The 144,179-nt window shown below is 46.3% G+C and overlaps 1 protein-coding gene across 1 annotated transcript; it reads right to left on the bottom strand.

Moving 5' to 3' along the window:
* Positions 1-43,756: 43,756 nt before the first annotated feature.
* On the bottom strand, positions 43,757-123,075 carry LOC146869259 (amine oxidase [copper-containing] 3-like). Its single transcript, XM_085646463.1, has 4 exons — positions 121,402-123,075; positions 77,405-77,690; positions 59,353-59,482; positions 43,757-46,192 (listed from the first exon to the last, which is right to left on the bottom strand). The coding sequence occupies exons 1-4, from the start codon at positions 122,999-123,001 to the stop codon at positions 45,917-45,919; spliced, it is 2,292 nt and encodes a 763-aa protein (XP_085502589.1). The 5' UTR covers positions 123,002-123,075; the 3' UTR covers positions 43,757-45,916.
* Positions 123,076-144,179: the final 21,104 nt, after the last annotated feature.

Here is a 144,179-nt window from a genome sequence, read left to right as displayed (position 1 = left end):
CGCTTCGCGCACCGTGCGCGCACAGTGAGCACGCGGTGCGCTTCGCGCACCGCGCGCCCACTTTACGCAGTTAGTGCCGTGCACGCACGGTGGGCACGCGGTGCGATGACAAAGCAAGAAAGCACGTCAACAAATCTGTTTCTGCTTTCCTCCGTGACTATGGTATGGGTGCCATTTACCACAACAACTTGCGTTATGACATGCAAGACATTTATAGAGGAGATGGTGTGCACTTCAATGATGAAGGGAACAGAGTCTTCCTCTTGAACCTTAGACTCTGCATCGGTACTTACTTGTAGGTACCACTAAAAAATCATTTCATAAACACAACGGCTCTTTTTAGAGCCCCCTAATATCTAAACACTTAAATCTGATTTTCATTTTTTTTTTTTTTTTTTTCTACCGTACGCTTACCGTAAGCTTACCGTACGCGTACCCCGTGATTTTTTTTAAAATCAATAAATGTTTTTTTTGTACTTTTCTGTCCTTTTTTGACCCCCTTACAAATGTTAGGGGGTCTGTAACTCTCCTCATTGCCCCCTTTCCTTGTTTTCACTCTTTTTTTTCAGAGTGAAATACACAAAATGGCGGCCGCCGCTTCCTGGTTTCGGCCGATTCGAATGTTTACTAAGATCTAAGAGCCAATCAGAATCGCGCTCGCGCACGCCACCGTACGCTTACCGTAAGCGTACGGTAAGCGTACCGTAAGCGGGCTCAGATATATATATTGATTTAAAGGCTATTTTCTCAGAATCTACTGAACAGATTTACACCAAACCTACAAAAGGCACTTCCTTGACCTAGGGACTACCTCTCTGCCAAATTTTGAGTAATTCTGTTCAGCCGTTCGGGCTGTAGCTCGTTCTAAAGGTCCTATGGAAAAATGCATGGGAAAAACGCGTTTTGGGACCCCCCTTTTATCTCAGCCCCCGCTTGACGGATCCCCCCGAGACTTTCAGGGTAGGAGCGGAGCGTAGCGCCCCACCTATTTTGAGAAATTCGCGAGGATTCGTCGAACGGCGCCAAAGTTATTCAAAATAGAATGTTGAGGTTTTCCTATGGAAACGTGGTCCTAACTATAACTACCTACTGGCGACCGCCAGTAGGTAATATATATATATATATATATATATATTATCTACTGGCGGTCGCCAGTAGATAGTTATAGTTAGGACCCTGTTTCCATAGGAAATCCGCAACATTCTATTTGGAATAACTTTGGCGCCGGTCGATGAATCCTCGCGAAATTTTCAAAATAGGTGGGGCGCTACGCTCCGCTCCTACCCTGAAAGTCTCGGGGGGATTCGTCAAGCGGGGGCTGAGAAAAAAGGGGGGTCCCAAAACGCGTTTTTCCCATGCATTTTTCCATAGGACCTTTAGACACAGCTACAGCCCGAACGGCTGAACAGAGTTACTTGAAATTTGGCAGAGAGGTAGTCCTCAGGTCAAGGAAGTGCCTTTTGTAGGTCTGGTGTAAATCTGTTCAGTAGTTCCTGAGAAAATAGCATTTAAATCAATATATATATGTGGGCGGAGCCTAACCACACATCTCATCCTGAGATCTGATTGGCTGTCAGCACTTCATCCAAGAAGTGTTGGCAGCCATCTTGGGACCAATATACATGATAGCACCTCATTAAAAAGCATTGCAGTTAATAGAAGGTTTTAAGACTTTAGTTACATTATAAATCATTTGTTGATGGTACCATACTCATTTTAGGAATTGTGGTATGTTCTAAGGTGATTTCACCATGTGAAAAAGCCTTCTGCTGGGATATCATGATTGAGAGAAAAATATTTTCTCATGCTTTTACCACAGAGGTTTGGAAGGTGATCTATAAGCTAAACTGAGAGCTTATTTTCTGTAAATTCACATTATCTTTCTCAGTCATGTGAGAATGAAGTCTGACATTCTCAGTAAAACATGTACATCCAACAAGGGCAGAGACTGTCAGTTGATTCCTTTGTGTTCTACTGCAGCTTTCCAGAGTGTTCCAAAGAACTACTAGAGCGCTAACCGTCCTACTTATGATAAATGTATGGCACACCTGAAGCCATCTTGCTTGGATTAAAGTGGTAACTCTTAAAACATTTAATTTAAAAAGGAACAAAATGAGGGGGTTCATTTTTCCATAAAAAGTATGATTAGTGCTGCAGAAAGAAAAATTAGGGCACATTTTGAGTGACTTCTCAAATCCTCTTCTATTTCATTCAAAAATTCTGACATGCCGACTGAAACATGCACTTTCAATACCAGCAGCAGTTTTCCCTGGTGAGCAGTAGCTTTACTACAGTGATCTAATGAGCAAAAAGAGTGCTAACATTCTGATTTTATGGCAAATGTGTGACACATTTGAATGCCTTCTTGATGGAATCAAAGTAAAAAACTGAAAGTATTTCCTACTGAGGAGACTGCAGTAAATGAGGAAATTAGGAAACTTCATAACAAATAAGTCTCCCAAGATGGCCACCAGAGACAAAAGAGCCCAAATGTAGCCCAAATATCACCCAGATGTAGCCCAAGTATAGCCCAATGACAGAATGTCCAAGAATGTTCTTAAAAACAACTAGAGCACTTACTGTCTTCATTATGACAAAAGTATGGCACACCTGAAGCCATCTTGATTGGAATAAACTGGTAACACTTAAAACATTTAATTTAAAAAGGAACACAATGAGGGGGTTCATTTTGCCATAGAAATTATGATTAATGCTGAAGAAAGAAAATGAGGGCACATTTTGAGTGACTTCTCAAATCCTCTTCTATTTCATTAAAAAATTCTGACATGCAGACTGAAACATGCACTTTTAATACCAGGAGCAGACTTCCATGGTGAACAGTAGTTTTACTACAGTGATCTAATGAGCAACTAGAGTGCTAACATTCAGAATTTATGGCAAATGTGTGACATATCTGAATACCTTCATGATGGAATCAAAGTAAAAAACTGAAAGCATTTCCGACTGAGGAGACTGCAGTACATGAGGAAATTAGGAAACTTCATAACAAATAAATCTCCCAAGATGGCCACCGGAGACAAAAGAGCCCAAATGTAGCCCAAAATCACCCAGATATAGCCCAAATATAGCCCAATGACAGAGGTGTGCAAAACACTTATTATTTTGTGTTTTTGCAGTGTTATATAGTGCAGACTTGTCAGGTATTGGAGTGCTTTACATGAGCATTGGTTACATCACACAAGAACAAATTCATTTTGGTTGTAGACATGGGGAGACTAAGTGATTTGACCAGAATCACAGAATGTCGAGCTTAAGCAGAAACTTCAACCTGGTTCCCCAGTTGCAAAGTCTGCAGTTCTGGAAGTAACACCACATCCTCTCCCCTATGTGCAACATTTAATCAAGTTGTCAACTAGATAAAAAAACATAAAGATAACAAATAATTTAAAAGTGCTTTGTCGCTATTTGAAAACTCAGAAAATATGTCCTTATTTTAGTCTTTTAGAGCACTAACCATAATTTTGAAGCCAATAAGACCCTCTCATATATGTAATTTCTAAAGGAATGCTCTAGGTATTACAGTTTTGATTACATTAAGATGATGTCAGGCGTTCCACACTTTTGTAATAAATATAGAATGTTAGCAATCTAGTTGTTCATTAGGATACTGTTGAGAGGCAGAGGCCAGGGGCACGGACTCTGAAAACTGAAGGCAGGTAGGAGGGTGCAAAGGCAACAATTTAACCACACTGAGCAGGCAGGAAGGGCCGTGGAAGCACAACAGACTATGGAGGGCAGTGGAAAGGGGGGCAGGGGCAACAAACCAACAATACAGGACTTGCAAGAGAGGCTGTTGGAGGGAAGATCTATTACGGGTCAAGGAAGCTAGGGGCGGTCCCCAGAGCCCCGGGAGCCACCACAGAACTGAGCAGGAGAGTGAGTCAGGGACAAAAGGGGCACCTTAATTTGAGCCGGGGTGCCTAGGAACGCTTGCTCCAAAAATGAAGAAAACAGACATATGAGACATGGAATTGGAGGCAGAATACAATGGCAGTTTAATGAGAAGATGCAACTTCAAAGAAACCGCAGAATAGAGACATAAAGTACAAAATACAGAATCCAGATAATCATACAGCTGTCATGATATTCTCTGTATCTCAATTAATGGACTGACAGAGAGAGAGAGAAAACACATCTATAAATGCATCATGAGAAACAAGTTACACCAAGGAAAATGTTACCTAGGGACACTCACATTTACTCTTAGAGCAAGCATTCCTGCAATTACAATACAACATCTTTTAAATGCAAAAGTAAAGAGAACAATGGTTAAACATAACATGACATTTCATATAGGTAAAATAGAATAAGATACTTCAAGCAAAGCAGAGCAAGACATTTTAAGCAAAGGAAGACAAGAGCTCCCAGTTCTTGGGGAAAACCTGCACAGCCTGTTAACCTACATACAGACGGCGAGGTTGTCCGTCGATATCTGTGGGTGCTCCCTTTTTATATCATTTTGTGGGCTCCTTTGCACGCTACATCTACCTACGTATGCTACCCAAAAGCTTAGTCTGCAGATTTTACCAGACATTTCGTCATTTACCCACTTAATGCTGACAATGGACTGGGTGAAAAGGTCAGTCTCTCAGGCCAATCGCTTATCGTAAGTTCCATAGAGCAAGCAGAAAATAATGGGTATTGTACAGGAATTCAATATATTCATGTATAAAATCTCCTCAGTTCTCCTAACTTGACGCTCTGCGGTTGCCACTTCCTTAAAAGCAGGAAACCTGCCCAGGAAGCAAGTACCAGTCCAGGATGCAGCCTACTGTATGTCGACAGCTTCAGGGGGATGTTGAACTTTGATACCGAGCACGGAGCACTCGGGTAGGGTGGGGGCTACTAGTTTGGAGCAGAAGGCCTCGCAGACCTGCCTTCAGACTGCTATACACTAAAATTGCAGAGCTATGGTCAATTTAACAAAGAGGCCTACATATTGAACAGAAGGGCCTACACAGGGGTTTTATGCTGGCTGAGTGGTAAGGATGTCTCGGGATAATTATATAGCAACACAGGACCCGCTGGTCAATTTAATACGGCCTACAAATGCGGCTGGCAGGGCAAGGACAAGGGTCTCATACTTCAGGTGGACAGAACGGGCCAGGGGCCCCCTGTGATACAAAATCTACCCTCCTTCAAGGCTGTGGCAATGTAATAGACCATTGTGGGCAGAAGGAAGAGGCAATGGTAGTACAACCATACATGCCAACAAACCCGATACAGCCAGGAAACGTCCAATGTTTTTAAGCTCAAATGGGCTTTATTTGATCTGTCTCCTGTCTACAATATCCTCTTTTTCAATGTAACTCAAAGGGGAAAATCAATACCCCAGTTTTTTTTCAAAATCTCCCTCTTACCAAGTTCAAAATGTTCGCAAGTATGGTACATTGGATCATGGAAGGAAATGGGATAGGGACATGGACTTGGATAACAGAGGACAGGAGAGACATGGAGAGGTGCACCAAACTGACCCTGCAGGGCAGGCATCAGGGTTTGCAGCAGCACAATACACCACACAGGGCATGCAGGACGGGAGTGCAGCACAACAATCCATAGAAAGCAAGAGGGAGGGGACAGGACCATGCACATGGACAACAGAGAACAGAGGGGCAAGAGGCAATGGTAGCTAGCTGACCATAATGGACAGACAGGAGAGAAGGCTGCAGCATAACAGACCATAAAGGGCAGGAGGGACGGATCAGGGGCATTACAATGGAACAGACAAGCCAGGAGGGAGGGAGTAGGGGTCTGCACATGTAAACAGAGGGCTGGGGGCAAGGGGGCAGGGCAGGAGCAGCAAGATAGCCATGGAGGTCAGCCAGGATGGGCACTAGAAGCAAGACACAACATGAAGAGCAACAGTGAGACTGTGATGGCATACACACAGACCATGGAGGGAAGGTGGGAGGGGGTCAGGGGCAGCTAACTGACCACACAGGGAAGGTGGGAGGGGCCATGGCAGCACAGAAGACCATGCATGGCAAGTGGGAGTGTTAGTGGCAGCACAATGGCTATGATGGGCAAGAAGGAGGGTGCAGGGGCATGCACAAAGGACGATGGAGGATAGAAGGGAGGGTCAGGACCTGTGCACAGACAAGAAAGTTCAGGGGAAGGGGCCTCACAACAGACCACACGGGGCAGGCAGGAGGAGCAGTTGCAGCACAACAGACCAGGGAGGGCAGAAGGGTGTGGCAGTACAATGGACCATGTAGGACAGGAGGAAGAGGATAGAGGCATGGCATGTGGACAGGCAGGGTGGAGGTGGCAGGGACAGGTTACAGTCATCTGACAATGCTAGGCAGGTGGGAGGGGAGTGGCAGCTCAACAGAACACTCAGAGTAGATAGGAGTGGCAGGTCCATGGGACATGGTGGGCAAAAAGGATGGAGCAGGGGCATGCACAAAGACATCGGAGGGCAGGGGGAAGGAGAATAGGGGCAGCAAGCTAAGCACAGAGTTTAAGCAGGAGGTCAATGATGGGGCATAGAATTGGGCAATGGAGGGCAGGAGGAGTGGACTGGTACATCATACTAAATTGAGGGCAGTGGCAGCACATCAGACCATGCATGGCAGGAGGGAGGAGGCTAGTCCATGGATTCACACAACAGAGGATAGGGAGGAGGGGGATGGGGCAGCAAGCTAACTGTTCAGAGAAGGCGGGTATTAGAAACTTTATTGTTTTTAAAACATTTTGTCTGTGCAAACTACTTAAAATATGAACAAGTATGCAGCATAATCTCACTTTTATTCAGGAAGAAGAAGACGTTAGTGACTGTGACTCCGGGCTCACTTGGCAAAAACACCCCCTGACCCTCCACCCCCTATCGCAAAATGTAATGCCCGTGAAAAGGGTAGGTGAACACAGTGTTATATAGAACATAGTCCTGAGAGCACGATTGAAAATGAAAACTAGATATAGTGTATGGTATAAACTATGCACCAAAAAGTGTGATATAAGATGAACCAGGCGTGAAATATAATATGCAATACATTGTGCGCAATGACAGATTCATTGGAGAGCGCGAGATAGCACAGGCACTAGCGCGTGCTATGCGATATGCGCCTTGGAGTGTAATATGCACAGGGCAGTGTTGTGTAACCTAACTAGTCTCTAAAGTTGTAATATAAAACATGTGCTGGGGAGTGTAACGTTGCATATGCACTGTGACAAAGATATGGATCCCAAATTGTAATATGTATGGCATAGCACTGTGCGTTATAACATAGGCATCGAGGAAGGCACGTTAGATAGGGCAATATAACCCGTGCGAAGACAAGTGTGGCATGACATTTTCACGGGGTGGTGTTACAGTGCACATGGGCTAGAGAGTGTCATAGCATATGCACTAGCTAGTGGAATACAATACAGAGGTGTGTGGCACTCGGCAGGCAATGGTGGGTGTAACACAGCATTGGGCTCTGTCAGGAGCGCGCTGTGACTCGCAAGTGATGTTCGTCCCCTTTCCAGAGAGTAAAATAAAAAGTATTACACATCCGGCAGTGGATGTGTGTTTTATTAACCGTGAGGGGGGTTTCTTGCATAGTTTTGGTCGAATTTTTGTCGAATCCCCTTTGAATGGCTTGGTGTGCATGTGTATTAAATGTGCCCGTCAATAGCAACCCATGTTTGTATAAATAAACGACAAGGGTGTCTACCGGGATTAGGCACGGTAGAGCATCAGACATGTCAGAGCTTCACTAGTGGTGTAAATACATTCCACGTGGATTAATTGCATGCATAGTCGCCTTTTAATGAATATCACGCAAATCGTCATGGTGATAGGTACGTACGGTTTGTCCAGCATGTCCTAGGTGTGTCTATAAATATATATTTTTTAAAAATAATAAAAAACAGTGGCCGGCCCTGGGGATTGGGGTCAAAAAAATATAATTAGGAGACAGGCCCTGGGGGATGGGGTCATCAGGGCCAATAAATTAGAATAAGAAGGGGAACCACACAGCCCCCCTTCTTAAAAAAATAAAATAAATAAAAGACTGGCATCGTCCCGGAGGCCATGCCCCCTCCATGCAGCACTCTGCAAACGCGCCCCCAACAGGCATCTCCAGTATGCGCCAGGGAGCTGCGCTGCAGACAGGTGTTCTGAGGCCAAGCCCCTTTTTACACCTCTCTGCAACGCAGCTCTGTGGCGCTTACTGGAGGTACCTAGTGGTCTAGTGTGACCCTAGGGACCCTTAGGATTCAAGGGGACTTAATCTCTCAACTTAGAACAGCCACAGGGCGCGTTTACACAGTGGTGAAGGGAGGGGACGGGGCCTGAGGTGACGTGTGCAAACACGCACCATGGCACGTTTTAAATTGGGGATTAATTTCCCTTCAATACTGAGGGCCCCTGGGGGCTAACTAGCCCACCAAGTGCTTCCAGTAAGCGCCACTGAGCTGCATTGCAGAGAGGTGGTCCAGGCCGTGCCACGTTTTACACCTCTCTGCAACGCAGCTCTGTGGCACTTACTGGAGGTACCTAGTGGGCTAGTTGGACCCTAGGGACCCTCAGGACTCAAATGAACTTAATCTCCCAACTAAAAACGGACACAGGGCGTGTTTACACAATGGTGAAAGGAGGGGACGGGGCCTGAGTTAACGTGTGCAAAAACGCCCTGTGGCCTGTTTTAAGAGGTAGTTTTAATCCCCATGCCCTATTATATACTAGGGGCTTATAGAGGAGGTAAGGCTAATCACAGGGGGACCCCAACGCATAATGTTCCCTAGTGTATGTAGGTGTTTTCACTGTATTCTAAGTGTCTTTGAACATAGCACTGGCTCTAGGACTGGTTAGTCAGACTCAGTTACCACCAGTATCCGTCAGAAAAAGTTGAGGGTACAGGATGATTTTGCAACAAGGCTTCTTTCTGCTCTTCTTTTTGTTCTTTCTGCACGTTATCCTTCTTCCTGCACTTATCTTCGTATTTGAGGACTTCTGTTGCTTCTTTCTGCACTTCTTTTGTTTCTTTCTGTGCATTTTTTCTTCTTTCTTCACATGTCCTATCTCTGTAGGCATAGTTAGAAATTAGCATTTAAAAAACCTTTGAAATTAACAGAAAAAACCATAGGTTTCAGGCACGTTATAGTTAGGAATTAGCATTTAAAAAACCTCAGAAATTCACTGAAAAAACCATAGGTTTCAGGGGTGTTATAGTTAGCTGGACTTTTCACTTGTACAAAACCATTGAAATTCCCCCGTTATAGTTAGTTCAGCTAACTATAACTCGCGCGCCCGCAATGCACTGCTGATGACGTCACATATTACATCACTCATGACATGGTCAGTGACATCACTCATGACATCACTGATGACATCTCAAATGACATCACTGATGACATCACTGATGACATCATCCTTGTGATAGAGTGGCAGACCTCCTCTCTCCCTAATATAACCTTTGATACACACATTCAAAAATAGAGACTAAAATTTTCAAAACAATGGACATACCAATACCAGTTACAACAACCTCTTCAGTAATTCTAAGATCCACATACACATCCACTCATTCACCAACAGTCCAATACAGTCACTCATACATGTACTCACTCATCATATGTACTCATACACCTATACATCCTGTTACACAATGCCACTCATCCATAGAGTTACTCACACACATAGTCACTCATGCTAATAAAGAATCAAACATACATTTACTTGCATATACAGTTATACACACACCACCACACTTACTTCTACGGAAACTTACACATACTTAGTCTTTTAAACAATCAATCACTTATAGAAACACATACTTATTCATACAGGAACTCTTTCAATCTCTCACTCTCACATATACTCACATATATACACCAATGGTCACATATACTAGTTTAAAACATATGTAGTTACTCATAAAGACACTATTGAGACAGTCATTCACTCACTAACACACCCATACACACACTCATCCACCCATACAGTCCTGCACACATACTGTGTTCAACACATACAAACAGTGAGTCACTCATTCATGCACCTATGCACTACGTAATACCCCCCACCGAACCATGCAGACACTCAGACTGATACTCAAAAAACCAACTAATAACCTATATAGACACCCATGTAGCTACTCACCAACCCATGCAGCCACTTATACACAAAGTGAGAGACTGATACAGATATTTACATATTTAAACATTACTCACTAAGCCATGTATTCACTATGATACACTTAATCAGTCAGTTACACAATCAATTTTTCAAAAACAAATCATCCATTTAGACACTTATATACCCATTTATTCTTCCATCGACCTTGAGATATACATATATAAAACATATTTAATTTTCAGAATAACACACATTCACTGGATTATGTCATCAGTGATGTCATCAGTGATGTCATTTGAGATGTCATCAGTGATGTCATGAGTGATGTCACTGACCATGTCATGAGTGATGTAATATGTGACGTCATCAGCAGTGCATTGCGGGCGCGCGAGTTATAGTTAGCTGAACTAACTATAACGGGGGAATTTCAATGGTTTTGTACAAGTGAAAAGTCCAGCTAACTATAACACCCCTGAAACCTATGGTTTTTTCAGTGAATATATATATATATATATATATTACACACAGCTCTCTGCAGTAGGTATACTGACCTCCTGATGTAACTTGTTACCTGCAGGTTACACACAGCTCTCTGCAGTAGGTATACTGACCTCCTGATGTAACGTGTTACCTGCAGGTTACACACAGCTCTCTGCAGTAGGTATACTGACTACCTGATGTAACTTGTTACCTGCAGGTTACACACAGCTCTCTGCAGTAGGTATATTGACCTCCTGATGTAACGTGTTACCTGCAGGTTACACACAGCTCTCTGCAGTAGGTATACTGACCTCCTGATGTAACGTGTTACCTGCAGGTTACACACAGCTCTCTGCAGTAGGTATACTAACCTCCTGATGTAACTTGTTACCTGCAGGTTACATTACTCCACGTCTCAAGTCCTGAAAAACAAAATTGTGGTGGGACTCACCAAGTCAGCCAGAATGGGTGTGACATCACTGTGTGAATCACAGGAAGTGCACATCACAGCACGTGACATCACATCTCATGACATCACAGCATGTGACATTTCATGTGGCATCACAGGAAGTGGCATCGCAACCCAGGACCTCACAGGAAGTGATATCAGATCTTAAGACCTCACATATGTTCAGCAGGTCTATCACGAGTATATCTGAGCGCTTTACAATATTTAACAAATTAGATTTTGCATCGGATTGTGCCAAAATATTGACACAACCCTGACGCAAAATCTGGCCCTCAATTTATACATTTGTTTTTTTTAACCCTGCCATAAAGACATTGTCAACAAAGAGAAAAGTGGCAGTAATTCTGTTCTTAATTGGTCGCAATGTCTGTATTTTAAAATATCTTATTGAGTTAGTCAGTCAGTCATATACTTTTATTCGATACATTAATATCATAAAAAGACACAATTGCATTAATTAACATAAATATATAATTAAAAATAAAAACAAAAGGAACACCATAAATTCTTTTACATATCAATTTCATAAGGTATATATTCAGGAACAAATGACACACTCCCCTCATATTCACTAAAAATTCCATGCAATTAATAATGAATAATAAATATTATAATAAATATTATACTTAAAATTAATTAAAAGGTCATAACCATTTAATAAAATCTATATAAAAACACATCATCGTCCCCGGTCAAAATACAGCATTCCCTAGGCCTACTTTTTTCTTCGTGTTGCTGATTCGAACGGCTGCCACTAAAAAATTAGCGACATGAAAATTAGTCCGGACACTACTCAATAATTGTAAGTGTATAAGTGCCGGTCTAACCTGAGCAAACCCTACTTCCTTTAGCACCGGTAGTAGATACCTTTCCCTAATGCCTGAGTAATACTTGCAAAGCATGACAAAGTGCAAAGTGTCTTGTGATGACAGATTGTCACACTTGCAGGGCTCAGCATTATCCGGTGCTCCCCATTTGGGGAAATCTCCCAAAGAATAATGAATTAAATTAAATCGAAATCTAATTAACAGAGAACGATGGAAGGGGCGTGTAACTAGCTTCAGGTAGAGTTCCAGACCTGGTAGACTCACTAACCCAAAGTGTAGTCTAACTGAAGGTTTTTTCAACTCGAATTCCTCCCTTTCAGCTAATTGTAAGTTTACCATGGCAGTTTTTATCAGATCTATGTCTGCTTTCTTAATGATTTCCGGGGCCAAAAAAAGCTCTGGCCGGCCAAGTTTTTTAAAAGTGGATTCAATGTATGCTAACCACGGGATTTTACTGGCCATATCTAGAGCTAGGCAGTCTTTCAGGATCATGTGGTTCAAAGTTATCTCCTCATTAACCAAGTCTTGAGCCAACATAATATCGGGGCCATTTTCACTTTATCTAATACATAATCCAGCCCCGTCTCCACATGTATCGAGAAGGTAGGGGTTGACTGTGGCACAGATAATAAGGTTCTTAGAAATGTATTTTCCACCACTTGGAAGCTAAAAACCTTGCTGTTTAATGCCTAGCTAGTAACCTCAAGAGGGCCCCATCTGTTTCCAGCGCCTGGACGCCTCAGGGCAACTGTAGCGCTTTATAAGTCACATTTTCATTTCATTTCATTTCATTTCATGATCTTGTGAGGTATACCCCCAGATCTCAGAACCATAAGTAGCTATTGCAAGGCACTTTGCCTTGTATACCTTTAAAATAGCTTCCATGGGTCTGGCTCCAAGACGTTTTGAAAAGCCCATCAGGGCTGATGTGGATCTAGCAAATACATTTCTTTTAAGTTTCATTTGCGGTCCCCAGGACCCTTTTTCATCAAATAAGAGACCTAAGTATGTAAAAACAGGGACCCTACTAACCTCATCTTTCCCACAGAAAAATGTCATCATATTTTTCTTTCTACTTTGTTCCCCGACTATCATTACATGAGATTTTTTTGCATTTATTTTTAGATCAAGTGACTCCATAAATATGTCAAACTTCATTAACAATTTATTTAGACCGACTCCAGTACGGGCCAGCAAAACCGCATCGTCAGCATAGAGGAGAACTGGTATAGTTGTGTCTCCTACTCTCGGAACATCTAACGATGCTCCCTTCAGGGCAGGTTCTAATGCATTAATGTATAGTGTAAAAAGCAGGGGTGCCAAAATGCACCCCTGCCTAACCCCTCTTTCTGATTTAAAATACTTTGTAAATCTCCCGTCTTGGGTGACTCGTATAGAAGCAATCAAGCCACAATGGAGATCAGCAAGGAATTTAACTAATGCACTATCAATGCCCATATTTAGTAAAATTTGCCACAGCTTCGACCTATTTACTAGGTCAAAAGCTGATGAGAGGTCCATGAATCCCAGGTAAAGGGAACCCTTTTTAGCTACAGTATACTTATTAATAAGGACCTGTAAATTAAGACATTGATTTAATGTGCTCCTTTTGGCTCTAAAGCCATATTGAGCATTAGTTAGGATCCCGCTTCCCTCAAAATGATCTGTCAACCTAGCTAAAATAACTCTGCCTAGTATCTTCACAGCAGAATCTATCAGGGAGATAGGCCTGTAACAGGATGGGTCATCTCTTTGCCCTTTTTTAAAGACCGGAATAATGATGGATTTTGACCAAGAGATGGGAATTATGTTTGAACCTGATGCGTTAAAAACATTAGTCAATACCCTTGCCCAAAATCTAGGGTGACCTTTATAGAGGTCCGCTGGGACCCCATCCGGACCTGGCGCCTTATTTATCCTGGTCTCCGTTATTGCTTTAAATACTTCACTCTCCTGGAAGACCACTACTGGCGCTAATTCTGAATTTGAGATATCTACTTGTGGACTCTCAACCCCTTGACTTCCATAAATTTTCTCAAAGTGGGCAGTCCATTGGTCATCTTGAATATTACAATCAAGTCGGGAATTATATTCACCGGAAAAAAAAGGCTCGTTGATAGTTTGCCAAAATTTCCCACTATCCCTCAAGACCTCCTGGGACAAAAGTTTGTCCCATGCCTCATCCTTGATCTGATTTTTTCTTAACCTGATGACCTGTTTATAGGACTTCCTTAGCTCCCTAATTTGCTCCCTATTTCTAGGGCAATGTTTTAATGCTTTAAGGAGTGCCGAATGTGCCCCAGTACAAGCATTATCAAACCATCTTTTTCCACTAATAGTGGTTGTGGAATGTATTTGCTTCGTCAGCTTGCTACTAATATGTTTGCAAATAATACCAAAAGCTTCTACAATCAGTGTATTTGGTGCAACAATATCCAAGCAGATACTGACTTCCTTCTCTTTATTAGACATAACCTCCCCCAAGAAAACTTCAGGAATTACTTTCGTCCATTTCAATCTCCTGTCTTGGTCCGTTGATATCACCTCTCATCTGGTGCCCATATTCTTGAATTCTATAAAACTTAATTGGCCCCCCTGGGCCATTTCTAAAATTACAGGGTTGTGATCACTAAAAACAGAAGACCCCACCTTATATGAAACAACACTGCCTAGGACTGGGGGAGTCATAAAGATATAATCTATGACTGTGCCTGTATCCGTGCCTTTATAGGTGGCTACCCTAGGACCTCCCACAGTACATCCCGATTCATAAAGATTTGTGGTGGCCAAAAATTTCTCTAGGGCCTCCCCTTGCATAGTGTGTTCAAAGTGTACAAAAGCGGAATATGGGGGACCATCTAAATTATCAAGAACACATTCTTGTCCACATGGGTGGATGTTAAAGTCACCCATAACAATAACCTCCGCCCATGGGTTTTTTACTTTATATGTCAATAAAAAGTCCTCTAGACATATTAAAAATTGATTTGAACATTCACTATTTTGAGAGTTATAAAAATTAACCAATAATAATTTCCCACACTGTGGCCGAGATAGCTCCACTGCCAGACAATTGTGGCAGCTCGCATCAATCTGTTTTAAGGAGCCATTCAAATTCAGGGAAAAAAACATTGCTAAACCTCCCTTTGCTCTACCATGCTGGGCCTGTTTAGCAGAAATAAAAAATGTGTATACCCATCTATATAGAAATTATGGTTTGTGTCCCATGTTTCCTGAAATGCCATTATGTCATAGGGCTTTATCTCTTCCAACCAGGACCTATCCCTATGCTTACTTCTCATCCCGGCAATGTTCCAACTCAAAATGTTACAAGTTGATGTTTGGAGATCAGTATTAACCACTGGGCTTTCTATAACAGTTATCCTTTGTACTTCAACCCTCTCTGCCTCATTGGGGGCTGTATTAACCACCATCTGACCATAATTATCCCCTTGTAGTCAGTCACATTCTTCCATGCCAGATAGCACGTCAAATCTATTACACAGCAATATATTCCCCCAGTACTCCACTCCTTTTGCCCTCTAAAAAGCTGTTTATCCCCCCTCCCTGGAAGCGCGGGTGCGTAGAAATAAGACAGGGGAAGAGGGTGAATAGATGATACCGGATCGTTTTGCTACCAATCACAGATGTAACCCACCGCCCTCCAATCCCTGAAATTAACAACTATACAGTCCCCTCCCACTGACTTTGGTTTGTACCCCACCCAGCCCACTCTTCTGGCGTGGAGAATTTCAGCAGATACATGTATTGGTAATGGACGATTCTTATTGAGCCAATGGATACACTTGTTCTTTAGCTCCTGGTATGATTCCCTCTTACCCTGACATAATGAAGGAGCCCCCACCAGAACCACTACATAAGGTGCAGACTCTGGAGGAAGCTGGATGTTTGGTAAAGGAGCTTCGCTATAGGCCATTATGCTTTTATGCGGTGCTTCCTTCTGTGTTAGAGGTTTACCAGACTCTCTTTGCAGCAGCATTCCCCTATCACCGGAATGCTCTACCCTTAACAGGTTGTTTGAGACTGGTTCAGGGGGATTTCCCCGAGGTTTTACCAAATTACCACTTGCAGGCATTTTACTGGGAGCTATAGGACCCTTAGGGACTGAGGGGGGTATCTCTACTCCAAGGGTTGTAATTATCCCCTCTCCCCCTCCCCCTGCATAGTTACTGACTGGCCCAGTGGCTTGTTTCCCTTCCCTACCCCGGGATGAGGCAAGCAATAGTTCAAGGCATACTAATCTGGAGTCAATTGAGTCCAAACGTTCACTTAATGGGGCCCAAGACTTCTTAATCAAATGTTCCATTTTTGTCCAAAAGGGTGGACCCAACTCATTTATACTATTCTGTTCATCACGCGGATGGTTATTTATATCTTCACTTGCAGGGCAAGTACTTCCAGGAATATGTAGAGCACCTTGGGTTATGGGCTTGTTGACGGTCTGAGCTTTGCTAGGTTTTCTCTTCTTCCCAGGGGTCTGTACTTTATTACCATTATGACTCCGTTTTGAAAATAGACCCTGTTCAGTTTTGGACGGCACCGCCTTGATACTAGTGGTTGACCGGGTTTTAATTTTATCAAAGCATGTACCTGTTGCAACAGGGGTAACTATATCTATACTCGTATCTGGTATACTAGCGTTGCGGGGAAGCTCATTAGTCTGGGGTCTTGCTAATTCTGGTAGCCCCTGCACCCCCTCCTCCTCTGGGGATGCCATTGAGGCCACTGAATCTTGGGTATTAGTCCAGAGTAAATCCGGAGAACGAGCTTCAACTATCCTGCCCATAGAAGATCTTTTTTCAAAGGCGATGTCAAGGGATAGTCTTTTTTCAGTTAGCTCAATATCCTTAGCAAGAGCAGAGGACACTCTAACTAAAAAATTATCCAGAGTGCCCATTAACGCTCCTCCTGTTGGCCTTCTATTATCTTTGGCATTATCCCTACAGATTGGTGGAGAAGCAGACATAATGTATACAAAAGTACTCAACCTAGCGTCGGTAATATATGCAGACAAAAGATTGGTATGAAGTTTTCCGCAGACTGACCTTAACTGTAGATTGCAGAAAAAAGAAACTAAGGCCGGCCCGGCCTTGTCCGGTCCAGAACGGGCTAAAACGGGCCCGCCCTTGGCCCGGGCTTAGCCCGGCGCAGCCCGCGCGCGTCCGCGACGCGGAGGGAGCAACTGGTGTTTAAGCGCCTCCGGGCGCGCACGGCAGGAAGTGGGCTGTGCTGGTCACCGCTGTGCAAGCTGGGAGCTGTAGTCCTCCCCCACAGCGGCCGTGCAGTGTTACAGGCAACGGCGGCGGAGAGAACAACAGCGTCAGGGCCCCAGCAGTGAAAGTGTCCTCAGGTAAGAATGCGTGTCAATCCGACCTCAGGCAATAGGTAAATGAAGCCCCCGCTCCACCGAGGGAGCAACTGGTGTTTAAGCGCCTCCGGGCACGCACGGCAGGAAGTGGGCGGTGCTGGTCACCGCTGTGCAAGCTGGGAGCTGTAGTCCTCCCCCACGGCGGCCGTGCGGTGTTACAGGCAACGGCGGCGGAGAGAACAACAGCGTCAGGGCCCCAGCAGTGAAAGTGTCCTCAGGTAAGAATGCGTGTCAATCCGACCTCAGGCAATAGGTAAATGAAGCCCCCGCTCCACCGAGGGAGCAACTGGTGTTTAAGCGCCTCCGGGCACGCACGGCAGGAAGTGGGCAGTGCTGGTCACCGCTGTGCAAGCTGGGAGCTGTAGTCCTCCCCCACAGCGGCCGTGCGGTGTTACAGGCAACGGTGGCGGAGAGAACAACAGTGTCAGGGTCCCAGCAGTGAAAGTGTCCTCGGGTAAGAATGCGTGTCAATCCGACCTCAGGCAATAGGTAAATGAAGCCCTGCTGCAGAGATCTTTGTGTGCCAGCGGAATCTCAGGGAATAATAATAATGGTAGGATAACTCTGGAGGATTAACTATTTGCTGGGGAGATCTGTGTTTTGCCTAGTCCTAGTTTTGAATCAAAGTAGCATAGAGGGTTAATGTGTCTTCTGCAAAGCACATTATGTAACACGCAGATGGAAGATTTTTAATTTTATGTAAATAGATAAGTGGGTTGCTGCTTTTAAGAAAGCGAGCCTTTTGTTTCTTGGAGTTCATAAATTCTAATCCTTCCAATATAGCAAAGTGAGCTGTGAAGGACATGTGGCTCACTGTTTTATGTAACACATCCTTTATATTGATGTACACCCATATGATATATTGTCAATGTATAATCTGTACATGTGATTGATGTAAAGCGCTCTGACGCCCTGCATTGGGATGAGTATTGCTAAAGCGCTATAAAAGAAATAAAACAAAATAGTGGTATTTAAATTCTCATTTGTGTAAATACTTGGGCGACCAAACCATCTGACATTCTTACAGTGCATGCATGTCTCTTATATACAGGGGCTGTAGAAAGACAAAAGCATTCACTCTCCGGCCCCTTACTACCTGAACAATCAAACTGGTAAGAGCAGGTCAATCCAGAACACTGAGAAGCTCCAACTCACTCCTTCTTATTCCTCCGAAACTGAAAAAGAAAACCACACAATACCGATCGTTCTCTGGCAACGCTCCCAGGATGTGGAACGCTCTCCCTAGAGTCCTCAGATGCAACCCCACCTTCTCCTGTTTCAAAAGGGACCTGAAAATCCATCTCCTTAACAAATACTTTCCTGACCAACGTCAACTAACCTAGACTTCAATATCCGAGTTTACTCCTCTCTCTTGACTTTCAAGGATAGTTGGTGACCGGACTGTGTTAACCACCTTATCTTCCGTGCTGAATTTATTTTATCCCTGGTTTTGCTTCCTTACTGCCTGCCTACTTTGTAATGCAATTACGTCTGTTTTTCTTTACAGTATGTATGTAAAGCGCTCTGATACCAACAGGTCAAGCTAGCGCTATATAAAACTTTTAAAATAAATGCCTCTCTTAAGTACCTGTAAAGTGATAAGATGTGAGCTTTTGTTTCCCCTCCATTGCATCTAGGTGTGAGGCTCCTCATGGTTCCCAGCCAGGATACTCCAACAACAAGAGGCCTGATGGCCCCTTAAGTCCGGCTTTTGTTATGGGCCCAACTGGAATCTCATAAGCTCCCAACCGGACCGAGCATTGCTGCTCAGAACAAAAGCCGACAAAGTGCTGGGGCTGCTGAAAGTCTTCCAGTGTCAGGAAATTACACCTGGATGAGTTCAGAATAGTTTTGTGAATTCCTGGAGAAGTAGGAAAGGACCGTGGCACTCTGCTGAAAGTGGCCAGCTTTGAAGCAGTGTAGACGGCGTCTATCCTCTGAAAATAGTAGGTGGACGGTGCCTACCCTCTACTCGAGGCCTGCAGTACTGGTATATGTAATGGGCAAATCAAATCACACATTAACCTGTAGTGTACAGAAGCATCCTCACAAATCTAGAGCAAGTGTTTAGAAATGCACTCTGCACACTGTTTGGGATTGTTACTGTGTTTGTGTGTTTGTTTTTGTGTGTGAGTATGTTTGTGTGTGTGTTTGAGAGAGAGAGAGAGAGAGAGAGAGACTGAGAGAGAGAGACTGAGAGAGTGACAGCAAGAGCACGGGCATCAGTCTAAACTGCTGTCTTCGTCAGTGCTTGCCTAGAAGACAGTTACTGGTATCGCCCTGATTATTAAAATGGAAGGTGCTGTTAGCTGCTGAAACAGCACAAATAAAAGTGTAAGCTTCTGAAGCAGCAAGATTGGCAAAGGAGATGCCCTCCCTTGGCACAAGAGATGCCCTGAAGATGCCTCGCCTTTAATCATGCGATTCAGATCAGGGGTGGATGAGGGCTTCCCAGCTTCGCCTTCGCCCTGAGCATCATGAACCAAGGGAGACAGGCGTCTGCCCTCTGTATCCCCTGGCGGAGCACAGCTGGCGGTCTCTGGGATTCCTGTTCTTCAGTTGGAAAGACCTTTTCTGTCCAATATCTCAGGGGTCGTTAAAGCAGCAGGAGGAACAGAACATGACAGGATTCAAAGAGAGCTATTTACTTACTGTAGATTTTACTCCTTGCCTTTTCATTAGACTTCCAGCAACACACAAGCATTGGCAAAGTCAATAGGTCTCGTCTTATTAATCTTTTGGCTTTGACAATATTTTTGCCACCGCTGTGTGGCATCGGCATAGAGGAAAATGCTTTTTAGGTCTCGCCTGAGACAGTGCATGCTGTCTCTTTGAGACATTTAGTAAGTGGCTTTTAAAAGTGCCACCAGAGGCTTATGCTGGCCTGCAGCTTGCGTTCACAAGAGCGTCCCTTTTACCCCTCCCTCCTGGTCAGCCTCGCTCTCCCAAGCGCCTCGCTTAGGCACATACATAGCTTGGGAATTTCGAGCGGAAGAGTGAAAACCTCGAAGAGCTCTCCCGGCTTGTAGCTGCCCTGTCTTGTGATATGTGACTCACGCTGTGCACGGGATTGAGCTCTATACCCTTGGATACCCTTGGATTGCAGCCAGTGTCATACGGCCCCCTCCCTAGTCAGAGGGAATGACAGAACTAATGGCATTTACCTCTGCTTCCTTTCCCTGAACACACGACCCTCGTTGTGTCTGGTATCAGGCAAACGTGGTGCCGAATAATATTTAACAGAAACGGTAGCCGTGTATTTAAAAGAAAAACCACCACCGCCCCCCCCACCCCACACCTCACTGGATGACTTGCCTTTCCCTGCCCCCCTAGCGCGCTTTCCTCAATGCCCTTTCCCTACGATTAGCGCTCGTTTTTGCTGCACATGATTCGAGGTGAGCAGCACCTCCCGAGCGCGTGCCTTTGTTCCCGCATATTCTACATCTGCTTGAGTTTTGGTTCAATGCCTTCAGTAAAGCTTGCATGCTTTTTTTGTTTTTTGGTCCCACTTGGTGCTTTCGCGTGTTGAGGTGTTTCTTTTGTAACTGTAATTTCCAAAGCAGTTCGGGAGTCAGTTTTTCACATCCCTGCTCCTGCCTGAGACCCGGAGGCGGGATCTGAGCCACACGTGACCAGAGTGGCAGGTGAAGCCTTGCAGGCTGGGAGCAGCTGTATGGGCTTTTGAAAACACATCAGCTGCTCAGGGCGTACACAGAAGCCCGGCTTTCTTATCTCGAAAATACCATACAGGGGCGACGGACTGGTGGAAGTTGTCTGAACGAGCTGTGAGCATTCCTTTCTTCCCTCCAGAAGGGCTGCCATTAGAGCTGGCAATTGACATTGTGTAGCGCCAGGTTTCCACATATCTGATATTTGCCTCATAAATGTAAAGCCTCCCATTAGCTGCATGTTCACCGTCATCCTTTTCGTTATGGTATTATGTTGTAGATTTACAAAGCACTACCCCAACAAGGCTTTGAAGTGCTTTGCTAGCGGACTCGCAACTCTGCAGAGCCCGGAGTTACTTTGTAGAGCTAGCTGTAACTGCTGCATTTGGTGGCAAATAATGCACAGTCCCTCGAATTATATGGTAGAGAGAGACAAAATTATGCGGCATGAAGCACGAAATTTATGCAGCAAAATTTCTGGCAGTATTACTTCGCTATTTTGTGCTTTTTTTTCACAATGTTAACACTTCCTGGGCAAAATGTTTCATCTCATTAGCATTAGGTGAACAGGGTTAATGTCTAAACACAGCAACGAGCAACTGGAATGTGACACTGTGCACTAACACCGGTAGCAGCATTTCCAGGTCCTTTTAATTAGTTTGAGTTAGAAAAAAACATAGCAGATGCTGGATTATGTGGCAAAACCATAATTATTTCGAAAGCTGCTTCAAGTCTCATATTTCCAGTAGCCTTGGTTATTCGACATGAGTCGGCATACCACTCAGTTTACAGTGCTTTTAATTTAGAGGAAAGCTGGTTGTTCATTGTTTTTGATGCGGATGGTTTAGCTATGTATACACTGGCATTCATAATTGTCTCTCTGTGATTAAAGGGAATGAGGCGCTTGCCTTATTATCCTGTTGTGTTGTCATCTTAGTACAGTGTGTCTACTGGATGGCAGCCATCTTGTTATCTGCAGCCATCTTGTTATCTGCAGATAACAAGATGTCCCAGATGTCGCAGCCGCCATCTGGGTTTCTGTCATGGCTCATTCCTCCCGGCACCCTTTCCTTTCCCTTGCTTTCCCAAGCGCCGCGCTCCACCCCTCCCCACCACAGAGCGCGTCCCCGCGATCGTGATTACTTTTGCTTTTGCGGCCGCGTTACTTTCACGGCCGCGCTGCCAATGCTTGTTTCTCTTTCTTCTACCATCGCTGATGCAGTAATGGGGCTATTGTCGGTACTTCCCTACAATCAATGGGGCATATTATCAAGACAGGCGATAAAATTATCGCCGCTTTAGCGGCAGAAAACTGCCGCTAAAACGGCGATAATGGGCTTGATAATATGCTCTATGGAATTCCAATTGAAGCCCATGTTAGATGTGAAGGACACATTTTATCGCCTGTCTTGATAATATGCCCCAATATGCGTTATATTAAGAGCAACGTAATAGTATATCTTTGAGCATGGTTGTGTGCGGGGCAGAGAAATAACGTGAATTTAGGATTATGCAGTTGAAGTGTTTGTTTAAATGGAACTGTCCCTACATTTGAAAGGCGGGTATGGTGCTGCACAACCTGGCAGCGTTACCCATTCATTCTTTTTAAATGGTCACTTTCTAGATTTGGCGCTCGTTCCTCTGACTCTCAGAAGCGCAGTCGTGGGTCACTTCACAGGGTTTTTTTTTTTTTGGTTTTTTTTGTTATCTATTTCCTTTTGACGGTGCCACACGTTTTACTTTCCTGCAGCCCGTTGGATTTCCACTTGGCTCGCAGTACGCATGCTTGCTTTTTAAAAAGTACCCCTTTGTAGTGGTATACAGATATTGGGAGGGAATTATGAACTTTCTGGCGCACTGTCACTTTAATTCCGCTAGTTCAAAAAAAGGTCAGGCAGGACAGATGGGTAAAACAGCAAGAATAATAACCTCATTCATAAAACAGACGCCTACATAAAAGAATAATAACAACCTTCACGCGCCAAATGCAGAGCTGTTTACTGGATGCGTTTAAGCAACAAGGGAAAGTGTCCGCCTCAGGTGCAAACAGCTGCTCGATCCGGGGATAGCTCTGCTGGCTGAGGCCACAACCCGCACAAGCTGTGTTTTTCTGAGGCAGTTTATCATTTAGTGAATGAACCTGTGACATGCCTGTAAGATGAGGGATCGCTTTGTTCTAAAACGCATCTGCCTGCAGCATCGATCTGCATATTCTGAGGATAGCGCTGCGTTCCAGGGCATCAGACTTCTAACTTCTGTGTAATAAAGGCGTTGTTGTGGTGTGTAATGGTGACACTTGCACCATCTGTGTAATCTGAGGAATAGCCGTGCTTTCTAGTGCTTCCGCTTGTAGCACGCACTCAAACCGAAGGGTGGCTCTAATGTTAATTCACCTTCACGTCATTGCGCTATTACATTAATAACAGGTCGGTTATCTAATGCACGAATTTGTAGCATTCCTGTAATCCGGGCAACAGCCCTGCTGTTTCGTCTGCTGGCCTCCAACATCTGTGTGACATGAGCGACTGCTGTGCAGCCTGTAACACCTGAGTGTGTACGACACATGGGGGCAGTGCACCTGGCTCACATAAGGGCTAGTTCTGCTGTTTGATGCATAAGCCAGAGAGATCTGTGTAATACAAGGGATAGCTTGTCTGTTCCTCCAATAGTGAAATGGCCTGAGGAACAGATCTCCTATAGAAATGCACCTTCTTATAACGACCAAGCAGTGTGACGGATAGCAGCAGTGTACAAACGCACATTATTCAAAATCTATAAACCTGAGAGATGGCTCTGCTGTACAATGGACCTGTGAATCAACGTCACCTGAGGGAGGTTCTTTATGTTGAATGTATCTGTATGCGTTCTCTTTCCTCTGAGCTATCTCAACTCTTTGCCATGGCCTAGAAGGCCTTGTGGTCTGGATTCCTCGACATTCACTTGCCACATCAGTGTAATCTGAAGGGTGGTTATGTGGCATAAGAAATACATTAATAGTATATGTATGGCCTTAATAAAGCTGAGAGATCTCTGACCTGACTTTAGAAGACACGATCGTAGGCTATTCAGATAAAATTGCCAACCACAACAAACAAGCATTGGCATAGCCAATAGGTCTTGCCTTTGGGACCTTATAAGTGTTTAGCCACGCAACAGTTAATGTTGTTGCAGTAAGAATATTGTGCTGCATAACTAAATACTTATAAGGTCCCAAAAGCGAGACCTATTGGCTGTGCCAGTGCTTGTTGTAAAAGCCGTGCAGCATCGGCAAAAAAAGGCATGCTCATGCAGCCACGTTATACCCGAGACACACGCTTAGGTCTCCATCCATGAGCGTGCCTACTGAATGATGCAGTGGTGTCTATCTATCTATCTATCTATCTATCTATCTATCTATCTATCTATCTATCTATCTATCTATCTATCTATCTATCTATCTATCTATCTATCTATCTATCTATCTATCTATCTATCTATCTATCTATCTATCTATCTATCTATCTATCTATCTATCTAGTTATGTTATGTTATGTTATGTTATGTTATGTTATGTTATGTTAGGAGTATTTATATTGCGCGCAGCTGCCCCAGCTAAGGGGCGTCCTGGCGCATGACAAGGTAGACGTAGCAACACCTAACACAACAGTTAAAGCATAGAACATAACATCTATAGGGAAAGTTAAAATAAAAAGGTTTTTATGGCTTTGCGAAACGGGAGGAGATCCTCCATCAGGCGTATCTCCAACGGGAGAGAGTTCCACAGCAATGCTGCTGTTACCCTAAAGGACCGACCTCCCGCTCGACTAAGCTTAAACCTAGGAACCACCGCAAACGCTTGGCCCAATGATCTCAGGGAGCGGGTGGGAACGTAAAAAGACAGAAGGTTAGAAAGAATCCGAGGCGTTAGGCCCTTCAGAATCTTAAAGGCCACACATAAAACTTTGAAATTAATTCTAGTTTTAACCGGTAGCCAGTGCAGGGATCTGAGAGTACTGGAAACAGAGCAAGACCTGGGCAAGCCGACTATAGCTCTAGCTGCTGCATTTTGGACCCGTTGGAGTCGGCTAATGTCAGCCTGGTTCGCTCCTACCAGGAGAGAGCTGGCATAGTCCAAGCAAGATATTATAGTTGCTTGCACCACCAGCTGCCTGGTAGAGGGATCAAAAAACTTCAGGACGGGTCGTAATCCGCGGAGCACCCCAAAACAGCAGGCCGCAGTTTTCTTCGAATGTCCCACAAAGCTGAGCGTGGGCTCAAGCCACACTCCCAGATTTTTCAGCTCTGTAACCGGAGTAGGAGCAGGCCCAAGTTCCGGAGGCCACCATCTATCCCCCCAGAGCTCTGACCCCCTTCCGACGACCATAACCTCGGTCTTCTTGGCGTTGAGCTGGAGACAGTTTGCAGTCATCCAGCTCGCCACCGCCCTCAGTCCACTCTGGAACCTGGGGGCCTCAAGCTCGGCATCCCCGCTGATAGTAACCGCTAGCTGAGTGTCATCTGCATAGGAGACCATGGTCATACTCCACTGCTTGATGACATCAGCGAGCGGCCTCACATAAAGATTGAAGAGCGTGGGACTCAGCGAGGATCCCTGCGGCACCCCCAGGCCCAGAGGATGGAATTTGGACTGATGGGGTGGAATTGCGACGCAAAAGGAACGGTCGTCAAGGAAGGAGCGGAACCACTGTAGGGCAAGACCACTGATGCCTATCTCCTCCAGGCGACGCAGGAGGATGCTATGTGAGACAGTATCGAAGGCGGCGCTCAGATCTAATAATACTAGCGCCGCCGTCTGTCCCGCATCAAGCACCCAACGCAGATGTTCGACCATAGAGAGGAGAGCTGTCTCCGTACTGTGCCCAGCACGGAACCCAGTCTGAGTATCATCCAGGATGTTAGCTCGAGTGAGATGGTCCGAGAGCACCTGGTTGACATGGGCTTCCATAACTTTCGCCGGCCAAGGGAGCAGGGAAATAGGCCGGTAGTTCTCCGGTTTGGAAGGGTCCAAAGAGGGCTTTTTCAGGATCGGGGAGACCACCGCCCGCTTCCATTTTGCTGGAACCGTACCCGTCGCCAGCGAGATGTTAATAAGGGAACGCACTATGGGGCGTCCCACAAAAGACTGCTCTCTAAAGAGGACTGGTCTTAATGGATCTAAAGGAGACCCAGACTTGATATCGTGAGATACCCTATCAAATTCCTCAGATGAAAGCAGAGGAAGGGACTCCATGATAGGGAGGCCAGGAGTAATCTCCAACGTCCCCGGAGGTAGCCCCACGAGGGGAAAGGCCCGATAAATACCTTGCACTTTCTCCAAAAAGAAGGATGCCAGAGCTTCGCAATGCCAAATAGAGGCCAATGCCGGAGAGGAAGGTCTTTTGGCCAGCAAGTCCTTGAGGGCCTTAAAAATCACTTTAGATGGATTAAAGCTAGTGCGGAATTCCTCCGCGTAGAACGCCGCACGCGCTCTACATATAGCACGATGGTAGGCCTTCACGGAGGCCAAGTATACCACTTTCCTAGTTTTGTCATAATCCTTCCTCCACTCTCTCTCCGCCCGTCTACAAGTGCCCTTCAACACACGAAGGGCACTATCGTACCAGGGACTAGAATCGTGAGAGCGAGATTTACTTGCCATGATAGGTATTAATGAATCAAGCGCCCTGGTGATCCACTGACAAAACTGATCATAGCCCAATTCAGCATTGTCCAAGGATCCCAACGGATCAGCGGCCAAGACATTGTGAAGGTCCTCTAATCTAAGTTTATTCCAGTGTCTTCTAAAAACTGGTTTGGACGGAGGACTAACAAGAGTCTCCGGTAGAGGAGCCCGAATGGCCACCAAAAAAGGGTCAGTCCACCCCAGAGGAGTTATAGAGGAAACTGTAGCTTCCATAAGGTTCGAAAAGAAGGGGTCCAGCGTATGCCCTCCTACATGGGTAGGCAGTACTACCTTTTGGGATAGTTGAAGGGCCTCAAGGTCAGCTAGAATGTTATAAACAGCCGGCACGCTCTTGTTGTCAAAATGGAGATTAAGGTCTCCCAAGATAGAAAAGTTGGCACAGCCAAGTGCCAACGAGCTGACAACATCCGGGAAGACTTCCCTAAAAGCCACATCGCTGCCTGGAGGTCGATAGACCACCATACCCGAAATCGAGAACTGGGGGCTGATCAAAATCTTAAAGGAAGCACTTTCACATCCCGCAATATTCAGTGCCTTCCAACTACATGGAAGACTGGATCTAACTGCAAGGGCAATGCCCCCACCTCTAGAGGAGCGATTTAGAGTAAAAACAGAGTACTCAGGGGGGAAAGCCAAATTGATAATAGCTACGTCCTGTTCCCGCAGCCACGTTTCCGTGATCGCAAAAACATCTGGAGACTCCTCCTGTAAAAGATCATACACGGCAAGATGATGCTGAACCAAAGATCTCACATTCAAGCTAAATATGCGAAGTCCAGGTGTCGTAGCATCATCACGGGGAGTAAAAAGAGGAGACCTCTTAACAATAGATGCCGGGGGGCCAAGTGCCCATCTCTGACACGCGCAGCGATAAGGACCGCTTAGCGGATGAATAGGTGTCTGATCACAGCTAGGAATGAACGACGCAATTGACCGCAGAGTGTCGATAGAATACGTTATCATCCCCAAGCCAAAATGAGCAAAGAGACTGTATGAGACCTCGGCACCCCGTGCGCCCTCGACGCGGACGAGCGCAGACGGGCAGGACTCTGGCACGACTCCGGCTAAGCGACGGCGTCACACTGCGCGATCCCGCTGCGCGGGAGGAGCGACTTTAAATAGAAGTCCCGCGAGGCTGCCCTATCGCAGGAACACTCGTAATGGCGCCCGTCGGGAGAGTAGAGACGAACCCAACCAAAGATGGCGGCCACCCAGGGCTATAGACCACCCGTGACCCGGACCCACCAAAGCGGCGGTGCAACCAACAATTTAAGTGCGGTAAGAGGGAGGGAGCACCCTACCTAATCCCAGATTTAAAAACAAGGCTAAGAAATAAACATGAACCTAAATACAAAAACGGGGGAATTTGATTTTAAAATGTCACCGCTATCGCAGCAGCGCGAGCGCAGCTATCACACTACCTTGTCAGGTTACCAGCAAAGAAAGAGGACCGCCTTAAATAGAAGTCCCGCGAGGCTGCCCTATCGCAGGAACACTCGTAATGGCGCCCGTCGGGAGAGTAGAGACGAACCCAACCAAAGATGGCGGCCACCCAGGGCTATAGACCACCCGTGACCCGGACCCACCAAAGCGGCGGTGCAACCAACAATTTAAGTGCGGTAAGAGGGAGGGAGCACCCTACCTAATCCCAGATTTAAAAACAAGGCTAAGAAATAAACATGAACCTAAATACAAAAACGGGGGAATTTGATTTTAAAATGTCACCGCTATCGCAGTAGCGCGAGCGCAGCTATCACACTACCTTGTCAGGTTACCATCTATCTATCTATCTATCTATCTATCTATCTATCTATCTATCTATCTATCTATCTATCTATCTATCTATCTATCTATCTATCTATCTATCTATCTATCTATCTATCTATCTATCTATCTATCTATCTATCTATCTATCTATCTATCTATCTATCTATCTATCTATCTATCTATCTATCTATCTATCTATCCATCTATCTGTCTATCCATCTGTCTGTCTATCTATCTGTCTGTCTGTCTGTCTGTCTGTCTGTCTGTCTGTCTGTCTGTCTGTCTGTCTATCTATCTATCTATGTATCTATAATTTACCAATCCAGAATGGCAGAATATTCAGTTGCACTTGAGCACATTTCTTAAAGCAGAGTGGCCCGGCAACAACTGGGAGCTGCCACAGCGCCAAAAAAAGTAAGAATAAAAAAATCATTTGAAGCACCAGAAGGGATGAGAGAGCAAGGAAGGAGTGGGTGGGGGGAAGCAAGACGGAGTTGGTGGAAGGGGAAAGAAAAAGCAGCACCCCAGACAGAAAGAGCAATTCAGGGGATAGGGGTCAAAACACAGAAGGGAGAGAGCAACAAGGAGTCAGGGTGGGGTAGAACCAGGTAAGAGAGAGAGAGAGCAGCAAATAAAAGAGAGATACAGAGACAGGAGGAGTGTTTGCCAGGGGAGGGGTTTGGGGGAAGAAGCACACGAGGAAGAGAGCTGGAAAACACATGCACTCTCAAGGGGGGCTTAAATAAAAAGTAAAAAGTAGTTTCCTAAAAGTGAGCAGTGGAAAGATGTCAACAAATAAAAAGGATAGTAAAGAGAAAGAGAACAAATGAGAGTAACCCCACTGGGGTTAGCCGACATAAGGTCTTTCGTGAGACTTAAAACTGAGAGTGTTGAGGGCTTAAATGGTAGAAAAGCGGCCATCCATGTGATGTTATCGGGGTTGAAGAGTGTAACTCCTGCAATTTTGTAGAATTGATGCCCATGGATGCCCATGGCATTAGTCAACCTCCAAATATTTTTTCATATTTTTTCATACTTTTAATATAATTATGGTTTTTATGAATGCTCGTATGAGGATTCTAAGCAAACTGATGAAATGAATGACATCACATGAAGTGAAGGTTCTTTTGAGACTAAGGCTTTGATGTAATTCACGGTGTGCATACTGCCATTCTGCCAAGGGGACTGAGTAAATTACTTCGTCCCCATGATGAAGAGGTTGCCCAGGAATTTATCAATGACTGCCAAGAAAGTGGTCACTTATACAAGCACTGCCAGGAACTGCCCATTTTAAAATATTTTTGTGCTGCTTTTTATGCCTCTTTCTGCTTACTTTTTTGTTTGTTTCTCTGCCCTTTTGTGCATGTTTCTTTTTTTGTACCTCTTGTATGTATGTTTCTGTTCTTTTGTGCATCATTGCCCTCTTTCTTTTTTCCCGACCTTATCCCCCCAGTGCCACTAACCCTTTGCCATGCTTTCTGGCATCCTGTGCCCTCTCTGCTGCCCCAGATCTCCTTCCTCTTCCCTCGGCCTACTTAATGGTGGCCCAACATTGACGCACCAATGTTGTGCCTACGATAAGATTGTCTGTGTCAATCCGTGCCTAGATGCACCCAGTGCCAGGAACCCTGATACTCCCATGGCCCACCACTACTCCACTGCCTCTCTCCATGTTCTTAACCCAAGCCCACCTCTCGCCGACCTGCAGCTACCCTGCCATGTCGCCCATGCCCTCAACCCTGGCCATCACTCGCATTGCTGCTGCCATGCTGCACCACACTACCCGAAAGAGCATTCACCTGCACCTCCTGCTGCTTCACCTGCAGCCCCACACCTACTCTCACTGCCCCAACAACCACCATGTTCGTACCTACAGCACCCAGCACCCCACCCACTCAAGTACATTAAAACCAGCAGCCAGGGTGTGCCACAGGGCTCATGTTTGAGCCGAACCATGTTCAACATCTACGTGGCCCCCTTGGCCACGCTGCTGAGATGACACAGGTTCGTACCAATATCCTACGCATAAGTCATCTCAGACAGTTCAAGCCTCCTTTTCCTCTGGCATGCTGGCCATCTCACAGTGGATGAGCAGTAACTTTCTGCAACTGAATGCCAGTAAAACGGAAATTATCCTCTTCGGAGAAGCTCCACTCCTATGGGCACCTACTTGGTGGCCTAAAGAATTGGGTACTGCTCCCGCCCCAAAAACCACAGCAAAAAACGTAGGGGTGCATCTCGACCAGGTTCTAACAATGAAAGAACATGTTACCCACACAGTCGGTGCATGTTTCTAGGTGCTGGGCCTTCTGAGAAGAGTCCTCCCCTATCTCCCGGACTCCTTTCGAAAGACTCTTGTACAAGCCCTGGGACTGAGCAAACTAGACTATTGCAACGCTCTACTGGTTGCAGCCAACGAGTCTGCCCTAAACCGCCTGCAAGTGGTACAAAATACCGCAGCTCGCTTAGTTGCTAACGCACCCTACAGGTCAGCCTCACTCCCGCTGCTACAACAACTACATTGGCTACCTGTACGGAAACGGGTGAAGTTCAAGCTCTGTTGCCTGACACACAAAGCACTGTGGGGTAACGGTCCCCCCTACTTGGCGGAGAGGCTCCACCAATATATCCCTACAATGGACCTGAGATCCCGGTCTAAATCCCTGCTCAAAATCCCCAGGATTAAAAAAACACGAACAGGAGGAAAAGCCTTCTCCCATCAGGCTCACCTAATATGGAACCAGCTCCCCCTGCCTTTAAGACAATGCCCGGATTATTTAAAATTCAGAAAGGCCCTGAAATCCACTCTCTTCTTGGCATAACATACCACCACACTTTCTTTTGCAACTCCGCAAGAGTCGAGATACCCCTCCAGGGGTGATTCGTGCGCTATATAAGCCAATTAACATAACATAACACATCTACACACTACATCTCACTGTCATGCATGCTCCTCAACACATGGCTGCTCAGCAAACAAGCCAAGGACAATAGGACCTCCTGGATGACCACAACTGGACATCCTCTTCCTCATAAAAAAATAGCTGACCCTAGCATCAGCACCATACATTGTCAATACCATCCCTGCCGAGTATAGGATCATCAGACAACACCGCCAAACAGGCCAACTAGAGGAATTGTCATCATCTTTACCACCTCTGCTGACAGCTAAACCAACTACATGGAGCATCTCACCTTCACTCTGCTAATCACAGGCAACTGTATCCTATGTGTGCCAGGGTTGTAGGCCTCCTGGACCCTGTGCCAATTTCACCAGCAACATCACAGACTTCGTTGCTCCATTCATCGACTCCGGTGACTTCATTCTCCTAGGAGAAACTAAACTTTCCCTTGGAGGGCCTCACCGATGCCACCCTCCTTAAAAGCCTTAAAATTCTTGGCGTCACCCATCCCGTATTGGTCCCAACAATGCCACCAGAGATATTCAGAATGCCGTTCTGGATGCTGTTTCCACTTTCTTCAATGCCATCACGATCCACAAACCAACACTCATCATGTGGACTGATCACACCCTCGTCAGTTTCGGCATCAGCATACTGCACCACAGAAGACCAACCACCGCAGCCCTGGTCCACCGCTGCTGTAAGAACACATCAAAGAAGGACTGGGCTTCCGTCCTCTCCAAGAACCACCCCAACCATACTGGAAACCTAGCCTAAGACATTGAGAACTTCAATGAATGGATCACCACCTGCACCAGCACCCTAGCCCCGCACAAACAAAGCTAAATGGCAAAAACATGAACTTCAAGCAGCTGGTACACAGAAGAACTCAAGATGACCTAGAAGAAGAAGCAATGAACAAGTGGATTTTCAAACCTGCCTTGAGGCGTTTCCATCGCTAAATCCAAAACACCAAGCGGACAGCCCTAATATATCGCATCATTGACAGCTGCAAGAGCAGAAAAAAAAATCTCCATCATCCAACATTTCAAAACACCCACAGCCCCCTACTGCAACATTGCCCCAACACAAGTACTGTACAACAACCCCTCTGACTTTATCAACAACTAAATCCCAGCCATATGCAAAAACTTTTACCCTTAACCTGACCCCATCAACCTCACAGCCAGCCTTCCAATCTTGGCCGAAGAACACACCCTAATCACATGGAACACCATCACAGATGAGACCACTACAGTCATGAAGTCCATCAACTTCATGCACACATCGGACCCATGCCCCATCCCGCCTTCAGCAAGGGACTCACCCCAATCAGTAAAACCCTCCCTCTCATCTTCAACACCTCCATTGACATAGCCATATTGCCAAAAGTCTGGAAGCATGTAGCCGTCAACACCCTACTGAAGAAGCCCTCAGCAGACCCAGCCAAGCTCGCAAACTCCCAGCTTATCTCCCTCCTACCTTACCCAGCCACGGTCTTGGACAGAGTTTCAACACATGCCTCACCGACCACCTCCCCAACCACCAGCTCCTCGAAACGATGCAGTCTCACCGACCACCTCCCCAACCACCAGCTCCTTGAAACAATCCAGTCAGTTTTCAGACCCAACCACAACTCAGAGACAGCTTTTATCACAACAAAGGATGACATCCATATGATCATGGACATGGAAGAAACTGCAACCCACATCCTACTGGACCTTGTGGCAGTGTCCAACAGAGTCTCCCACCCCATCCTCATTAGACAACTTAACAAGACTGGCATTCAGGGACCTCCTACCATCCGACAGATCTGCACTTTTATGAATAGAAAACTCAGCCAGTCAACCTTTCACCATAGTCCTTGAAGGCCAAGGAACTCATCTGCAGAATACCTTAGGGCTTTTATGCAGCCCTATCCTCTCCAACATCTACATGACCCGACTGGCCACCATCATCTATGCCCATGACATCAACATCCTCCCCTACGCCGACGGCAAACAACCTATGCTGTCCCTCTCAGTCAGATCCCCAACACAAGGAACAAAATAACTACCTGCATGGCCGAAGTGGCCTCCTGGATGAAGTCAAACTGTCTCAATCTCAACACCAACAAGACTGAAGTGGTGATTTTCAGAAAGGATGCCTCGCTGTGGAACTCCATCTGGTGGCCTATAGACCTCGGACATACACCCACCACCAAATCCTCATGCCGGAAACCTCAGTATCATCATTGTGGCTACTGAACGATACCAGAAAGACCATCAACCAAGCTCTCATCACCAGCAGGCTGGACTATGTGAACTCTGTCTATGCAGGAATCACCAAACATCTCAAAAGAAGACTGCAAAAATGTGAAACAATTACACTAGCAAAGTGGTAAACTTTGTTCTGATGTGGATGGTAGGCACTTCATACTCGCCCATTCATCCTTTCAGGGATAAAGGTCTCTTTCTGGTGCTGATTTAATAAGGGGTGTGGCACACTATAGTGTTTTTACAGCTGAGCATGATCGCAGAGCAGATGTTTTACGAGGTCAGCGCCTTTTTTCCTTTTTTTAAATTGATGTGATTATGTAGTTAAATCTGATTTGAGCGTAACTTTGCATATAATGCGCGATCACATGCATAGCATGAACCTGTGCAGCAGGTGGAGTGGGACCGGAGCCAAGTGGCTTGACCTCCAGCACTCCCATTCTCCTCTATCCTACTTATGGCTGTTGAGAAGGCCTTGTGAATATGGGCCAGCACACAGCGCCACCAGAGCTTCAAAAAAGGTGGTGCTTCTGGGGCGCTTGGGGTCCGAGAGTCTCGAAGTGTAACGCTAATATAAATTATATTCTAGGGCCACCACCTGATCCTTGTGGTGCCTCCAAAACTGTGTGCCAAAGGTCCAGGCGATAACTGTGAGATCCTGAAGAAGGGACGTAGGAGGTCGCCTCCTGGATGAATGACACTCACAGCACACTACTAGAACCCACTGAGTTGTCTGGCCTCCCAGACACTTTGGTGAGGTTTACCACATTTCGGCCAACTCAGTAGCCCCAAGGAAGTTGGAAAATATACAATGAAAATTAACAATATGGTTCCAAAGGAAACATTTTTTGATTGAGCTATAGTATGGAAAATAGATTTTCAAAAATAATCAATTTTTATTAATAAATATTTTCATATTTAAATGTCCCATATTTACAACACACAACGCCGACAGGCAGCCAACAGACACAACACCAGCTTAAAAAAACACAATATTGCCCATAACAATGGGAATGTGGTTAAAAAGTTCTTCTGTCTAGACATAAGCACCCTAATTCCCGTTAAGACAGAAGAGGCACACATTTCGAAACATCAGCAAAAACTGGCAATGATGTTTCGGTCTCATTATGTAAGACGTGCATGTGACCCTCTTCAGGACATTAGACTTTCTTATCACTATCTTGGTGCCCAAAGACACAAGGACAAATCAGTCTTATTCCCAGTACTACTTATGCAGTGAATAAACTCGAACAGGGAATCCTATATCAATCCCTAATTATTTCTATGCTACGGGTGTCATACACTTTCATGACCAAAGGGTACACGGACATAATTCTAGCAATATTAATGTGACATAGCAGTGGAGACATAAACTGCAATTTATGGTCCATACCAGGATAATCCAAAAATCGTACCAGACAGGAACTCCATCTGGAATGGTAACTTTGTCACTAGGTTAAAGACCGCGTGGAGTGTCGAAACTAGTGCTGCTATGGTCCTCACTATGCACGCGACAGACAATTAGGCAGAGTGCTACCTCTGGAGGATGCATCCCTTTCAGAAGAATTTCCTAGCTGTAGACACTGATTGTTTCTTTAATTCGTTTTCCTTTGGAAGCAAAATGTTCATTTTCACTTTTGTGAAGTCAGCAAAAACTGCTAGTTATGTGGCACATCAACCTTCAGTTTTGAAACCCAAACGCAGCTGAATCAGCTATTACTTTATTTAGACAGAATTCCCCACAAAACACACACACTAGTGTCTGTTATTAATCCTAGAATGGAGTGTGCTAATGCTATCCAATGACGATTAACAAATGGCCACTAACTTCTAGTGGGAAAATATCATTGTGAGTAGCCCACGGTCAGGGCCACTGGAATTATGCGATTCTACAGCAGTGATGTTTTCCGCATATTTATGGAGATGCCCACTTTTCACATAATCCACCATCTCACGCATAATTTCTAGATATTAAGAAAAAAATGGTTTGTATCTCAAACGGATCAAAAGTTTGTCAAAAAGCAGCCAGGTTTTGTCACGCAGTAGAAGGCCCTCGATTGGTCATCTTTCAGTAGCTTCCTGCTCCATTTCTGTATTTAACTGATATTATTGAGGTGAAACCTTGACTATGTTAGCATGGGTAACAAAGGACAAAATGATGAAGTAAAGCTATCATAAAATAAGCTGCATTGTGCCACATAATTTGCCTTTCATTGCCACATAGTTTAGTCAACCTTGTGAAATACTTTGGTCCTCTCCCGGTGCATAGTTCCAGTGGCCCTGCTCTTTGTATTCACAATATGTGCCACGTCGCACCCTGAGGTCTGCTTGTAAGGTGCCGCGGATAGTCCCAAAAACATGGCTTCATAAGAACAAAGAAAAGCAGCTATAGAATTTAAATTAAAAAAACTCACTGCCAAGCAGCCTCACCAGATGCAATATTTGTGCAATTTTACAACAGTACTTAATGCCTCATTGTGGATTCTTTGAGCAGCCCTGTTGTACCCCATGCCCAGACAGAAGCGGTAAATGGCATTGGTAAATGATGCTTGCTCACTTGAGAACAGCTCAGTAACTACTGATTTCCTAAGGACATGGAAAAAGCTCTGATTCTCACAATCTTCCACCTCTCTAAAGTCCTACAGGCCATGCAGAAGTTTTGCACATTATAAATATGGCAAAAATCATTCTCAAGCTGAAGACCCTGCAAATAACCAAATGCTTTTTTGCTTATGTTTTGTGTCCATCAGTTATTGTTTATTACTGTGGACTTTCTGTTAATGGTTGAAGTATTTGTTGGAAGGGACATCCACTTTTTCTTTACAATGGTCTTTTTGTTATTTAAACCTCAGAGAATATTGTACCACAATATTGAAACCAAAATATCTTAATAGAGAACCATTGTGTCCGATGGGAAGATATTTTTGTAAGTGATCTTCTGACATAAGGCCCCTGCAGGGCTTTGCGATGATAAATTCGATAGAGCCTTGAGAAGTTGTAACAAATGATTCTTTGCAAGCTGCTGGTAGCTGGTTGAGCCAGGAGCAACTTCATAACACTTCATCCATCCTAAGCTCCTTACAACTGTCAAGCCTCCCTTGCAGATCATCATTTTCTCCACAAGCATGCAGAGTTCCATTGTAGATCATTGCCATCCTACACATTTCCCTTAATAATACTTAATCACTAATCCTTTACTACACATCAAATCCCCACAGTAAAAACACAAACCCATAACAATAACACCAATATGAAAATATTAAATATACAGAAAGATTTAGCCTCTTACATAATCTTTCAAATATACCAGCAATTTGCGAACAACATTACCAAAATCCTGTGCAAATGGACATGCCAGGGGTTTTGAAAGTGGGATCCACAGGCCTCCTTTACTAACACATAGGATGCATGTACTCCACGGGTCACATAACAAAAACGCATAACATACACTTGGAATGTTAACGCTGTAGCGTCTTCTCCAACCAGGGTATCCGCCAATGACTACACCACACATGGAGCCCAGTTTTACACTTCTTTATTTATCTGTCTGCAACTGCGAGCTCAACATTCTAAACCAGCCTTCAATGCATTCCGCTCTAACACGTACATCACAGTTCTCAGCAGCTAAAAGGGTTCTATCACTTCTTACTGGCAAGATACTACATCTTCCCTCTGTTAAAAAATGTAACCCTGGGCGGAGACCTCCGCTCCGCCCGCGGAGTGTGTGGAGATTTGCCTTCTCCGCGTTCCACGGAGAACGCAGAGAAGGCAAATCTCCACACACTCCTCAGCAGAGAAGAGTTTGCCAGCCCCTGCCTCCACCACCCAATAAGAAATAATTTAACCTTAATTAAAAAGAAACTTAAAACCACTTACCTGTGTAGGCAGCCCTCCTCCTCTTCCTTGCCGTACCAATAAGGCTTGAGAAAACTGCGCATGCACGTGCGCCCACGCATGCGCATTTCTTGCGGGAGATGTGCTGGCCTCTGGATCATCCTTGATGACTTTTGAAATTATGCCCTCCATTTTTGCCTCCATTTGAAAAGCAGCGTTTCAATGTGTGTGACCAATTTGATTGTCACCCACTGCTATGTTCCTGTTCCAACTGCCTTCACGGTCCCTCAGTCGGCTTGCAGCACCCACCAGCATCGTAAGCACACCCCCTGTGCTTTGCCTGGGCTGCAGCACCTGCCGCTGAGGCCGTACTGGCTCACTTTACTCAGGTTCTGGTAAGTTAATAACAATTTTATTCTTTGACGTGTCTATGGTTGCACTTTGTCTTCACCACTTTCAACTTGTATCATTATCTTGCAACTTGTGATTATTAATAGCTGCTCTTTGAAACCTGGTTGTGTCTACCTTTAGCGTCAATGTTTCGGATTACGTATGATTGTATATTGCGTAGCAGCACTGTACCTTGATATACAGTCTGGCCGTCAGGTTCTCAACCACCGATATTTAGAATTCTTTGCAGTGCTTTAGTTGATTTCAACTTCTTTACAACGGATGGAATTGTGCTTTGACTCTACATGCATTAAGTGCCGATTCTGTATTTCGACTGCAAAACATGTGACATGCACAAGCAGTATGCTTGCACCATGGCAAACTGTCTGGAAGAGCACTGTCTATCTTCGGGTTACTTATCCCATCCTCGTCGCCAGTTGTAGTGTCTTTCCCAGCCAGGGTACCCGCCAATGATTAAGCCACACACAAAGCTTATTTTTACACCTCTTTATTCGTCTGCGTACAACTGCGAACTCAACAATCTAAACCAGCCTTCAGTGCATTCTGCTCTAACACTTACATCACAGTTCTACGGAGTCTCTCAGGAGCCAAAAGGGTTCCTTCATTTCTTACTTGCAAGACTCTACAAACACTAGGTACCTTTCCTATAAACGGTTGCTCTGCTGTGTTGTAGAAGGAGTGGGATTAGATAACATGGTATAAAACTATCTAAGAGATGCTCATATAGGGCAAAACAACACATTTTTAGTGAGTGAGTAAAATAACCTTTAATACAGAATAGTGAGGGAAGATCGGTAAATGAGACTTTGAGCCTGATTTCGATTTTGACTTGTCTGGTCCGCTGTCACTTTTTTTGACAGTCTTCCCGTCCACAGCCTTGGAGGTCCTCCCGCCCGATTTAGATGTTGGCTGGACATTGGAGTGAAGACCGCCTCTGTCCTGCCTACTCCCTCAGGATATGCCTCCTGCATCGATGGCGTCCGAGGCTGGAGCAGCTGTTGGAGGAAGTCCCGCTGAGAATCCTGCCATCCAGATTACGAAGTTCCTTTCCTTCTAGGCAACGGTGGCTGGGAAGCCAGCAAGCTCATGTTGGCGGAAACAAAGAAATAGAGGTGAAACTCACCTTTTTTGGGGCCACACCTTTGATTCCATCTTCAACGCCATTGTTCAGGTCCTCGTTGTGCTGCTGCTACTTGACCATGATGCTCAGCCACCCTGTTGTCACCGGATTTTAAGGTAGGCTTTTCTGGTGGGTGTGTGTGTACAGTCAATGTTGTGTGAATGTTGTTGGTGTGCATTGCTATTTGTAAAAACAATGGCCTGTACAAAGTACCTACATGCACGTATTGACATATATACAACATATATGTGTATTGAGATGTAAATAAGTAGAACTTATCTGTCTCCACGCCACCATTGCCCCACCACATCAGGACTTCGCTGCCAGGACACTGCCAACGGGAACATCCAAATCAGCTGTGCACATTCCTGCTGGCCTAATGGTGCCGGAGTACTGCTAGCCAGCAGAGAAGACTGCCACCTCGGAAGTCTTCTATCTCTAGCCACAACACCTAAACACGGCGGGCGGACTGCTCTTGGCTCAACAGAGTACATGGCAACAGCGCAGCGGCAGGACGACAGTAAGACCGCTAAGATCTAAATCAGGCCCTTACTTCTTTTGCACCAGGTCAGCTTGTGCAACTTACAGACCCTGCACCAAGGTTGAGATATTCCAGAAAAAGGACTGTCCTAGGCCTGGCAACAGCAGGCTTGAGCTCTTAAAGTTTTAATGATGTGTATACTTGGATTCACATGGTTAAGCTGTCTGGTGAAATGGGGCACAATATATAATGTTGTTTCCTTCTGTAGCTTACTTTCTCATATTGCTTGTGATCTCCTAAAGCCTTCTCCCCCTATAATTATAAAAAGTTCATGAAAAGTTGAATTTGCTCTCCTCTGAATAATGCCTTTCCTTCCTTTCTTCAGAGTGACCCTCTCCTTACCTTCCATCCTCTGCATGCCCTATGTTTCTAGAGTATAGGCCCGCTCACTCAAATGGCTGTCTGCCTTAATCTCTCTTATTGTTATTCTGCAAATGGCTTACACCTCATTTCATGGACCACAACCTCTCCTCCTTTAAAACCTCTCTCTGCTAACTAACAATAACTAACCCCAGTCAGCCTATCTATTTATCTCACCAATGATTTGCCTGGAACCACCTAGACACCACTTATATTGACACCTAACTAGGAAACTGGAGTAAATGCAAGGAATGTTTTTTTCCTTTCTTGAGAACACATTACTATTCCCAAAAACCAACCACATCACTGAACTGTTAAAAAAATTACACTTAGTGTTGACTTTTGAAAGTAAAAAGTAGTTCTATTTCAAATTAGCCCTGTACACTTTTGGGGAACCCCTGGACTCTGTGCATGGTATAACCATCTAGTGGCATACCGTATACAGAGCCAGCTTCCTACATTGGCGTTGTCACTGACTGGCGTTAGGCAGCCTGCCAAGCACAGAGATGTTTCTGAACCCCTGGGTGGAGAGCCTATGCCCTGGGACCACAAACAATTCACATACTGGATGGAGGTGTCGCACCTCCTCCCCCAGGATGGGCCCAGTGCGCGAAAGGGAAGCTTCAAAGGCCTCCCACCTTTGTAATGGGACCCCCAGCCTCTGCTGCCAGCAGCAGATGGAAGCCCCAGGTCTACTCCCCCACTGTGGGTGGGAAAACCACGGGGAAACTTAGAAAGGCAAGGAGGTGTGCCCACCCTTGCCAACACCACCCTCAGGTGGAGGAGGGAAAGTTAAGCACACTTTTCAGTCCCCTCTATCTTGAAGTTGAGGGGACTCCTCCAATCAGGGCAAGGTCAATGCCCCATCCCACAGGATGAGGGCATAATAGCGGGTGCTGTCAACCCAGGTAGGTGCCCATTGGCCCCACTTGCTAAAACGCCCCCTAAATGTAGTATTTAGGTGGCTCCCCCAGACCTGGAAACTAGCTACCTTTGACCTAAGAAGGACAAAGAAGACACCACACCGTGCAGCAAAGCTCGAAGACGAGTACTGACCTGGCTCTAGCCCTAGCGGCCTGACTCCAGCTTCCAAAACCCTGTGAGAAGACGATGCCTATCCTGACACCAGCGACTTCCAGAAACCCAAGGAAGACTGCCTGAACTTAAAAAAAGACCAGAAATCCAGAGGACAGTGGTTCTGTCCCCAAGAAACCAACACAAAGGACTCCAGTGACCTGCCCACTCTGTACCTGATGCCTCCGGCCCGTGTCCAGATGGACAACTGACCCAGAACAGGTTCCCCAGCGATCCTGACCTCAAGTCCAGCATTGGCTGACCCCTCCTGGACTCCACGACGAAGCCTACAGCCTGACTCCAGAGGTTCCCCCTGACCACGACCTGCTCCGGTAAGAAGGCTCCGACTTCTAAAGGCACCCCTGCACCCGATGCCCCAGGGCCTTGGTGAGCCAGATTGATGGTGCCCTTATGACCCCCAACATCGCTACTTACCTCTGCTGTTGTTGGTCTACCTCCTAAAACCTCCGGTGCAACGCCTGCAGCCTGTTTGTTGAAAGCAAAGTCTCCATTTAAAAGCATTGGGTGCACGATGCTGAAATTGCATCCTGCACCCGACTGCCCCTGTGCCGCTTATGGTGTATGTTTGGTGCTGTTTTATGGCTCCCCATGCGGGTCCTAACCCCCAAACTTGGCCCCCTGCAACCGATTTACTTACCTGCCAGCAGCGTGGGTTCCAGCACCTCCAGTCTCCATTGACATGCATTGGGCTGAACTTCGATTTTGATCTCTGAGCCTGGCCGCACTGTACTGCTGTTGGCGCAGTTTTGGTACTGACCCTTACCCCTTGCTAATCTTTGGTCCCAAAGACTGGAACTGTAAGTTGCAAACTGACCTGTTTGACCACATTATTGGTTTCCTCCATAGGATAACATTGAACGGTTCAAAAATTGCAGTGTCTGCTTTTAAAGTAGAAAGTAGTTGTATTTAAAACATACTTACCTTATTACAAAGATCTTGGTCTTAAAATAAAGTACAAACAAAGCTTATTTTTCTAAAATGAGTGTGGATCTCCTTTCAGTCATTTGTTTATTATTGGTCAGTGTTGTGCAACAAATGTCTTACACTCATCTGGGGTAGGCCTAAGGCTGCTCACCCACCATACCACTAATAGAGCACTTTGGGTTTTACATTGAGCCCTGTCCACTTTTGAGGAACCCCTGGACTCTGTGCACGGTATAACCACCTAGTGGCATACCATACATAGAGCCAGATTCTTACTATGCCTAGAGCCTAAGTTTACTGCGTCTGCAACATGTTCAATGCCAAACGAGAGAGAAAGAACCATGTTGGAAAGGAGCTCGATAATCTATTTCAACTTAATTTTATTGCAGGCTCGAAAGGCTTGTCTATGGGAGTTCCTGGCCTGTGAGGATTATCTCCAGTGGTCCACCTCCACTGAAAAGGAATATGAAAATGGTCTGACCAGAAACTACCTGGGCTCTTCAACCAAAATGGGAAAGTTAGAAAATAGTAGATGAGTAGTATGTCCTTCCTTTTGGGTTGGGGGGTCACTACTTGAGTGAAATTAAGGGAAGCCAGCGCCGGCCCGACGAGGAGCAGGTCCATATGATGAAGTATGACACCTAGCTTGCTGGGTGTGTGAGGACCCTAGTTCCGAATAGAGGTATTCCTCTTTCTTACGGTCTCTTCTCTGCATCCACACCCCCCCGTCTCACTGAGGAACTGCATACTCTTTCTTTTCAATATGATTAATTGGGCATGTATGCTGGACCTTCTTAAATAAAAGCCCATCAGTCCCTCCTTTGTTTACAAAGCCAGCATATCTATCAGGATGCAGGCTAGCCTATGTATAGTTATCAGTTTGTAAATTGAAGCCCCCTAGCAGCGTAAAATTATCATTTAAAAGGGTCAGAGCTTTGAAGAGCGACTTAATAAATTGCCCCACATGGTGGTAAATCCAGGCACTAGCTAAAGAAAGCTGGGCAAATGCAGAGCGAAAACCTAGACCCTCAGCTCCCAATAATTCAGGCAGCAAAAACTGGTGCAGTGAAACACATGCTTGAAAGCAATGGCTACCCCACTACCCTTCCTTTTCACCCCTTCCAAGTGCACCAAAAAGTATCCTTACAGAATGGCTATTTATATGTCGGGAGCAACAGTCATTGAACCATGTTTAAGTCATAAATAGAAAATCTGGTCTTAAATCACTCAAAAGACTATATAAACATAAAAGACAAGAGATTGTTGGAGCCCAGAAATGGCTGGGTTCTCGGGAAGTTCCATGGCCATCTGTATACCGGGGCAGCGGGAGAACAACGCCTACCGTAGGACCTGGTCACACCTAATTGCAATGCTCCTCTTTACCTAGCCCGAATGTGCCTATCAGGATGTAAACATGCCTTCTTTGAAGATACAATGCCAAAATTACAGCCAATCATGACCTTCGCTTAAACTGCAAGGGCACCACTGAGTACAGCCCTGCCGAGTTTCCCAGGTCCATGCGTGACTAGCTGCTCCAGTGGTGTAGAGTGCAGTGAAAAAGAGTGCAGAAGTGGAGAGTAGAGTTCATAGAGTAAAGTGGTGCAGACTAGAGTAGAGTGGTGCAGAGTGAAGTGGCAATAAGGGGCAGTGGCATAGAGTGGTGTGGTGCAGAGTGGAATAGAGTGCAGTGGTGTAAAGTAGAGTGTAGTGAGTGGCGTGGAGTGGTGCAGAGTAGAGTGGAGTGATGTAGAGTAGAATATGCAGAGTGTGGTAAAATGCCATTACAGACAACACATTTTCAATTGAAATGACCATTACATTTGCAGAAACATACAGTTTTACTAATAAAACTATACAGCGCACATACAATAATGTGTGGAAATGGCATTACCTAGTGCATTGACTTGTTTTGATCATATCAAAGTATTTGATTCCAACACACTTCAGAATGAACAAAAAATGTGCTTTATTTGTGCGTTCGAAATTCTGATATATTCTGAAATACTTGCACAATTCATTTAAATGTTGTTGTGTGCTAGAAAAAACTCTTTACTACCCCAGTATCCAACAAGATGGTCACATAAATCCTCTCACTTTTAAGTAAGAGAAAGAAAAGTAAACACAAAGCTCCATCAGAAGACAGAGACTGATATTTAATTTTAAATTGTTTAAATTGCATTTATATAGCACTTCCTATCCCTGACAAGGCATTGAAGTGCTTTACAGTGAGTAGCACGCTACCCAGGAGCCCATAGTTAGTGGTCAGTCCATTAGTTATTGGGGCTAGTTTTGAATACGCATTCCATGCATTCATGCCAGTTTCTTTGTGTTGCATTATTGACACAGATCTGATCATTGTAAGGGGTTCTGTGCTTGCTGGAATTAACAAGAGAGTTATGGTTTCCAAAAAGAGGTTAAGATGAATAGGCATGATATTTAGAACAACTTGTAACATAAAAGGCAGGCAGAAGGGAGAAGGGAAACCGTGGTGCACTTAAAACTAAATTAGGGGATGGAAGTAAGTAAAGTTTGATAGAATGTAAAATTTCATACAAATTGTAAGGAATAATACAGGTGTAGAATTTTTACATGCAATTTGTGGATGTAAACCCGCTGAAAGAAATACTTTTAAATTCTGCTCCTACGAAATGTAGCTCACGCAATCTTTCTAGAGGCACTTAAGAGGTGACACCAATAATTCTAACAGTGAAAAGAAAGCCCAGTGCTTGTTGAGACTCCACTACTGTCAAGTAGTGCAACAAATAAACACATTTTATTACCTGTAATCACACTGAGAACACCCCAAAGAGACCCCTTATACCTACTACAGCAGTATATTTGATACTGTAAAGAATTGTTACGAGTATGCAAATCATATGCACCATAAACTATACATATAATTTGAAACATATGTAAACACCCACCAATTTAAAAATACAAGACAACAGATACACACATTGCAGCAATCATTAGCATGTTCATTCCACGTTTGTGACTCATTCAATACCTGATTCAAACAGTACTGCCCATTGCATGCTCCTGAAGACCACCCCCACAGAACACACAATATGTCCAGCAGAGTGGATGTGTCTGAGGTCACCTTCACCTTCTAGCATCTACCCTTGTCTTTGAATGCACAGTGAATGTGACGAGATAAGAACAAGATTTACAGGCCTGTTTACAGAAAGGAGCGCTCATGGAAGAATACAAGGAGAGTTGGTGTGCTTTGCTCCCTGGGAGGGACAAACTCACCCTGCACAGCCTAAACCAAATAAAGCCAGCAAATAGAGGGTCAGAAAATGTAAGTGACAAACAAACAAAGCTAATGGTAAGCCACGGGTGGAATGCATTCCCAAGGAAGCTTTCTGAATGTCCCCAAGATGTCTTTAGCAGCTGTCTGGAAGGCTTCGACCTAAAAGAGGACTGAAACAATGTGAGCAACTTGTTGTTTAAGCCAATATGATTGGCTACTGCTCAATCAGTCAGAAGGTACGCTTATGATTGTTTTAGGTGTGGCCAATAATATTGACTAAAACCTCCCTATTTCTAGCTGCATCAGCTTTCCAGACTAGAAAGTTATGGAAACCTTGTGAGCTGCCTTGAGTAAGAGAGGTGAGAGTGAATTCCAGTGGAATAGATTAGTGTGAAAATATATAAATGCTCCCAGGTTTAATGTTAGTATCAGTACTGACTAAACAATAATACGACTATAGAGTTTAATAGTGGTAATATGGCTATAGAGTTTTACGGAGGGAGGTAGGAATGGGCAGGCTGGATGGGCCTACAAGTTTCAATTAAGGTGCTTATTTTTTGATGGGGGTTTCCTTGAAAACCTCTGAGCTACAGCAAGACCAATGAGCATAGTACTTGCATGCTCAATAGAATAAAAGAGAAACGTGTACTTTTAAGCAGGCCAAGGAAATCAGCAAACAATTTGGAAAAAAAACATTTGTATTCAGGTGACCTCAAGGCGGATTGGTTAACAATAGGGCGTGGCCCTCCAGATACAGATGTCTTGGAGGCTGAGCATTGGCAATGCCAGCTCTCACTAGCCTAGAATTTGCCAGCCACTTATGCAGGTGGCTTAGTCGATGATGCTTATATAGTTACATGTTCTGAAACCCATCGTAGGTGAATGGCGGGCGTTTTAGGGGACATGAAGACTCCTTTAACTGGCAGGCGAGCTGGTTGACTTCGCAGGTGGTGTACTTCTGGTCACTTCGGAAGTAGACCCCATCAGGAGAGTAGAGGGAAGGGTCTTTATCAAAATAGTTGAATGGTCTCAGGAAAAAACCTACTGCGTTTCCTGCCGTCGCAGTGTTGGGAACGTCCTCAGAGTGTGGAATGTGAAGGAAGCCAGCAGTGATCCAGGCAACCAGGTCCTGGAGAAATGAGAGACCAAAAATATTGATTTGTTTAATAACTGTGTAAAATTGTATTCACTTTTTTTTCATCCCCTTTGAACCTGCCCTCCATCAGTGATTTACGTGTCAATGCAGGTCAAGACACACCTGTAGCAGCCATTGACCATTAATTTATGACCCTAAACAGCAAACAACATTCCTCATCGTATATGGTACACCAGAAACCTTTTATTGCTACTGTATTGTATTTATTTTACTATTGTAATATTATATATAAAGAAACCTCAAACTCAATGTAAATTGAGACAGTCCTCAGACCTTTTGCCTGTAACTGTTCTGTTGAACTGTTTAAGTAAACAAACTGTTCCTGTTCTGCCAAATGCCTTTGGTCTTCTGTTTTTCAGGGAAATCCAATTTCAAGCAACACAGCAATCAAACGTGACTGTTTATAAATGTTCCTAGGACTTATGCCAGGGATCATAACACTGATCTAATTGAGTAGTTCTCTCAAAAAGTAGGTTGAGAACAGGAGACAATGTCAATAATGAAACACAATTGAGTGTGAGAGCTCAAATCTATGGACATCATAACCCCAACAACACTTTTATCCATATAGTGGCTGCTTGTGGGGAACAGGAGCCCCCAAAGTACACTGGAAAGAAATGCGAGAAAACGGGAACAATCCAGAGCCCAGAAATAATCTTAGTTTGATCATCTTTATCTTCCCACAAGCTAACAGTGGAACAACCTGATCTGAACAATTTGAGGACACTGAAGGGGATATTTAAATAATAGGTCGGTAGCAAACTCTATCACATCTTCTGCACAGATGTTCAGTGGTAACTGGCAGTGCCAACTAGTGGCATCACTGTTGTGGTTGTGCTTGCCTCTGCATATCCAACAACGGAGAGGAAAGGAGAGTCTGAAGAGGAAAGCATGGCAGGGAGCATCTAAGGCTCAGCCGCAACTTGTAAGATCAAAAAAGCTCCTTTCCACAAATGTGAACACATAACAGGACCTCTGAAAGGATTGCTGGGACTATGAAATGTGATCTGCGGAAATGATTGTCTGCTGCTCCTGGCATTATTCTGGGCAGCATCCCATAAAATATGTTTTGCTACTTGATGCCACTACAGAAAGGGACCAAGCATATACATCTCGACCAGAAGAGTAAGGCACCACAACTGTAAAGCACTGTCTTACCGCATAATTAACCCCCAAAGTGTTTCTCTATTATTGAACCTCATGGAACTTGAGCTCATATGGCATGGCAAGCTACAGGCCCATGTCGTACACAACTCACTTCAGATTTTCCAGTAAGACAACAAATATGATGTAGGGAAATGTTTGAACCAATGCTTCTTGACCAACAAATGTATCTCCTCTGTTCTCTTACTGAAGGGAACTGTGACACCATCAAGGAACTTCAAAAACTGAAGAACCGGGCAATAATTAAATTTGATCAGCTAAAAGTACGAAACTAAAGGTGACACGTTTTATTTATTTTAGATTTGTCAGTTGTGGAAAACGTCCCTGACTAAGACGTTTGACCATGGTTGGGTTGGTTGACGCTCTTCGTTGATGGTCTTCTTCTTGACACACTACCCTGTGCCTTGCTAGATTTCACTGCTTATTTACTAAGTTTTAATTTTTCTCAATAAGCTGAGCTGCAGCAGCTGGTTTATGAGACCTGAACAGGTGACGTCAAACGGGGCAATTGCTGGAGGTATATGGAGCCGATATAGAGATATGGAATCATGGGATTTGAATTCAATTCTCTGCTCCGCCAGAGTCAAGTGGAGAGATGTCAGAGTGGCTGTATGAAATGTTTACGGAGTCAGTTGGGACAGTGCTGGTGAGGTCAAAGCTATTGCTTGAAGTCATATTTAGTTCTCAGAGATCGCATTATCGGAAGGTCAAGTGAGAGAAACCTTATAAAAAGGGATTCAAATGCAGGTGGGCCTGCACTCTGCCTAAGAGAGAAGAGTTTACATCGAGATTAAGTAGAATCTGGAGGTGATTATGGAGACCATGAACATAATTGTGTTTTTCGACTATCAAAATGAGATCAGCATGTGCACGATAGGAGATGAAAGTAGAGCTTGATGAAGAGCATATGAGGATTGGCTAAAGAAGTTAGACATTTCCAATGAAATATTCGTTCTCATAAATTGAGATGAAAGCAAGGGGTGCATTCTTGGCAGGATGATGCAGGCAACGTTTTGGTCTTTGCAGAAGATTTTTGGTAGACTGGTGTGACTGGCAACAATTGTCTGTCTTCAGTGTCTACTATTCTTGCCTGCCAGACACACCTTAAATAGACTTAAACAGATATGCCCCTTTCAAAGCTGCAGTGATACCTACTCGTGACTCAGATTGACGTGTCACTAAAATATCGACGCATGGTTAAAGTTTTCGATGCATTGCAGCCCTTCAGTACCCCAAACTCTGTCCTCATGTAACAATTGTCTCTAAGATTTGCACATCCAACAGATGCATCTTAGATGCATGTATCATTGCTTGTATCTTGGGAGAAGTCTCTCTCCCACCATTCCTGTTTGGGCCAACTAGTCAGAATGCATATTGTTTGCGGAAGTCTTTAAACCGCACCACTCAAATAGTTTCCCCATCTATGTGCACCATCAGTTATTGGGAAAAGTATGCCTTTTGCACATGTTGAGTTAATGGGCATTTCTGTGTCTTTTATTGCAGGACTTCTGTGTCATTCCCTACAGAGCCAACCTCCCCCTTCAAACCCTCTTCACGCCTCCGTCTTTCTCTCCTACCCATTATTTTACTACCTAATACACATAGTTAGAGCTCGACAATTAAATTGATACCTTTGTGGAAGTAAAATGCTGTGCTTTGGCCTCACATTAATTTCCACACATCTCCTGAAATCCAGTTATAGCTTTCTCTTGGAATTGCAGCCCATAAATCCCTCTGGCTCATGCAAATTTAGCAATGTAATACAAACAATAGACAATGTTACACTCTGCACACCTTTGATTTCACAACCTGTGTCCTCTTCGCATGCAGGGGCTTAAGATGACTTTGCTGAAGCATCCTTTGTCAAAATCAGAGCTATAAAGTGCACCCCTTCAGCTACTGCGGCAGTAAGTCCCTTAGTCTGACGGGGCAGCACTTGTCCATGCATTTTGAAGGAATATATGACGTTACAACGCATGCAATTACAACGCATGCTTTTACAATGCAGTCTTTACATTGCAACTATCATTACATTGTATGATTTTACAACACGTCATTACAATGTATTTTTTAAAACTACCATTACAGCGCATTCCATTACAACACATACCATTACAACGCATAATACATTTAGGGCAACAGTAGGGTAACTGTTGGATAGTGTAGGGGTAAAAATTACTATTCCCACTCCAGTAAGTGCAACAGTAAGAAAAGTGTTGGCTAGTGTAGGGGTAAAAATTACTATCCCCATGCACCCAAAAACCCATACCCACTCTCATGCTAAACAAATCTCCATTACTTACCTTATAATGCGTTGTAATGGTATGCGTTATAATGGCATGCGTTTTAGTGACATACATTCTAATGGCATGCTTTGTAATGGCATGCGATGTAAAGGCAGTTGCATTGTAACAGTTGCGTTGTAAAGGTAGGTCATTGTAATGACTGCGTTGTAATGGATGTTTCTCCTTTTGAAGATTTCATCACCACTTCAGTTAAAACTAATATCCCATTTACTTATCGGTAATCTTCATTACCCCGAGTAAAGTCCTGCCCGTCCCAATCATGTCCCTTCCCACCCCTTCTCTTTTGTTGTGTCTGGTCTTGGTACTAGCAGGCATGGAGGCAGGTGGGAGGGGCCTTTATTCAATTAAAATAAAGAAAAATACTAGTGTGTTAGAGAGGAGGTCGTATGAGGGGGTAATGGCCCCATACACAAGCAACAGACCAAACCCCCATTATGATAAGAACTGCAGTCCCAGACACTAGCAACAGACTCGGGCCCCGAGCCCATTACAGCGGCAGCACGTTATAACCCCGCTGTCAATACAACCAATGAACACAAACGCATACAGAAAACCAGGCCCCATTCTTATTAAAAAACTGAAGGTCTCAGGCCCGATAGCAGGTCAAACTCCACCCACCATCAGTAAAATACAAGCATTTGCAATGAAATAGGTCTCGCATTTATAAGAGTTTGAGCTATTGGCATTGTAAAATTACAATGCCTTTTATTTATGTTTTGGTTTTAAAACAAATAAAAGGCATTGTCATTTACAGTGTCAGTAGCATAAACTCGCATAAAAGCAGTGTGTGGAGTGCAGCAGTGTGCCACGTGCAGCAGTGTGCGGCGTGCAGCAGTGTGCGGAGTGCAGCAGTGTGCGGTATGCAGCAGTGTGCGGCGTGCAGCAGTGTGCGGCGTGCAGCAGTGTGCGGCGTGCAGCAGTGTTTCGTGTAGCAGTGTGAGGCATGCAGCACTGTGGCGTGCAGCGGCGTGCAGCAGTGTGCTGCGTGCAGCAGTGTGTTTCGTGTAGCAGTGTGAGGCATGCAGCACTGTGGCGTGCAGCGGCGTGCAGCAGTGTGCTGCGTGCAGCAGTGTGCTGCGTGCAGCAGTGTCATGCAGCATGCAGCAGTGAGTAATGCAGAAGTGTGCAGCAGTGTGTGGTGTGCAGCAGTGTGCCGGTTGCATCAGTGTGTGCCGTGCAGCAGTGTGTGGCGTGCAGCAGTGTTTCGTGTAGCAGTGTGTGGCGTGCAGCAGTGTGCGGCGTGCAGCAGTGTGCGGCATGCAGCAGTGTGCGGCGTGCAGCGGTGTGCGGTATGCAGCAGTGTGCGGCGTGCAGCAGTGTGGCGTGCAGCAGTGTGCTGCGTGCAACAGTGTGCGGCGTGCAGCAGTGTTTCGTGTAGCAGTGTGAGGCATGCAGCACTGTGGCGTGCAGCGGCGTGCAGCAGTGTGCGGCGTGCAGCAGTGTACTGCATGCAGCAGTGTGCTGCGTGCAGCAGTGTCGTGCAGCATTCAGCAGTGAGTAATGCAGAAGTGTGCAGCAGTGTGTGGTGTGCAGCAGTGTGCCGGTTGCATCAGTGTGTGCCGTGCAGCAGTGTGTGGTGTGCAGCAGTGTTTCGTGTAGCAGTGTGTGGCGTGCAGCAGTGTGTGGCATGCAGCAGTGTGCCGCATGCAGCAGTGTGCGGCGTGCAGCAGTGTGCGGCGAGCAGCAGTGTGAGGCGTGCAGCAGTGTGAGGCGTGCAGCAGTGTGTGGCGTGCAGCGGCATGCAGCAGTGTGTGGCGTGCAGCAGTGTGAGGCATGCAGCAGTGTGAGGCATGCAGCAGTGTGAGGCGTGCAGCAGTGTGTGGCGTGCAGTAGTGTGTGGCGTGCAGCAGTGTGTGGCGTGCAGCAGAGACACGTGGAGGGTCAGGAGAGACACGTGGAGGGTGAGGAGAGACACGTGGAGTGTGAGGAGAGACACGTGTAGGATGAGGAGAGACACGTGTGGAGGGTGAGGAGAGACACATGTGGAGCGTGAGGAGGAGACACATGTGGAGGGTGAGGAGGAGACACATGTGGAGGGTGAGGCGGAGGGTGAGGAGACACGTGTGGAGGGTGAGGAGAGACACATGTGAAGGGTGAGGAGAGACACATGTGGAGGGTGAGGAGAGACGTGGAGGGTGAAGAGAGACACATGTGGAGGGTGAGGAGAGACACGTGTGGAGGGTGAGGAGAGACATGTGTGGAGGGTGAGGAGAGACACGTGTGGAGGGTGAGGAGAGACACGTGGAGGGTGAGGAGAGACACGTGGAGGGTGAGGAGAGACATGGAGGGTGAGGAGAGACACGTGGAGGGTGAGGAGAGACACGTGGAGGGTGAGGAGAGACACGTGGAGGGTGAGGAGAGACATGGAGGGTAAGGAGAGACACGTGGAGGGTGAGGAGAGACACGTGGAGGGTGAGGAGAGACACGTGGAGGGTGAGGAGAGACACATGGAGGGTGAGGTGGAGGGTGAGGAGAGAGACATGTGGAGGGTGAGGAGAGACGTGTGGAGGGTGAGGAGAGACGTGTGGAGGGTGAGGAGAGATGTGTGGAGGGTGAGTAGAGACACGTGGAGGGTGAGCAGAGACACGTGTGGAGGGTGAGCAGAGACACATGTGGAGGGTGAGGAGAGACATGTGTGGAGGGTGAGGAGAGACACGTGTGGAAGGTGAGGAGAGACACGTGTGGAGGGTGAGGAGAGACACGTGTGGAGGGTGAGCAGAGACACGTGTGGAGGGTGAGGAGAGACACGTGTGGAGGGTGAGGAGAGACACGTGTGGAGGGTGAGGAGAGACACGTGTGGAGGGTGAGGAGAGACATGTGGAGGGTGAGGAGAGACACGTGGAGGGTGAGGAGAGACACGTGTGGAGGGTGAGGAGAGACACGTGGAGGGTGAGGAGAGACGTGGAGGGTGAGGAGAGACACGTGGAGGGTGAGGAGGGTGAGGTGGAGGGTGAGGAGAGACACGTGGAGGGTGAGGTGGAGGGTGAGGATAAACAGAGTTGGAGGGTGAGGAGAGACGGAGGTGGAGGGTGAGGAGAGACCGAGGTGGAGGGTGAGGAGAGACCGAGGTGGAGGGTGAGGAGAGACCGAGGTGGAGAGTGAGGAGAGACCGAGGTGGAGGGTGAGGAGAGACCGAGGTGGAGGGTAAGGAGAGACCGAGGTGGAGGGTAAGGAGAGACCGAGGTGGAAGGGAATCAGAAGTGGAGGAGAGAGGGAGGTGGAGGGTGAGGAGAGACAGTGGTGGAGTGGGGGGGAGGGGAGGATATCACTTTTACTTCCTCTCCTAGTGTAAGGTAATGCCCCCACCCCACAGGCCCTGCCGGGGCCGAGAGCAGATCACTGTTCGCATCAGCCGTCACCCGAGACCGCTCCGTACTTGTTGGTAAATAGAGGTTCACTATCTGTTGATAATGTGATTCACTTGGGGGGCTGACTTACCTCCTCCACCCCCAGGGCCAACACTGAGAAGGCATCAGAGACCTGGTGCTGCCTATGTTGCAGTACTGCGAGAGAGAGGGATGGGGGGGCGGGCAGAGGAAGAGGAGTGGGGTTAGAGAAGGCACAGGTGAGGAGAGAAAGAGGAGAGAAGGGACAGAGAGAGAAAAGGAGCAAAAAAAGAATTAGAGAGAGTAAAGAGGAGAGTTGGGGAAAATGAAAACATTACGAGAGAACATGTAGCAAAGAGGTGGAGCGAGAAGATGGGAGAGAGTAAGGACGCAGCCAAGAGATAGGGCAGAGACAAAAAGAGTCGAAACAATACAATTCAATTAAATTCTTTTGAATACAAAAGTATTTCCCAAACTCGTAAATAACCACGGGCCAAACAACTGATCTGCAATGAAGCATCCGAATCCGGTATATCATGACGTTAACCATGCAATAAAAAATAAATTAAAAACAAATAAAAAAACACCAAAAAACACGTATACACCATGTTGACCCTTTTCCATGCAACGTATTCTAAAACGCCATTCTCATTCATACATTCACAGCAAACCTGTTCACAAGAGTGACAGAAAATGTGGTATTAGTGTTATATTTTTATTTACATCCATACCCGCTCACTAATGCAATTAAAAGATTCATGACCACACGGTTAAACAAAACGTACTGATTGGCCTTGCCGTGAAGGAAAAACACGTGTTGACACACACCCGATCTGTGAAACGTTCACCCCACTTTCTCGTAATTGAAACCAGTGCATGTGTCCGACGAACTTCCTGCCGCTTATCTGAATGCACCAGTGGCAGAAGATAGTCACCATCTTGCAACAACACAATTAAAGGGAGGCATGTCTGTCTCTCCCCACCGCCACATGTCTCTGAGTTTTACTGTCTCATGCGAGATCCCCCTCCAGGAGACAGCTGACACCGACTCTTCCCCTGAGACAGTATGGGAGAAGCGTGTGTGTGCATAGTGTGTGTGTCTATATGTATATATCTGTGTGTGTATGCATGTGTGTGTGTTTGTATGTGTATATGTTTGTGTATGCATGTGTGTGTTGGTGTGCAAGTATGGGTGTGTCATTGTGTTCATTTGTCTTCATGGATGTGTACACATATGTTTGTGTGTATACCTATGTCTGTGTATGCATGTTTGTGTATATGTATATGTGTTTGAGTATGTTGGTGTGCGTGCTTGTTTATATGTGTATGTGGGGTTGGTGTGTTGGTGTGCATGTATATGCATATGTTTATGCATGTCTGTGTGTGTTTGTATATGTTCATATGTGTGTGTAAATGCATGTGTGTGTTTGTATGTGTGCATAGTTGTGTATGCATGTGTGTGTTGGTGTGTATACATGTGTGTGTTATATGTGTATGTATGGCCGGTGTGATGGTATGCAAGTATTAGTGTGTCAGTGTGCTTGTCTGCATGGATGTGTACATATGTGTTTGTGTGTATACCTATACCTGTAGATCCATAATGGCGTGCATGTATGTGTTTGTGTATGTTGGTGTGTATACATGTTTACATGTGTATGTATGGCTGGCGTATTGGTGTGCATGCACGTGCATATGCTTACATAAGTTTATGTGTGTTGCTGCCTGTGTGTATATGTGTTTGTGTGCATATATGTGCACGTGTGTGTTCGCGTGTGTGTCCTTCACACGCGCCTCCATTGGAAACCTACGCCAAGCGTGAGTTGAGATATGGGAACAGCCAGTAATTCAGTCCGACTCCCGACATTGTCATAAAATACATTAGTAAATGCATGAAATGAATTTTTAATTTCCATTTATGCGGTTTCAAGTAAAGGAGGGGGGTTAGACAGGGGTGCGCCGCTGGGTTCCAACACTGTGTGCTCACTGTAACACAACTCAAACACCGTCTTTTGTCACACTCGTGGCCCGGCGCGTTGTGTATGGGGTCAGGCATCCTTCTGAGCCATCCTCTTGTGTAGCGCTTCGAATACGGAGGTCGCCTGATTCTAAGCGCTTCCACGTTTTGCCTGTAAGGGAACAGGGACTATGAGAGCGAGGGTTTCTCAGCATTGCTTCCTCCTGGCCATGTTTGACACTGCACACGTCCAAGGAGGTACATTAAAAAGAGAGTAGGACATCCGGGTATTAGCGAGGGTTTGCGAAGTGTAGGGGGGCTGTCGAGGGTCGTTCGCTGTAGTTTCCAGGTTCACCGAGACTAGTTTCTCTCTTGCCTATTTTCCTTGGATACTTTCCTTCAACTCATTCATATACCGTTGACGAACCCATCCAGCTGGTTAAGGTGAAGAAGGGTCATTCCCCAAAGTTGGGTGGTGAGACCAAGGCTGGCCTGTTGATGCTGCCAACCCTCTGGTGCTCGGTAAACACTGAACTGGATTGCAGAGACGTCTTGCCAACTTGAACGCGTTCTGTAGAAACTAGAATGGAAATCTGGCGGGAAAAACAAAAAAATCTTATGGTCGGCAAGAAAGTGAAAAAAAATGTAAGTGTCGCTTGGTAGGCGAGTGGGGAGAGAGAGAGAGAGTCGGAAAACGAGTATGGGAGTCATGGTGGATAACCGTGGACCACACAAGCAGGCAGAGGGATGGGGGTGATCCTCACGGACTGCTAGCGCCTGCTGACGGCCTTTCTCAATGAAATGGCGCCAGAGCCAAGGGTCAAATTAACAAGCCCGGCGGAGGCGAGACCTAAAAATCAGAGGGAAGAGTGCACTTGAGGGCAAAGAGGAAAACATACAGGGAAGAGTATGTGAGGGCAGAGAAAAAAAATACAGAGGGAAAAGCACGTGAGGGCAGAGAGAAAAATACAGAGGGAAGAGTCCATGTGAGGGAGGAGAGAAAAATAGAGAGGGAAGAGCTCATGTGAGAGCAAAGCGAAAAATACAGAGGGTAGGGCGCATGTTAGACCGGAGATAAAAACATAGAGGGAAGAGAGCATGTGAGAGCAGAGAGAAAAATATAGAGAGAAGAACACATGCGAGGGCAGAGAAAAAAATACAGAGCGAAGAGCACATGTGAGAGCATAGAGAAAAAATGCAGAGGGAAGAGTACATGTGAGGGAAGAGAGACAAATACATAGGGAGTAGCATGTGTGAGGAAAGAGAGAAAAATAGAGAGGGAAAAGCACATGTGAGGGCAGAGTGAAAATACAGAGGGAATAGCACATGTGAGACCAGAGAGAAAAACATAGAGGGAAGAGCATATGTGAGGACAAAGAGAACAAGTACAGGCTATGCCAAGCGGAAGTGATCGCGTTTGCGATCAAACATCAAAGCGGCGAAAGTGAAAGTAATCGAGCAGAGCATCAAAGGGCTCGGTGAGAAGGGAGGGGGGAATGCAAGGAGCAGAGGAGCAGCTGTGCACGTGCACGCCATCGTGCACTCAAGCTAGGCCAGCAAAACATGTAGGTGGCACTTTTGAAAGCCCACTTACAAAATGTCTCAAAGAGACAGCTTACGCTGTCTCAGCGAGACCTAAAAAATTGAGGGGCTTACAGCCGCAGCAGCGCACAACCCCGCTGTCATTAATGCTAAAAGCCCCAGGCACTTGCGGCCAACCAGTCCAGATGCCCAGTGTCAATAAAGGTTCGGATCCCATACAATGGCAGGAGGCCAGAACTCCACTGCCAATAAGTGAGTTTTTCTATTTTTCCTGTTCCATACTTGAGTGTCAGAAATCTCAGGGGGGAGGGGGGCTCGGCTAATAGTGCACGGAGGGGCCATCATGGTGCTTTAAGCTAGCGAGGATACTCATAGCTTCCTAAGTATATCCATCTGAAGGAAAATACAATTTACCCACAGCTTCAAAGGCTGAAAAGTGCACCCTTAAACTGCTGACTTTGGTGCAGGAAACCAGGGTTCAAGCCTCAAGGTCGCGTCCACATCCTGTGATTCTGGGCAAATGGCTTAATCTCCCCGTGCCTTAATGTGTAATGTAAATACGGTGCTCATGTACAGCGCTCCAATACCTCCGGGTCGAGTTCGCGCTATATGAAAGATGCAAAAAAATAAATAAATACAATGCTTGGTTTATTTTATATCTTTGCCTGCTTGACGGACGGATGTTTCCATTTGAAACTTCCCGTCTTAGAAAAACATTACATATTGTATAGTCGCATAGTTACAATATCAGAGTTAACCTATGTCAAAAATTAAAATGGGAAAATGTACATTAATAGAGGTAGAAACTTCAAAGCAACATATATATGTGATTAAAAAAATGTAGAGGTAGAACTTGAATTTCTACCACGCTATTTACGAATTCTACCTAGCCGTACATTAACCCATTCGCTATACGTCCTCCTTAAACTTAACTCACATTTTTTTCTCTCGTACCATGTTTCTATTTTATTGGGTGATACCGCCCATGCCACCTCCTATGCCCCTGTTTTTCTGCAACATCATAGTGTGGATATTGCCGTTTTCCATAGTGGAAAACGGCGATATCCTAGATGATAGGGCCTGTGGTTTTAGCCACAGAATCCTTCCCTCATGTTAAGTGTGCATTAGTCAGGAATTTAACAGACGTTAAATTCCTGCGTTAACGCGATTTAAATAATCGCTACCCTTCCTTGTTAATATAGCAAAGCTGCCTTTGCGATATTTTCCCTGGTTGGTTTTACAGCCACGCCTACTCTGCATCTCATTAGCGATGCAAAGTTAGGCGTGCTGGAAACGGGCGCTAAGTCAGCAAAACACGCGATAGCAAACGGCCGCAAAAGCGGCGATATTTTTATGGCGCCGCCTTGTTAATATGCCCCTTCATTTTTATCATCGGATAAGTACCTTTAGTATGGACTAGGGAACCTAGTGCAGATTAAATACATTTTGGCTGGTTGGTTGCTTCCTGTGGGGTTTTCCTGGTAGATGGCTCTAGGTGCAGTATTCCTTCCTACAAAATGCTAAACCACCACCAGCAGCCCTGTGAAGTTCCCCATGTCCATGCTTGATTTGCAACTCCACTACATGTTTTTTCTTTGAATTCTGGGACGTGTAGACATTGTTTATTCCATAAAAACACAGGATTGCAAGTCCAAGAACTCAAAGGAAACAACCCAGACTGGAGACGCTCATCACACATGGACCTGGGAAGCTTGGCAGCTATGCACCAGGACTGCAGGCCTTGGGGGCTCAGAGACCTTATGAATCCTCTCAGAAATGTGTGTTTGATGCCAAGGTCACTAGTCTAAATTCCGGCAAGTCCTCTCAGCCTTTCATTCTTATGAGGTTAATAAAATGAGTACCAGTGACAATAAACATCTGTTATCCATCGCCAAGATGTCCCAAGGGTGAATATGTGCTTTACAAATATATTGTGTTATATTGTGTGAAGCTGCTTTTGGGTACTACCATTGGCAGTGCCAGAGAGCCATCATCCACATAAAACACTGACCTATTGGTGGGGCGAGGGAGCTCCGACAAGGCAAAATATAAATGTTGCCTGGAGCGCAGAATATCCCTATAATGGAGGTGAATGCCACAACTAACCCTTGAGTGCTCAAATCGTTAGACTCTGCTGCCATCTTTTCTCTTCCCAGCCAGGTCATTGTGCTGTTATATGCAATATGCCATAGAAAATATGGGGCAGCAAGCATTTCAAAGAACAAGGGTAGCAAACCAAAATATTGTCAGTCAGAAGACTCCTCAAGACCTGGCTCTTCGAGCAGTAGCAGCACCCCCCTCCCCTCAGCACCTTGAGACCCTCACGGGTAAGTAGTGCGCTTTACAAGTGACTGATTGATTGATTGATAGTATATGTTTGTTATTGTATGGCTTACCAAATTGCACCAGCACTGTGCCGTCACCTGAAGAGGTGTGGTGCCGTGGCCAGGGTGACTGACTCTGGAATCTGGGGAGCACGGTTCGATTCCCGGCGCCGGCGGCAGATTAGCCCAGCACCATGTGACTCTGGGCAATAGCTTGCTTAATCTTCCCGACGGCCCCCAGTGCCTAGCGACCCTTACGGGTGATTGTTCGCGCTTTACAAGTGTGGATTATTATTATTACAACTTTGATTACCCATTGACTATTTTGTTATAAAACTTGTATACTTAAATACAGAGCATCGGCCATCCTTTGTGTTGATTTCTCATTCATGCATAATCATGTTGGCCATTTCCCAACATGCATCAGTAAATAATGTAATGACTCCTTGGGGACCATTGTCTATATGTGGTTATAAGTGATATGGTTATGAGTCACTTTCACTCTTCTTCCACTGACCTCGTTTGTGATGTTCTCCTCATTTATAAAGTCAGTGAATCTCACAGTCGGTGTCCAGGGGTCGTTTTGGTTGAATATGGAGGTGCTCTGGAGCTCTTCCTCCTTGCGCTTGGTGACCGCCAGCTTGTACCTAGGAGTTAGAAGAGAAGATATGAACATTGCTGAGCTGGGATATGGAAAGGACATTGGTTAGTGGCTCCACTGTCACTGATCCTGGTTAGTCTTTGTAGATTCAACAGAAGGGTTTGAGTATGCGGAAGCCGGGTGGGGGGGGGTAATGTTTTGGATATACCGCCTACTGTCCCAGTATTCAATAACACTGGCTGTATCAACTGCAGAAGCATGAAACGCATGATATGTTCACTGAGATTGAAGAAGCAAGCGCATTAACCCACTGAGGGATTTAGCAAACTGCCTATGTCACAAGTGGGTACACTCACCCCTCCCCCTCACTCCCCCACGAATAAAACAGACATATTTCAGGTTTGCATCACTGTAGACAAATATATAAACTTTAAAGGGCTCAGAGCAAATTCCAAAATGCACACAACTAAAAACCCTCAAACCATCCCAGAGTGCTTGCACATACAACATGAAGACATAATGTTATGCCATTGCCTGAAAACGATACTCAGTGCCAGCAATGAAAGCAAAGTAGTGTTCTCTTACGCCCCCTCACTTTAAACCTACCGAAAATAACTTGGAATAGATGCACAAAATACCCAGATGCAAAATCTAAATTTAAGAATAACCACAACCCACCCCTCACATAAACTGACACCTCAATCTCCCATGGTACTCCTTCCAAACCGCGAGCATTTAATCCCTAACCTACATCATCAATACCCAACATAAAGCTACTACATATCACAATGTCATCGCCTCCTCGACCATCAAATGAATCTCTGATGCCTTCCTACACATCGGCAACATCGTCAATTGTCGCTCCTTTTGTGGCTCTTCACTTTCTCAGTATCAGAAAGACCCTATTACCTCCTTGTTAGTCTTCCTCGCCACATGACTAACAAAGTGAGCTTCAGCTCCACACCAGAACCCTCCAAAGCAAAAAGTCAGCCTCCCAAGCCTCCCATCCCTTCCCAATATGGCCGACCCATTACACCCTGACCTCTACAAGAGGCGGGCCGGCCCAACCCATCAGCCTAAAACTACCAAGCACAACATGAAGCCGATAGCCAGACAGGGAGGGAGGGATGGGAACTCATGTGGTGAGGAAGGCTATTCTCGGAGTAATGAAGGTTACCGGTAAGTAACCGGGGCAACTCTGCTCACGGAATATATAGTTTGAACACAGCAAGAAAAGCAAGTACCCACCTTCTTTTTATTGGTAAAATCACAGAGTGGACCAGTAACATCAACTCCCAACAGCATATCAATCCCCTACCCGTCTCCCGAAGCATTGAGAAAACAACCATCTAAGTAGTCAACCACCCTCTACATATCATTAACAAGGGAGTCCCCGTCTGCCTATTTCCCCAAGACCCATCAGCAGCTTTTCATTTTTTGACCAAAAGCCACTCTGTGGAACCCTCTTCAGAACCAGGGCATCACAGATATCAACTTGGCTCCCTACGTTCATCTCGGGAAGATGTTCCAGATGACATCCTCAAGGTCAAAGATTATCCTCAAGTCCAATGCTACTAACTAAAGATCATCTTTATATGGATTACCTGGTTTTTTACTCACCCAACAAGATATCCATCCTCTGAAATACACGGATGATGCACAGTCCTTTATCACAGTTATCGGCCAACAACTTTGCGTGTTCGAACACCATTTAACCATAGATGTCTGGTGTATTTCTAAAAACCAATGTCCCAAGACTAATTTCATACTTAAAAAATGCAACACTTTTTGCCTGAGCTCGCACCTATTGTTCCGTAAGCAACTTAAAAGGTGGCTTTTTACGGATTACGCTTCTGTTAAGGAGCGTGACTTTGGGGGTGCTTGTTTGGGGTCGCCACCGGTCTTTCTGTTACTCCTCTGCTCTATGCGCTTTGATGCCTTTTGGTCAAATGTGCTCCAGAAATTTAATAAATAAAATTAAATACAAATTTAATGCCAATCCGTCTAGGACCCATCTTGATCACAGATAGGGTAACTTCCTAATAAACGATTTCTTCAGCGCGTACTTTGTGCTGGTGGTTGCAGGTGCAAAAACAACAATTGATGGACAGAATGCAGAACAATGTCATACATTCACCCCAGTACAGAGGTGGGCAGCACCTGTGCTCTTAACCAGGGGAGCGGGACTTATTTTTCATTCTCAGATTTGTACCCAGACCAAAAGAGAATGGCAGAAAAGGTAGAAAGAGATTAAATTAAGAACTGGTAGCATTGGCATCTGGCAACCCCTGCATTCTGTAGCTCTAGTGGTGTGCTCCAAAGAAAAGGTTTGGGTCCCTGCACTTATTTTATTACATTTTATGTTTGAGAAATTAAGCACTGGGATTCCTGGCACCTCTCTTGCCCCATGTAAAGAGTCATGCCAGCCCTGACAAGATTCCATAGTCCTTGAGTGACTCGTTGCTTCATTCAATTTTTTCCCTTTGTAAACCTAGACGTGTAGTCCTCGATTTATAATGGGATGAAGTCCCGGAATCCATTGAAGAAACCAGGGCTGGAGTAGCTAGTCGTGCATGAACCAGGGAAACTTTGAAGGGCTTCTATACATATTGAGAGGTCTTCATGCAGCTCCATTCCCTTCCTATTTTTCACGTAAGATCTGAAAAGCAGAAAGGGAAAAACCTGCCCCTCCAACACCGGACTATGCTTCGTCACATATAATAAGGTGTGCTAAACCTATAGAGTTACTCTTGGTCTTTTCGAAAATGACATCTCTTCCATAGGCTACAAAATGGAAGCTTCGAACAGCAGTGTAAGTATACGTACGCCTGTCTCTGACGTCACTTCCAGTGCAAAGGGCAGCTCAGGCGAAAGTAAACACTGTTCCCCAATCCCTGGGTCCTAATAGGCAGCACACACACCTCACTCCTCCACTACCACATCAGGGCTGACTGAATGGACAGAGAGTAATATTTACTAGCCGGTGGCTGTGAGCCAGATTCAAGCCTGTGGTTTCTCTGCCCTTGCTCTGTCCAAGCAGCTAGTGACCAGGCTCAAGAGTAGGCAAGCATTCTACGCCAATGCATCACTGCACTTAAAGAGCAAGTCATTGCCACCAAGGGGTTACTTCCTTTGGTCTTCTTCTGCTTCACCTGGGTCTCCAGAGGTCTGGATGAAGTAGGTAGCATGGCAGATGGTGGCTACTCCACCGCCTCTGAGCAGCACCGAGGGAGGTGAGGTAATGGGCAGAGTACTCTTATGGCCACCGACCAGTGACACTCCTAGCAGCCACAGGTCTATGCAGCTCACGGCTGTCAGCATCCGCACTGATGGGGTCCACCATGGCACCAGCTCTCTGTTCCTACTGAGAGCAATGAGCCAGGTAATCAAGGAGGAAGGTGGAGAGAGGCCTCAGAGGAAGGTGGAGACAGCGGCAGGATGACGAGTATTGGGTTTTTATGGAAAGGTAGTTACCAAGGGTCATTATGACACAATGCATCATTTCAGCTGTGCTTTCGTTGTTTATTTCATGTCTCTGAGAACCTGTTGGTGGAGACACAACCCTGTTATTGACAGCTACTCATCAATAATATACATAGTAGACACTATGGTCAAAATAGAACTGGAATATGTTGTGCCATACTATTCAAATAGTAGCCTAGGTGGATGATGTCAGTGCATTTTACCGCTGTGTGACTGAGGCTATACAAATATCCATAGAAAGGTATTTCAATTATCCTCTAAGCAGCATCGTATTCTGTTTTTAAAATACAGGATATCGCTAAAGGGAATATGTGTGCAATATGAGTCCCACTTAAAATGGAGTTCAAATATCATGTACCATTGTTTTCCGCAATGGAACGACTAAAATGGATGGCAGTCTTGGTAGCAACTATAGGAATTGAATATATAACTCAATTTTCTTAGTACAGCTAATTTTCAACGCTGGATTGCATTTAACAACTCACAAAAAGTAACCGGATGGTGTATCAACTAAATGTATATATGGGTTATGAAAATTAGGAAGCAATTGCTTTGTAAAGACGAGAACCCTCACTCACCCAGAGGTGACATGCTTCATCATTGGGTTCCCTCTTGCACACTGCGACCGCAAGGTACACAGTGTGGGCTACAACTCTCCCTCAGGAGAGGAGCGTGAGGTGTTTTTTCTCCAATGTTTCTATGAGTGAGGGGCAGAGTGCACGAAATATTTCAAAAGTGAGTTTAAAACTATCTCATTAGAGGAAAATAATTTTAATAAGTATCCCATATGGATAGAGCTAAAAACAGTTCCAAAACTCTCACTGCTCTAGAACATAGTGTGTTGTCTAAAGGCCTGGGTTTTCTTCCCACAAAACTAGGTGATGATTTTATGATTCATAAAGAATTGGCAGAGTTTGTTCGGCAGGTACGATTACACTTTTTCTTTACTAATTTAGATAAGGATGACTCTAATCTCGTTCCAAGTACTGGTTTTAGGAATAAATCTACCTTCCTTCCATCATTAAGTGCCTTCTGGAATAAATACCTTTGAAAAAGCTGTACTCAAAGAATATGAGTCCAGGTCGGATCATCCCAAAGAACCCTTCTGTAACATCTCTAATGTTGAAAGGAAATCTATTGAGGAATTAGGAAATGATGCCAACATTACGATTAAACCGGCTGATAAAGGTGGTGCCACGGTCATTTTGGATACTGAGGTTTAACATAATAAATGTCTAAGACAGTTGAATGATGCCAGATTTTATACTCTCATTTTACAGGATCCCACGCCCAGGTTACAGATTAAATCTCTTGTGGAAGAGGGAAGAGACTCCAATTGGATCACTAGGAGTGAGGCAGAATTTTTGATCCAAAAACATCCCAAGGTGTCGGCGTTCTATATTCTTCCAAAAATCCACAAGGAACAAAGACCTCTACCTAGCAGACCAATCGTGTCAGGCATTGGTTCTATCTTAGAACCCCTCTCTAGGTTTGTGGATCATTTTCTTCGACCTATAGTGGCTGAGATGCCCTCATATTTGCAGGACAATAAGCATGTTCTTTGTCTCTTGGATACAGTGTCTTTTGACCCTATGGTGAACATTATGGTGACATATGACGTTGAGTCATTATATACTAACATTCCGTAGAATTACACTCTTGAAATTATAGAACATCTACTTGGGTGTCACCCAGGCGAGGATCAAACACCTAATGCTTTTGTCATGCAGTGTGCTAGGAGGATGGCCTTAAAAGAGAACTTTTTTAGTTATGAAGGTGATCTATATTGACAGACGACTGGAACTTCGATGGGCAGCACCTGTGCCCCCAGCATGGCTAATTTGTATATTTATGGCTTTAAAAACGAAGTTCATATACTCAAGTACCAATCCATTTCAACCTTGCCGCAAACTCTGGAGACGATATATAGATGATATCCTGGTCATCTGGGAAGGTGACCAGAATTCTCTAGATGTCTTACTAACTGGTTGAACTGTCGGGACATTAATCTCAAGTTTACCGGTGAAGTAAGTGCCATGACAGAATCATACTTGGACCTTCGACTATACCCAAAAAATGGGAAGATTCAAACATAATTATACCAAAAATCTATGGCTAGGAACTCACTACTTAGCTACCATAGCTTCCATCAACGTGCCTTATTGACCAATCTCCCGATAGCTAAATTCTTAAGGCTTTTGTAGGAATTGTAGTGAAATTACAAGATATAAACAACAAGCCAAAAAACTTAATTGAAGAACTACTTGCAAAAGACTATCCTATTAAATTGGTACGTGGAGCAGAAAAGAGAGCACGCAATAACCACAGAGAAGCACTCCTTGAGTCATATGAAAAACCTGAAAATAAGAGAATGGTTTGTGTGACTACTTTTAGTAATCTGACTGACAACATAAAAAGGCAATTAACAAATCTTGGCACATTCTGAACACGGTGCAATTGACTTTGGAGAAACCACTCTTTGCCTTGAAACGGAGTAGTAGTCTCTGAGACCTACTGGTACATACAAGACCTAGACTGAGACAACAAAGGGTAGACAGAGCACCTTGTGGGGAGCATCCCCGGTGACAGGGCACTTCCCTTGTGGTTCTTGTTCTGTTTGTCCATTTACTAAACATGTGACATAATTGGACATGGGTTTGAAAACACCTCGGTTACTCAATTCACATACCAATTGTAATATGAGCGGAGTAATCTACTTGATTACATGCCCGTGCTCGTTGGTATATATTGGGATGACGACACACAAGGTTAAACACAGGATGGTGGAACATCAAAGTGCCTTTAGATGCAAAAAAACAAATACGCCCATGACAAGACACTATGTAGAAATGGGCCATACTGAGGACGACTTTACATGGATTGTTATTGACAAACCAAGATATAAAATCAATATGGAGCCCCTTGATAGAGTGCTTTTCTGACGGGAACAGAGATGGGTGTTCCGCATTAAAAGTCATGTGACAGGACTTCATGAGGATATCCCTTGGTGCTCATTATAGACGGACATATACTTACAGTTAATATGTAAATTAATACCCTGTGATTTCGACTAACACCTTTCTAGATAGTGACACTATTATACTAACTCTTGTGGTAGGATGCACTGCACACATACATAGGTGTTACTTAACTTGTAGCTACGTTGGTTCAGTCCATTGGAGAAAAGGTGATGGAATATTTTTCATTTGAAGACACTTGATAGGACATGGGCTTTTATTTAGTCAGTTTTCTATCCATAGTGTTACAACAGAGATGTTATACATGGATCGGCATTTGAAAACTACAATTCCCATCACCCCTGTAGTCTTCGACAAACACATACATAAAAGAAAGTAATAATGTACTTTGTAAGCTGTTTGAATTATGTATTGAAGTTACATGTACAATGGAAACACTGACATTCTTGACATCTTTATTTTTATGATAATGCCCGTGTGAAAAGAAAAAAAAAAAAAGAATTTTCTTCAACATTAACTGAACCGGAAGTAGATTTTCCGCTTCCAGGTAGTGACGCATTAAGCAGGAAGAGTATTAAGAGCGGATGCGGCCGGTCTCCTTTCGGCCTCTACGTAACAGCTGGAAGAACCGGGAAAGTCGGTAAGGAGACCGCGTTGGAATCCCATTATATGTTGAGGGAATTGAGTGGTGTTTTATGCGATGCATCGTTGATGCTTTTTAGCACATGCTTGTTGTTTTTTTGGTTTTTATACCATTAGCATAGAATGCGGCCAATATGGACATGAATGATTGACAAGCAACAAAACGTTAATGATGAGAAAGTAATGTAGACTGTAGACTCTCTGTTTAGGATACATTGAAGATGTGCTGTATAAGGGACCGAGGAAAATGTATATATATGACATGGTTGTGGTTTTAATTGTGCTCTCCATGTTGCCTTTAGATTCTCGAGACTCATATGTAGAGGACCTCCTAAAGGGAGAGGCAGACAATTGGTCTGATATTGGTGAGATGACTTGAAATACACCAATTCCCATGTGTGTAGTGTGGTGATTTGTCGCTGGTTTCTCACATTCACTTGGGTATAATTTTTGTTTATATGGGATGTAAATATGATATAGGTAATGTGTTTTTATGTTCACAGAAAACAGAACAGACTGCAGTTGGTTCCTTGATCGTCCATATAAATAAGTATGTTTTTTTGTTTTAATTCACATTGACAGCAGAGTGACATGATGTCGGTCCTGAAGAATGCCACGAATCTCTGGTCATCAAGGCAGAAACATGTTGACCTAGTCTTCTAGGGAATATCCATATCCTTATTCCTCACACAGTTTTTTAGCTCTATCCATAGGGGATACTTATTAAAATTACTTTCCTCTGATGAGATAGTTTTAAACTCACTTTTGAAATTTTTGTGCACTCTGCCCCTCACTCATAGAAGCATTGGAGAAAAAACACCTCACGCTCCTCTCCTGAGGGAAAGTTGTAGCCCACACTGTGTACCTTGCGGTCCCAGTGTGCAAGAGGGAACCCAATGATGAAGCATGTTACCTCTGGGTGAGTGAGGGTTCTTGTCTTTAGAAAGCAATTGCTTCCTAATTTTCATAACCCATATTTACATTTAGTTGATACACCATCCAGTTACTTTTTGTGAGAAGTATATGAGTGGAGTAGTACCGTGGATGGTAATAATTCCTCCAATTATGACCTTCTTGTGAGATTATATTTCATTTAACAACCCAATGCATTCTGGGAATGGTAGTCAACTTTTTATTGGCGAACATCCCTGAGATTGAGGGCGAGGCACTGGGCCTTTGCACTACTTTCCCTATGTAGCTCTCCATCAACGTTCTCATCTGAGTGAACTGCCTTTTTTTTTTTTTGCATATTTATATAGCGCTGAACTCGACCCGAAGGTATTGTAGCGCTCTACACGAGCATCGTATTTACATTACACATTCAGGCTAGGGGAGATTAAGCCATTTGCCCAGAATCACAGGATGTGGACGCGACCCCGAGGCTCGAACCATGGTTTTCAGTACCAAAGTCGGCAGTCACAAGAGTTGCTGAAAACCGACAGTGCAGGTCGAGGGGAAGGTCGGCTAGGCAAAATAGATGAGGAGATATATCGCGCAATATTCACTCCACGCAAGGTAACTTAGCGTAAAAGGCCATTTTATTAGGACAGGGTTGGACAACCATAACCAAACATCAGACAAACCCCCCAACAATCCCCAACAACATAACTTCTCATTCCTCCATTCTCTCCCATACTCCAACTACTCCATCCCACTTCACACAGCAACCGCCTCACTTATCCCATTCGCTTCCTCACTTCTCTTCCAACCTCCTCCATCATCTCCATTTGTCGTAAACTGGTATGACGCACCCCCACCTTTCACCAGTATCCCCCTCCCCGGAAGGGTGAGTATGCCCGTCATGGACTCCTCCCCCCTCCCAAATCCGCTCCAAGCACTCACAACCCGTCCTAAACTGGCACGCTTATAGAAAAACTTAGTAGCCCTCAATCGAATCCCTCGACTGTAGGGTGGGCGGGTGGCCAAACAACCTAACTAACCCACCCTGAGGCGCTGGGGAAAGGAAGAGGAAGGACTTCCTCTTCCAGCCCCCTTTATCCTCCTAACGACCCCACCCCTTATCCCACCCCTTCCATACCCTGTCCCTCCCTTGTGCGAAATCCCCGGGGGAAGACTAGTCCGCTGACCTTTCTTCCCCCGGGGGCCGCATCGCGCAATAATCTCTCCACGCAAGGTAACTTAGCGTAAAAGGCCATTTTATTAGGACAGGGTTGGACAACCATAACCAAACATCAGACAAACCCCCCAACAATCCCCAACAACATAACTTCTCATTCCTTCATTCTCTCCCATACTCCAACTACTCCATCCCACTTCACACAGCAACCGCCTCACTTATCCCATTCGCTTCCTCACTTCTCTTCCAACCTGTTCTATCATCTCCATTCGTTGTAAACTGGTATGACGCACCCCCACCTTTCACCAGTATCCCCCTCCCCGGAAGGGTGAGTATGCCCGTCATGGACTCCTCCCCCCTCCCAAATCCGCCAACCAGGGAACCCCCGGAGGGCGGTTACCTGCCCCACCCCATTCCAGTGCACCTTTCGCCCTCACGCTCTTCGACACCAGATAGACTCGTTCCATAAACCACTAATAACATCCCTCAACTCCATCATATAGTACGCATTGCCCATGTGCGAAAGGTGCACGCCATCGTCTCTAAAAAGCAGGGGCTCCTCAAGCCGCAGTCCAGTGTGCGCCAGCACTTTGATCCCAATGTTCTCACAAAAGACCCACATTGCCCTATTCAATTTCCTTTGGGCTCGTTCAACCGCTGCGGGCTTCAATGCCCCCTCCAGATCCGACGAGGGATGAACTCAGTCCACACAATACCGGCACCAGCCAGATTGCGTTTCATAGCCTCCAAGTCCCTTTGCATCAAATACAGCAACGACACCCCTGATTGCTTCACCAGGTCATTCTCCCCCAGGTGGATGATAAGCAAGTCCGGACATCCCCTCTGCGACACTTTCTTCGTCAGCCAGGGCAATAGCTCCCCCCAGCGCATCCCACTCTTGCCCCACCAATGTACCTCGTGATGGCTGCTTCTCAGGCCCAGGCTACGACCATACACCTGCCTGTCGGAATACTTGGAGGCCCAATGCACAAATGAATGTCCAACGATCCAGGTAACCGTCTTGGCTCCCGGACCCCCAACACAACATACGAAGAAAGGAGAAATTAGAACACGAAACATAACAGAACCGCCCCACAGCCGTCGCGCCCCTGCGCACCGTGCCGCTCTACTTCCTTACGTACCGCTCGCCACAGTGCGACCTCCATCTACCAATCCGCCTGATCTTGTGCCAGGACCACCCCAGCCGCGCAGCCGCCATCGCCGTGCTGATCCGGAAAGAGTGCGTCCCATACCCTGCCGGGTCCCTACCTAGTCACCTCACTGCCATACGAAACACCGCCAGCAGCTGAAAAGCTGTGACCCGTTTCCCGGAAGCATGACAAAAGATCTCTCCTACACTCCTACCCACCTGCCCGCAAAGGCTCTCCATTCTCGCACAGGACAAACACCCGCCTCTCCCGACTCGCACAACCATACCCAAGTGCCTCTTCCAGCCTGGTCTGTTTTCGACCTCCCCAGCCAAATACCCAGGCGCGCTCCATCCATTCGAACGTCCTCAAATACCCTACCCGGAGCACCTCTAGCCCCCAACAACTCCGAAACCCGGAAGGCCCCAAAAAACATCCACGTCATGCAGAACCGAAACAACGCCACTTCCACCTCGTCATAACAACAGAAACTCAATTCCGCCAAGATGTCCACCAGCAATTCAAACGTAATAGCTGCACGCACGGCTGCCCCCCCAGTCCCCCCCCCGCACCCTACCCCAACCCCTCAACATCTTACTCAGCAACTCACTCCGTGCGGGATCAAACCCCAAATAAACCATCCGATAGAAGGAAATCCCCGCCAACTTCCCCGCAATCGTAACTGGCGACAAACCCTTGTCCATGCAGTGCAAAACATACCTCAGCACTCCCTCCTCACAATCCCCCTGCGACATACGCCAGGCATCCTTCGACCATCCCAGAAAAGCACCCAACTCAGCCCAAGCCAAACGATACGCCCGCCTTGTAGAATCCGCAACAGACTTCTCAACCAACTCCACCACTCTCACTCCCCCCAGCTCCAGATACCCTCCGGCACCTTGGTCTTGAAAACCTCTGCTCCGGGCGCCAACGTTCTGAAACGCTGCCACTGCGAACAAGACAATGCATCCGCAACGTCATTGCTAGCGCCCGGCACATGCTTCGCACGAAACAGCACATTGAAACGCAGACACAGCAGCATAAAACTTCGCAGCAAGCGCAGCACCCGCAGATCCCTGGCCCTCTGATGATTCACCAGGTCAGCCACCGTCCGGTTGTCCACATGGAACAACACTGATCTGTTCTGAAATTCCAGCCCCCACACCTGCAATGCCACCACAAGCGGAAAGAACTCCAAAAACGCAATACTCCTGCCCTGTGTCAACCAGTGCACCGGCCACTGTTCCGCGCACCATCTCCCATCCCAGAAAATGGCAAAACCTTGTGCCCCAGCTGCATCCGAAAAGATTTGCACCTGCCACACCATATTGTCATACGCAAAGTCCAAGGAGACCCCGTTGAAATCGCTCAGAAACGTGTGCCAAGTCCGCAGATCCGCCCGCACGCCCATGGAAATCCGCACCTTGTGGTGGGGCAGCACCTCCCCCGACATGGCCAGCCCCAGCCGCCTGCAAAAAGTCCTGCCAGCCCTCACCACGCGACACGCGAAATTCAGTAAACCCAACAACCGCTGGACGGACCTCAAGTCAATCTTCCGCTGCACCACCACATGCAGCAAAAATTCCTGCATTTCCTCCGCCTTCTGCTGGGGCAACCGCGCCACCCAGGCGACCGAGTCCAATTCAATCCCCAGAAACAACAGACAACAACTGGGCCCAGCCGTCTTTTCCGGCGCCAAGGGAACCCCAAACTCACCAGCCATTTGCTGAAAATGCCTCAACGCGCCCCCGCACTCGCTCGACTGCCCACGCCCGACGAACAAGAAGTCGTCCAAATAGTGGGACACCAGCCGGTGCCCCGATCTGTCTGTGAAAGCCCACTGCAGGAAGGAACTGAAAGTCTCGAACAGCGCACAAGATACCGTACAACCCATGGGCAAAACCTTGTCCACGAAGATGGCCCCCCCCAAACTGCATCCCCAGCAAAGGAAAATCCGCCGGGTGAATGGGCAGGAGGCGAAACGCAGACTTGATGTCACACTTAGCCAATTCTGCCCCCCGGCCACACGCCCTCACCAGCTCAATCGCATCATCCACCGACACATATAGGACCCTGGAATCCTCCTCCGCGATGAAATCATTCACCGACGCCCCCTCCGGCCACGAGAAGTGGTGAATCACGCGAAACTCCCCTGGTTCCTTCATCGGTACCACCCCCAAAGGGGATACGATAAGCTCAGGCAAAGGCCACATGTCAAATGGGCCCGCAACCCTCCCTTCCAGAACTCCTTTCCGCAATTTGGCCTCCACCACCCCCGGCAAATCTTTCGCTGACCTCAAATTCTCCGCCCATCTGCGCTCCCGCGGTCCTTGATACCCCACCCAAAACCCTTCAGTGAACCCCCAGTAAAGCTTCAATGCCGCTTCCCCATCAGGATACCGGGAGAGCCACGGACTCATGGCCTCCACCTTAACCGGCGTAGGAGCCCTTCAGCCCAGGCTGGCTCCGGCCCTTGGTAATCCGCCACTGCTCGGAGGGAGTGGCCAGCGTAAAACATTGTGTGACCGGGTGTCGCCCTCCACACTTAGAACACTCGTGTTTGAACTTACACGGGTAGCGGGAGCAGAAGCCCTTGTTAAAGTTCCAGCAGGCCCCCGTGGTGGCTCCCCCGCTCTTGGCCGACTGGCCAGCTGCGCCGGCAGCAGCAGCCTGTCCTCCTGCACTCGTGACACCAGTTTGTCCTCCCCCCGCCCCTGTCGAAGCGGGACGGGACTGAAAAGGCCGATACGTCACCGGAAGCCCGCTGGCCGTATGCGTGGACGCGGACGATTGTGTCGACGACATCCACTGTACCCACAACTCCTGGTCCACCTCTCCCCAGGGCTTATCAGGATTCACACTGATCCGGGCCCGAAACTCCTCATCATAGCTAAGCCAGGCGAAACCCCCAAAGTGCATCTGCGCTTTGCGAATAATATCTATGTATTTAAATAACGCGATGGCCCTGTCCTGATGTTTTTCGCAATAAATACTCACGTAAATCAAAAAGGCCGACGTCCAATTCTCCATGAACACATCGACATACTCATGTTTCCAAATCCGTGTCCTCGTTTTTTCGGACAAGTGCGACCCTAAAGGCATCGCCAAGCCCATGTAGGGCAGCTTCTTTTTGTGCTTCTCCCCCCCCCTCATCTTTCCCATCCTTCTCCCCTCCTTGTCTGTCTGAACACCGGCCCCCACGAGCCGCTTCCCATCCCCCCCCAGGTCCGTCACCTTCTTCAGGTCCGTCCCCTGTGCCGTCGCTCCCGCCTCCCGCACCGATCCGTCACCTACCCCCACTGACCTGCATGTCTTCTTACTCTCAGCCTTGTCCCCCCCCACGCCCCACCACGCACCCCACCTGCAATGGTGCCGGGCACCTCCTGCGCCCGTCCGAACACTGGGGCCGTCGTCCTCTCCACGGGCGTCCTGCTACAGCTGGCCTGTTGCGCCTGCAAAATACCAACCTTTCGGGTTGCCGCCTTTCCCTTCACCTCATGCACCTCACGCAGCTCACCTTCCTCCAACTCCTCACCATCCGACTCATAATCCAGCTCCTCCTCGAAATCATCCGTACACAAATCCGTCCGCACCTCACGCACCACTCGCTTCACACCCTTGCCATGCGCACCCTGCACAAACCATACTCCGGCGCCGACGATGCCCGCTCCCGCGACGGAGGGCAGGCCGCCGCGGACCCCCTGGCCTCTACCAGCAAACTGCGCTGGCTTGAATCCCCCCCCCCGCGCGCGGGACCGACATAGTCCGAAGGGGCCCCAGCGCCACCAGGTCTCTGAAACATCAAGTCAGTCCCTGACTCATCCACCCATACCCACCAGCCGTGCCCCGCCGCCCGCCCCGCACTTCCCCCGCGTGCCGCCACCCTGCCCTCGGACCGCACCCCCCCGGCGCCACCCCCCCCCCGCTGCCCTCTCCCTGGCCTCGCACATCTCCCCCCACTTACGCTCCGTCTCCTCAATCAACCGACGCTGTTCCCGGATGCGCTCCTCCAACGACATCCCCTCCCACCGGTCGTCCCACCGGACATCGCCCCTGCCCACGCCCCCCCCAGACCCCCTCGCCGCCTTTGCCGGGCCCTTGCTTTTGCCCCCCCGCCCCCCACCCTTCCCCTTGCCCCCACCCTGGACTCCGGGGGCAATTCCCCCCACCCACCCCCCTCCCCCCTGCCGACTCACTACCAGAGAGATACAGCGCAAAATCCTCCCCCACCGGCTCCTCACTCTCCTCCCCCGGGTCGCTGTCCTCACTGTACTCAACCAGGCCCCCGCCCATCCCCCGCCCAAGCGCCACGTCCCCCCCGCTCCGCCTGCACCCCTCCCATGATCGCCCCCGTGGGACCTCCTGCACCAGAATCACCTGGCCCCCCGCCCCCCTGACCCCCCCTCCCCCACCCCGCAAACTCCTGTGGCCCCCAGCGCAGGGGGGCTCATACGCCGACCCCCACGCTTCCCCCCGTGTCCCCCTCTCCTGGCCCCCCCCGCGCGGTCACCGCGTGCTTTTTTGGAGGCGGTTCCTCCATACATGCTGCCACTGCCGCCGCCACCCCCGCGGAAGCCGAGCGCCGTGTCCGGGTCATCCCCACCCATGCCTGGTCTAAAACCCCCAGCCGCAGGAGATCCGCTGTCCCCGCGCGGCCGAGGAGCTGCAGCGCTGCGCGCACCGCAGCGTTATCTGGCCTCTGCCCCTCGCCTACCTCCATCGCCGATCAACCGCCTCCGCGCCGCCAAGATCCCCGCCTCCACCGATGCGTGCACCGCTCCCAGGCCGCCACCCGTCGCCAGACTGGGCCGCCTCGTGTCCGCCGCTCCGCCGCCTGCAGGCCCCGACAAAAAAACCAACGCAGATCCCGAAACCCTTCCAAACAACCTAACTAACCCACCCTGAGGCGCTGGGGAAAGGAAGAGGAAGGACTTCCTCTTCCAGCCCCCTTTATCCTCCTAACGACCCCACCCCTTATCCCACCCCTTCCATACCCTGTCCCTCCCTTGCGCGAAATCCCCGGGGGAAGACTAGTCCGCTGACCTTTCTTCCCCCGGGGGCCGCATTTTCACTTAACTCAAAGCCTCCTCTAATTAAAACAAATAAATAAATAAACCTCATACTTAAGCGGAGACCACATGAGAACGTTGTTTTACAGTTTAATGGAGCCCACCAAAGTAAACATCGCAGAGTACATTGCTGATTGCTTTTAAACAAACAAATTCGTCCTTTGTGGATTTTTTGTCTCCTTTCCAGTGAATTGTTAGTTTTTTGAAGAGTTAAATTCACAGGGTTAGAAGAGCTTTCGTAAATAAAAGATTACTGGGACATTCTCAGAAAGATATCATTAATTATCCTGCCTACTTTTGAGTAGTTTTTTGTTTCCTAATTAACAGTGGATTCCAGGAGTACTCCTGGGAGAGTTGGAAAGTGCTTTTCAGGAATACTCCCATGCATTAATGTTTATGCATGCGTAAATGCAGAAGGTGTACATTTACACACTCGGATATATTTTGTAAAAGTGCATTTAAAACATGTTTCTCTATTTTTTAATCCTCCACATAGAAAATAGTATTACTCTTGGAGTGTTTAAACTTCAGGAAAAAAAATCAAAATAAAAACCATCCTTCTGGTCTTTATGTTTGTATTCATTAATCATTTCATTCGTCCTGTGCGTAGCAGTTTTTTATTTTAAAAAACACGGCAGTAGGAAGGGAAAATGTCAACGCCTGCTTCTGTTTTCCACATGCCAGTCTCCATGGTGACGGGATGCAAGAGGCAGGCATTATAATCGAGCCAGGCTCGAGGCTAGCCTTGCTCGGCTGGACAAACTATATATTGCAAACAGCCCAGGTAAAATTGAAAGTACACAAAACACAACCCTTAAAATCCAGCAAGTGTTTAATGTACCAGAACTCACCCTCTGAGAATAGTAACAACAGAGAGCGGTTGCTTCTACTTGTGAAGTATTTGCCCTGTTTCCTGATTGTTAGTATGATGACTGTTTGATTGTGGCTAGAACTGCCTTTTAAGAACATAACACTTTGAGGTTACTTCCTCGAGGGACCGTCCCAAACGTCCTCTAAAGATGCATTTTTATTCTATCATGTTTGATGATCCTGGCCCGATGTGCTTTCAACATTGCCACTGATGTATTTCAAATCTCCCTTGAGCACATCTGAATCCAAACTACCAAGCCAATTCTTATACTGGGAAGGAAACAAGCTTCCGGGGACCGGTTTCTGGCATCACAGCCTTCGTCGTCCCGGCTTGCCTGAATCCTGATGGTGCAATGAGCAAGGGACTCACGTCTGAGCATACCCTCCCACACCGGAAGCTTGTTTCCTTCCCAGTATAAGAATTGGCTTGGTAGTTTGGTTTGCCCTGTTTCCATCATGCACTGGGACAGGTACAGACTAATTTGCATGTAGCCTGGTTCTGAGCTGGGATGGTGCAGTGAGCTAAAAAACGGTGATGGATTAAAACCATGATCTCTTGACTTGGTAAGAGTATTCTGCATCATTCAGAAACTCTGTCCATCACCACCCCCTTTTTCCCAAATCGATTTTATCCACACTCAGTGTGGGAGGGTATGCTCAGACGTGAGTCCCTTGCTCATTGCACCATCAGGATTCAGGCAAGCCGGGCCGACGAAGGCTGTGATGCCAGAAACCGAAAAAAAAACCCGGAAGCTTGTTTCCTTCCCAGTATAAGAATTGGCTTGGTAGTTTGGTTTGCCCTGTTCCCATCATGCACTGGGACAGGTACAGACTACTTTGCATGTAGCCAGGTTCTGAGCTGGGATGGTGCAGTGAGCTAAAAAACGGTGATGGATTAAAACCATGATCTCTTGACTTGGTAAGAGTATTCTGCATCATTCAGAAACTCTGTCCATCACCACCCCCTTTTTCCTACAACCGATCTATGTCCTGAACCCCCAAAATGGTATTTGAAGACCGACAGTACAATCTGGAGAGGGCTGCAGGAGATACAAAGCTGCCACTGAGAGTGGCGAATGCAGACCTTCTCAGGGCATTGGTACGACCCAAACATTTAATTGTGCCCATGACATCTAGAGTCTGTGAACTGTTCCTGTCTCGGAACGCAGCGGATCTAAACAATAGGTCAGTCTGTAATGCAACTGGCGCTCATGTAAAGCGCTTTCATACACTTGGGGCGAGTTTGCGCTACATAAAAATGCAACAAAAAAAAAAGCAGAAAGGGAAGGGACCTCACACCAACATGTTAATGTTAATGTTAAGGCGATTTCTAAAGCACACGATTACCCGAAGGTGTCCTGGCGCTGGATTACTTCTCTTTAGACAACATGTCACCTCTCCTTTCACATAAAAGCGGTCTATGGTGACTGCAAATCGGCAAGAGAGCTATTCTTGCATAGATGAATGAATGACCACAAAAACGGGCCCTCTCCTCTTTTACCACATGCGTTACATTGCTTGGCATAAATATTGCATCCACAACACCGACCTAACCACTACATCAAGAGGTAAGTAGTAGTAGATGTATGCCTAACTCAACCATGCACAGATAGGCGATGTGGCAGTGAGATATTTTTGCAGGCTGATATTGGTGACGTCGATATAGCATCATACAGCCCATAGGCGAATGCAGACACCTACCTTGCCCAGTTCATTGAATTCTCGACCGGACTCGTTTCCGGCAGGTACTCCCCGGCGAAGCTGACAATCTGGATCCGGTAGGAGCGCGGGTGACCCCACTTGTTGGTCTGGTTGCTGGCGAAGTGGACGTAGCGGGGCATTTTGTCATTCAGACGATAGGCAGCCTGGTTTTCCGTTTCCACCACTTGTCGGACAATCTTTGGCCTTTGAATCTGCACTTCTGGTTGCCAAGGGATGTTGAAAGGCTCGAACTTCATGTCTTGTGTCAAAAAAGAGTTAGAGGTTCCTGGAAAACAAGAACAAAAGATGCAATTTGAGACTTCACTCTTGCTGCCAAGCCTAGAGAAGAGGAGATGTTCTGTCTTGTGACACAAAGTTACAAATCCTGATTCACCATCTGACTTCTTGTTTGCTTTCCGGAATTTTAGAACAGTCCATCATGTAGATATTTTGAGCCTACCTTGAGGTCAACGTCAATATCTCATTAAATCGGCCATAATGACTCATGTTGACTACTAAAGACACTTAGGTGCAGGCGGAAACTTATCGACACCAAAGGGGATGATGGACTTATCAACACACGTTTGTGCGAAATGATGTGAACATGCATGACCAAACCCATGGACATACAATGATATCCACCTTGATATACACTCACACCAGTGCTCAATGTGTAAAAGAATAAGCGCTGGGTCCCAAGGTTTTGCAAAGAAGCCCGCGGCCTGCGCTTTTGAATGCCAGCGTGCCGAATACCAAGGATGCATTCTGTTGCTTCCATCTTAGTCATCTTTAATCCACCACCAGACACTTCCTATCTCCTTCTCTAACTCTTGCTTGTTGTTGATCCCTGCATTCTCCATGTGTCATTATTTTCTAGGTGTTCTCTTCCTCCCTCTTTCCCCCTTTTGTGTTTTTCTGGACGAAACTCTGTTGTGGAAAAATAAGTCCCGGTCCCCAGAAATAGGTGCCCCTGGCTCTCACCTGCAACCGCTGGCTCAAATTAAGCACTGACTCACCCATTCATGCAGACATCTCTCGGTGAACTAGGAGCCTTAATTAAAGAAGGGGGTCTGCCTTCCTCTTCATATCCCCACCTCATCTAGAGCTTGGCAATGCGGCGTTCCCGATGCTGGAGCTGCTGCTGGCTCCACCCTCAGGCACTTCTGCTCAGTGGACCATACACCAATGGAAACAGAGTAGAGAGGCCGGCCAGTGTAGCACAGCCCTTCTAATGCCATCTACAAAGGATTTGTGTTTTTTTGGAGAACAGCAAATTTAACCCTCCTGGTCCAGAAAAATCTCTGAAATATACCTTCGAGCTGGGCGCAAACTCTCTTAAACCTTACAAAAAGCGATGGTTGGAAGACTTTGGGACAGACATCTGGGCACAACCCCCTACTTGGGAAGTCTCAGCACAGAATGATGGGTGAAATGCTTCAGATAATCTCAGCTGCCAGAAATTTCTCTGGACTGCATTTATATCCATTGTTTTTTCAGCTCTGCTGTGCCATTACAAACAGGCACCAACCTTATGCAAATGAGTCTTGGCTCACTGTGCCTTAGAACTCAAAACGCTATGATGTCTGGTAGGATAGGTATACCCAGCCACGGGTCTGAGTTCCATGTGAGATAGGACTCAAGATACACCTCACCGATGAGGCCCAGTTACCAGTCGCCTCCTCCTTTGGTACCCTGAACACTACCACTGATTTTGTTTTGTTGAGTGCTAATAGTTTGAATGGGGTTGTATAGGGGCCAGAAATCGAAGGTCAACAACAAATATTGTGACCAGATATCCACCAAAATCCATAATATTGTTAGTTAGGATTGTATTTCGATAGGAAGAGCATTTCTGTTTTCCTAATAACGTTGGTGCCATTTGAGGAATTTTCACAAAACTTTCCAATAAAAATGTTCTTTCACCTCAGCTCCAAACTGAAAAGTTTCATCAAGCGGGGGATGGAAAGAAGGAGGAGTCCTAAAACACATTTTCCGTTTGGAAATGTAGACACAAATACAGCCAAACCCTCTGAACGGATTTACACCAAATTTGGTGGAAAGTTAGATCTAGGTCCAGAAAATGAGCATTTTGTGATTTGGTGTTAATCCATTCAGTAGTTTCTGAGCAATGTAGGTTAAAAAAACCTATAGATATTTTATGTGGTGGATAGCCAAACCATGGACTCGGATTGGCTGGCCACAACTTTAAGTTCAAGTTGCGTCCGCCATCTTTGGACTCGGGGACTCAGTCCCCATGTACTCAACAAATAAGATAATTATGGTGCAAGGGGGCTGGGTGGAGGTACTCTGACACATTGGATGGGTTGGGGGGGGGGGGTCATAAAGCGTCACCCTCTGTGATTTAAACAATAAATGTAAGGGTTTTGTTTTTGGCATTCACTGGATCCTCTGGTCCACCATGGCAATCTTCGCACGGCCCCTAAAGTTTGCTACACTTGAATCTACACACACGCACATATGTGTGTATATATGTATACTGTTCTTCACAATATATGTATGTCGATAGTAAATCTAAACTTACCTATATATAGTTACCTTTAAGATGCATCGTGAGAGTAACTATAGTATCTTTTTTTAGGTATATTTCTTTTAAAAAGGGACATTCAAGTTCCAAGACGTTCAACTGGTTCTTGTTCATGTTTCACTGGTGAGGTTGCAGGACAGAAGTGCTTTGGATGAGGGGCAGGGAAAGGGTAGGGGTTGTAGGGACACCTGGAGAGGGGCCTTGACAAGGGTTCAGGAATGTTGGCAGTCACCCTCCAAAAGGCTTTGTAAAGAAGCAGTAGGGTTCAGGAGGTTGTGGGAGGGAGGAGGCAGTTTCCCTGTGCCAGTAGTGACAGGGTGGGGTGAAAGATGGAAACAGGAATGAAGAGTAATAAGTAGGGTGAGAGTAGGGAGGTTAGGAGGAGGGTCTGCGGAATAGGTGGTTGGATGAGTGCAGTCACTGGAGAGAAAAGCATGCGGAGAAGGGGTGCTATTTAGCCCCAGTCTCTCAGTGTGCTGGGAATCTAAAGTGAGTGGCTGTTGCTATGTAGGAGGAGGGGAGGCTTAAGTGGGAGATGTGTGGGATCAGGGAAAGGGGATAGCGCGAGCCAGACAGCCTTGCTGTAGTTGATTTTCTAGCCCCTACCCCTTCCTAGAATATGCTTTCATTGCTCGAATTTGCTACTTCAAAAGAGTCCATCATGAAAAGGGTAGCAATACAGCTGTTCTGCAGCAGTATTGTTGGCTCTATGGCACTGATGGTAAGCAACATTGTACACACACACAAGATACTGCCTGTAACTACTCATTGCCCTAGGAGCCAAGGAAAAGGCCTCACGGAATGAAGAAATGACGACTTAGAGCCTGACTTAAACTTTGGCAGAGAGGATGCTCCATCCCAATGTGACTGAGTGCCCTCTCCACCAAAGCAAAGTTCTGCACAAATCATTTAGGGTCAGGAGCAGCCGCGGTCCATGCAGGTAACTGCAGTGGTGCGATGGGCCGGGTAAAGGGGGGATTTTGAGGGACGCTGCAGAGAGAAAATTAAATAAATAATACATTTTTTCTCGGCATCGTCCCTTGAAATTGCGCCTTACACGGCCCCACCACTGTTACCTGCCTGGACCGCGGCTGGTCAGGAGGAACTTGATTATGTAGACAATGGAGAATACTCTGTCTCCGTCGCCTACATAGAGATCTGACAGACAGATGGAGTAAGGTTTGGCCGTGTGTTCTCCACCCTATTTGGAATGGGTGAACACATGGCAAGTTTTTATTGTCCGAGCAGTGAAAACTACAGAACGACCCCCATGCCATGGGAGAAATCTCCCATGGTGAGGCGGCATTGTTTCTTTTAATTTTCAAAATGAAAATTCTGCTAACAAAACTTCTTTTTGAAAATGAAAAAAATCGAAATTTTGACGTACAACTCCGTCAAACTTTCAATGCATTTACAGGAACTGCTGTCACAACAGTTCCTGTAAATGCACGCGATGTCTGCTGGGCCGGCGTACATCTCAAAATGTGTCTGGCAGGTACTCCCTCGGGGCGACAGGTCCTTTCCTCCATCACCCTGACAGAGTAAATTTGTCTTCCAAACTCAAAATCAGGTCCTTGGTTGGTAGAGGTCAAACAGGGAAGGTAGAAGAGAGAGGTGTTTGTCTAGACTAGACATTGGAAGAAGATCAGGCTTTGGAGGGAAAAAGCCTTTACTACGCAACGGTTACAACGCATGCCATTACATCGCATGCCGTTGCAATGAAAAAGGTGTGCAGCAGTGGGTAGAAGGGGTTGGATTTAACACCAACACCTTCCCTACTGTTGCACACACTGGAGTTGGAATAGAAAATGAATCTATTCCAACTTCCAGCGCACCCCCGACAGAAAGTCGGGGTACAGGTTGGCGTTGCAACGGCATGCGATGTAATGGCACGCATTGTAACATCACAAATTCGGCTTTGGACATTGTTTACTTTTGAAATATCAAACCCTGTGATGAAGACAATGAGAGACTATTTGCCATCATTGATGAGTTCTGATGACTTAGGGCAGAGTACCATGTTGGCAATAGAGACAGTCTGTCTGCTCTACTTAGAGTTGGGCAGATCACCATGCTTCTGCTGGTGGTGAACCAGCTGGCTTCGCCAGCAGAAACCTTACATCGTCTGCCCAACAGACTTGGGGGTCTCAAGTTCATCAGACCATCCACCCTATTTACAGCAGACAATCCAATGTATATTTTTCCGTTCAAGACCACCAGGGAAAGCCCAGAATTCCCAAACAGAAGAAAAGAAAATGACCCCCACAACCTGGGAGAAAATTCCCGGGGTGTCAGGCTCATCAGACTTTTGTTTCCCAAAAACAAAGACCCACTTTGCGAGCTTGGTTTTGTAAAAAAAAAATGTTTACTGAATAGCCGCATGAGACAAGGTGGCCACTCATCAAACTTTCAGTGCCTTCAGAGAAGCCTCCTTTGAAGGCACAGAGATCTCTGCCAAGCCAGGAGAGATCTCTAAATGTTGTGGGCAACAGTTTGCAAGGTGGACGGACGTCAGGCCACCTGCCAACCTCTGAAGAGTCCCTAAGGCTGTACTTTCCTCCACTTGTGGGGTAAAGAGAGCACATAAGTACAGTTGCTTTGAATCCTATTCTATTCAAGAATATTTGTTCCCAGAAGGAAATAAATGGCATACTGATTTATAAGTCTTAAAGTATAGGGTGTTAATTAGTGAAGTTTTCCTTTGCATTGTCTGTGGAACTGATTGATTGCAGGGGCCTTTTGCAGTGGTGTATAAAGGGGGGGCGGACTCCCCCATGCCCCCACTCGTACCTGCGGCTGTCTCAGTAATCTGCCAGTACAACACCGGGGCTGCCATGGGCAGCCAAAGGTCTAGCTAAGGACAAAGGGGCAGATTTACAAGGACTGGTGCATCTGTGCATATTAGCAGGGATGCGCCAGTAAAGATACGACACACAAAAATACCCTTGCACCACCAGGAATGCGTTGCATTTACAACGCGGCGCACCGTGGCGTAAGGATAAACAGATGCGTGTTGCATCTTTTATCGTAAGGGCAGCGCATTGCTGAAGTCGTGTCGCAAGCGTGACGCAACTCTAGCAGTGCTCAGGGGCGGCCTATTCCTAACATGCTGCGTCACTCCTTACGCCTGCTTCAGGTTTCGACGCAGTGGCGTCATAAAAGTGACTCAGTGAAATCTTGTAGATTTCACTGCTTCACTTTTACGAGGCTTTTCTGCGTGCCATTACACCTGATGCAGGTATAATGTAGTGCAGGGCTTTACTATGTGACGCATCTCCTAGATGCGTCATGTTGTAAATATGTTGCAATGTGGCGCATTGTTAACGACGCCGCTGCGTCCCAGGAGTGACGCAACTGCGGCGCAAATGTGTGGCAAGGGGCTTGTTAATCTGCCCCAAAGACTGTCAATCAGAAACGAGAACAGCCAGGTTGTATGTCAGTACCTATTAATAAATAACATAATTGTGCATTCTCTGCATACGGTGTGAGATGATAATATGTACCTGTGTGCAAGGCTCATAATGCAAGGTGCTGTCGGCTTAGGGCAGCACTACTAACAGTTAGATACTTTGATAAATAATAAGTAATGTGTTGTAATTAGGGCTTGGACTGACCATTCCAGGCACAGGAAAAACTCCTGGAAGGCTGAGGACCAGGAGGCTGCGTCACGGGGTGGACGGAAAGATACGCAGCCTGGCTAACAGCCCCGAGAGAGCGCACACACTTTTCTTGTGGACCCAAATATAATGTTCTCCCCAAATTCCTTCAGAGATGGTCAGACTCAATGACAACACTCACTTGGCACAATATATGTCAGATATAAACTAATTTATCATGCCAACATTTAGCTACCCATCCCCCACTGCCTGTACTATACATGGAGGGCTGCTGCCAAGGGCTATACTGGTCGTTAAAGGCCTGCTACCGAGTTACAGGCCTACAGTGGCTGAGGATTCATACAATGGCGGTGCAACCTAAGGCAGAAGGCTTATAATGCTAACAGAACATTCCACCCGCTGAAGGTGGATTGTTGTAAATTTTTAGGGGAGAAACGGAAAGCCAAGCATTGAGATGTTGGAGCAAAAGGTCTTTCCCAGTCATATTGGCCCTCAGCCCCTTCACTGTCTTCAGTGACCTCCCAAAACCCCAATGATCTAGTTATTGTTAGGGTTGCCCAAACCCCTAAATCCATTGAACTGATGTATAAATCAGCCTCCCACTTTTAAATTGTGAGATAAGATTAAAGAAGATTGGTTGCAGCCATTTGAAACTCAGCCTCGTCCTGTGGTGGCTCATTATTAAATGGAAGCTCAGCAATCTCAGCAGCAGTACTTCGATCACGGTGTGACCCTGAGCACATTGAAGAATTTGCCATCAGCATACAATAGAAGCGCTTATAGATTCAGGTGAATTATTTTGAAGCAGATTTATGAAGTCAAGTTAAATAATGGCACGATAACTGTGCCTCTTGTGTCTGCATTTCAGAGAAGGTGACAGGGCCGCCCTCCTTGTATGGGAGTGCGTCCTGCAGCCCAGGGCCCCCGGTAGTCTGAAATCAATACACGATGAGCATTGTCGGAGGCTGCTTGTATTTTTAAACATCCGGAAATATTTGCAGCTAAGCCACACCACTGCTTCTACAAAAGGAAATGCCAAGGAGCCAGAAGCCAGGATCTTTTGGCAGGAATATTTGTTTAAAGCTGAAAGGAGCAATCATGCTCTCTCTGTGAAGGGTCAACATGGAGGCCTGGCTTCTGTGCCTGCCGTTGTATGCCTGCTTTATGAGCAAGAAAGGTGGGCCATGTGCATGACTGGCATTTATCACCACAGAGGCAAATCTGCCATCTTTGGATCCAGGAGTCCTGGCTCCCTGTTCACTTGACAACATGTGTGATCGTGGCCAGTGCACTTCACCGTGTATCTCAGATCCATTTTGCGGCAAAAACTGGGAGCACTTGGGAATTTGCCGATGCATCTATATAGAGCACCATATATGTATTTATTCCACAGTTCTGTGCAGTGCTGCACTCGCCTTTCAGTCACTTCAGCGAGCTATGTTATTGCAGTAGAAATGTGCAAGAGACTAGGAAAATAGGGGCATATTAAAAAGCGGCAGCAATGATTATCGCTGGCCGCTCTAAGCCAGAATTCTTTATCGCTGGCTATCGCAGGAAATTATCGCCATGCTAGCGTTGTATTAACAACGCATAGCGCAATGGCGATAATTTCCCAGCGATAGCAATGTTTTCCATGGAACATCGCTGGTTTTCCAGCGATGTTCCATGGAAAACGTCGATAACCTTGCTGATACGACCCTGTGGTCGTATCAGCTTAATCCACCCCCAATGGTAAGTGTAGCTAAGTCTGCATTTTAGCAGACGTTAGTTTTTGGAGAAAACGGCTGTTTTCTCCAAAAACTAACGTCTGCTAAAATGCGTGGGCAGCCTTGTAAATATCGCGATGTGTACATCAGCGATATTTACAAGGTTGTACTGCCTAGTGACGCCCACTTTGCATCTCATTAGAGATGCAAAGGGAGGCGGCGGGTAAAAGGGTGCTAACCTGCGCTAAAGCATGTTAGCACCCTCTTGTAAATAGGGTGATATTTTTATCTCCGCTTTTTTGGCTTTAAAAGCCAAAAAAGCGAAGATATGGCACTTGTAAATATGCCCCGTAGAGTCCAGTATTTTGAGGTGGGGGCCCATTCGTGTATTCCGAAATCACTACCCCTGTTCTGCAAAGAGTTCAGTTAGGAGCTGAATAAAAAATCCGCTTGAACACTTCAGGTCTATCTATGGTGACATACAGGTGACACATGGCAGCTTGTACACTTTGTGCACCATTGAAAAGACTTTTCACAGGGTGGGTATGAAAAGGAGTGCTTTCTGGTTGTCTGATTGTGTAGTCTTTGCACTCATTCTATGAGTTCCCAATTTAAAGCATGTTACAATAGAGCTCAGTCCTCCCAGGGTATTGCGCCATGGACTACCAAATTTGGTAGCAGAAAAACAGAAATGTTTGCACACAGAATTGTTCTTTTTGCAGCATTGTTACGGCGCTTTATGTTACTGACATTCCTTTCATGTAATCCTTCAAACAATAGAACCTGTTCTGGCTAAGACACTTTGGTACAGGCATCTTTAAAGTGAGTGAGATTTTGTGTTATACATTCCTTTGTGAGAACCTTTAAGGTGTAGATCAAGCCAAACAAAACAGTACATGGCTCCTGCACGCCACGTCAACAGCGGCTCCTCCGTTAACCCGTTCCGTGTTCATGACGAGCTCAGCTCGTCATGATTCACAGTGGAGCTGTGCTCATGACGAGCTCAGCTCGTCATAACTGCTGCGGCCCGCCCACGCGCGATTAATTCCCCGCCTGTGTCGGAGAATTAATCAGTGGGCGGGGTCGTGATGAGCTCAGCTCGTCATGAGCACAGCTCCACTGTGAGTCATGACGAGCTGAGCTCGTCACGAGCGCAGGGGCACCGCGGCCCCCCCCTGCACCGCAGGGGAATTACCCCCGCAGGGAAGGGGTTAAGGCAGAAGAGCGTCACCCCCCCCTGCAGCGAGCACAGAAGGTACACACAAAATAATACAATAATTGTTACCATTGTATTATTCTGTGTACCGCCAGTCGCGCAAGCGTGCGCATGACACATTTGCTGGCTTTATACAGCCGGCCAATCCGAAATGTGCACTTCAAAAGGCTGCAATCCCAGTACTGTAAAACAGCCGAGCGATTGCAAACACAAACTCTCAGTTTCAAAATGGGCGCTGGGTTAGCCTGCTCCAACCAATCCTGAAGCTGCTTTCTTCATATTTACAATCGTTTAGTTGCAGAAAACCCTTGTGTATTGTTTCATTTTCACGAATGTATGTTTGTTCAGTGCATTTCCCTCAAAAATGGGCAATCTCTGTTTTTTTGCAGAAAGTATGTATTTTTTTATGGGTATGTGTCTACAAAACGATGAGTCTGTGAAAAAGAAGCACAGTTTCTATATTTTGTGGAAAACCTTCACAATCTTCAACTTAGTTAATTTGCGACATGCACGTTTTCTGTGGCAAACATGGCTAAATTTACATTACTTGCAGAAACAAATATTCAATGCCAGTTCATTTCGTAGGACCAAAGTGTCGGTCTTTTTGTGTGTAAGCCATGCCCCACTACCCCTTATTCACTTTGCTTTCTCTACCTGTAGAATAGATGCTTGTGAGAAGCTGGTTTGGTTTATGATGTACCAATCCAGGATTTTAGTGGTCTTAGACAACCTTAAAAAGCTCTCTAAGTGGTAGCTGTGTAGAGCAGCCTTCAGACTTAGTCCAGAAAGAGTGTAAAGCAGCTTGTTTTACCAGAACATAAACTTATAGGTATAGATTAAGTGAAAAAGAACCACAGAGTGTATTTATAAAAATATGTATGTACTATAAGACACTCACTAACACATACAGATATCTTCTAGACAGAGATATACACAATGCGCACAAAACTTTTCAATAGAAACAGGTAAGAAGCACAAAATATACAGTGGTCACCAGGGTAGAACAACCCATATACTAAAATAGTGGTATGCGAACCACGACTCGAGTCAAGACTATACCCAGAAGATGTAGACGTGCTGGGGACCCAAGGAACCACCCAAGGTAAGAAACTAGGTACCCCACCGAGGCCGTGTGCAGAGTGGGAACACGACCGCAGGTTCAATACATGTCAACGGGTAAGTTGCGGTTGCAATTTTAAAGAAAAAGGACCCTTCCCAGTGGACCCTGAGGAAACCCTGTGGAAGACATAAGGTTGGGGAGCCTCCCCATCCATGGATACCCTTCGAACTAGGATACCTACAACAGGGAAGCCGGGTGCATAAGTGGGAAGTGGCGTCGCAAACCGCCATCAAACCCAACGGAGGACTACAGGAAGATGCCGTTGCTGGAGAAGGTGAAATTGTCCAGTGGAACACAAAGGTGGATTCAGGATGTGAAGTACCTGCAAGCAGAGGGGACAAGGTCTGCGCCACTCAGGAGTGACCAGGAGGCACAGAAGACGAATAGCCACCGATGTTGTGTTGCAGGAGAGATAATAGTGACCTTGAAGCTGCAGCTGTGAGGACCAGGCGACACTGTGGAAGACCAGAAGCCATTCACGTGCTGTCGAATGTCGAGAGTTGAGGGGTCGGTGTCTGTCGAGAACACCAACAAACCTTGGCAACTGCAAACAGCGTGGAAAGCAAAGAAGCTGCCGTGTCGAGACCAGCAAGGTCCAGGTGACTCACCACAAGCAGTGGAGTCAGGGCAGGCCCCTAGAAATCAGGAGAGCCTGCAGAAATCAAGGAAGACCCTCAACAGGACCCATAGGCCAAAGGCACTGGAGTTGCAAGAGGACCTTAAGCAGCTCACTACAGATCAAGGCCAACGGTGCATGTGATGTGGTGAGGACAAAGATCTTGGTCACAGGAGATGCTTGAGATTGGGGCTACTTCAAGCCTGAAGATCTTGATGGAAAGAAGCCACTAAGCCTTTGCAACAGGAAGTCAATGCAGTGCACAGTGGTTTGGTTCCTGCGGCTCTGGCGAGGGATTCTGGCCTCAAACCTGGTGAGAGGACAGGACAAGCCTTGAGGGATGTGAAGAACTACCACCTGTGTTGCTGAGCCTTTTGGAGTCCGTGGGAGCTTAGGATCAGCAGGCCGGTCAGCTTAGTTGCGGTGTCTGCAGATGCAGGAGAGTCACTCCTTCACTTTAAGGGGGATTCTTTCAGGTGTTTTGGATGCTCACAAGCCTTGGAAGGTTCCTGTATGGAGCACAGGCACGGACGTTGCAGCAGACAAGCAGGGCGGCAAGAGATCAAGAGCAGCAGGAGTCTTCCCAGTTGCAGCCTTGATGTCCAGAGTGCACAGACAGTCGAAGAAGTGGTGTCTTGAAATGAATATTGGCCCACAATTAATCAGGGGACCCACCCTCAAGTAAGCTCTTATGTACCCTAAGGAAAGGGTTAGGATTATTCAGGGTTCCTTCCCAGGGTAGGGGTTGGACAGTGGGGAGGATACTCTCATGTCCTTTGTCCAGTTTCATGCCAGAGCGGGAGCCAATGGCTCACCGAGCTGCTTTGAACTGCACTATGCAAGGAGGGCACCAAATGTGCCCTTCAAGCAGACTGAGTGGCGTTGGCAAGCGCTCCCACCCGGCCCCAATACACTAAACTCTGTCTGGGAGGTGGTGGCACATCCCTGTGACAGCATACCTATTGTTCTGCCTTCCCCTGCTTGAGCTTGGTTCAGCAGCAGGAGGGCAGAATCGTGTCTCTGGTTGGCAGCTGCCATGTTGTGCTGTCCGGGTCTAGAAGACTGGTACCGGGAGCACTGAGGGCCTCCCGGAGGAGCTTTACAGTGCATGAAATCATACCTCCCACAGCATTTACAGTGTGGGGGTATGATTCCAACATGTTTGATACCAAATATTATAGGGTTCGCTACAGCCAGTTTAGAGATGGTCATCGCGTAATGACGCATGGCCACTCTACATATCGTAATGGCTGATGCACTTACAGCCTGGGAGAATGGACTCCAAAGGCTGTAGGGGTGTCCTGCTAATGCAGGGGCACCCTCACTCTTAGAACCGAGCACCCTGCCTTCAGGATTGAAAGGCCTGCTTTAGGGGTGACTTATAGGTTGTACGTGCAGTGACCTTAGATATAGGGAAAACTATATCTTTCGTAAGTGGTGCTAGCACCAGCTTACACAGGCTGCAATGGCACGCCTGTAGTCACAGTTTGAGTGGTCCCTCATGAGTGGCATAGTAAATGCTTCAGCCCATGGGGGGTCCCTGATGTACCTATGCCCTGGGTACCTCAGTACTATATACTAGGGACTGATAAGGGTATACCAGTGTCCAATCTGGGTTGTACCTAAGTACTTACCATACCAATTTAGGGGAGACAGCACAGAGACTGGGGTCCTGATTAGCAGGATCCCAGTCAGACTAGTCAGAAACTGCAAGCATAGCACCAGGCATAAAGTGGGGATATCCATAAACGCAGATCCTACTTACCTACAATGCTTAAGCTGCACACACTTGTACCACGTGAAAACACTGGCAAAATGTACATGTGCCCTGCACTGTGGGACGACTGAGTGTGGATTTAACATGGAGGATTTGTTCATCTCCACTTTCTGATTAATATTGAGAGATTTTACAGGTGGGCCTGCCAAGCGATTGTACAAGAGAAAGAAATTGAATTATTATTTTCTGGAATGTTGTAACACACACTTTTCACTCAGCACAAGCACATTTTGGTCTCACTAGCACACGGAGCACCTTGCCTAATTGTCTTATTGATAATATATTATAAAATTGCTTCAAAAATAATACCTACTCTATTTTTCTTAAGCTTGTGCTTTTCTTGTAAATCTTTTTAGGTCTTGGCTAGACAGCACAGTCTCAGAGAGACTGCGATATTCAATATGTGGGCTTCAGCCCTCACATGGGCTTCCCATTTGCTGGCTTCGTTGACTCTCTCGTATTCTTTCTCCCCATTTGTCCATGGCATTCATACGTCATGCCTCTTCTTGTGTTTAGCCCTCCCTGAAAGCATGGACCAATTACTACTATCCATCTACTGTTCCCATTTTAGAAACTGTTTTAGGAATTACTTTTTTCTTTGTTAAAGAGCACTTCATACAAGCGCTTGTGTTTTCACACACTCCAAGCTCCATTGATGTATACAGGCATGTAAATCTTGTTCTTATCTTGTCACATTTGTTGTGTATTCAAAGACTGAGATAAAATGTCAGATGCTGTGTTCCCAGGGCGCCTCGTTACTAGCCCTGGGCGGATCTGGCGTAGTGCCTCTACGCGTAGCTCCACGGAGTTTGGCAAAATCTCTGTGTAGCTCTGCTCCGCTCCATCTCCGCTCCCTCCCCGCTCCCAAATGCTTTAAAAAGGTGTAAATAAGGCACTTACCTGTTTTTCTGCTGCCTCTCGGGCCTCGCCGCTCTCCTTCCTGCTCCTGTCTCGTCCTCGAATTCCTTCTTAAAAAAAAAAAAAACACTACGTTGTAAGACTTGCAGGTGCGCATGCACACTCGCAAGAGGTACAACGTAGTGTTTTTAAGAAGGACGTCGAGGACGCGAGAGGAGCAGGAAGAGGAGCAGCTAGGCACAGGAGGCTGCAGACATGCAGGTAAGTGCCTTATTTATACCTTTTTAAAGCATTTGGAAAGGGGGGGGGAGCGGCTAACTCTACTCTGCCACGGAGGTGGAGTTTTGCCTACCTCCGCGTTCGCCACGGAGTGCAGAGTAGGCAAATCTCCACAATCTCTGCTGGTGGAGCAGAGTTACCCACCCAGGGTTACTCGTTACATTTCTTTCTCTGACTTCAAAGTGAGAGGAATTTTTAAATCAATGTCTCAAGGTTGCTTGTCCTTTACATTTCGACTCTTTGCCACTTCCCTCATCGTGTCTGCCCTTCCTATTTCTTCTTGTCTTCTTCTCCTATATATATATTTGCTCTGTCCTATATTTCACCTGTCTTTCCCATTTCACCATTACCTGCATGCCCCCTGCCGCAGGCATTTAGTGCACTTGTGCCTCACAATATGTGTGATGACAACTGTACCGCAAGCCCCGCCTTCCGAGGTATGAATTTGGGTTAGACCGTTCACTTACTAACTCTGTTTCTGCCTCAAATAATGTTGTTGCCCAAAATGTTTAATATTTATCAGCCTTAAAACAAAATCGAAGGAGACACAAGACAAGTTAGTTAGACAGGACAGCTTGCTACCGGTTACTAAACGTAGCAGAAATCCAAAACAAATCCAGCATAAAATGGTTGCTGCTTGATTAAGCCTCCCATCAGAGTTTTGTACTATTTGTCTTTTTTCTGTCTCTTACCATGAGGCTGTAGAAAGCAAATCTACCAATTTCCTTATTATGAAGCTTATAATTGGACAAATCCTTCCAGTTGGTATTTTGAGTAGTTCCCTGCTAAGGCCACACACTCACATTATCCAGCATTTTTGGGGCACTTACTGTTTTTTGTCAATATTATAAGTGTTGGACTCTAAGGAAATACCCTGGAAAACGACAGTTTTGGTGTACAGAAGCAGAAAAGTGATGGGGTCTTAAAGTGGGAGATTGTGAGGAGCAGAGTCTGTTTACTACCTGGAGAGATGTAGGCAATGTTTTCTGATACCAGATTGAGCCATCATAAATGAGCCATTGAGGGTCCCCATAGCGATTCAAGAATTTATCACAGCAGCACTTTTTAATCTTTTGACACTGGCAACGACATATCGCTTTTTACAAGGATTTTCAGCCATGCTGACCAGCAGCTGTACTGCTATACAACATGACTAAAAGACATTGACATTGACATTGAAAATGCCAATAATACTTGCATTGCCGAGACCTATTGGCTTTGCCAATGCTTGTTACATTTTTTGTACATGAGGAGGGATTTGATAACTGCCTTTTAACTAAGAAAATGATGGCCAATTTATTCTGACAGAAACACTAATGTGTTGTATTGCCAGCATAATGTATGGAAACGGTTGCACGGTATTAAGGATTTTTTAATTTTTTCAGCCTAAGAGCTCTTTCCAAAATTGGAATTCAGTACCCCTTGTGGGCCCTTATTGCGTGTGGTAGTCTTAGAGGAGGTAGCTCAGTTCCTCTTTACGCGTGGTTCAGATACCTTCTTTTCCAGCCTTTCAGAGGATCCAGGACAGTACTATTAAGAAATGCAGCGTTGTTCAGATGCATTGTTCATATTTTAAGTGAGTGACCGAAGCATTTGTTTGAAGCCAAACATTGGACAGGCAAGTGAGAAACTTTAGTTGTAAGGGCCCGCCTCACAACCCACGAATCTGAAGGCGGTGAATACGGACAGTGGAATAGGTGATGCAGTGTAAGATTAAGGAGCCGATTCCGATCCGGGTCGGAAGGCGGCCGGAAAAACAACGAGCCGCATGCATGTTCTCCGGCCGACTCGTACAGCTGTACGAGCGAGCAGGTACGATGCGAGCACGTGAAATTCACCGAGCGAGTTGTTTCCGGGTCTGAACCGCTCCGTACGTCTTGGTCGTAAGCTAACTGTGGCGTGCGATGGATGCGATTTACAACCGAGCCAGTACGATGCACGCGTCGGACAGCCTGTGTGAGCCGGAGTGTCCGGCTCTCAAAATGTCCGGGTGGTTGCCTTTGGGGGTCTGCATCGGACCCCCCTGTCACCCGCAGCCCTACGACTCGGACACATGGGGAGACCCATGGGTCCCCCCAACACAGGCATGTACGGTGCGGATGGCACCGATGCATACCCACTGCGCGAGACGTACCCATTCAGTCAATGGGAGCCCATGTACGCGTCGTACGACCGGCTCCCATTGACTGCTATGGGAGTCTGACCGAACCGAGACTGGCAGCATACGGCCGCATCGTACTCACTCGGTTGGACTGCAGGACTCCGGCTCGGTCGGAAAACACTCCGGATCCGGCTCGGTCGGAGTGCTTTCCGACCCGGATCGGAATCGGCCTCTAAGTTGTCTATTTCCGTTATTTTAGAATCTAGGCACTCCAGTCAGGGCTAGACTGGGAACACAAACCAGCCCTGGTAATTCAGTTGGACCAGCCCCGGGGGGAGCTAGTGAGAAGCACTGCTGCTGCTTTTGTTACAGGGGGCCGATATTACAGCACTGCTACAAAACCAGCCCTAAGTAACAACAATGGCCCCCTCCACTAAAAAACTGGCCCCCACCCTTAAAGCACACTGGGAAAATGTCCAGTGCTCACTACAGCCAGTCCGGCCCTGATTCCAGTAGGTCTTCAGATAATTGTTGAGATACACAAGGTGTTTTCTTTAGTACATTTGGGTTGGACCGATTCGGATCATGTCGGCCGGATTCCTTTCCGACCGAGCCATACCGATGGGCTCGGTCGGAAAGGAATCCGACATGGATTTCCCGATTGTGGACGACAGGCTCGGAGAGCCCGTCCACCGTCCGGAAATCTCCCAGTACTCCCCCGGCCACCTCTTTGCGACCGAGAGAGTACGATGGCAGCTTTTCACTGACTTTTCGTGCCGTTTTTTCCGGCACGGATAGGCAGTCGGAAACTGTCTTTGGGGGCCCCCAGTAGGGCCCCCATGAGTGCGAGGCCGCCAAATGACAGCCTGGGGGCACCTAGGGTGCCCCTCTGTGGATCACTGCACCCGGTGGCAGGCACCTTGGGGTGCCGCCCACAGGGTGCACCCCTGCTTTCAAGGATGCAGGCATGCATTCCTTGTATACAAGTGCGACCGAACCCTGTTCGGTCGCATCGTACTAGCAAGGCTGCAACCGACGACAGCAGGTTGGTCAGTTACGGCTCCTGATCGATGTCAGACGGACCTGAGTCCGTCCGACATCGGAATCGGCCCCTTGATGTTGGATCTGATGGAAAGCATTGGTGTTCTCCTCTGGAAAGCCCTGGACTGCTCACCATTGCCACCCTGAGGGTCAACTGCGAAATAGTATACTTGGTGTCCTGTTTGCAGTGTTTTAGTAAGTCAGACCCCAGGACATCAGTGGTAAAAGGCCACAACCACCATGGTTGAGACCCCGTAGCCCCTGCTTGTCCCGTGAAACACGAGCAGTTGTTGACAATAAATCCACAAGTTACTGCCTGTAGGTTTGTATGACAGCCATTAGAATTTGTCTGGCGATTCCCTGTTATTATCACAGAAAGTCACATGGTTCATCAAAGAGATGTATATTTAATGTCTTTTTTTCTGGCATTGGTAGCAGAAAGATGATAATGCCAGCCACAAGAAGGTGGGTGTTTGCTACAGAAAGGCTAATGGCATTGTACACTGACCACCAAACAAATGCTTTATTCAAAAGTCTATCTGTAAACCAGAAAAACAGGGAGTTCCAGACCTCTGCATATGGGGTGAGTCTGGATGGCATTGTTACTCATACAAATAGAATGGTCACAGTGGCTTTGGAAAGGAAAGACTAGGGTAGGGTGACTGTCAACTGATGTAGGAAGTCATTCCTCACTTTGTGAGATCTGGATCGGTGCAGTGGGTGTATGGCAACACATTGCGTCGTAGCAACCATAAAAAACACTTCCTATGATAATAGTGTGGAGATGACAAATTGAGTAACCACAATGAGCAGTAAGGGTTGAACTGTATATTTCTTAATGAATTCCCTCTAAATTATATTTTCAGTGCTAAGATCATCAACCAGCCAAACATTTTTCCAAATTCACATAAGTGTCCACTCCATAGACAGCCATTTAAACACCATGTGACACTAAGGGGCCGATTCCGATCCGGGTTGGAAGGGCACCGAACGCGATCTGGCCGGAAAAACTACGAGCTGTACGCGTGTTTTCTGGCCAACTCGTACAGCTGTACAAGCGAGCAAGTACGATGCAAGCTACATGAAATTCACCGACCGAGTCGTTTCCGGGTCCGAACCGCTCCGTACGTCTCGGTCGTAAGCTAACCGTGGCGTGCAATGGATGCGATTCATGACCGAGCCAGTACGATGCACGCGTTGGACAGCCTGTGCAAGCCGGAGTGTCCGGCTCGCAAATCGTCCGGGTGGTTGCCTTTGGGGGTCCGCGTCGCACCCCCTGTCACTCGCAGCCCTACGACTCAGACACAGGGGGAGACGCTTGGGTCTCCCCAACACAGGCATGTACGGTGCGGATTGCACCGACGCGTACCCACTGTAGGGGGCGCACTTGTCCGCGACGAACCTATTCAGTCAATGGGAGCCCATGTACGCCTCATATGACCGGCTCCCATTGACTTCTATGGGAGTCCGGCAGCATATGGCCGCATCGTACTCGCTCGGTCGGACTGCAGGACTCCGGCACGGTCAGAAAACACTCCGGATCCGGCTCGGTCGGAGTGCTTTCCGACCCGGATCGGAATCGGCCCCCAAGAATGAAATTTAATGAAAGAAACATTTATAAAGCTCGTAGCTACCCTTAGGCATCCCAGCGCTGGTTGCAGACGCAGTCGAAAAAAACACCTTTACTGGACAGTGGCATTGAAAAGCCACGTTTTAAGTAGTTTCCGAAAAGACAGATGGTTGGATTCGTTGTGTACGTGGTTGGGAAGGGCATTCCATAGCCTAGCCGCATTGTAGAATCATCAACAATCCTACCACTTTATAGGTGCATTGGCATAATCACGACATTCTAATCAAGGTTCACACAGATACTCTCCTGTCAGCACCATACTCCAAGAACATGGCCTTGCCTTTCTCAAATATTCTTTATGCACTGTAGCAGCTTTTCTCGACTTGATTCTTTCAGCAGCATCCTCCATCACGGCCATCGCCACCCTAACGTCAACCACATTCCTGCCCTCCTGAGAGCATCTTTGTCCAGCTTCCTCTTCCGCATGCTTAGGCCACCTCCTAACATCCCCTGCTACCCATGATGATCTATGTAAAACCTGCAGAAACACTTTCATTTAAAACTGTGAACTATTAGTTTAAAAACACCTTGAAACCCCATTTACCACATTGCAGACCTTTTAGTACTTGGACTGACATCTCCCTTTCCATATTTTCTCCATTTCTTTTCTGTTCTTTTCCCAGTTTATCTATATCGAGCTCACTTCAAAAGCAGCCCTTCTTCTTTCAAACCACTCTAAAAAGCTCCTATTAGGGACTGTAAGTGGTGTGGTGTCCGTCATTAAGGTAATTAGGTTTTCCTCTCTGTCTCCTTCATTAGTAAATCTCCTGGCACCACAAACTGTATCCTTTCATTTGTTCTGATAAATTTAGAATCTTTTCAAAGTGGCAGTTAGCTATCAACACACTTAACAAAGCCACATATTTTTCAATAGGTTCACATACCTTTTACTTCCGTGCATTCATGTGTTTCTGTGCTCTATCAACATCATTGTTATCAGGTGTCTTAGTCCAATTGATTCAGTTCAAGGATTCAAAGGCTGCAACACCCAGAAAGTAAAGATTTGTCAAGAGAGCCCAGGAATGGATACATGGACTGTGGAATCCCTGCTGTAGCTGAGGAACACTGCCACATTGTGTTAACTGCTGTGAAATTTTGTAATTTTGTTTGACTTTCTGGCTGACCTTTGTTTATCCCAGTAGACTCAAGATCTGTGATGCCAATGGAGGTGCTCCATGTACTTTCCTGTTGTTCTCCAGCAGACCTAACTGGAGAGGGCACACAACGTGTACCCTTCAGCCATACTAAAGAGTGGCTACTGCTCACCCCCGCCAGGATATGAGGCGGCTGGTGGTTGTTTCTGTGCCAAGCTTTCAGTTTGACACAACTGGGGTCATTCTCATCCCCATGAGGGTTGTGCCATCTTATGTAAATAGAGACCCAGTGTTGGGTCAGTGGTGTCCTCTGCAAGGACATGCTACGTACAACATACCATGGAGGCTCCTGTGCAGAATAAGGCCATTCTAGCTTCTCTGTACTGCGCCTCAAGGTCTCCATCCTAGTTTCACTCTGATCGGGATTCTGGCTACCCTACATTCAGTTCAGAGCCTTGCCTGAACACGCAAGGGTGAAATGTGTTTGTTTATTTATTTAAATTCTAGAAAACTCATCCTAAATATATTGTCCTGGAACTGATAGATACTACTCCCTACAGGAGAAACCCCAATTATTTCTGCTGGACTAGTAATGTTTTCAGGTGTTTCTTAAAATGAGCAAAGCCCTTTGCCCTCAGCCAGGAGCTGTCTAGAGGTAGCAAGGACTTCACTCAGGAAAACTGCATTGCCCTCATAGGGATCCCCTTTTCTTAGGCTACTAGGTGGGTACAGAGCAAGAATATCAATGTATAAATATCGATGTGCAGAAATATCGAGGTAAGAATATCGTGGGTGAGAAATATCGATTAAAAAAAAAATATCGTTGTCAATATCGATTGTTAGGTAAGTAATATCGATTGCGAAAATATCGAAGTATTAAATAATTTACAAAAATATAGTTGTAAAAAATATCCATTTATTATTAATGTTATGTATTTTAGTATTTTGTATGATATTTTTTTTTCATTTTTATTATATGTTTTAAAAACTTAGGTGCCGATTACGATCCTGGAAAAACCGGGTACGAACCGTCGGTCGGAGCGTTTTCTCCGTCCGACTCGTACCCGGGAAAAAAACCCTACAAACTTGCAAGTACGATTCGTGCGGAAACACCATTTCCGTACGAGTCGGAAAAAACACCGACCGACAGTAAAATACATACGAATGTGATCCAGGACACCGCGGACGTGACGTCTGGACGGAGTTAGGCATGTTTTTACATTCCAGCAAGTACGAATCGTACCGACAGAAGTCCGGACGGCAATATTTTTACGGCACCCAAAAAGTGCCGGAAAAGCTAAGTATGCCGCGATGCGAGCGGAATAGGGGGCCCGGTACGTGCCGTTTCCCCACCAGCCCCCGTATGTACGTGCCGTCCCCCCCAGCCCCCCGTATGTACGCGCCGTCCCCCCCAGCCCCTGTATGTACGCGCCGCCCCCCCAGCCCCTGTATGTACGCGCCGAGCACCCCCCCAACCCCGTATGTACGCGCCGAACACCCCCCAGCCCCGCGGATGGATGCACCGCACCCCCAGCCCCCCTGCAGATGGACGCGCCGTACCCCCACCCGTGTATGTACGGAGCGTACCCCCAACCATGTATGTATGGAGCGTACCCCCACCCCACCCGTGTATGTACGGAGCGTACCCCCACCCGTGTATGTATGGTGCGGACCCCCTGCGCGTAGCGCTGGGGGTCCGCACCATACATACACGGGTGGGGGTACGCTCCGTATATACATGGGTGGGGGTACGCTTCGTACATACACGGGTGGGGGTACGCTCTGTACATACATGGGTGGGGGTACGCTCCGCACATACACGGGTGGGGGTACGGCGCGTCCATCCGCGGGGGGGCTGGGGGTACGGCGCGTCCATCTGCGGGGCTGGGGGGGTGTTCGGCGCGTACATACGGGGGCTGGGGGGGTGTTCGGTGCGTACATATACGGGGGCTGGGGGGTGTACGGCGCATACATACGGGGGCTGGGGGGGACGGCGCGTACATACGGGGGGCTGGGGGGGGGGACGGCGCGTATGCGGGCACATGTCTCCATGGTTGCTATTGCAGTTCACTCCGTACGGTGTTTTTTCCATATGGTTGTACAATTGGACGGACGGGACGGATCGTACTTGCTCGCTCGGACTTCAGTTTTCCGATTCGTACGTAAAATCGTCCGGGGACGTGTCGGACACTTTTCCCGACCCGAGGACGTGTCGGGGAATTTTCCCAATGCGATTCGTATGTATTTTTTCCCATACGAATCGTACTTGCCAGTTTGTACGGTTCTTGTACGATTCGTACGGAAAAAAATCCGGATACGATTCGTACGGGGAAAATTTTTCATGGATCGGAATTGGCACCTTAGTAGTTAATATTTTTGCGTTTTTAGTTCCGTAGCGGGTTGTGGGTTTATAGGGGAATAGGGTGGGAAGTAATTTAATTATATAGATTTTATTTATTGTTTATGGTAGTTAACAATTTTTTTAAAATTGAATTTTGCATTTTTAGTTCTGTAGCGGGTTGTGGGTTTATCGGAGAATAGGGTGGGAAGTAATTTAATTATATGAAATATATTCAATAATTTATATTTATTCATAATTGTATAATTGTGATGTTATTGAGTTAAATGTGTACATTAATTTATTAATAATTGTTTGATAGTTAATTTAAATTAATTAATTACGGTAATTGTTTAATTTTAGTTGTGTGTTGTGGTGTTTATAGATGTAAATGGTGGGAAGGGTGGGAAGGAATTTATTTTTTATTGATGAATTATTAATTATTTGTTAATTAATTTGTATAAATGTATTAGTAATTAATAATTGTAATTCATTTTAGTTGTGTGTTGTGGATATTATAGTGTTGAACAATGTGTAATTAATGAATATTTATTTCATTTTTTATTAATATATTTAAATTTCAATATTATTGATGTTAATAATGGAAATTAAATGTAATAAAAATGTAGATTTTTTTATTTTTATTTATTGGCGTGGTATCCAGCACTTTCCCTACTTTTGTACTCCCTGGAGTGGGAATAGTATTTTTTACCCCTCCGCTATCCAGCACTTTCCCTACTTTTGCACTCCCTGGAGTGGGAATAGTAATTTTTACCCCTTTGCTATCCAATACATTCCCTGCTTTTCACTCACTGGATAGGGAATGGTAATTTTTACCCCTCCGCTCTCCAACACTTTCCCTACTTTTGCACTCCCTGGAGTGGGAATAATAATGTTTACCCCTCCGCTATCCAGCACTTTCCCTACTTTTGCACTCCCTGGAGTGGGAATAGTAGTTTTTTACCCCTCCGCTATCCAACACTTTCCCTACTGTTGCACTCACTGGAGTGGGAATAGTAATTTTTACCCCTCCGCTATCCAACACTTTCCCTGCTGTTGCACTCACTGGAGTGGGAATAGTAATTTTTACCCCTCCGCTATCCAACACTTTCCCTGCTATTGTAATTATTGTCTTGTGAAATGTATGGTTTTTTTTTAATAGTTTAATGTGTTAATTAATTATAGGATGTTTTATTTTATTTTAAATTATTGATATATATATGTATATTTTATTTTTATATAATTTAAAAAGTTTATAAAATAAAGATAATAGTTAATACAATGTATTTAAGTAAATATATGTATATGTACACATTTTTGTGTGTTTATATTATTTTAAATTGTGTTTATTTGTTACATTTAGGTAAAAAATGTATTAAATATAATTTATTTTGTTAAATATATTAATATTATTTAATATAGTTTGTTCAAGTTATATATATTTTTTAAGTCGATATTTTTTACATCTATATTTTTTACTTCGATATGTTTGTTTCGATATTATTGTACTTACCTGTTTAAGTATAGGGAGTCGATATTTTTGTATTCAATATTTTTACAGCGATATTTTTGTTAACTATATTTTTTACATCGATATTTTAATATGGAACCACTAGGTGACTTCCTCACTTGAGTGGCTCTTACTTGTCATCAGAGCACCCAGTTATAACCCCTTGATCCAGCAGTTCATATCCATCTAGACTTTGCTGCAACATCAGAGAGGACATTTGATTAGGGGCATAACTCTGTGAGCTGCTGTTTTCCTCAAAGCTAGGATCATAATCTCAAGGCTAGGATCAAAATTAAGACTTGGCTAGGAGGACAAGGAACAAGGCCCAGCTGAACAATGTCTGCTTAGAGGTTCTCATGAAAATGTGAGCCAATCAGGAACCACTAGCCAGATGCACTGTAGGCATCAGCTTTGAGAGACAGTTGAGGACCTGCAGGAGACATTCTAAGACCGTGTGCGGTCAGCCTGCACACTCACCCGCCACCTACCATTCTGTGACTTTGTAAAAAGCTTATAGCAGCCCATTTTCAGGTGAGAAGAATGGAACTATTTTTCCATCCCATGTTGTGGTCCTCTCCTATTGACTGAGGCTTATCCCTCAAATGCTGAAACCACTCAACCATATTTCTAGCTCTTGTGGTTCCTGAGATACCATGAAATACTCATTTTTAACCTAACCTAAATACAGTTCCCTATCTAATAATATGAACTGGTGGCCCAAGCTGTGATCAAATGTTCGTGAGATATAGTTGTCTAAAGTTTGATACTCCTGGAAGACCTACTATGGCTACAAGACTAATTTCAGTCCTTTTTTGTGAAGTTGGAGACTAGTTAAGAGTTTAAGAGCTATTAAAAATAATGATGTAAGATATCCCATTGCTGAACATGTACACAACTGCGCATCTCACGGTTATAACAAAAGTTTTAAATTCTTTGGGATAGAGCATTTGAAAGTAGACTCACATGGTGGTAACAGAGAACTCACTTTGAGGAGACATGAGGCAAAGTGGATCATGCGTTTGAGGGCCGTGGAGGACGGCTTGAATTTTGATCAGGAGTTGCAATATTTTTTGGGTGATTGAGTCTATTGAAATGAGAATTTCTCATTAATTGATACAGAATTACTGAATTGATACATTCAATATTGTGTTTCGTTTTTACGATTCACCCTCTGATGTAGTCCAAAATTAAAAATTAGAAATTAAAGATGATTAATAATGGAATAGGTACACCTAAGTAGAGAAAAGATGCAGCACTTCATTAATAACACGTTTGATTGATATTATTGAGGCATGGCTTCTAGACGATTGTAATGGTACTTATAAATTGACATGATGTGTTTGCGATTAAGCTGCTAGAGAAAGCTTGAATCAATGATAAACTATTTTATTTCAAGGAGTATTAAACTCCTCAATGAGGGAATCATATTCATTGCACCTAAATCGGTGAGTTTATGCCATTCCAAGATGGCGCTGGCATTAAAGGGTTTGTCCGAGTCCTTTTTCTATCTCGGATAACCTTTATGTGCTTCGGAGACCCGGAAGAGAGCAAACGTTACCTGTACTCGGGAAACGCTCTTGAAATTAAAGGTGAGAGTTAGAATATTTGTACAGTGCCTTAACCTATGTAATATCAAAGGGAGGAGTAGTTAATTTACTCTTTGTCTGTTATTGACGCTTCCTACCAGGATTTGGAACCATTGACTTATACATTGTGGCAGACGGCGTTTTTGGATAACTCTAGTACACGTGGAGTATTAACGGCTAGGTAAGAAGACTCCGATTGATTTATTGTTCTGAAATTTGTCTAGCGGCGAAAGTTTCTTGTAAATGCATTGAAAAGGCAACTAATGTTATGCCTGCAATAATGTTTACGAGTTGTTTTGGGGCTTAGATTAAATATGTGCTGGTATCATACTGATAGGTAAAAAGACCGCGATGGATTCATTGTTTTTAAACTTCTCTAGCGGCAAAAGTTCTTTTTAAATGAATAGGCAACTAATGTTATGCCTGCAAGAATATTTACGAGTTGTTTTGGGACTCAGATTGAGTGTATGCTGGTACCATACTGATATAGTAGACTCAGTACCTAAACCTCAGTAGCTGGTTTAGAAGGATTTTGATATATTAAATAATGTTGTTTTTGTGACGTTGGATTATGGTACAATGACTAAAATATAATATGACGTTATTTTGGTTTAGATTTGGAATCGATTATTATCCTGATTTTCACAAAGAGCTTATGAGATGGAGATATAACTACATAGTGGAGAGCTATCTTTGATAAGGTATGGCTCCTTAATGAAAAGCAACAATGTTGTTACTAATGATTAAATATTCGAAGCGAGTGAACCCATTTGCCTCATAATATCTATAGCTGTAAGGATTTTATTTATGTTTTTCTAGAATACATCCAAAAGAACTTTGAGGTACTTACGTCGGAAGGCGTAGTTTAATATTTTTTGCACAGGTGTAATAGATATAATTTACACTTTGATAGTGGTGTGAGAAACTGACAGTTTGGTCACATTTCACTGGAGAACTGGGTGAAGTGTAAATCCTCATTGATCTTTTACTATGAATGCGTTGTGTATTCATAAAGGTTTATGTTATAATGTATTGCACCGGATCAAATAGTTTTGAATAACTCATTGGCTTTTGGCTGTCACAAAATGTGGGCTCCATGGTTTTATATACACTATGATTACAATTACATACTCTGTATTACTTCCAGCCCTGATGAAGCCGTAGGTTAATCCTACCACGGCGAAACGCGTTGGCTTATGGGATTGGAGGAACATTAAAAGAAGAGCAAGAGCCTAACTGATTATTCGTTCTTGTGTGTTTAACAAACTGTTATTTGAATGATCATTGAAATTGTGTGCTCCGAAAAAATTGTATTGTGTTATTCGATCTTCAGATTGAATTTAGGGTAGTAGGGTATTTTCTTCCCTTTATTTTAGATGCCCCTTAGAGTTTGTCCTTTTGAGATAGAGTGTGATTACTATATGAGCGCCATAATCTATTCCTAGTATACCCAAATGATTAATTTTACTAGTTTGGAGTAACCCTGGGCGTAGTTCGCGAAGTAGCACTACGCGGAGCTACGCAAAGTGCACTTCGCACTATGCGAGCTACGCGTAGCACTTCGCGAACTGCGTAGTACCCTGTTCGCACTGTGCAAGATGTCGTTTTCAATGATTGCACAGTGCGGACAAGCAACCGGCACTGTGCAATCATTGAAAACGGCATCTTGCACAGTGCAAGCTGTAGTTTTCTGCTGCTCGAGTAGATTTTTCCTCGAGCAGCAGCTTTCTCAACGCGGACTGGTTTTTTCTCATCGCGAGCGGTCGCGAGCATACGCGACCACTCGCAATGAGAAACATGACCTCCTCGCGTTGAGAATCTCGCCGGGAGGTTTATTTTCCACGCTCGCGATCGCCAACTTGATGTTGCTGATCGCGAACGAGGAAAAAGTCTCGCCGGGATGTCATTTTGCTTGCTCGCGGTCACCAACTTGACGTTGAGGACCGCGAGCAAGCAAAAAATAACCGTTGCACTACGCAACACTACGCTACGCGTGTTTGCACTGTGCTACGTGTAATTCGCGTAGTGCGAAGTAGCGCAAACTTCGCAAACTACGCGAGCGTAGCGTAGTGCTTTGCCCAGGCTTAGTTTGAGTATTAAAAGGTCACTTTTTAAATTGTGTGCAGTGTGTCCTTTGTCACTGACCACCAAAGCCTGCTATCCCCTTAAACTCTCTGCTACACAAACTCTTAGTATTCCTGCCGACAGGAACAGCAGTTCACCTATGGGTGGCAACTGCACCTACCATCACCGGAGCAGGCAAAAATCATGCTGTTATCGGTCAGCTGCTGCTATTGATCAGGCTGATTGGGCAATATGCTGATTTTTCTCATGCAACACCCATGGGTTTTGACACACTCCCAGGTTTCCAAGGATCCGTAAACCTGAGAATGCATCAAAACTGTTCGCCTCCCCAGGGAAGGCGTAACTAGGAGAAATATCTTTATTTCTCCTCGTTTTTCCTCTTTCTATGTGTGCTACATTTTGCAGCACACATAGAAAGAGGAAAAAGCCTCCATTGATTGTTTTTGTGCATGAAGGAGGCCTTCTCTCCTCGAGGCAGGCTTCCAACTCCCAAGCTAATCCTTCCAACTCCCAAGCTAATCCTGGCACTGTTCTCATTCTGTTAACTAGCATGAGAGAAGCACCAGGATTGGAGGGAGCGGCCTCTCTCAGCCCTCTTAAGAGCACTGGAGGCTTGCGCTTTCTAAGACAGCTGGGTTAGAGAGGTTTAAAATATGCATGCCTGGCTGGTCGTCTCAAGACGGCCGGCCAAAGAGACATGCGCATTTTAAATTTAAGCACACAGCTCCCTGCTGCCACTCAGCAGCAATGGCCCGCCTCGTCTTGATGTTCAGTTTGGGCCGGATTGGTTGCTTAAAAATAAAATGGTAATAAATAAACTTTATTACCATTTTATTTTTCAGCTCTGGTTTGGGGGGCGATGCTCCTCCAGCTAGACCAGAAACAATGGGAAATGATTTTCACTCGCACCATCAATTTTTCAAGGCGCACCAGGACAAAACAGAATCCCTCTCGGCTTCATTCAACACCATCTGTCACCGCACCCTAGCCACCAGATCCGCGGCCACCGAAGTCATCTGCGGCGTTCCACAAGGATCCTCGCTCAGCCCCACCCTCTTCAACATCTACATGAGCCCTCTCGCGGCCATCGCACGCCAACACAACCTCAACATCATCTCCTACGCCGACGACACCCAGCTGATCCTCTCCCTCACCAACGACCCCGCCACAGCCAGAGCCAACCTCCAGGAAGGAATGAAAGACGTCGCGGAATGGATGAAGCTCAGCCGTTTGAAACTGAACTCAGACAAGACGGAAGTCCTCATCCTGGGACCATCCCACTCTGCCTGGGACAACTCCTGGTGGCCCCCTGCCCTGGGCACCGCCCCCAAGCCAACGGATCATGCACGCAACCTGGGCTTCAACCTGGACTCCTCGCTCACGATGACCAACCAAGCAAGCCAACGCCGTCTCGTCATCCTGCTTCAACACTCTGCGCATGCTCCGAAAGATCTTCCGGTGGATCCCCATCTAAACCAGGAAGACGGTCAGCCAGGCCCTCGTCACCAGCTGACTGGACTACGGGAACACCCTCTATGCGGGAACCACAGCCAAACTCCAGAAAAGACTCCAGCGCATACAGAACGCCTCTGCACGACTCATCCTAGACATCCCCCGCCACAGCCACATCTCCGCCCATCTGAAAGACCTGCACTGGCTCCCAGTCAGCAAGAGGATCACGTTCAGACTCCTCACCCGCGCTCACAAAGCTCTCCACGACATGGGCCCCAAATACCTCAACATCAACAGCCGCCTCACATTCTACACACCCACTCGCCAGCTCCGTTCCGCCAGCCTCGCCCTCGCCACCGTCCCACGTATCCGCAGAGCCACCACCGGAGGAAGATCCTATTCCTACCTGGCGGCCAAGACATGGAACTCCCTCCCCACCCACCTACGGCTGACCCAGGACCACCTCTCCTTCCGGAAACAGCTCAAGACCTGGCTGTTCGAGCAATAGCATCTCCCCCCTCCTCCCAGCGCCTTGAGACCCTTGCGGGTGAGTAGTGCGCTTTACAAATCTGTTGATTGATTGATTGATTGAGACTCCACAATGCCAGCATCCGCGACAAGGCCCTCAACTGGATATGCTCTTTCCTCACCTGCAGAAGTCAGCGAGTCAGACTGCCGCCCTACATCTCGGAACAGACAGAGACCAATTGTGGAGTGCCCCAGGGCTCCTCCCTCAGCCCCACCCTCTTCAACATCTACATGGCCGCCTTCGCAACCATCGTCAGGCACCATGGGCTCAACATTGTCTCATACGCACACGACACCCAGCTTATCCTCTCCCTCACCAATGAACCCAACATCACCAAACACAACTTCCAAGAAGGGATGAAAGTCGACACCACCTGGATGAAGAACAGCTGCCTGAAAGTCAACTCAGAGAAAACAGAGTTTCTCATCCTGGGACTTCACCCCTTCCAGTTGGGACGACTCCTGGTGGCCCCCCGCCCTCAGAAATCCACCCACACTGACAGACCACAAACAGAACCTCGGAATCAAACTAGACTCTGCTCACAGTGAACCGCTACATCAACACCGTATCATTGACCTGCTTCAACACCCTCTGCATGCTTTGAAAGATGTTCAGATGGATCCCATCCGAATCCAGAAAAACTGTCACAGACTCTCTCATCAGTAGCAGACTGGACTACAGCAACGCTCTCTATGCCGGAATCAACAAGAAACTCCTACGCAGACTACAGACCGTCCAGAACGCCCCAGCCAGACTGATCCTCAGCATCCCCCGCCACAGCCACATCACCCAACACCTCAGCGATCTCCACTGGCTCCCAGTTGAAAGAAGAATAACCTTCAAACTCCTCACCCACGCATACAAGGCCCTTCACAACACCAGACCAACATACCTGAACAACTGCTTTTCCTTCCACGCACCCAAACGACACCTCCGATCATCCGACCACTGTCCTGTGCATCTACAAAGCCAGAACAGGAGGAAACTCCTTGTCCTACTTTGCTGCCAAGGCCTGGAACGACCACCCCCTCGACCTCCGGCAAGCCCCCACACTGCAGCAGTTCAGGAAGGACTTCAAGACCTGGCTCTTCGGATGACCCCAGAGCCTTGAGACCCTCGCGGGTGACTAGTTGCACTTTATCAACCCTGAATGATTGATTGATTGATTGGGAAACATTGATTAAGAAACACTGTATAAAATAGTGTACAGATGGCACTGAACTCCCGCCAGACTGCATGTTATGAACAACACACTCTGGGCTATGCTGGAGATAATGTGGAGGCGCAGACAGGATTCTACACATCCCATGGTTATGCCCCAAGATCGCAAGTTTTTGGTCACCGACCTCTGCCAGAAGGGAAATTGAGGATATGGCCCTGATGGATAGTGCAGCCTGTGTTTTACTAGAAGCCACAAAAAGAGAATTTCCCATGGGTGATTGGTGCACTTTACAAATAGACATAACATAATATAACATATTAGCAACCAAAGAAACAATCGTGGGGCTATGGGGCAGGGCTGTTTTCCCACAAGGTAACACTGGGTACAGAAGATATGACAACTGATAGTCATTGAGAAAATTGCATATGAATTGAAGGACGAATAGAATAAATTTGTGAAACACAGGAACTCAGTCCCGAGGTATTTGAATAAAGACTGATAAGATGACGGTCCCTGGGGCCCCTGGACCCGGGCAGGCATCTTTGTGACTCTGATTAGAACTGTATTTTTTGGATGGCCCTGTGTGACTCTTCATAGCAAACTGCATAGTGAGAGTTGACCCAAGTGAAGGAGAAGGAGGGGAGGAGGGTTTAGTTACGGTTCAGTTTTCTGGTGGGAAAGCATGTCTTGTGTTAAAAGTAGGATGGGCCACCGACGTTTACCTCTAACACTGAGAACAGGCTGTGTCTGTGCGGTATGATATACCACACAGTATGAACTCATTCCTGGGAGTGCCAGGCTCTAACACTGAGAACAGGCTGTGTCTGAGTGGTGTGATATACCAAACAGTATGATCCCACTCCTGGGAGTGCCAGGCTCTAACACTGAGAACAGGCTGTGTCTGTGTGGTGTGATATACCACACAGTATGAACCCACACCTGGGATTGCCAGGCTCTAACACTGAGAACAGGCTGTGTCTGTGCGGTGTGATATACCACACAGTATGAACCCACTCCTGGGAGTGCCAGGCTCTAACACTGAGAACAGGCTGTGTCTGTGCGGTGTGATATACCACACAGTATGAACCCACTCCTGGGAGTGCCAGGCTGTAACACTGAGAACAGGCTGTGTCTGTGTGGTGTGATATACCACACAGTATGAACCCACTGCTGGGAGTGCCAGGCTCTAACACTGAGAACAGGCTGTGTCTGTGTGGTGTGATATACCACACAGTATGAACCCACTGCTGGGAGTGCCAGGCTCTAACACTGAGAACAGGCTGTGTCTGTGCGGTGTGATATACCACACAGTATGAACCCACTCCTGGGAGTGCCAGGCTCTAACACTGAGAACAGGCTGTGTCTGTGCGGTGTGATATACCACACAGTATGAACCCACTCCTGGGAGTGCCAGGCTCTAACACTGAGAACAGGCTGTGTCTGTGCGGTGTGATATACCACACAGTATGAACCCACTGCTGGGAGTGCCAGGCTCTAACACTGAGAACAGGCTGTGTCTGTGTGGTGTGATATACCACACAGTATGAACCCACTGCTGGGAGTGCCAGGCTCTAACACTGAGAACAGGCTGTGTCTGTGCGGTGTGATATACCACACAGTATGAACCCACTCCTGGGAGTGCCAGGCTCTAACACTGAGAACAGGCTGTGTCTGTGCGGTGTGATATACCACACAGTATGAACCCACTCCTGGGAGTGCCAGGCTCTAACACTGAGAACAGGCTGTGTCTGTGCGGTGTGATATACCACACAGTATGAACTCATTCCTGGGATTGCCAGGCTCTAACACTGAGAACAGGCTGTGTCTGTGCGGTGTGATATACCACACAGTATGAACCCACTCCTGGGAGTGCCAGGCTCTAACACTGAGAACAGGCTGTGTCTGTGCGGTGTGATATACCACACAGTATGAACCCACTCCTGGGAGTGCCAGGCTCTAACACTGAGAACAGGCTGTGTCTGTGCGGTGTGATATACCACACAGTATGAACCCACACCTGGGATTGCCAGGCTCTAACACTGAGAACAGGCTGTGTCTGTGCGGTGTGATATACCACACAGTATGAACCCACTCCTGGGAGTGCCAGGCTCTAACACTGAGAACAGGCTGTGTCTGTGCGGTGTGATATACCACACAGTATGAACCCACTCCTGGGAGTGCCAGGCTCTAACACTGAGAACAGGCTGTGTCTGTGCGGTGTGATATACCACACAGTATGAACCCACTCCTGGGAGTGCCAGGCTCTAACACTGAGAACAGGCTGCGTCTGTGCGGTGTGATATACCACACAGTATGAACCCACTCCTGGGAGTGCCAGGCTCTAACACTGAGAACAGGCTGTGTCTGTGCGGTGTGATATACCACACAGTATGAACCCATTCCTGGAAGTGACAGGCTCTAGCACTGAGAACAGGCTGTGTCTGTGCGGTGTGATATACCACACAGTATGAACCCACTCCTGGGATTGCCAGGCTCTAACACTGAGAACAGGCTGTGTCTGTGCGGTGTGATATACCACACAGTAGGAACCCACTCCTGGGAGTGACAGGCTCTAACACTGAGAACAGGCTGTGTCTGAGTGGTGTGATATACCACACAGTATGAACCCATTCCTGGGAGTGCCAGGCTGTAACACTGAGAACAGGCTGTGTCTGTGCGGTGTGATCTACCACACAGTATGAACCCACTCCTGGGAGTGCCAGGCTGGCTGGGCCGTGGATTCTTTGTATCAGTATGGTGAAGGTTTGTCAAACAGTATACTTAGAGCACAACACAACATGAAGACTCAGCATCATTTAACACTAACACAACCTCCTGCAGAATACATTATACACCCTCTGTACAAACAAAGAGCACAGTGCACACGTGCCATATTGGGCAACAACCTGCTTCCAACAGCGCTTTATATATATCACCTTCCAAACAATATATTAGACAGAACATCTCACACACATCCAACATCACACATATTTACCACTTAGACCCCGACTGCGGTTGGCCCTGGAAATTCGTTTAGGGAGCAAAGTCCCCTTTGCAGCGAAAATACAAAATGTGCCTCACCCAGGGTTTTCCTTACTTCCTGGCAGGCTAACTGCACGCAGTTGGTTGAGTGCATGGCCAGACTATTTGCAACTGTGCATAATTCCCCAATCAAAAAGCTGCAGAGCGAAATCAGGTGCAAATTTTAAACCCAGTAAATGTAGCCCGCTACAATTGCGGTATTTAATGGGTGCACAGTTTGCATCCACGATTCATACTGGACATTTAATCGAACCACTAGGCTGAAAACAGCAGTCAATCATGCCATCAATGCTTACGACCAGGCAATAGTACACAGCTAAAGACGACTTGTAACAACAACCCAACTCAGTCAAGATAGTCAGCAGATGGATATCAGGACTTACCAGATGCTTTCAGTTAGTTCATTCACATGTAAATTAACCGGGTACTATGGCAGGCAAGTAACTCAGTTATCATGTAAGTATGTTGGTTACACCTCCCCAAACTTATAATATACACAATTATCAACAGCAGAATATCAGATATCCTCAAACTGCCTCAAATTTACCACCAGAATGCAGTCTGAGCTGGAACTCTCAATACTTGGGAAAGTAGGTACCGAACCTGATTGGCACGGTAAAGTACACACCAATGGAAGAATATGTGCCCTATATATACTCACAAAACAACATACCCTCTTAACCAGCCACCACCATACCTTGGGCCAGTAATACTTCATTCCACCCATCTCCCCACACTACTGTATTGTCAGTTACTCTACCTTCCATCCAACTATAAATGATCTTTGCTAGTAAAAATTCCTTTTCACCTATCAACCCATCCAAAGCAACTTCCAGAAAACCCTCGTCCAGGTCACTTCTCCGTTGCTAAAGCAAATAAAAATTCCTTCCACACAGCTATCCCCCGTGCCTCTACTGGAAGCCATCCTACCTACAAATTATTAAAACCATTTCACACATCCATGTTATTTTCATGTTACTTTACTTACTGGTTGCCATAATGGTTTCCCCTGTGCGCTACTGCAGGGCTGAAGGGATATAATTTTGTGTGATGTGGCATCCATGACCACCTGTGCATTTGTATAACTACCAGCCCTATCAGAGCTGGGTATAGCTGCCACCTATATGTGCAACTTCCATGCAGGGACAGATTAAACCCTATTGAGACCCCTAGGCAGTCGAAATTTCATGGCCCCCCTCGTAAATGATCTCCTAATACCCAAATGCACCAGATTTGTGTGCAAACTGACAGCTGACAGAAGATGAGCTTTTTAAGAGTCGAACTGTTATGTGGATCTGATGTCTGGTTTATTAACTTAAAGGTGTATTTTGATCCATTGTCGCGGGGCATCTAAAAGGAGTGGGGCCCATAGGCTGGTGCCTACTTCGCCTATTTGGTAATCCGGAACTGCTTCCAAATCACAGTGGTTTGTTTATTTGTACCTGACAAAGGTATTCTTCAGTTAAGTAATGACACAAATCTTGGTGGTTCCAACACGGTGTACTTAACACATGGCTGAATTTGTTTTCTCTCCCCAATAATACAGTATCTGTCCAACTGTTTGCACAGAGCTGTGCAGCGTGATCATTGTTTATATGTAGGCTTTCCTGTTTTCAGTTTCTATTTTTGGTAAATTCCAGTAAGGTTTTTTCAGTGTTTTCAAGTGATTTCTATACCTTAAAAAAACAGTGGTTATCAGTGGTTACACATTTTCGCGCCATTAAAAACTATAGAAACAGTGTTTTTCCCGTGTTTATGGAACGTTTTGCTTTTAGTATTGCTTGCTTTCTGCACAGATAGCGCATGGTATATAGATAGTGTAAGTATATTGTGTATGTGGTCCAAATAGATTTTTGTAAATTAAACTTATTGTTGTACACCATACAATACTTCTTCAGTGAGTCTTTGGTTATGTGCACTCGCTCTTTCCTTCTCATGTAAACTTCTGTGAAAAGGCCCTCTCAACATTGACACTTGAGATGGGCAGAGCCAAAATAGCCAGTACGCAATTTGTTAAATCTGGCCACTGGTATAGCTTTCCATGCCAATACTGGTTCACTTGAAGATTGCGATACTCAGGGCAGGGTCTTCAGTATTTGCACTGATCTGGACGCTTATACCCTCAGAGTTATTGAAGGGGTGAAAAATGAGGCAGCACTTTTGAACTATGTAGGAAATTCCCCTTTACAGAAGGGATCTAGAACAGAGTACCACAGTGAGGTTTCATTGACTTCAAATGTCATTGGTGGTGAAGGGACATTTATATGCATCATTGCAAGCCATTTTTCATACATTGTAAAACAAAAGTTCCTGAATTGCTCTTCACCATTGCTTTGGAACATGTTACAGTGCAAAAGTCACTAAAGGTGTCACCCAGCCTACTCTCAAGGAGATGTTTCACATCTACACCAATTATGCTGAACACTTGGCAGACAAGGGTGTTTTCAGGCTCTAGTTCTTTTATTATGTCCACTACAGCAGTTATGTTTTCCTGTAAAAATCTAAAAATCTAAGATGCAGTAGAGTGTACTTTGTTTCACACCACTATCAATATGCGACCAAAGATCCTCACATTTCTTGCCATTGGCATCATCACTCAGCAAACATTCTGTAAACGGTTGCCACATGGATAATATACCACTCATAGCCCCTTGGACTGAGAACCATCAGCTAAGGGACACAGTTGGGATGACTCTTTCTTTGATGCCGCATAAAGCACCAAATGATAAATATTTGGGTTTTAGTTCCTGTGCATAAGAAAACAGTGAACCAGAATGGACTAAAATGTCAATAGCATTCCTCATTAACTCTGAAGATTGTAAAGATGCTTTCGGCATGCCATCTAACAAGTGGCAAGGATCTCTTACAGGGAAGCACTTCAGCTCAGGTTTCAATTTTGACAGGTCATCACGCAGCTTTTTCATATACGTAGCTGAATCACTGCAAATACAAACAATATCACTCCAATCTTTGTTGAACTTGGAAGGAACCTTTTTTGCAGAGCATTCCAAGTGACACTGCATTCCGTGTTTTCCAAAAGTCTGGTGTCATGTTTTAACCACTATCCCAGATGCTTGGTGACAGCGCTCTTTTCACATATACTTGTCACTATACCTTGCATTGAATGTTTAAAGCCTGAGGTGTTGGCAATTCACCTATTATCCATATTGATGCAAATTACCGCCCAATTTCCCTTCTTCCCTTTCTTGCTAAGGTGCTGGAGGCTCATGTTGCCAACTGCTTGTCCAATTTTAGAGAGACATCTAACTGCCTTGATCCACATGAGGTGGGCTTTCGCCCAGCCCATTCAACTGAGGCGGTGGTAGTGGCAGTATTGGACACCCTTAGGGACTCCGCAGACAATCGCATTCCACAGGCCCTGGTGCTCCTGGATTTGTCAGCCGCATTCGACACGGTCGATCATACCATCTTGACCGACCGTGTCTCTCAGGCTGGCATCCGGGGTACGGCAGCCGGTTGGCTGAGGTCCTTTCTAGTAAATCGTTCCCAGGCAGTCCACCTGGGTAACCTAGCGGGCACTAAGCAGGCCATTACTTGCGGTGTACCCCAGGGTTCGTCCCTGTCACCCCTCCTGTTTAACCTCTATATCTCCCCTTTAATCCAAGCTCTTAGAGATAAACAGGTAACGGTGCTGAACTACGCGGATGACCTACAGCTCCTATTCACAATTGACAACTCAGATACGTCCATCTCCTTCTTCCAATCAATAATGAGGTTCATCCAAGCTTGGATGAACGAAAATCATCTGAAATTGAACCCAGGAAAAACCGAGCTGGTCCTGACGGGGGACAGCGCTAAATACTGGGGCCCACAGTATTGGCCAACAGAAATGGGTCAAGCTCCGATCCCTTCATCTTCGGCAAAGACGCTTGGTATCACCCTAAACAGTGACCTCTCTTTAAAAACACAAGTAGGCCAGGTGATATCCAAGTGCCTCTTTCAAATGAGAAAAATCCGGAAGGTTCGCCGTCTTTTGACCCACGAAGCCCTGATACAGGTGGTGATCGCAATCGTGATTTCCCACATAGACTACGCTAACTCGATATATCTGGGCCTCCCCCAGTTCCTTCTGAAACGACTTCAGATGGTGCAGAATCAGGCAGCAAAACTGATTTTGAACCAGCCTAGATGGCATTCTGCCACCCCTCTTTTGAAAGATCTTCACTGGCTCCCGGTCGCCCAACGCTGTACCTTCAAAGTCAGTTGTATGATTTTTAAAGCGCTCCACTGTAAAAGCCCCACCTTCATCACAAAACTCATTATAAAGTATGCCCCGTCCCGTAGCCTTCGCTCAGCCCAACAATGCCTTTTACAAATCCCATCCTTTAAACGTAAACGCTCGGGTGGCTGCAGATTTGGCACCTTGGCACCCCGTCTGTGGAATGCCCTCCCCCTTGAGATCCGGCTATGCCCCAACCTCATATCATTCAGGAAATCCCTAAAGACCTGGCTTTATCAACAAGCCTACTACTAACTCCGCTGGCTTCCTACTCTGACTGTTCTCTGTCTCTACAGCGCCAGGAAACCAATCGGTGTCAGTGCGCTATACAAATCCTTGTTAACATAACATAACATAACATTGACTCACTAGAAACTGGGGTCTGATGCATTAAGGGTTTTTACCCATTCTCTGTGGGTAAATGTGATGCCACATATTAGGAAAGATTTTCATAAAACCAGCCATTTTATCTATCAGTGAAAGAATCAAACGCAGCCAAAATATCAGATATGATTTTGATTATTCCTGATTCTCGACAGTTCATAAAACAATTAAACAAGACCTAAAACATGCTTCTAAACCCTGCATCTTTAGACCTGAGACCACAAAACTGAAAAAAAACAAAAGGAAGCAGAAACAATATTTTAGTGGCATCCCTAAACAACAACACTCAAGCAGAATAAGGTTAGCCCAGACTTTCTTACTGCTAGCTTGTATAACAGAGTTACATTGTATTGGCCCCTTCAGGAAGAAAAAAACGACTCTTTCACTCTCTTTTTCCTTTCTTTGAATGGCATTTAGTTTGTGGTTGTACAGGTGTTTTTTCAGTGTTTATATATTTTCACTGGTGAAGGCTATTTTTCTATCAGGGGGGTTTTATCAGTTATTATAGGTTTAGGCCTAACACCGGTCAGCCTATTTATATGTTATATTCTCCATGACTTTTCTTCCTAGCCCTTTCACCCGGACCTTTTCCCTACCCTGCTTTTTAGGTCTGGCCTATTGGCAAAACGTTGTAAGTGTTCGGTGTTCCCAAAACGACTCCTGTCAAGAAGAACAATTGATGCAGGTTGTTGCCAGGGAAAATGGGGTGACACTGCAGTCACAACAGGAGAGAGGAAGGGCGAGTTCGAGAGGAGGTTGCCAATGCCAGGAAACCAAAGAGGGGTGGACCAGTCTTGTACCCAATGAGGTGTGATTGATGGGTGTGTGACATGACAACACAACAGTGGAACATGGGGGGGAGAGGCAAGAGGGAAGCAGGCTGAGAATCCAGACAGAGGAAGGTATGGCGAAGTAAAGTACTTACAGTACCTGTGGTGGTGCATAACTATGCCCAAAAATGGGACTTTCTAGACAAGGTGAAACTTATTTCATTTGTAAATGTTTGTTCACTCTGATTCTCCTGTTTTTTATTCTTTTGCCAATCTTTCTTTGCTCTTGGCTCATTCCATCATCTTCCTATTTTGCTCACACCTGCTAGTTAACCCTGCTGTTACCCCCTTAACTATTGTGCCTTACTATCTCTTATCCCTAATTCAATCCTTTCCCACTGTCCTTCTTATTCTTCACATTTACTTAGGCCTCTCCAGCTCTTACCAATATTTTTAGATGTCTTACAGAAAGCTACAGCTGTGTCGCCAGCCTCATATAAACAAAAACAAATACTAAATAAAAAATACACTTATATTTACAAAAAGGAGTTCTGGGTCACTCTATTTAACTGTCATTCACATTTTGCGTCTTTCTACCAAAGCATACAGCATGGCAATTGATCAGCCCACTCCAGCCATTGGCTCTCTTGCATTGTGAGTGACAGCATTTAACCCAATCACATGCGTGCATCCTCCTAATGAGAAGTATCCTTCAGTGCTAGGGCTGGAGGGACAATAATTTGCCAATATTTATTTTCATTCTTTAGCCTTTTTTCATGTTTTTTAAGCAAAGCCAACAGTGCAATTTCCGTGAGCCAAGAAGATTTTTTTCCTGTGTTCGTCATTAGAACTGAAAAGGGTTTCAATACCCATTTCACATACGCTTGCTTGGTACCAAGCCCCCGTAGTCTTCTTTAAAATTATCTGTGATGGTTATATATTTTTTTTAATTTCTTTGTTTTTGGAAGCACACGGTCGCCACAGGTAGGTGGCATGTTTTCCTTTTTAGCATTTATTTTTATTTTTGTTGCATATGTTAGAAACAAAAAATAATAACTGTTGCACCACCAGACCTATTGGCTTTACCCATGCATGGTATTATTTATTACATTATCAGGTGAGTCAGATTAAGATCTCAGCAGAGAATTTCCCCAGATGGGTTTACTCTTGTCATTGAATGTCAGATAATGCATACAGTATTCCACAATCTGTTTTGTCTAAGAAATGCCCATAAAAGATTCCATATCCCCCCCAAAAAAACAGATCCCAGCAGAAAGATGGGTCAAACACTGTGCTTAGCCGCCATGAATCACCGTAGTGAGCTACAGGATTTTTAGGTCTCGCTGGCGTTGCATCGCGAAGCGCTGCCACCAACGAGAACTATTGTTGCCGTGATGCCTCTCAAGGGAGACAGACCTGGGCACACGCAGCGATCGGGGTCTGTGGACGCGCTTCTGAGACGCACTTGCGCAGACGCACACGCACACACACAGACATGCGCGCGCACACACCCCGCCGCTGCCGACCCCCCTCACCGCATCCGCGGCTGCCTAACGCGCGCGCACACACCTCGCCACCGCCGCCGCCCCCCCTGTACAATGGGCAGTCATTACCTGCTTCTTGTGTGAATCCCTGTAGCACTTGAGTGATTTTCATGCATGACGTCACAGGCCTGTGTTGAAGTCTTTCAAGCGGGTCCAGTAATTAGAAGTGACTTTAAGTCAAGCCTACCGCGAGAAGAACAGGGTCAGGCTGACACCCGGGAAGCTAGAAATCATTCGGCACCTGCTATTCTCAGAATACATTCCTCTTCTCAGTGCTGTCAAAGCATAGGCTTTCTTAAGCATCTCACACGCCCAGCAAAGATGAACACTTCCTGCTACACGTGCGAAAATGTTGTTTTCATTCTTCTCTCTAATTATTTTCAGGTCAGCTTCTCACATGATGCTGCAGTTGTCACGTTTGCTTCTTCCACGTCCCTGTATTTAGTTGTGTTTCGTCACCCAGCATTCGATGGTAGCAGCTGCTGTAAATAGAGCAGGCTGAAGTAGCGTCTTGGTGTTTTTTTTCTACGTACTTACGTCATTGGCAACATCAGACGGAAGCGTGTGTGTGTCATAAGTAAAGTTGCCTCCTTCGCAGAACTGTAATTGCGGAAAGCGACGCACGCGTGAAAGGAGTGGAATGCTTTGGGTGGGTGTGGGTACGTATAAGTAATTCACTGTAGAAATCAGCTGACGGCATCTTCTAATAACACCTTATAGGTGATGAATGTGTTTGATGACCTCAACCTTATATAATGAGATTAAAATATTACGTATACCTTGGACTACGTGGGGCCGAGCACACACACCTGTGCCAAGTTCTTGGTAATTTGAAATTGAAGCATGCTGAGGCAGGGTGTAAACCCTCCGAGTGGGGAATGGATCATAATGTTATAGGTTTGCCTCTATCGAGGCTTCTTCAGTGTCAATATTGATTACTCTTTAAACTGGAGCTACACCGTTTGGTTAGTATCTACGAGTGTTCTGGCTATACTGAGGTTTTGCTTAATGACTGGGCTTGCAGAATTGCCTTTTCGAGCTAAACGTGTTTGATGAATTGGGGTGCAGTTTCAAGGCTGCCATGAGCCCTAATGCAAGATAAATGTCTCTGATATTAGTTGGGCAGTGTAAGACAGCCAGAATTGGGGTGCAGTGGGCCTATCACACCCCTGCACACAGTTGAATTGCACGTGCTATAACAGCTATGCTAATGATACTGTTAACAGACCCTTCTCTGTTCTTGTTGTAAGCATTGTAATCCACAAATGATTTTCCAAATGTGTCCGAGATTTTCTTGTTCATTTTGTGAAAATGTGCTACCACCAGCGTGACTCGTTATGTTTCTGTGTTGGGTGGATCTGTTTACATCAGTGAGTTAAGGGGGACGGTTCTTGGTGTGTGATGGGTGAGACAAGAGGGCCATACAGAGCCTACTTGCCTTCTAGGCTTGTTTGCATGTTTATGGCCCGTCAGAAGTACATGGGTGTAAGACTGTTCATAGTAACGAGTAAGCCTGGGCAAAGCACTACGCTACGCTCGCGTAGTTTGCGAAGTTCGCGCTACTTCGCGCTACGCGAATTGCACGTAGCACAGTGCGAACACGCGTAGCGTAGTGTTGCGGTCATTTTTTGCTTGCTCACGGTCCTCAACGTCAAGTTGGCGACCACGAGCAAGCAAAATGACATCCCGGCGAGACTTTTTCCTTGTTCGCGATCAGCAACATCAAGTTGGCGATTGCGAGCATGGAAAATAAACCTCCCGGCGAGATTCCCAACGCGAGGAGGTCAGGTTTCTCATTGCGAGTGGTCACGTATGCTCGCGACCGCTCGCGATGAGAAACTATCAGTTCGCGTTGAGAAAGCTGCCGCTCGAGTAAAAATCTACTCGAGCAGCAGAAAACTACAGCTCGCACTGTGCAAGATGCCATTTTCAATGATTGCACAGTGCCGGTTGCTTGTCCGCACTGTGCAATCATTGAAACCGACATCTGGCACAGTGCGAACAAGGTACTACGCAGTTCGCGAAGTGCTACGCGTAGCTCGCGTAGTGCGAACTGCACTTTGCGTAGCTTCGCGAAGTGCTACTTCGCGAACTACGCCCAGGATTAGTAACGAGTGCCATTTTTTGCCATAGTAGACAATCAACATATATTTGTGCTGCCTTGGATGTAAATTAAGCAAAAGACACACAATTGATGGCTAGATTCAAACTGGAACGGCATGGTGAGCAAAAAAAACGATGGATTTAGGCCCAGATCTCTGTACTGGGGTGAATGTATGACATTGTTCTGCATTCTGTTCATCAATTGTTCTTTTTGTATTTGACACCCCGAGTGGGACGGGTATGCCCAGACGTGGGTCCCGTGCTCTCCATGCCACTGGAGTCAAGCTATCTTGGCTGATGAGAGCTGAAATCCCAAAACAGGTCCAAGGATGCTTGTTTACCAGTCCAGGGAGGACCTGGCCTGGCAGTTCGGGTTAGACTGTTCCCGTTGGGCGCAGGGTCAAGACTGATTTGCATATGGTTGGGGCCAAACTGTAATGGCATGGTGAGCAAAAAAACAATGGATTTAGGCCCAGATCTCTCTACTCGGGTGAATGTATGACATTGTTCTGCATTCTGTCCATCAATTGTTGTTTTTGCATTTGTCACCCCGAGTGGGACGGGTATGCCCAGACGTGGGTCCTGTGCTCTCCATGCCACTGGAATCAAGCTATCCTGGCTGAAGAGGGGTGAAACCCCGAGACCTGGCTTGGCAGTGCGGGCTGGACTGTTCCCATGAGGCACAGGGTCAAGACTGATTTGCATATGGCTAGGTTCAAGCTGGAACGGCATGGTGAGCAAAACAAGCATTTGCAATGCAATAGGTCTCGCAGTTACACGAGTTAAAGCTATTGGCATTGTAAATGACAATGCCAATAGGCATTGTTATTTGCAATGTCAATAGCTCAAACTCGCATAAATGCGAGACCTAATGCATTGCAAATGCTTGTTTTATAAGTCGCGCAGAAGGCTGCCCTTCTTTCATATTTTTTAACTTTAGCCTTTATATCTTTTCAACCAGTAAATTTCTCAGGCTCTCAGTGAGTCAGTGATGGGGGCAAAACACTCACCTGGTCTTCCCTCTGTCCATTTCAACAACAATATAACTTGCCTCACAGCCACTGTTCACTGTCTAACTTCCTATGAGAAACCTTTAAAACTTTATGGCATGGGGAGGCACATTTAAAAGAACAAAACCTAAAAGGGTGGCTGGCGATCACTAGCCTTTTAATAAAGCTAGCACTGGAATCAGCTGTGAGAAGAAAGCTGGGAAAACATTCCTTTGATAATGATAACTCCATGTAACATTGCCCATACTAGTAAATTTGCATCCCACGCAAGGCCAGCAGAGGTATGTGTGAATAAACACAGGGACACACTCAACATATGCAAAACACCTTTTCAGTCCACATGTCTGCATTTACATAAAGAGGACATGTTGTTGACAAAAGAAATGAAAAATACAAATGGAATCAAAAATCTACATTTGATCTTAGTAAAAAATAGCTGGGAAATTAATTGAGTATAAATTCCGAAGAGCAGTAATAGCACTCACAATGAGCCTAGTATTGGGAAAAAACATCCTTGACCCCTTCTTTTGATTGACTACAACCAACCTCAAAAACAAAACAGAAGCCTTATGCCTTTAGTGGCCAGGCAGAGTTTTGCTATGCCTAAAGTATGGTAAAATTGAGTAAAGGGGATGAACTTACCTCCAATGTCTAGGTCAACTTTATAATTCATGAAGTGGGTATGGAGTGTTCCCAAGGTGTGTTCGCCAACTCTAGACCCGAAATCGAGACCGTCGGCATAGAGGAATGAAGAACTTATGTAGCCCGTGGCAGACACTTTTGCTTCAATCACTCCATTCTGGTAGAACATAAAGTCCCACACATAGTCATAGTTGATGAGTGTGGAAACGGCCCTGATTACCAGGACGGTACTAGGTAGACCACCGTAATACATAGAATGCAAGTTGGAATAGTGCCGCCTCAGAGGTATACCTGCATTCTGCTCAAAAATGCATATTGAGTTTTTGACAGTTTCTGGAGACTGGGATTCAATCATATGGTGGGTATCCACGTAGGTAGCTAGATAAGGGCAGTCCACTCCCCTGACCAGCTCATGCGCAAATCTTCCGATGCCAAAACTGCTGTCTATGTACCTGGTTACGAGTAAACCTGGAGCATTCGAACCATAGATTGCAATGGCCTCCTGCACACTCAGCTCGTAGACAACCCTCTCCCCCTGAAATCTTACATCAAAGAGTCGCAACCCAGAGTTGACGTGCTTTCCAAAGGCGAAGCTCCAGGACTGAAAGAAGACTTGGTTGTCTTTGACACTGTAACGTGGGCCGGTGGGCTCATATTGGAAAGGAGTATTTGCGGCGGTGCCCCCTAAAGGATTCATGGAAGCAATGTCCATTTCAGGTGGCACTTTACCCATTTTTTCAACCATCACTTTGCCTGTTTTATACTCCTCCTCCAGGTGAACCATATCGTTGAAATACTTGCCCTTGTAAAACACTTTGACCACTCTCCACTGGGAGACATCTAGACTTTGATGATCAACCAGGATTTCCAAGCCCACCGGGTGCAGGAAGAAGCCACTACCACTAACGTTATGGAAGAGGACAAACCACGTTTTGCGGTCCCCAGATCGGAACCCACGGGGGACCGTGGTGAGAGCAGCAAAGTTTGTCCCATCATAGTCATACGCATCTTTCAGGAAGGTAGGCGCCTTGGCAAACTCTTTCTGGTAGATCAAAGAGTACATTTCCATGTACTCTTTCCCAATCACAGGTCTGCGGTAGTAGGGGAGCTGGTCTTTGTACTTCTGCAGAGTGATGTCTGAGTGGTAAGTTGGGCGAGGCAGAGGGCCTACCACGTACTCCGTGATATTAGGTACTTGCTGTTTGCCGAAGAAGACCACCGCCAGCGCCTCTCTTTTGGGCTGTGGTCCTCTGTTGTCTAAGAAATTCAGGGCATCTTGCTTTTTGGGGAGCACGACATCGACGTAGTAAATGCAGTTGTCGGAGGGGTTCGCTTCCGCGGCGTCTACAAAGTCATCGCCAAGGTTCTGCTGAAGGTAACGCACCACCTGCGATAACTCTGTAGGGGTGAGGTCAGAAAAGATCACACCCTGGCCATCCTGCATTTCCTGTTGGCCAGTCTGCTTTTCCTGCTGGCCACTGTGTTTTTGGCCCCCGCACTCTTGCGCCTTGGCCCCTCCACCAGACAAGAGCACGCAGACCAGGGCTAAAATGGTGACCAGTGCCAGGGCGAGCAGCACGAGCACGGCCTTAATATTCATGCCGGGGCAGTAGGCCCTGGGAGGAGAAGTGAGAACGGATGCTCCGGCGTCCTGCCCCGCGCGGCTGGAGTGGGTTTCCACTTCACGTGCCGCACATATTAAATATGCAGGGGGGCGGCTGAGTTTCATCAGAGGATAAGAGACAGGCGAGGGGGAATGAATGTGGCAAGCCAAAATGGGCGGGCTACTCTTTGTGGCATCCAAAAAAGGATTGCTTTCTTGGGATTCTGCACCGAGACAGCCGAGTGTCTTCAAGGACGCCTCGAGCTGAGGGGGTTCATGTGAGGGCGCGCGGTGTTGTTTCCGCACTGAAAGCAGCCTGAGCGCTGACGGTGACGCAGTAAGAAAGTAACCAACTTGTACCCATCGAACCCTCTGCCGGGAACTGCAGGCCTTCATTCTTATGTTTTATAACAAGTTGTCCACACCCTTTATAAACGCAAAGCAAAATAATTTCATTAAAAAAAAAAATGCAGAAGTAGGCATGAAAGTGTAGAGCGAGACTCTGGGCGGGAAAGCGTCCGTGAAAGTTTAAAGGTCAGTGCAGCACGTTGTAAATCAGCGCGTAATATGATTATTGCACCACACAATTGAAAAGCTTAACACCATCATGTTTATTTTTTTGTTGCATATTTATGTAGCGCGAACTCGACCCGAAGGTATTGGAGCTATTTACACGAGCACCGTATTTACATTACACATTCAGATACAGGGAGATTAAGTGATTTGCCCAGAATCACAGGATGTGGACGCGACCCCGAGGCTCGAACCCTGGTTTGCAGCACCAAAGTCGGCAGTCTGGCCGACGGACCACATCCCCTCCCCACTTAATGGATTTTCAATTTTCTTAGTGTAATGCGACCAATATTCCCGGATCCAGACATTCATAACTCAACCAGCCCTGTTTTTAAAACGGGGTGAACAGTACTACAAGTCCCAGAATGCAAAGACCACTTCTGGACTGAATGAGCCATTCACGAATGGGCCTGGAAAACCTGAAAGCTCTGTGGTCCATTATGAAGGGGCCTTTGAGGCGCATAATGGCAATGGTATGCCTTCGGCATTTCTGGCCTGTTTCAGTGCTTAATTTGAGCCTGTGGTTTCCGGTGCTCGGCACCAGTACTTGATTGTCAGCACCGGTACTTTTGACAGACTACCACATTGCGGCGCTGTATATCTCATTTAGAGATCAGGGCAAGAACAGTTCTTTATTCGTTCAATATAAGGTAAAAATTACTAATACCTGCCACCCACACCATCCTACTAGCATTGGGGGCATGGCAGAGTCCGAATTGTCTCACTTGCAGCAGTGTGATGGTTAGCAGGCTGGCATGACATTCGACAGCGCTGGCAAGGGCAATGGCTGTCCCAAGCTGCAGTTGCCTCCTGTCGAGGACCCAAACGCGTATGTCCCTGGCATCCTGCCTTTTCTTCTTCTCTCCTTCCCTCCCTCCCAGCGGCCTGGGTTCATTTTCAAAGCAGAGATGTAGGGATGGAATTCTGCTGCATGGCCTGCTGGTGCTGCGCGTTCCTGCTGCGTCTTGCTAGCCCTGTGCTTTCCTCCAGTGAACTAAGCTATCATGAACATCCACTGGTTGTCCTCCATCTTGTTCTTTGCTGTTCATCGTCAAGTGATGCTGGGGTGACCAGGGTCTCCCATTGTGTACTCTGCCATCTGATTGAGAGTGACTCCTGCCTCCTCAGCCCAGACAGTGTTGTGACTGGGGGTGGTGGCTGCAGGTTAATGAATACATCGCTAAAGGGTAACCATAGAAACGCACCTCAGTGGCATAGTCCAGCCTCAGCTGACCTGGGGGGAAGAGGAACTGAGAAGTATCTCTAAAGGAGCCCCAACAAGGTGAGACGTGACCCGGCTACTAGCGCAGTCCATCCATGAACCTCTTTTTACCTGTCGCGTCAAGTTCTCCAACAAGCCATTCCATATCCTGTCTCAATCAACCGGGGTCACCCTGAACCTCTTGTTACCTCACAATTACAAACTTAATCTGCTCTCCCAGCCATGACACACCAGTACCACGCTTGGCTCGTAATCCACGTAACCAATCACTCCATTAGCCCTCATCAGCAAGTCACGTGATTTCAATCAATCAACTCGGATTTGTAGAGCACAGCTAATCACCCGTGAGGGTATCCAGGCGGAAGGTTCTTGCTGGGGTCAACCAAAAAGCCAGGTCTTGAGTCCCTTCCTCAATTCTGGGAGAGAGGATGATGTTCAGAGGTGAAGGGGGAAGGCCAAATTTACCCCTCAAGACATCATTTCTATTGGTCTCCTAAACCAATTAGCCCCTTCAGCCGCTCACTTGTTACCCGATCAGTCATTCTAGATAGTCATCTGTCATCCCAGTAACACCTAAACTCTGTTTCACTCCACGTCTCCCTCCCCACCCCAACCAGTCACACGTTGCTCCTACAACTACTAAAAAAAACACCAATTGGTCACATGATCCGCCAGTCATTTCAGGGACCTATAATTCTATATTCCCGCCCCCTCCACCACCTATTACTATACCTCGTTTCCCATCCCTTTGCTATCACTGCCATAGATATTGCCTTGTGCTCCCAACAACAAGCTGGACCTAGAGAAAGTGCCTTTTAGTGCAGCGTTGAACACAAGGCAACACTTATGGTCATTGTTGCATCCACTTTAACCAAAGGACTGCCCCTCTCCATAGCTACACTGAAACACACACAGCAGTTAGGGAACTTGCCTCCTCGGGGCAATGTTTTTGTTGTTGTAATTATAGCATGTATGTCAGGCCTTCCTGCTTGTTCTAGACCTTTCTGAGCTCCAGGCCGATAGACAACAGTAGTGTTCACAACATGGGTGAACGAAAGAAGCCTAGACATGTATCCAAACACTCGCACATCTCATCCTTCTCTGTGCATGGTCAGGTGCTGAGACCTTTTTGTCCAGCTGTCTCACTAAATAGCCCATAGACTCTTTCTCCCTAGGAGACCTTGGAGATAGGGGTGCCTCCAAACGAGGTGCTGTCTCGAGCTTGCTGTTTACTCCCACATACGCATACCTCCAAAGAACCAGAGGTGCCGTATAAAGTTAGTGCATTCACCCCGCTCCATAGGTAGGCTTGCATCACAAGAACATTATAACTGCCCTAAGTTGCCATTGCTCCAGCCTGCAGTGCGGGTACTACGTGAACATTCTGTGGCATGTCGGTCATTAAACAAAGGTGATCACCAAATATTCAGGGCACTTTGCACGCGTTTGTACTGAAAGGTATTCTTGACCAGGAAGTATTGGAATGTTCCTGAAGCCTGCCCCTTTAAACTATTGCATCAGCCAGTTGATGGACCCATCATTGTCGACAGCGCAAAATCCATTGGTGTCATACTCGACAAAAAACTCAATCTACTCTCCCACATCGATTCCATTGCAAAGTCTGCTCGATACCAACTGTGCCTTCATTGGGGGATACGTCGCTTCTTCCCGGAGCAAGACCTTAAAACCCTGGTCCAATCACTGGTTCTCTCCAGACTGGACTACTGCAATTCTCTTCTTATTGGCCTCCCCAAATCCCACCTGTCCCCCCTTAAATCTGTTCTCAATTCAGCAGCTCGTTTCATATATGGGGCCAAAAGAAGCGACCACATCACACCCATTTTATCCACCCTCCGTTGGCTTCCCATCGAGGCAAGATCTATCTACAAGACTGCCTGTATCACCCACAAAGCCTTGCACTCCTCCTCTCCTCGCTACCTGGCGAATAAACTGAAACTCTCTGGAGGCTCTAGACCATCACGTAATGCGGAAAATTTATTGCTTGAACCTCCCACTTTCAAGAAGGAAAGATCGATGGCCCAATCCTTTTCAGGCAACGCAGTGAGAATCTGGAACTCACTTCCGCCTCAGCTCCAGACCACCACCTCTTCCCAGGTCTTCAAAACTGACCTCAAAGTTCTCCTTCTGCAAAGACACTTCCAAATTTAATTCACGCCCTCTCTATTATCTGAAGGAAGTCCTTCCATTATAGGAAATTCTGTTCTCCATGACTATAGAAGTGCCTTCCCAGTGTGTTCTTATGTTTTGAGTGTCTGCCATTTATTACAGTATTATACTTCTACATGTGTTTTGTACTCTTTTGTAACATGCACACATCACTTTTCCTCTTGTAACGTATCGTTTGTTACCTCTTGTATTTTGTTTGTTTTTGATACATGCACAATTGCCAACATTGGCTCATGTAACGTAACATTTGTTCTTGTGTTTTGAGTGTCTGCCATTTATTGAAGTATTATACCTCTACTTGTACTTTGTAGGCTTTTGTAACATGCACATATGTCACCTTTTCCTCTTGTAACGTATCATTTGCTACCTCTTGTATTCTGTTTGCTCTTGATCCATGCACAATTGTCCCTATTGCCTCAATGTAACGTTTGCTTTTGTAACATGCTCACTTGTCATTTTCTCCTCCTGTATCATTACTGTTCCTATTGTGAAGCGCTCTGACACCTTCGGGTAAAGTCTGCACTATATAAAAACGCATAAAATAAATAAATAAATAAAATGGAGCTGAGGACTGTCTGCATCACCCATGCACCAAAGGCAGACCAGAGGCACAACCTTCCTATCCAAACCTGCTAAAGTTACATTGTTCAAGTCGTTCATGGCCACCACTTAGAAGGTGAGAAGGGTGTAGGCAGTGATCCTGGCTATGGTAACCCACTCGCTCCATCTGGTTATAGCTTTAATCGATAACACCGCAGAAAATGACAATCTACCCAGGCGGACAACCTCCACTGCTGTCCTACCCTCCTCCCTTTCAGGGAGTTGCAAGCCCAGTGCGGGCTCCTATTCAAAGAGCTGTTTGCAAGCATCTTAGCACCACATACATGTGTTCTAGGCATACCAACACAAATATGGCATGTCACTCAAACATGACTGTATCCACAAACATCTGCCCACTGGAAAACATCACTGAAGTGACACAGAATGATCCTGGGTGCCCATTGTTTCATCAGATTCATAGGACATGACTACAAGGAAGGGTAGATGAGTTGAGAACATCGGTGACATTGAGTCAAAAACAAGCACCACCACTGTCTCCATAGCGGAGGCTGATGATAAGGGCCTCTTGGGTATAGGCTAAAGGAAGGATGGTACGAGGGGGTGCAGAAGTCAGAACTCAGGAAAAGTGCTCTGATATGATCCATGGTACATGGTGGGAGGACCAACCCTCACCTCACTCTAACCAGATAATGTCGGAAATGAATCGGGCCACCCACGACACAGCCCAGACTTGCCCTCGATGACAAAGCAATCCAACCAGATATTCACACCCTACACAGATGAGGCTGGACAGAGGGAACCACACAAAGAGCACAGGAAGGGCAGGCAAGGAAGACAAAGAGGGGGCAGAGGAGAAACATGTATGTGTGTAATTGCAATAATATTACCCATTTATGTTGGTGTTGGTCAAACTGATTGTTTCAGGGCTTGGTTGTTTTTATAACTACTCAACCAAACCAATTTTGATAGTTTTAGAAGAATAAAAGACTGATGAAAATCCTGCAGGCTCTAGTTTATGCCTTGATTGTGACACACAAATGTCTGCAGTAGGTGCATCACTCACTGAGCTATTTTACTATTATTGTAACTTGTGTCCCACATGTTAATCAAAGATCCCTGTAACAAAAACAGTGAGCAACTGAGCTACTGTAGTTACAATACAAATCTAACAACCAACATTATATGTGCTCTGGTGCAGGCACATCAACCCTCTAAGGATTCATGAGGATTGAAACTATTACCATAGATTGACCTGCACAGTATTCTCATCCCAAGTCAGGAATAACAATTGAAATATAAAGAGGCTTTCCTGTTTTCAGTTTCTATTTTAGGTAAATTCTGTTGGGGTAATTCAGTGTTTTCAAGTGATTTCCGTGCCTTAAAAAAACAGTGGTTATCAGTGGTTACACATTTTTGCGCCATTAAAAACAACAGAAACAGTGCTTTTCCGGTGTTTATGTAACGTTTTGCTTTTATTATTGCTTGCATTCTACACTGATAATGCATTGTATATATATGGTGTACGTACAGTCTATATGAGGTCCAAATACATTTTTGCAAAGCACAAGTTTCTTACCTTCGGTAACGATATATCTGTAAGAAACAATAGTAGTGATAGATTCCTTACCTTACAATTACCCCAGGCGTCAGACTGGATCCGGAATGTTTTTGTCAGCAGTACCCCTGCGCGTCAGTAGGCATCGTCGTGCTGCTCTGCGTGCGTCGTTAGCGCTGGAATGACGTCCCTGGAGCTATTTAGACGCACCCACGCACGCTGACATCAGTTCTGTACACGACTTTCCGCGCCAGGAACGCAGAGCCACGCAAGAAACTGACCACTGGTGCCATGAAACTAGGGCCCTGAAAGGGATGACCTTAACCCTAGAAATCAGTTCGTAAAATAGGGAAGTTGGGTGGGGCGGTAAGGAATCTATCACTACTAATGTTTCTTACAGATATATCATTACCGAAGGTAAGTAACTTGTGCATCTGAAAGAAACACGTAGTGATAGATTCCTTACCTTAGAATAGATACCCCAGCAATAGCAACCCTGGTGGTGGGTCTGCGAACCAAGATCACACCAGAAAGTCCTGGAGAACAGAACGGACAAAGAAGCCGTCTCTCCGGACTTGGCTGTCCAGGCAGTAGTGCTTGGTAAACGTGTGCAGCGAGGCCCACGTAGCTGCCTGACAGATGTGATGCAAGGGAACACCCCGTCCCAAAGCAGTAGTGGCTGCCGCCGCCCTGGTAGAATGGGCGCGCAGCCCCACCAGAAGCCCTTTTTTAGCCAAAGAAAAGCAAGCCTTTATGCACAGAACGACCCACCAAGAGATGGACCGCTTGTGCACAGCCTGACCTTTCTTGGCGCCCACGTAGCCAACAAAGAGCTGGTCATCCACCCAGAACAGTTGTGTGCGGTTTAAATAGAATGAGAGCGCATGCTTTGGGTATAGACGGTGGAGCCTCTCTTCCTCTTTCGAGGGATGCGGAGGCGGAAAGAAGGTAGGCAAAGTGATGGTCTGCCCGATGTGAAAGGCAGTGACAACCTTCGGCAGAAAAGATGGACGAGTCCTTAGAACCACTTTGTCCGGATGGACAGAGAGAAAAGGAGGTTTAGAAGAAAGAGCCTGGAGCTCACTTACTCTTCTGGCAGAGGTGATGGTCACCAGGAAAGCTGTCTTTAAAGTGAAAAGACGAAGAGGACAGTTGTGAAGTGGCTCAAAGGGAGCACACATCAGATATGTCAGAACCAGGTTCAAGTCCCACTGAGGCATTATGAAAGGAACATGAGGGAAAAGATGAGTAATGCCTTTTAAGAATCTATTTACAACAAGGGACTTGAAAAGGGAAGGCTGATCTGGAAGCCGTAAAAAGGCTGAAATGGCCGAGAGATAGCCCTTGATAGTGCCCAGAGCAGAGCCCTGCTGGGCCAAAGAAAGGAGGAATAGAAAGACCTCTGAAAGAGGGGCAGAAAGGGGATCCACAGCCTTTGCTGTGCACCATGCCACAAACTTTTTCCAACAGCAGGCGTAGACGTCTTAGTGGAGGGATGCCTGGCTGCCAAGATTACGTGACAAACTTCGGGAGGCAGGTCAAAAGACGTCAACTGCCGCCGCTCAATCTCCACGCAAGGAGGTGGAGGCTGGACAGGTTCGGGTGGAAGACCGTCGCCTGTTGCTGTGACAGAAGATCCTCCGAAGAGGCAGTCGGATCGGGGAATCGATAGCCATGCTGAGTAGCTCGGGATACCATACTCTTCGAGCCCAGTCCGGAGCCACAAGAATGACTTGGGCCCGGTCGTGCTTGATCTTCTCCAGCACTCTGGGCAGAAGTGGTATAGGCGGAAAGGCGTATAGTAGACCGCAGCTCCACTCGTGACGAAAAGCGTTGACCGAAACCCGGGATAAAGGCTGAAAGATGGGAATAATAGCCTGAAGATGCCGGACATGCTCCTCGGGAGGATAAACCCGGCACTGCGCTGAATCCAGAACCGCTCCAATGAAGAGGAGCTTCGGATAGGGGATCAGGTGAGACTTCAGCACGTTGATGGAGAACCCCAGCAAATGCAGGTGGTCTGTCATAGTCTGGAGGTGGGAGATGACTGCCTGGGGCGAGCCCGCCTTCAACAACGAGTCGTCGAGATGGGGAATACTGGGACCCCTGATCTGCGCAGATGAGCTGCGACCACCGCCATCACTTTCGTGAGCACCTGAGGGGCGCTGGTAAGGCCAAAAGGGAGCACGGTGGACTGAAAATGCTCGTGGCCTACCGTGAACCGCAGGTAACGCCGGTGGGCTGGCAGGACGGGAGTATGAAAGTAAGCGTCCTGCAAGTCCAACGCTACCATCCAATCTTGCGGGTCTAGGGCAGACAAGACCTGAGCAAGTGTTAGCATCTTGAACTTCTCCTTCCGGTGGAAGCGATTGACGTTCCGAAGGTCTAAGATAGGACGCAGACCCTTGTCCTTCTTGGGGACCAGAAAGTAGTGGGAATAACAACCACGACCTACTTCTGGCCCAGGAACGCGCTCGATGGCCCCCTTGGCCAAGAGGGCTGTGACTTCCTGCTGAAGAAGCGCAAGATGGTCCCCCGACATGCGGTGGTATTGAGGTGGCATGGCTGGAAGGGAAGTCTCGAAGGGGAGGGAGAAGCCCCTTTGGACAATTTGCTGCACCCACTTGTCCAAAGTGATGTTGCGCCAGTGGGGGAGATGATGGCGAATTCTGCCGCCCACTGTGGTTTGATGGGCCCGAAAGGTCGGACTAGGAAGGCTTTGCAGTGGATGCTGCGGAGTGGAGGTGGACTGACCCGCCCGCTGTCCCCCTGAACCGCCTCGACGGTTCCCTTGTCCGTGGCTGCGCTGTTGTTGCTGCTGCGTTGCGAACGTTGTGGGCACCCCTTCCGTGGCTACGAAAGGCAGAAGGCGGAGGAGGCCGAGCGGCCAACAGACCCAAGGACTTGGCCGTTGGCCATGAGTCCTTAAAGCGCTCCAGGGCACTATCTGCCTTATTGCCAAAAAGTCAAATGCCATCAAAGGGCACGTCCATCAGATTGTTCTGGACATCCCCAGAGAAGCCAGTTGTTCTCAGCCAGGCGTGGGGCCTAAGCGCCACCGTCGTGGAAATCGCCCTGCCCAGTGAGTTGGCAGTGTCAAGCCCACAACGGATGGTGAACTTAGCTGCGTCTCTCCCAGCAGCAATAGCTTGGCCGAGTACTGTCTGGGCCTCCTCCGGACAGCTAGGAAAACGCGTCCCACACAGAGTGGGAATAATGGCCCAAGAGGCATGTGGTGTTCACCGACTGCAGCCCTAAGCTGGCAGATGAAAACAGCTTCTTGCCAAGCTGTTCCAGCTTCTTGGATTCCCTATCCGGAGGTGCAGAAGGGAAAGAGCTCTGGGACGCAGAGGCTTGGACAACCAAGCTCTCAGGAGTGGGGTATTGGGAGAGGAAGAGGGGGTTGCCTGGAGCCGGGCGATGGTGTCGGGCCACGTTCCCGTCCACAGGAGCCCCTGCATTGGGCCTGGACCAGGTGCCCAAAAGAACGCCAGACAGTGCTTCATTAAAGGGCAGCATGGGCTCCAAAGAGGTCGCTGCCGGCTGGAGCACTTCTGTCAGGAGGTTAGTCCTGATGGCCACTGTAGGGAGTTTGAGCTGGAGGGCCTCGGCCACCCTACGCAACAACACTACGTAACTGGCTCCCTCCTCCGTGGCCACGGTAGGAGAAAACAGCAGGCCAAGTTCAGGTGAGGTGTCAAGACCACTGGCATCCCCCAAATGCTCTGCCCAGTCTGGGTCATAAGCACAGTCTTGTGCGAGAGGGTCCTCAGACCCCTCCCAGTCCTCCCCTTCCTCCGAAGTCTGTGGAACAGGCTGAAAATACGGAGAACGGACGTAGGAAAAAATGGCCCAATCGGCGTCGGAATCGGCGCCAAGCGGCGCCGATCCAGCACCGTGTCCGATTCAGGGCTGAAACTTGGGACGACGTCGTCCCGAGGAGCGGGCGACGTCGGAGGTGGTGCCGGTGGGGTCGACGTCGGTGGAGGTGTTATAAGGTCAACCAGCGTCGACCGGGGTCCAATTCCGGATCCCAGGGCGTCCTGCGGTGCCGGAGCAACCGGTTACGCCGGGGCAGAGTCACCGGCGATGGAAGGACAGGACCCCCATTCAGGCCTGTGGGGCCCAAAGGCGCACCGGCGGGCCAGACGGCCCAAAGAGTCAGGCCATGGCAGCAAGAAACTCTTGCACCTGGGCAGGCGTCGCCGACAGACCCGGGAAGGGTGGTTAGACCAGCGGCGATGTCGCAGGCTCCGCCGGAGCTGCGGGGGTGGCACCACCTGCACCCTCAGCCACGTCGTGTGATGGGCGAGGGGAAGTCGAGGAGCGATTATGCTTCTTCGACTTCTTTTTGGAATGTTTCGACTTACCCGACCCGAGTGCGAAGACTTAGCTCCAGAAGAATGGTGGTGATGGCTCCGCTACCGGTCCCTCGACCTCCCACGGGACCGGGACCTTGAGCGGCGCAGAGCCGACTGCCGGAATTCCAGCAACTTTCTGGACCGCTCCCGCAAAGTCTTCCGCGCCATCGCCTGGCAGTCGGGGCACGACTTGGAGTCGTGGTCGCGCCCCCGGTAGTAGAGAGACACGCGGTGTGGGACCATCACCGACATCATGCGGTGACAGTCCCCACAGTTCTTAAACCCGGGCACCCCTACGACACCAGGAGTCGATCGACTCGAGAAAAAAGGAGACAAAAGGCCTAAAAAAACTCAGTCAAAAAATGACTGGAGGTACCAGCTCTTCCCGGATCTGCGCTTACTGGAACAGAAAAGAAAGAACTGACGTCAGCGCATGTGGGCACGTCTAAGTAGCTCCAGCGACATCATCCTGGCATCAACGATGCTAACAACGCATGCGGAGCCGCACGACGGTGCCTACCGACGCGCAGGGGTACTGCTGATTAAAACTTTCCAGATCCAGTCTGACACCTGGGGGTAAGGTAAGGAATCTATCATTACGTGTTTCTTTCAGTGTAGTCCACCATACAATAATTCTTCAGTGAGTCTTTGGTAATTTGCGCTCGCTTTTTCCTTCCCATGTAAACTTTTTTCTGTGAAAAGGCCCTCTCAACATTGGCACTTGAGACAGGCAACACCAAAACAGCCAGTACACAATTTGCTAACTCTGGCCACTGACCTAGCTTTCCATGCCAGTACTGGTGCACTTGAAGATTGCGATTCTCTGGGCAGGTTCTGCAACAATTGTGTTGAACTGAGCGCTTATTAAGGGTGGGCGACAAATTCAGTTCCGCTCACGTAAATTGCGAAATTTTGCCATTTTTGTGTTCGGTGCGGAACGCAAAAATTTAGAAACTTCCCGATCCGTGGGGGAACGGAAATATGCAGGGCAGGATTCATTCTGGCACGATACTCCTGTCATTTTAAACCTCAACAGGAAGCACAAACAGATTTAAAGCAGGTGCCCTAGTTGAAGGTCACTTTCAGTAACGCATTAATCAGCACAAAAGATTCGTGAGCACGGTGGAGGCTAGGCAGGTGTGCTTTCTCCCCATATCTACCGTCAACAATTTGCTGTAATCCTTGATGGAGGTCTGTGCATCCATGAGTTTCTCGCGCGCAATCCCCGTGTAGTTCCTGACACCAGGAGGTTCTGTCTCCTCATCTGCTGCTCTGGTCGGTCTCTGACCCTTTATAAACAAGAGACATGTTAACTGCATAGAAGCCCCGCCGTTTGGCCCCAGCCCACACACCAGTGGTGTGCAACGCCTTCCCGCCCTTTCCCCACTATGATGGACCGCTCACTCGAGGGACCCCGGCGCCCATCGGCGCGGTGGCAAAAGTTACAGACACACATGGTCGCTGGAGACAACTCTTCTGGCCCTTTACGCAGCTGTAGTGTAGGAAAAACACTATACATTTCATTACCCACCGACGTAGCACTTACTGATTAGCCAGTAGAAAGTACTCCAGTTGAGTATTGCACAAAACTGTGGCATCTTCTTGTATGCAGGGCAGGATTCCTAGTGGCACGATGCTCCTGTCACAAAAATTAAACCTCAACAGGAAACACTTACAGATATAAATAAAGCAGGTGCCCGAGTTGAAGGTCAAGTTCAGTAACGCATTAATCAACACAAAATCTCCGCGATCACGTGAAATTTTGGGTGATCGCGGAGATTTTTTGCAGTTTCGCGATATGTTACGAAAGGCACTTTCGCAAATTCCGCCCACCCTTAGCGCTTATACCCTCAGAGTTATTGAAGCAGTCAAAAATGAAGCAGCACTTTTACAACTGCAGAGAAAAATCTCCTTTACCGAAGGGATCTAGAATTTGTACAGAGTACAACACTGAGGGTTCATTGACTTCAAATGTCATTGGTGGTGAAGGGACATTTCTATGCATCATTGCAAGCCATTTCTCATACATTGTAAAATAAAAGTTCCTGAATTGCTCTTCAACATTGCTTTGTTTACCAAGTGGCAAGCACTCTAACATAGAACATGTTGCAGTGCCAAAGTCACTAAAGGTGACACAGAACCTACTCTAAAGGAGTTATGTTTTCCTGTAAAATTCTAAAAATCTAAGATGCAGTAGAGTGTACTTTGTTTCACACCACTATCAATATGCGACCAAAGATCCTCACATTTCTTGCCATTGGCATCATCACTCAGCAAACATTCTGTAAACGGTTGCCGCATGGATAATATGGCATCCACAGCCCCTTGGAATGAGAACCATCAGCTAAGTGGCACAGTTGGGATGACTCTTTCTTTGATGCAACACAAAGCACAAAATGCAAAAATGGTGCGTTTTAGTTCCCGCGCACAACAAAACAGTGCACCAGAATTGACTAAAAAGCCATTAACATTCTTCATTCACTCTGAAGATTTTAAAGATCCTTTCAGCATACCATCTAACAAGTGGTGAGGATCTCTTACAGGGAGGCACTTCAGCTCAGGTATCGATTTTGACAGGTCATCACACAACTTTTTCATATTCGTAGCTGAATCACTGCAGATACAAACAATTTCACTCCAATCTTTGTTGACATTGGAAAGAACTTTTTTACAGCAGCATTCCAAGTGACACTGCCTTCCATGTTCCATCCTGTCATGTTTTTACCAGTATCCCAGGTGATTGGTGATAGCACTCTTTTCATATATACTTGTCACTATACCTTGCATTGAAAGTTTACAGCCTGAGGTGATGACAATTCACCTACTATCAATACTGACTCACTAGAAACTGGGAGCTGATATATCAAGGTTTTTTACCCATTCTCTGTGGGTAAATGTGATGGCACATATTGGGAACAATACTTATGAAACCAGCCATTTTACCTATCAGTGAAAAAATCAAATGCAGCCAAAATATCAAATATGATTTTGATATTTCCTGATCCTCTGCAGATTATAAAATGATTTAAACAATACCTAAAACATGCTTCTAAACCCTGCATCTTTAGACCAATGTCCACAAAACTGAAAAAAGCAAAATGAAGAAAAAACAATATTTTAGTGACATCCAACAAAACTCAAGCAGAATAATTTTAGCCCAGTCTTTCTTGCTGCTAGCTCGTATAACAAAGTTAGATTGTATTGGCCACTTCAGGAAGAAAAAAAATGACTCTTTCCCTCTCCTTTTCCTTTCTTTGAATGCCATTTAGTTTGTGGTTATGTAGGTGTTTTTTCAGTGTTTATATGTTTACACTGGTGAGGGCTATTTTCCTTTCGGTGGAGTTTTGTCAGTTATAGGTTTAAACCTAAAACCAGACAACCTAAATATAAACTTAAAGCAGAAACTGCAAAATGAAAATATGCCAAAGGTATTTTAGAGCTGATGATTTTAAATGATTTAATAAAGGCACACTGCTATATTAAAAGCTACTAATGAGATTAATACAAACATTGGTTTTTATGTACCCCTGGTGGCCCTTCCAGAACCCCAAACCATGCACAAATATCCTGTCTTTTTCTCTGAGAAGTGGCATAAGTCCAGTCCTGCAGATCTTCCAAGAGTATGGGGACCTTAACTGGATGCTCACACGCAAGGTCGCCTACATAGAACCAATACCCCTTGGATACCAACAGGCTGTTACACCATGGCATGTGTGCCTAATGGTTCTGAGACAATAGAACAGCAGTTGCAAGTTTTCCTACCCCGTATAATTGGTACAGCACACAATCAGCAGTGTAAGCATCCCTCATATAACAGGTGCAGCTGGACAGCAGCTGTGCAAGTGTCCCTCCCTTAGGAGCAGGTACAGCATAGTAACAGCAGTACAGGCATTCCTCGCTGACAGAAAAGATCTAGCACTACATCAGCAAGACAAGCTTCCTGAATATAGCAGGCACAGCAGAGTCTGCCGCAACAGTGCAAATACCCATACCTATTTGAAGGGCATGCTTCAGTATGATTGTGTGGATCGGAAAGTGTATGGATGGCTGAGGTGGTGACTGGTTAAATATGGATGGGTAAGTGGGAAGTGAATGGCTGAATCAGTGTGGGCGTGGATAGAAGAATGGGTGGTAGGATGGTACGGTAAGTTGGTCGGCAGTTGGGTGAATGGGAAGCTTGATGGCCCATGAAGTTATGTTTGGATGATTGCTGAATTTGTGTGGATGGATGAGTAGATGTCTGTGGATGGAGAATGTGGGTGAAAAGATAAAGTCTGTGGTTTGAGGATTATTTGTGCAAAGGTGAGCAACGGTCAGTTTGTGTGTCTATGGAGGGAATAATGGGCACTTTGTCTATGAGGTTTATGGGTATTCTTTTGGTATGTGGGTGGATGTAAATGTGGAGTGATTATTTGTAGGTGAGCAGGTGCTGATGGATCCTTGCACCTTCATGCTTCTGCATCTGGAGCTACGCTTCTTGGCACATCATGAATAGTGATCTTGTAGGGCACTGACAATTGCATGCCGAGCAACAAAGCTCGGTGTATCACTGTAATGGGACAGCAGCACCACCTACTACAATTAGCTATCCTGATACTAGGACTGGGGTCCTGGCTTTTGTGCACTTATGTGTCATATACCACTGTTAGAAGATTCTGAAAGCATGCTGGTAAAAATTATCTCATCTGTGTCTCTGACAATGCTGGCTGTAAGATGGGGACAATACAAAAAAGCTCATAACTTAAAAAATAGATGGAAACCTTCTCAGAATGAGGTATAACAAACGGTAGCACTTAAATAAAGCTTTGACATGTACATTCTAAAACATGAGCCATCTATGGACGAGGTGTAACAAGCGGCAGCACTGAAATAAAGGACTGACATGCACATTCCAAAAAGCGAACCACTTCAGAATAAGGTATAACATGCGGTAGAACTGATAACAAAGTGGATGGCATGCACATTCCCATAAGTGAGCCATCTTATAATGAGGTGTAACGTGGTAGCACTGAAATAAGGGTTGGCATCCATGGTTCAGACAGTAAGCCATCCCAGAACGAGGTACAACATGCAGTAGTACTGAAAATAAAGGGGTGAGATGCACATTCCAAGAAGTCAGCTATCCGAAAATGAGGTATAACATGCAGTTGTATTGAAAAGAAAGGAGTAACATGCATATTCCGAGAAGTGAGCCATCCCAGAATAAAGTATAACATGCAGTGGTGCCGACATGCATGTTCCAATTCTATGATCACATACACACAGCTGTGGCTCCAATAAGCGTGTTAACAAACTTGCATGTTATCAGAGCGCTCTTTATTTACAATGCTTAGGACTAACATTGCACAAAGCAGCAATAAGAAGTAATATTCTGTATGCTAAGGAACTGTGAGCACCTGTACATGTTTGCATTCTGATTTTCACCCTAGTACATTATACTTCAGAGAACTGAAGAACCAGCTTTCGCTGCTGAAGCACTGTGCCCTAAGCACCACACCCAAGGCCCGACAGGGGCACAAATCTCTGACACTGTTGGGGATTGACTCATCATCCAAGACAGTACACAGAAGTGGAGTGTCTTCATCTAACATGTATGATCCCAATCAGAAGGTCCCAACTGGCCCTGCCAAGCATGACCCAACTAGGAAAATATTCAAGGGTGTTGCCTCCCAGGTACAAACCTGAAACCACACCCATGGCCTTTCTCTTTATCTATGTTAATAGTAGGTTGGACGACCAACGTTTTATAACGACAATGAGAACTGGCTATATCTGTATGAAGTGATCCTGGGAGAGACAGGCTTATTGGGCACTGGAATCCTTGTATCAGTCTGGGAAAAGACCCACAGTATTGTCTAATAGTATACTTAAAACAGAAGATAACCTACTGACCGCTCCTTCTCCTTCCTCGCGGCCAGAGCCTGGAACGCCCTTCCGCTCCACCTCAGACAGACAACATCGCTCCCCATCTTTGCAAAAAACCTCAATACCTGGCTCTTCGACAGACCCCCTCTTTGATGGACTGGAACCTGCACCCCCCCACCCCCAGCGCCTTGAGACTCTTACGGGTGAGTAGTCGAGCTCAACAAACGCCTGATTGATTGATTGACCCAACATGACCCCAACAACACTAAACCCTAACATAACCTCTTTTGGAACACAAAGAGCATAGTGGAGACACGCCATTTATTTGGACACCAACATGTTTCCAACAGCCCTTTCTGCTAAAAAATAATATACATTGACTTCTAAATCAATATATGAGACAGAACAGACAGCTCACACATATCCAACAATGCACATATTTACTGCTTATCGTCTGATCGCACTGGCCCAATAAAATGCAAAAAGTGCCAGACTATTGAAACCATGCATAAATTGCGCTTAACCCGTTCCGTGCTCGCGTCGGCCAAAGGCCATCACGAGCACTACCTCGCTAGTGCTGCGCACGTCCGTTGGCCGAGGCGGCCCGCCCACTCATTAGAACTCCCGCACCACGGCGGAATGTGCGCCGTGGTTAAGGAGTTAAAGCTTCATTCTAGAAGTTGGAGAGAGGAATCAGGTGAAAATGGTGCACCCAGTAATTACTGCACTCTACTATGGTGGCACTTAATGGGTTGCAATTGTATATATAACTACTTAGGCAACTGTTGAAAATATGGGCAAACAAAAAGAAGAACAAAAACCCAGATCAATCTCTGTAAGAAACAATTTAATAGTATCAAAAAGGCTAAGTATACAAAAAACATGATCAATATACATTAAATGATTAAATGATCCAAAATAAATTTTTCGTTATTTTAAATATTTTAAAAGAACAATGTGTTCTTCCATCTGAAAAGTGATGGAGCAAGCCTGTGTGTTCAATCACACTTCCACATTCATCCTTCTAGAATGGACACAATGGATTTATTATTTTTATAGAAAACAAACATAAGGAGTGTGCATATACAGCTACATTCTTTAGTAAATATTTAGTACAAATTGCATTTCTGATGAATTGTATTTTAATGGCCCAATTAAGATCACATTTATATCATTATATATCACAGCATCTTCAAGGGACAGACATTCTAGTTCTTCATGGCTTGCAACAGTCAGATGGAATATATCCGATTCAACTCGACTGGCTAGGTTGAGGCATGTGCAAATACAACATGGCTAATAGATTCTGGCTGATAGAGACCATGTTGTATTTGTACATGCCTCAACCTGACCTAAACCCATTGTATCCATTCTAGAAGGATGAATGTGGAAGTGTGATTGAATACACAGGCTTGTTCCATCACTTCAGATGGAAGAACACATTGCTCTTTTAAAATATTTAAAATAACGCAAACATATATTTTGGATCATGTAATCATTTAATGTATATTGATCATGTTTTGGCCTTTATGATGCTATTAAATTGTTGTTTTTTATTGCGATTGAGCTGGGTTTTTGTTCTTCTATTTGTTTGCCCATATTTTCAACAGTTGCCTAAGTAGTGATATCTACAATTGAGGTTTATTCCCTGACTTAGGAACATATCTATTGACAGGGGTACCCCCTTTTTGTACACATAATAGGTTGCATCCATGATTCATAGCCCCCTAGTCTCAATACAGCATTTTTAGTCATACAATCAAGACTATAGTATACAGGTACAAAAAAACAACACTTGCAATACCAACCCAGCTCAATCAAGATGGATATTAGGACCCACTTAATATGTTCAGTTAGTTTACACACATATAGACTAGCTGGGCAATGTGGAAGTGAAGTAACCTGGGCCGGCTTTAGGGTGGTGCGACTGGTGCAGCTGCATTGGGTGCTGACCTGGAGGGGCGGGGGGGGCTCTGTGTTTAGCAATAACTTGAGATTTAAAAGCACCTGCTGCAGAGTTCCTTGTGCGTCCAACTTTCAAGCAGCAAATAAAATGGCAAGATAACTCATGGTGGATGTTCCTGCTAGAGAGAGATTGAAGGTTTGTCTAGTGGCAGTTTTGACTCACCATAAAGTAGCGCAGGGGATTAATATGCCGGGATGCAAAGGACAGACCTGTATTTTATGTGGTAGCTGAGTGGATTAGTAAAGCCAGCGCTTTAAAACAATAGAAATGTATGTGAGAGAAGGGCTATCGAGAGATGAGGGGCACTTTTGCAGGGTGGTAGTGAGGGAATACGAGGAGGTGATCATAAGAGGGGCGCCAAAAAAGATTGTCGCATCGGGCGCCCCCAGTGCTAAAGCCGGCCCTGGAAGTAACTCAGTTAACTTCTAAGTACCTGAGCTAGACCACCAGCCACACTCAACCGTCACACCATGGGCCACTCGCCTGACTTCCCAGGACTTCTGTGGAAGCGAAGAGCTTTCATCTCTTCCCCCTGAAGTTAATCCTTAGTATCAGAAGTGACGACTGACACCAACGACTGACCAGGGGGTCAAATGGGGTTTGGAATATAGAGCAAGCGAGAGTAATGGTTCTGGTGTAACTAGAGCTCCTGTGGAAATTATAGCAGGATCATGTTTACTCTAATTCTCCTGTTTTTCATTCTTTTATCAACCTATGGCTGCTTTCGGCTCATTCCATCCTCTCCCTATTTTAATGATCTTTTCCCCTCCCTCACTCTCTGATCTATGGTGTCTCCCTCGTTCTTATTCCTTTTTAATCCCGCTTTAGTCTCTCCTTATTCTTTCCATGTACTTATGCATCTTAATCTCTTACCACCATTTTTAGATCTGAATTAGAGACAGGTGTCACTGTATCTCCAGTCTCCTATAAACAATAAAAATCATAAATAATAAATACATTTATATTTGCAAGGAGGGGCTTTGTGTCACTCCTCTTCATCCCTTGTTCTAGTTGACTCCCTTGCCCATTTTGCGTCCATCTACTGAAGTGTAAAGCCAGCATGAACAATGGGTCAGCCCACATGAGCCATTGACTCTATTGCACTGTGAATGACTGCATTCACCCTAATCACATGCATGTCATGCATACTCCTAGTGAGAAGAATACTTCAGTGCTAGCTCTGGTGTGCCAGTGCTTTACTTTGCCAATATTATTTTCCATTCTTTAGCCTTCTACATTGCTTTTTAGTCAAAGGCAGTTGTGCCATTTCCTTGAGCCAGTGAGAATTATATTTTCCCATGATAGGCATTAAAACTAACAAGCATTGGAAAAGCCAATAGGTCTCGTCTATGCAAGAGCTATTGGCTTTACCAATGTGTTTTCGCCATGTTGTACACCAGCGTAGCTGCTGTTTCACATGATTAAAAGTTAGTGGCGTAGAGGAAGGTAGTGTGGAGTGTGATAGAGTGGAAGGGCAAAGAGTGGAATGGCAAACAGTGGAGTAGAGTGTCATAAAGTGGAGTGCCACAGAGTGTCTTGTACTGGAGTGGCATACAGTGGAGTTGTGTAGAGTGGCATGCACTGGAGTGGCATAGAGTAGAGGGAGTGTGTAGAGTGTATTAGTGTGGAGTGTTGCTGATTAGGGTGTTGTAGAGTGCAGCAGCATAGAATTCAGAGGCGTACTATGCATAGAATGCAGTGGCATAGATAAGTGCGTTGCATCGCAGAGTGCAGAGCCGTAGAGTGCAGTGGCATGTAGTGGTACAGAGTTAAGTGTAGTGGCATAGAGTACAGTGGCATAGTGTGAAAGATATGGCAGTGTAGAATGCAGTGGTGGAGAGTACAGTGGTGAAGAGTAGAGTGGCATGGAGTGCAGTGGCATAGAGTGGTGCAGAGTAGAGTGGAGTAGAGTAGTGCAGAGTAGAGTATAGTATAGTGCCCTAGAGTGCATTGGTATAGAGTGAAGTGGTGTAGAGCGGAGTGCTGAAGAGTGCAATGGCATGGAGTGAAACAGAGTAGAATGGCATTGAGTGCATTAACATAGAATGCAGTAGCACAGAGTAGAGTGGCATAGAGTGCAGTGGCATAGAGTGGTGCAGAGTAGAGTGGAGTAGCGTAGTGCAGAGTAGAGTATAGTATAGTGCCCTAGAGTGCATTGGTATAGAGTGAAGTGGTGTAGAGCGGAGTGCTGAAGAGTGCAATAGCATGGAGTGAAACAGAGTAGAATGGCATTGAGTGCATTAACATAGAATGCAGTAGCACAGAGTAGAGTGGCATAGAGTGCAGTGGCATAGAGTGGTGCAGAGTAGAGTGGAGTAGAGTAGTGCAGAGTAGAGTATAGTATAGTGCCCTAGAGCGCATTGGTATAGAGTGCAGTGGTGTAGAGTGGAGTGCTGAAGAGTGCAATGGCATGGAGTGAAACAGAGTAGAATGGCATTGAGTGCATTAACATAGAATGCAGTAGCACAGAGTAGAGTGGCATAGAATGCAGTATTGCAGAGTAGAGTGTTGCAGAGTTCAGCGGAGTAAAGTGCAGTGGCATACAGTGCAGTGGCCTAGAGTGGAGTAAAATGAAGTGGCATTGAGTAGATTGGCATGGAATGCAGTGGCATAAAGTAGAGTGGTGCAGAGTACAGTAGAGTGCAGGGGTGTGGATTGGTTTAGAGTAGGGTTGACTGGTAAAGAGTGCATACGCCTTGACTGTTGCAGAGTATAGTGGTGTAGAATGCAGTGGCATAGAGTGCAGTGACGTATAATGCAGCTTCGTAGAGTGCAGTGGCGTAGATTAGAGTGCAGTGGTGCAGTGTAGAGTGGCAAAGAGTGCAGTGGCATAGAGTACAATGACATAGAGTGTAGTTGTGCAGAGTCGAGTGGCAGAGAGCGCA

This window comes from Triturus cristatus, chromosome 1_1 (assembly GCF_964204655.1).
Source record: "Triturus cristatus chromosome 1_1, aTriCri1.1, whole genome shotgun sequence".
NCBI lineage: Eukaryota > Metazoa > Chordata > Amphibia > Caudata > Salamandridae > Triturus > Triturus cristatus.
The sequence above is the reverse complement of the archived record's forward strand: the minus strand, read 5'-3'. Positions and strand labels throughout refer to the sequence as shown.

Coding starts and splice junctions, on each gene's coding strand:
- LOC146869259 (XM_085646463.1), bottom strand. CDS start 123,001: ATGAATATTAAGGCCGTGCTCGTGCTGCTCGCCCTGGCACTGGTCACC. Junction 77,691..121,401: donor AGTTGACCTAGACATTGGAG/GTAAGTTCATCC, acceptor CTTGTTTTCCAG/GAACCTCTAACTCTTTTTTG. Junction 59,483..77,404: donor AATTCAATGAACTGGGCAAG/GTAGGTGTCTGC, acceptor TCTAACTCCTAG/GTACAAGCTGGCGGTCACCA.